The following is a 144179-nucleotide window of genomic DNA, read 5'->3' as shown; positions in this document are numbered from 1 at the left end:
TTATAATACTTATCTGTCGGCTAAAACTCATGCGCTGATAAGCTTAAAACTGACTCTCAGCGTGAGTCAGATGAGAACTATTTGATGCAGGAAGATTATGTGATAGAAAACAGTGTCATGAGCTACGCACTCTCATTCAATCAGCCTCGACCAATCTTCCCAGACACCAACCAAGAGTGGTGAACCAGTGAGAACATATTCAATCTCAAAAGCAGTAAAGAAAGTTGGGAGCCAGATGCTTTAAAATTATACTCTTTTTAAAAAATGTTAGACTAAAACATCTTTCAAAATTAACTTCACCTGGAGTACTGTGTGCAGTTTGGTCTCCAAATTTGAGGAAGGATATTCTTGCTATTGAGGGCGTAGGTTTACTGGGTTAATTTCCGGAATGGCGGGACTATCATATGATGAAAGACTGGAGCGACTAGGCTTGTATACACTGGAATTTAGAAGGATGAGAGGAGATCTTATCGAAACGTATAAGATTATTAAGGGGTTGGACACGTTAGAGGCAGGAAACATGTTCCCAATGTTGGGGGAGTCCAGAACAAGGGGCCACAGTTTAAGAATAAGGGGTAGGCCGTTTAGAACTGAGATGAGGAAAAACCTTTTTCAGTCAGAGAGTTGTGAATCTGTGGAATTCTCTGCCTCAGAAGGCAGTGGGGGCCAATTCTCTGAATGCATTCAAGAGAGAGCTAGATAGAGCTCTTAAGGATAGCGGAGTCAGGGGGTATGGGGAGAAGGCAGGAACGGGGTACTGATTGAGAATGATCAGCCATGATCACATTGAATGGTGGTGCTGGCTCGAAGGGCCGAATGGCCTCCTCCTGCATCTATTGTCTATTGTCTAAAATTAACTTAAATGCTTGACAAATTAATCAATTAGGGGTTTGCATGACATCCAGCCCATTAACGCATTTGATCAAGAATGTAACATTCTTAGTTCACCCCCATTCTAAATGATAGTACCCAGCAGCAAGACTAGCTGTGCATTTACATTTTCTGGCTAATAATAAATCTGACATTGTCTCCTTTTAAACTATGAAAGAGTTGGCCAAGTGTCCAGTTCAGCCATTGAATAAGATCATGAATCCAAACTCCACGACTCATCAGTCACATCAGTCTGAAGAAGCGTCTCGACCCGAAAACATCACCCAATCCTTCCCTCCAGAGATGCTGCCTGTCCCGCTGAGTTACTCCAGCATTTTGTGTCTACCCTCCATGTCCCATAGCATCCTATTTATCCCAGGAGAGAGACGGCAAGGTATGGAACAACTCTTGGTACACAGTTTGAGGCAGGGTCTCGATGTGAAACATCACCTGTCCATGTTCTCCAGAGATGCGGCCTGATCTGCTGAGTTACTCCAGCACTTTGTGTTCCTTTCTAAAACAAACTGTGCGTAGCTAACAAGCTGCACTACCTTTATAAGGCAGCTCACTCATTCCTTTCCCATCCACTTCCCAGAACATAAACACATGTTTCCTCAAGGTGGCTCCACTGTTCACTGAGATCGTAGCGATCTTGCATTTAGAACGGAGATGAGGAAGAACTTTTTCAGTCAGAGAGTGGTGAAGGTGTGGAATTCTCTGCCTCAGAAGGCAGTGGAGGCCAGTTCGTTGGATGTTTTCAAGAGAGAGCTGGATAGAGCTCTTAAGGATAGCGGAGTGAGGGGGTATGGGGAGAAGGCAGGAACGGGGTACTGATTGAGAGTGATCAGCCATGATCGCATTGAATGGCGGTGCTGGCTCGAAGGGCTGAATGGCCTACTCCTGCACCTATTGTCTATTGTCTATTGTCTAAAGACCAGTTTCCCACTAGATCCCAAATTCTCCACACCCCTACGTCCGTGCCCGGGTGGTGTTGGAGAGGGGCTACGCGCTGTCCACGGGCACCATGAGGGATCTCCGGGACCATGGAATACCACGGGGGGTTGAATGCATCCTGGACAAGGATTGTAACATAGTTGTACAGTAGTTCATGTAGTATATTTGTTTGTCGTGTATTATGGTGGTGGGTTGTGTTTTGGTTTATTGTATTGTAAACATGATTTTTAATAATTGAATACATTTTTTGATATATATATTTTTTAAATGTGTGCAATGATCTAGATTGGAGAATTATATCCTAGCTCTCCACCAGGGGCGACCTTATCATGTGCAAAATCGTGAGAGGAACAGAGCGGGTAAACCCAGAGTTTCTTGCCCAGAATAGAGGAAATAGAGAAACAGAGAAAATAGGTTTAAGGCGAGGGGGTAAAAGATTTAATAGGGACCGGAGGGGCAACTTTTTCTTCACATAAAGGGTGGTGGATATATGGAACTAGCTGCCGGAGGAGGTAGTTGAGGCAGGTACTATCGCAACGTTTAAGAAACATGAACAGGACAGGTTTAGTGGGATATGGGCCAAATACAGGTAGGTGGGCTCAGAAGACTATCGGAACACAGCTACCAGCCTTGGAGGGCATCTACAACACACGATGCCTCAGAAAAGCCACCAGCATCGCGGAGAGCGGCGCGGTCGGCAGGGTCCATGGGGTGGGGTCCGGCAGGGTCCAGAGGCGGCTGACTGGCAGGGTCCAGGGGCAGTTGACCGGGTAGTGCGTGTTGAGGAACGATCGGGTCCATCGCGACTTGCGAGGAAATGTCGAGGGTCACCAGTGTAGTGGGTCTGGACGCAGTAGGAATCAGGCAAGACGCCAGGTAGGTATTAACAGTAATTTAATGCAGCAACAGAACATCCACTCTCTTCAGTCTAACGCACGAGTTCTCTCTCAAGCCCCTTCAGGCAAACCCCGTAGCACTAGTCCCTTCCCCAGCCCTGTCCAACCCGTGCCGAGGGGGATGATACAGGGAGTGGCCTAATCCCCGGGTACCGCCAGAAGCTCCTGCAACCTCTGACCGGCACATGTTCAGTCGAGATACTGAACTTGCTTATAAAGACCATGATTAGCGCTGGCCGCCTATCTTGATCTTGGTCTTTCCTTGCCTCCAGCTCTTCACTCCCTCCCCCCCCCCCCCCCCACTTCCACCCCTTACTTTCAGTCTGAAGAAGGGTCCCGACCCGAAGCGTCACCCGTCCTTTTTCGCCAGAGATGCTGCCTGACCCGCTGAGTTACTCCAGCCTTTTGTGCCTATCTTTGGTGTAAACCAGCGTCCATTCTGCGGGTCGTTCAGAGTTACAGCGTGGAAATAGGCCCTAGCTTCGGCCCACCGAGTCCGCGCCGACCAGCGATCCTCGCACGCTGCCTCTACGTCTTTGGAGTGTGGGAGGAAACCGAAGATCTCGGAGAAACCCACTAGGTCACGGGGAGAACGTACAAACTCCGTACAGACAGCACCCGTGGTCGGGATCGAACCTGGGTCTCTGACGCTGTGAGGCAGCAACTCTACCGCGGTGCTGCTCTACAATAATTCTCAACAATCTCTTCTCCCACTCCCTGCAACATGATATCATTTTGAATCAGTGATGAAACAGTTAATTGATGACAGTTTCTGCTCCAATCACACACACACTCACTCACACCTATTCACATGTATTTTCACACTCATTGTAGGCAGACACTTGGGATCAGAGTGGACTTACTTTCACTCCAGATCTGTGATGACTGATGAGCCCAATGAAGTACTACAGGCACTTGCACTGCCTGGCAGAGGGGTGTCTAGTCTCTCCATTAAAGATGGGGGTGGCAGTGGCAGAGAGACAATGGCGTCAGTAAGCGGTTTGGTGTCTTACCTCTGGACCAAAGATACTAGAGGAACAAGATAGACCACTGCGTTGAAATCGCAAAGGAGCGGAACGGCCGCCATTTTAGTCGGCAAAACCCGCCATTCGCTCTGCCTCTTGCAGTGTAATCAGTGTTTTGGGGGAACAGTATGTGTGATGATACCATTAAAATGCAGAATATATCTCATCTATCAATTCACAGATTTTTGTTATTTTTCTTTTAAAATGTTTCTGCAAGTTTCTGCTTACTAAAATGGCGTCATGACATAGTACGGTTTTTAGGGTCGAGTGGTCTATCTAGCTCCTCTAGTATCTTTGCTCTGGATGCTACCCAGATCGGCTGAGGGAGGCATCAGCCCCCAGGACACGAAGAATTAAGGGGACGAAGGTCAGGGCGTCGGTGGAGTGGGCCCCTGGAGGCCCTGCAGCAGCCTGGGGCTCGACTGGATCGGGCACCGCGCCAAGAGGCCGAGCACGTGGACCGGACGCGGCCTGTGGTGGCGAACACCAACAACTTTGTTTGGCCAGGCCGACTCCGCAATGCCGCCTTCATGGCCAAGATAGGAACTTTACATTTACAACAATTTGGACGTGAATCAGGGAAAATGGCGCCCAAACATGGCGACTCTTGTGTACTGTCTCAGTGTAGTCTTAACTAAGATCGTGCTTTTGTAAAGTATTACTTTTATTGAATTGTATGCCAGTATACATGTGACAAAAGAGTAGCATTGAACCATAAAAGGAAAGAGAAGATACAAAAGAGAAAACCCTCCCCTGCCTTTGTTCACCTGTTACCTGCCATGCATTGTCCTGCCTCTCCACTCTCCCAACTATCCTCCCCCATCCCTCTCATCCCCACCCCACACAATCTGTCTGAAGAAGGCTCTTGACCCGAAACGCCACCTGATTGAAGGAGGAGAGGGGGGGGGGGGGGGGGGGGGAAGAGGGGAAAGAAAGCTGGACACGTTCTGCCAGGCGGAGGAGAGTGTTAGTGGTGTGAAATTTATTGGGTCTCTGTCCAAGGAAGAAGTGGAGGGCCTTGATACCTTCCTGGTGGGGGATGGAAGTGTAGAGGGACTGGACGTCCATGGTAAAGGTTAACTTGAAATAGAAAGTTATTAATGAGTTTACCTGGGAATGTGAGGTGTCTCGGATGCAGGTGGGAAGGGACTGGACAAGGGGGATAGGTTGGCATCAAGGCATGTGGAGATGAGTTCAGTGGGGCAGGAACAGGCAGAGTCGATAGGTTTGACAGGGAAGTCCTGTCTATGGATTTTGGGGTGGAGGCAAAAGCAGGCAGTGCAGGGCTGGGTAGCAAGGTGGCACAGCGGTAGAGTTGCTGCCTTACAGCGCTTGCAGCACCGGAGACCCGTGTTCGACCCCGACCATGGGCACTGTCTGTACGGATTGTTGTACGTTCTCCCCGTGACCACATGGGTTCTAGTCAAACTAGTTATAGAACTAGGAAGGGGGAAGGATGGAGAGGGAAAGCAAGGGTTACTTAAATTTAGAGAAGTCAATATTTATACCGCTGGGGTGTGAGCTGCCCAAGCGAAATATGAGGTGCTGTTCCTCCAATTTGGGTTGGGCCTCACTCTGACAGTGGAGGAGGCCCAGGACAGAAAGGACAGTGTGGACATGGGAGGGGAGGGGAGGAGGGGATGGGGGGGATGGGGAGGAGGGGGGGGAGGGGGTAGAAGAGCAGTAGAGGGAATCCAAGAGGTGGGAGAATGTTGGAGATGGGCAAAGTTGAGGTGATTGAAGAAGACCTCTACGTCATGGTGGGCCCGGAATTCCGAGGTGGGGGGAGCAGGGGAACAAAGGTAAGGCCTCTGCTGAGGCTCAACCATTCAATAGCATAGATGTGACGGGTATTATAAAAATGCAAACAAATTAGCAAACAGAATGGCAGTAAGTGACTTTAAAATGGAAAGATCAATGTGTGAATGTTTAAAGCTGATCAGTAAGTTCATTTAAAGAAGTATTTTATACAATACAATACAAACTTTATTGTCATTGTGCAGTGTACAAGTACAGAGACAACGAAATGCAGTTAGCATCTTAACCAGAGTGCATGCGATGGAATAGTAAAACATATAATATATACATATATGCACAGTAGCGGTAGTGGAAATTCCGGTGAGCGAGATCAGTCACTGATGGGAGGAGTGCCCGAGGGGGGGGTGGGGGGGATGGCAGCAATCACCGAAGCGCAGAGTTAAATAAAGTAACGACCGCAGGAAAGAAGCTGTTCCTGAACCTACAGGTCCGGGAACGGAGAGACCTGTAGCTCCTCCCAGATGGGAGGAGGGTAAACAATCTGTGGTTGGGGTGAGAGCTGTCCTTGACGATGCAGCGCGCCCTTCGCAGACATCGCCTACTCTGGATAGACTCAATGGAGGGGAGTGAGGAACCGGTGATGCGTTGGGCAGTTTTCACCACCCTCTGCAGTGCTTTCCGGTCGGAGACAGAGCAGTTGCCATACCATACGGTGATACAGTTAGTAAGGATGCTCTCGATAGTGTAGCGGTAGAAGTTCACCAGAATCTGAGGAGACAGATGGACGCTGGTGAGCCTTCTTGATCAGTGTTGAGGTATTGTGGGTCCAAGAGAGGTCATCAGAAATGTTGACACCCAAGAACCTGAAATTGGAAACACGCTCCACCTCCGTCCCGTTAATATGGATGGGGGGGTGCGTACCACCCCTAGTCCTTCTGTAGTCCACAATGAGCTCCTTGGTCTTCTTGGTGTTAAGGACCAGGTTGTTGTCAGCGCACCACGTTGCAAGTAGCTGAACCTCCTCCCTATAGGCCGACAGAGGAACTGGAGGAAATCCACATTAGGCAGGAAAAAGTTTTGGGTAGACTAATGGGACTCAGGGCTGATAAATCCCCAGGGCCTGATGGTCTGCATCCCAGGGTGCTTAAGGAGGTGGCTCTAGAAATTGTGGACGCATTAGTGATTATTTTCCAATGTTCTATAGATTCCGGGTCAGTTCCTGTGGATTGGAGGGTAGCTAATGTTATCCCACTTTTCAAGAAAGGAGGGAGAGAGGAAACAGGAAATTATAGACCAGTTAGTCTGACATCAGTGGTGGGGAAGATGCTGGAGTCAATTATAAAAGACGAAATTGCGGAGCATTTGGATCGCAGTAACAGAATCGTTCCGAGTCAGCATGGATTTACGAAGGGGAAATCGTGCTTGACTAATCTACTGGAATTTTTTGAGGATGTAACTAGGAAAATTGACAGGGGAGAGCCGGTGGATGTGGTGTACCTCGACTTTCAGAAAGCCTTCGACAAGGTCCCACATAGGAGATTGGTTGGCAAAATTAGAGCACATGGTATTGGAGGTAGGGTACTGACATGGATAGAAAGTTGGTTGACAGACAGAAAGCAAAGAGTGGGGATAAATGGGTCCCTTTCAGAATGGCAGGCAGTGACTAGTGGGGTACCGCAAGGCTCGGTGTTGGGGCCGCAGTTATTTACAATATACATCAATGACTTGGATGAAGGGATTAAAAGTACCATTAGCAAATTTGCCGATGATACAAAGCTAGGTGGCAGTGTGAACTGTGAGGAAGATGCTATGAGGTTGCAGGGTGACTTTGACAGGTTGTGTGAGTGGGCGGATGCATGGCAGATGCAGTTTAATGTGGATAAGTGTGAGGTTATCCACTTTGGTGGTAAGAATAGGAAGGCAGATTATTATCTGAATGGTGCCAAGTTAGGAAAAGGGGACATACAACGTGATCTGGGTGTCTTAGTGCATCAGTCACTGAAAGGAAGCATGCAGGTACAGCAGGCAGTGAAGAAAGCCAATGGAATGTTGGCCTTCATAACAACATTATGTTTTGTTGCCTCCATCACAGTGAGGGGGTGTTTGGAGTCACTGTGATGGACGTTTGTGTTGGGGTCATGTGTCTTGTGTTCTTTTTTGTGTGTGACTGCTATGTAGTTTCGTTCGGTACCTTGGTACCGAATGACAAATAAAGCTCTGTTGAACTGTTGAACTGTTGAAGAGGAGTTGAGTATAGGAGCAAAGAGGTCCTTCTGCAGTTGTACAGGGCCCTAGTGAGACCGCACCTGGAGTACTGTGTGCAGTTTTGGTCTCCAAATTTGAGGAAGGATATTCTTGCTATTGAGGGCGTGCAGCATAGGTTTACTAGGTTAATTCCCGGAATGGCGGGACTGTCATATGTTGAAAGACTGGAGCGACTAGGTTTGTATACACTGGAATTTAGAAGGATGAGAGGGAATCTTATTGAAACGTATAAGATTATTAAGGGGTTGGACATGATAGAGGCAGGAAACATGTTCCCAATGTTGGGGGAGTCCAGAACCAGGGCCACAGTTTAAGAATAAGGGGTAGGCCATTTAGAACAGAGATGAGGAAAAACTTTTTTAGTCAGAGAGTTGTGAATCTCTGGAATTCTCTGCCTCAGAGGGCAGTGGAGGCCAATTCTCTGAATACATTCAAGAGAGAGCTAGATAGAGCTCTTAAGGATAGCGGAGTCAGGGGGTATGGGGAGAAAGCAGGAACGGGGTACTGATTGAGAATGATCAGCCATGATCACATTGAATGGCGGTGCTGGCTCGAAGGGCCGAATGGCCTACTCCTGCACCTATTGTCTATTGACTCATCGTTGTCGCTGATGAGGCCAATCACCGTTGTATCATCTGCAAACTTAATAATGGTGTTAGAACCATGTACAGGTGTGCAGTTGCAGGTGGAAAGGGAGTAGAGTTCATTTAAAGGGACACATTTGTTTCCAAACAAGGACAGTTCCAGATAAACTGTAACGATAAACATTGCTTCAAGTTGGAGATGACAGATTACATTTTGAAGCCAGGAATATTTCCACTAGCTTCAGTTCTTTTCTCTTTCAAAACGGCTGCACCTTATCAATAGCTGAAAAGAAAAAAGTTCATTTGATGAAGTCAATGCACTTGTTTTGCTGTCCACTATCACAATTGAACTTGGGCTGGAGCTGCGTGCCTCAGCCTAGCATGGCTGTATTACACTACTCCAATCCAAGACATCCTATCAACCACAGTTCCAGTTTAGGGGATAGTCTGAAGAAGGGTCTCAACCCAAAATGTCACCTAATCTTTTCCACCAGAGATGCTGCCTGGCCCGCTGAGTTACTCCAGCTTATTGTGTTTAGGTAGGGGATTTAAAATCCCAGGGTCGACATATCTGAGAACTCCTGGGCTGTCTGAGTCCCTGGGGCGGGCTGTCTCTCAGTCTTCATCTCGCTGGGCAGGGGGAAAGCCCTCGGATGGTGTTACAACAAAGTGCCAGTTGCCACTCACTGAGGACTCTACATAATTGGGGAGATGTAGAAGTTGTAGAGTATGGAAACAGGCTCTTTGGCCCAAGTTGTCCATATCAACCAAGATGCCCATCAACACCAGTCCCATTCACCCACTTTAGGCCCACATCCCTCTAAACCTTTCCTAGAGTCACAGAGTCATAGTTTAGTTTGGTTTAGAGATATAGCACGGAAACAAACCCTTCGGCCCACCGGGTCCGCACCGACCAGCGATCCCCGCATATTAACGCTATCCTACATACTCTAGGGACAATTTTACATTTTTTATCCAGCCAATTCACCTACAAACCTGTACGTCATAAGAGTGTGGGAAGAAACCGAAGATTTCGGCGGAATCCCACGTAGGTCACGGGGAGAATGTACAAACTCCGTACGGATAGCGCCCGTAGTTGGGATCGAACCTGGGTCTCTAGCGCTGCAAGGCAGCAACTCTACCGCTGCGCCACTGTCAGCGTTGCAGTGCTAATTGTTTAGGTGCCGGAGCGACGCTCGGGTCAGGTCCTGCAGCCCTGCACCCCTGGCCACCGTGCCACCCTGCAGTCTTACAGCATGGAAACATGTCCTTTTTGAGGGGCGATGGGAGAAAGGGAAACCGACACAATGTCAAGACTTTCACCAAAACAAGCACCGCCATTGAGGGGAGGAGAGGTTTGCCCGTACCCTGGTCAACGACCTTCTCCACCTGTCCTTTCGGGGGTTGCACCGCTCATTTCCGCTGGTTTCACTGGAAGGAGAAACCGATACTCAGCAATTTAGGCAGTCACCGCCCCCCCAGCCAGACCCTCCACCCTCGTCACTTACATTCATAACTCTTCGCTACGAGCAACCCCTTATAATCCACACCCTTCTCCAACCCACCCTTCATTCAAAAGCAGACCGGTGGATTTGATTAAACATATTTGCAAAAATTAGCAGTGGCATAGTACCATATTATCATAAAAACACTTATGATTAAGTTTAAACTTAAAAAGATGCATTAATCAGTAAGCTTTTAATTCTTCCCAAGTTTTCTGTATCAACCCATTGTTAAAATAAATGTAAAAGAGTCATAGAGTGACACAGTGTGGAAACAGGCCCTTCGGCCCAACTCGCCCACACTGGCCAACAATGTCCCAGCTACACTAGTCCCACTTGCCTGCGCTTGGTCCATATCCCTCCAAACCTGTCCTATCCATGTACCTGTCTAACTGTTTCTTAAGTGATGGGATAGTCCTAGCCTCAACTACCTCCTCTGGCAGCTTGTTCCATACTCCCACCACCCTCTGTGTGAAAAAGTTACCCCTTAGATTCCTATTAAATTTGTTCCCCTTCACCTTGAACCTATGTCCTCTGGTCCTCGATTCCCCTACTCTGGGCAAAAAATTCTGTGCATCTACCCGATCTATTCCTCTCATGATCTTATATACCTCTCTCAGATCACCCCTTATCCTCCTGCGCTCCATGGAATAGAAACCCAGCCTCCTCAACCTCCCCCTATAGCTCACACCCTCTAGTCCTGGCAACATCCTCATAAATCTTTTATGAACCCTTTCAAGCTTGACAATATCTTTGCCCAGAACTGAACACAATAATCTAATGTGGTCTCACCAACGTTTTATACAACTGCAACATGACCTCCTAACTTCTATATTCAATACTCTATGACTGATGAAGGCCAATGTGCCAAAAGCCTTTTTGAACACCTTATCTACCTGCGACTCGACCTTCAAGGAACCATGCACCTGTACTCCTAGATCCCTCTGCTCTACAACACTACCCAGAGGCCTACCATTTACTGTGCCCTTATTTGACATCCCAAAATTCCAACCTCACATTTCTCTGTACTAAATTCCATCAACCATTCCTCTACCCACCTGGTCAATTGATCCAGATCCTGCTGCAATCTTTCACAACCATCTTCACTATCTGCAAAACCACTTACTTTTGTATCATCAGCAAACTTGCTAATCTTGCCCTGTGTGTTTTCATCCAAATCATTGATGTAGATGACAGACAGTAACGGGCCCAGCACCGAACCCTGAGGCACACCACAGACAGGCATCCAGTCTGAGAAGCAACTTCCACCATCACCCTCTGCTTCCTTCCAAGGAGCCAATTTGCTATCCATTCAACTATCTGTCCTTGGAATACTCATTGAGGACCTTGCCCATCCCCTGTGGCTCCACACAGAGGTGACCCCTTTCATTCCTGAGAGGTCCCACACTCTCTCTAGTTACCCTTTCCCCCTTATGTATTTATAAAATCTTTTGGGATTGTCCTTAATGCTACCCGCCAAAGCCATCTCTTGGCCCCTTTTTGCCCCTCTGATCACTTTTTTTAGTTTACTCCTTAAGCTCCCGAAACTCCTCCAGGGATGCACTTGATCCCAGCTGCCTTTACCTGTCCCATGCATCCTTCTTGTTTTTGACTAACGTCTCAATTTCCCTCGTCAGCCAAACTTCCTTACATTTGCCTGCTTTGCCCGTCACTCTAACGGGGACGTACACATCCTGAGCTCTCTTCAGTACACTTTTAAAAACATCCCACTTGGCCGATGTTCCTTTCCCCTCTAATAACCTGTTCCAGTCAACTTGAGCGAGACCTTTTCTCATACCCTCAAGTGGACCCTCTCCGTCCCTATCCATAACTACAAGTGCTCCAGAACGTATGACGGGGTTACTTTCCGATAAACCCATCGTAAACCGAAAATATCATAAGTCGAAAATGCATTTACCTACAAAATATTCTCTCTCTCCTGATGAGGCTCGAGAATAGTAGGAGAAGGCACAGGGGTATCGAGATTTATTGATTGGTTAGCAGGCATCGTGTTCTTCAGGAAGATATCAATTTTTGACGGTACGGTTTGTTTTTTCTTTCCATTATATATTTCCCTATAGCAGGCAAGAGCATCCTGTATCTGCCTGTCAGCTTTTGTGAACCTCTCGTAATTGACGTCCATTTCTTCCAACATCCGCACGCCGCTGCTGATGGTAGTAAACGCCTCCTTCAGTTTCATTGTTGTGAACGTTTTCGGTGCCTCGGGTATAACTTCTTCTTCCTCTGCCTCAGCTTCGTTCCTTCTTTCTTCCTCCAGTTCGATCAGCTCCTCATCGGAAAGTTCTTCAGCCTCAATGCCAACAAGCTCATGAATATCTTCTTCATCAATGTCCAATTCTAGCTGTTTCGCAAGCACTAATATCTTGTTACTTACTATGTCATCAATAGCAGAATCTTTGTTAAAGTCTTTGAATGTGTTCACATATGTCTTCATAATTTTCTTCCAAACGCCATTCATGCATTGCTGTGTGACTTCATCCCATGCTGCAGCAACATTCCGGATTGCATTTAGAATGTTAAAACCTTTCCAAAACTCTCGGAATGTTTGGCCAGATTCAGTCGCTTCAACAGCCTGTGCAAACGTTTGGTGCAAATAGTAGGCTTTGAACGCAGCTGTTGCTCCTAGGTCCATTGGTTGAATAAGTGTGGATGTGTTCAACGGCAAATACACAACCTTTACATCGGGATGCATGTCGCCAATGTGCTGTGGATGGCCTGGAGCATTATCCAAGATCAGAAGAATTTTGAATGGGATGTTGTTTTGCGTACAATGTTCTCTTGCCTGTGGAATAAAACAGTGTAGAAACCAGTCTTCAAACAAGGCTAATGTCATCCAGGCTTTCTTGTCATGGCGATAGTAAACAGGAAGCATGTGCTTACTCACATTCTTGAATGCTCTAGGGTTCTCTGCGTGGTAAATTAGTAAAGGCTTTAATTTGAACCCTGCAACATTTCCACCCAACAGCAGCGTTACATAGTCGTTGCATGCTTTGAATCCTGGCATATGCTTCCAGAGCAAGCCCGTTGCATCCACATTGAATATTTGTTCTGGCAAATATTTCTCATCCACAATTATCCTATGCAGCTCTTCCTTAAAAGCTTCGGCAACTTCAGCATTGGCACTTGCTGCCTCACTGTCTACCTTCACATTATGAAAATTATGACGCCTTTTGAAGCGTTGGAACCATCCATGATTTGCTGTAAACACTTGTGTATACGTAGGATCATCAGCACGCTCTTTTAGCATATTGAAAAGAATTCTTGCCTTAGCCTGGATCGGCAGAAGGCGAAGCGGTATGCACTTCTGTATCTGGTCTTCAATCCACGGGACAAGTAATTTCTCCATATCGTCAATCAGCCCAGCTCTTTTCTGCGTGATGACTGCAGATTTCTCCAATGCTGACGGTTTCGCCGCATCCCAGATTCGCTTCTTCTCCTTTATGATGGTCGAGATCGTCGAAGACGGAAGTCCGAACTCACGCGAGATGGCGCTAACTTGCTTGCCGTTTTCATGTAGGGCAATTATCTTGAGTTTCATATCATGACTAATTGCATTCCTCTTCTTCTTCATCAAACCAGAAGCCAAAGGAGACACAGATGGGCGTTTTGTAGACATGGTGGCTTGCTGCAATTGCCCAGCATCACGCGGGAGTAACGCACTGCATATGACAATGCCAGTCTGAGCAGTGGACAGGCCAGCGAGTCCTGGAAAAGCCAAGGAAAAGATCAAAATTCAAAGTACGGTTTCTACTGAATGTGTATCGCTATTGCACCATCGTGAAGTCGAAATATTGTAAGTCAAAATATCGTAAGTCGGGGAGTATCTGTATCTTAAACCTAATTGAACTGTGGTCACTGGTCCCAAAAGGCTCCTCCACACACACTTGCCCTTCCCAATTTCCCAATACTAGATCCAGCGTCGCCCTCTCATGTGTGGGGGCCTCCACATACTGCTTAAGAAAACTCTCCTGAACACTGTTGTAATATATAAGACAAGGGGGTTGTTGTGATATCACTAGGACTACTTTGTTGGTCACAAGGACTACTTTGTATGCCTGTGTATATAAGTGATTGGTGTGATTAGGCGGCCACTCTGGCTCCAGGTGGCCAGCGGCAGCGCGTTCGAATTTGAGCGGCAGCGGCCGGGAGCACCTGTGGGCGGGGCCAGCGCGCACCGCAGCCAAGGCCCGATTGCACCGCAGTTACAGCAGCGCGAGCCCAGCAGTGGGAGCCCAGCAGTGGGAGCCCAGCAGTGCCAGCCCAGCAGTGGGAGCCCAGCAGTGCCAGCCTAGCAGTGGGAGCCCAGCAGTGGCAGCCCAGCGTTGGCAGCCCAGCGTTTTGCGAGCTCAGTGTTGTGAGCCAAATCATGGTGGTGGAGCATCTAGAGCCTACACTACGTTTGATCTCCACAGCAAGTCTTCTTGAGGGGAAGATATGGAACAAAATGAATATTTTGTGTTAATGATCTGTGTAATGATCTGTGTACTGAAAGCTTAATGTATTATATTTGATGCTCTGGTATATATATGTATATATCTGCGGAGTGACCCGGAGATGAGTGACCACCCGGAGATGAGTGACCACCCGGAGATGGGTGACCACCCGAAGATGGTTGACCACCCGGAGATGGGTGACCACCCGGAGATGGTTGACCACCCGGAGATGGGTGACCACCCGGAGATGAGTGACCACCCGGAGATGGGTGACCTCCCGGAGATGGGTGACCACCCGGAGATGGGTGACCACCCGGAGATGGTTGACCACCCGGAGATGGGTGACCACCCGGAGATGAGTGACCACCCGGAGATGGGTGACCACCCGGAGATGGGTGACCACCCGGAGATGGGTGACCACCCGGAGATGGGTGACAACCCGGAGATGGGTGAACTCCCGCAGAGGAGTGACCACCATGATGGCGAAAAAAGCAATTGTGTTTAGTTGTGTTATTGGTTTTGTTTGCAAAAAGCAATGGTGTTTTGGTTTTGTTTGTTAAATATATTTTAGCCCTAGAATGGTAAAGAAAACAATACATAAAACAAAATGTAGACAAAACAAAGATTTTATATAAGACAAGGGGGATGTTGTAATATATAAGACAAGGGGGATGTTGTGATATTGCTAGGACTACTTTGTTGGTCACAAGGACTACTTTGTATGCCTGTGTATATAAGTGATTGGTGTGATTAGGCGGCCACTCTGGTTCCAGGTGGCCACGGAATAAACAGCCTGGAGTTGAGCTCCAGCATTGTAACCTTTTACACACGTGTACTTGTGGTCCGTCCAGAGTCTCAACAAAGGTACAACAGGTACCGGACCACGAAGTACAACAAACACTTTTGAGGAATTGCACCCCATCTAAACCCTTCAGGCTATGATTGTCCCAGTCTATATATTGGAAAAGTTAAAATACCCTACAACAACCTGCAGCTGTCTGCAATTTTTTTTTTTTAGATTTAGAGATAAAGCGCAGAAACAGGCATTTCGGCCCATCGGGTCCGCCCCGCCCATTAACACTATCCTACACCCACTAGGGACAATTTTTACATTTGCCCAGCCAATTAACCTACAAACCTGTACGTCTTTGGAGTGTGGGAGGAAACCGGAGATCTCGGAGAAAACCCACGCAGGTCACGGGGAGAACGTACAAACTCCGTACAGACGGCGCCCGTAGTCAGGATCGAACCTGAGTCTCCGGCGCTGCATTCGCTGTAAGGCAGCAACTCTACCGCTGTGCCACCGTGCCACCCCGACACAATCTCCCGGCACATTTGTTCTTCTAATTCCCGTTGACTATTCGGGGATCTGTAGTACACCCCCAACAACGTGACCATCCCTTTCTTGTTCCTCAGCTCCACCCATATAGCCTCACTGGACGAACCATCCATAATATCACCTCAGAACACGACCGTGACATCCTACTTAACCTCCTCTTTTTCCCTCACTGCTGTACATCCTGTTCTTACTTTACATGCATTAAAGATCGGGCATAAGGGTTCGCAGGTGAGTAAATTCAAAGAACAGAACAGCCAAACTTTAGTGTCTCTGCAGATTATTTACCCTTTGTCAGTGTTGTCCCGGCGGCACCGGATAGCATTTTGTTGACCAGGTCCATTTCTGCAACACCAGGATGTCGTTGAGGAAAGCAAACAGAAGCGATGGTCACAGCCACAGAAGGAACCGAGTTAGCTGCACTGGGATTGTGTGCTGCACTTTAAAGCAACTGCATGCTCCACCCATGGGCGTCTGTGATGTGTTTGGATTTGTGCGTGTTGGCTGGGAGCAAAATGGTTGGTAACGAGAGTTGTTTGCACACAACAGAATTAAACAAATTGTTCCCTCGGGCTACCGACCGAGGCAGCAAAACAAAGGACGCACATTCTGGAGACACGAGGAACTGCAGGTGTTGGAATCTTCAGCAAAACACAAAGTGCTGGAGGAACACAGTACCCGACACAACTACCTCCTCTGGCAGCTCATTCCATATACCCAGCTACCTGTGTCTGGAAATATTGCCCCTCGGGTTCCTATTAAATCTCTCCCTTCTCGCCTTAAATATAAAGGTGTGTCCTCTGGTTTTTTATTCCCCTATTCTGGTTAAAAGAGATAGATCAGCCATGATTGAATGGTGGAGTAGACTTGATGGGCCGAATGGCCCAACTCTACTATCACTTATGAACTTATGAATTTTTCCCAGTCAGGAGATTGCAGTGTGTGGTCATCTGTGTAGTTGGCCATTTAGATCTCCTGACACCAGCAATGTCCACTTTATTGAGAGAAAAACAAATGATATCACAGTGCTCCAAATTCAAATGAGACACACATGTATTGTGGAAATTCCAGTTTCAATTTATGGCCATGGGTGTTGTCTGGCAGCATGCAAATAATACCATGATGGCCTGATGCTAACAACACTGAGATTATCTCATTTACCATCTATGCAAAAACTTCAGGATTGGTGTTGTCTGACTCTATGACTCTCCCCTCCAAAGACTTCTTGTGTTTGACTGTCTGAAGTTGATGTATTTTTGACTTGTGCAAGGGACAGATTAATCATGGCAACCTGCAGGTATAAATTGCCTTGCCTCAACGTTCATAAGTGATAGGAGCATAATTAGGCCACTCGGCCCATCAGGTCCACTCTGATAATCTATCTATTTCTGCTTTAGAAAATATCCATTGATGGCCTTAACAGCCAGTGGCAATGAACTCCACAGATTCGCCACCATCTGACTAAAGAAATTCCTCCACATCTCCTTCCTAAATGAACGTCCTTTAATTCTGAGGCTGTGACCTCTGGCCCGAGACTCTCCCACCAGTGGAAACATCCTCCCCACATCCACTCTGTCCAGGCCTTTCACTATTTGGTTATGTTTCAACGACGTCCCCCTCATCCTTCTAAACGTCTCCATAAACTTGGTGAAAATGTACCCTCCCTGCCCCAAACTTGGTGACTACTGGGCAGTGGTTTTTAAAACCATCAGTGAAGTTCTTGGGGTGACAGTGAGGCTTTGCCCGCTTGTAGCTGTATTTGGTGTAACAGATGGAACTTTGGGTTTAAATGCAAACCAATCTGACATCATTGCATTCACATCACCTTTGGCCCGTGGGAGAATTTTGCTGGTCTGGAACTCTCCAACTCCTCAATCTGCTGCCGCTTGGCTAGAGGACGTAATGTTTTTTCAAAAACTAGAAAAGATCAAATTTACACTGAGGGGGTCTGTGAAAAAGTTTAATTCAAAATGGGAACCTTTCCTGTCATACTTTGAGAGTCTAAAAGAACTACCCACTGACTGAGGGCACCTGATTGTAGTTGGGGATGTGCCTTTAATTATGTTTTACTTTTATTTATTTACTTATTTTTGTTTACATAAGTGCCGATTACCTCACAGGATGGCTGATGCATAGTGAATGAGTGTATCCTGAACCATCTGACATGTTGTGGATGTGTGTGGGCCTAAGCCTTGGAGGAATGTGGAGGTTTTGCTGTCGGGTTGTGCATTTGAGTTTGTGGTGTGGTGTATTGTGAACACATCAGCTGCAAGGGGGGTGTCCTGGGAGGGTGGGTGAGGGTTATTATTATTATTTTTGTTGTATGTATAAAAAACAAAATGGAGGGGAATTAAAAAAATTATTAAAAAAAAAAGAAAATGTACGCTTCCGGCAATCTTCCCCATTATCCCACCACAATCGCAACCTTCATTCTTTCATTCCTGTCGTCTTTTTATTCCTGACATCCAACACTAGAACTCGAAGATTGTGTTCCAAGCCAAGGGGAACCGCAGAAATGCAACTCCACCGCGATTGTCCCCACATTGCATGGTACTAACCAACAAGCTGCAAATTGGAGCACCGTTTTGCTTCTTTATATTTGAGGCTCCTGAGGATTTATGAAGACTTCCCAAAATAACCACCAGTTGGCCGAGTTTCGTTTGGTAGAACACAGATTCCATGAAATCAGTTTCATAAATTCTGGACAGCAAAGCTGCTTCACCTGTTCCGATTTATGGGCGCACCCTCTTATATAATTGCAGTACTCAACAACCTCAGGCTTAATGCTGGCCACAAAACAAGTTTTTCGTTGCTTTCTCAAACTGGAAATTACCCTGTGAAGTGGAACGCCATTTAATTGAAGCTTCAGAGAAAAGGGGTCTGTTTCTACGCTGTAGGACTAAGACTCAGGCTTGCCTCTGAGATGCTCAATAAAACCATATTGGACGAGGTTTTTAATCATAGTGCCGTCCATGAAATTGAAGATGCCTCCCACTCCTCTCAATATCAGTATCTTGCCCAGGAGATGAAGGACCAAGAGTTTTGGACCCCACCAGAATACAACTGCACTGTCTAATCCAGCAAGACAGAGTCAGAGCAAACGGCAGCTGAAAATATAGGATGTATCAGCAAGTCAGGCAGTATCACAAGTTACAGGAGTAGAATTAGGCCATCATTCTCAAGATCCTGATATTGAGAGGAGTGGGACGCATCTCCAATTTCATGGACGGCACCATGATTAAAAACCTCGTCCAATATGGTTTTATTGAGCATCTCAGAGGCAAGCCTGGGTCTTAGTTCTACAGCGTAGAAACAGACCCTTTTCGAAAATGCAGAATACTTAAGAACCACCTACAGTAGATGAGCATTGGAATTGCTTAGACATAGTGCTAGAAAATGAAATTAGTATAGATACGTACTTGGTGAGAGTAGACATGATGGGCTGAAGGGCCTGTTTCCGTGCTGTATGACTCTACTTTAAAAGGTGTGGATGGTTTTCCCCAAAGGAACTCTGCTGTGTGTATCCTCAACATCCCAAAATGCATGGGGTGGTTTGGCACAAACTTGGATGTTCAAGTCCAAACAGGCTCCTGGGAAAATATAGTTACTAAGATACCATTTGGCACTCACATATACATAACCATTGTGCCTCCGGTCAACAGCACAATGTTACACTTTGTAATACTTATCTGTCGGCCCTTCGAGCCAGCACCACCATTCAATGTGATCATGGCTGATCATTCTCAATCAGTACCCCGTTCCTGCCTTCTCCCCATACCCCCTGACTCCGCTATCCTTAAGAGCTCTATCTAGCTCTCTCTTGAATGCATTCAGAGAATTGGCCTCCACTGCCTTCTGAGGCAGAGAATTCCACAGATTCACAACTCTCTGACTGAAAAGGTTTTTCCTCATCTCAGTTCTAAATGGCCTTCCCCTTATTCTTAAACTGTGGCCCCTTGTTCTGGACTCCCCCAACATTGGGAACATGTTTCCTGCCTCTAACGTGTCCAACCCCTTAATAATCTGAGTTACTCCAGCACTTTGTGTCTACCTTTGGTTTAAACCAGCATCTGCAGTTCCTTCCTGCACATACTCTGCAATCTTTCCAGCTTAACGACATTCACCTCAATGGGTTCTTCCCAGTGACTTCCCCATTGACAGTGAGGATCTGTCCAGGGGAAGGCCAGTAGGTGTTGTCTTCACTGCGCGACAATTCCAAGAGAATAGCGAGGAGTAGTGCTAGCTATTCCTCGTGACCTTTCTTTGTCCTCAGTGCATTAATCGCCTTCTCTAACTGGGCTCCATTAAACTTTTGCCTCTCATCTACAACCTTGGACAATGGTTTGCAACCTCCATGTTTCAAACCAATGGGTCCACAACCACAAATCCCAGTGCACAACAGTCTCTGGCAAAGTACTGTCATCACTCGGTGGCGCAGCGGTAGAGTTGCTGCCTTACAGCGAATGCAGCGCCGGAGACCCGGGTTCCATCCCGACTGCGGGCGCCGCCTCTACGGAGTTTGTACGTTCTCCCCGTGACCTGCGTGGGTTTTCTCCGAGATCTTCGGTTTCCTCCCACACTCCACAGACGTACAGGTTTGTAGGTTAATTGGCTGGGAATGAATGTAAATTGCCCCTAGTGGGTGTAGGGTGGTGTTAGTGTGCGGGGATCGCTGGTCGGCACGGACTCGGTGGGCCGAAGGGCCTGGTTCCGCGCTGTATCTCTAAACTAACCTAAACTAAACTAAACACTCCAACTCTTTCTCACCACAATGTAAGAAAAAGGAACCGCAGATGCTGGTTTACACCAAAGATAGAGACAAAATGCTGGAGTAACTCAGCGGGTCAGTCCCACCTGTCCATGTTTGGACAAGAGACTAGATAAGATGGGAGGCAAGGGTATTTAATTGGCATATGTGCCAAAACAGAACAATGAAATTCTTACTTTCTGCAGCACATCGGGTTTGTAACTAAGTGTTCCATAGATACCATAATAAACAAGTTCAATAAATTTTTTTAAACACTATTGTGAAAAACAAAATGGAAGGATCTCGACCCATTCCTTCTCTCCAGGGATGCTGCCTGTCCCACTGAGTCACTCCAGCATTTTGTATCTTTCTTCTAAATAAAACAAAGTCTGGTGTCCCTTGTGCAACTAAGATAGTGTATACACCAATGAGCCAAAACATTATGACCTGATGAGCCAAAACATTATGCCTACCTGCCTAATGTGCTGTTGGTCCTCCGTGTGCAGCCCCATACGCAGCAGGGTGCGATGCACTGTGTATTGTGACACATTCCCCCCGTGACCACCGTTAACATTTTCTGTGACTTGTGCCACAGTCGACCTTCTGTCGGTTCGGACCAGACGGGATAGCCTTCGTTGCCCTCGCGCATTGATGAGCCTTGGGCGCCCTGTCTGTTGCCGGTTTGTGGTTTGTCCCTCCTCGGACCACTGTCGGTCGGTACTCACCACTGCTGACCGGGAGCACCCCGCAAGCCTTGCCGTTTCAGAGATGCTCTGACCCAGTCGTCTGGCCTCCATGTCCCATAGCATCCTATTTATCCCAGGAGAGAGACGGCAAGGTATGGAACAACTCTTGGTACACAGTTTGAGGCAGGGTCTCGATGTGAAACATCACCTGTCCATGTTCTCCAGAGATGCGGCCTGATCTGCTGTGTTACTCCAGCACTTTGTGTTCCTTTCTAAAACAAACTGTGGGTAGCTAACAAGCTGCACTACCTTTATAAGCCAGCTCACTCATTCCTTTCCCATCCACTTCCCAGAACATAAACACATGTTTCCTCAAGGTGGCTCCACTGTTCACTGAGATCGTAGCGATCTTGCATTTAAAGACCAGTTTCCCACTAGATCCCAAATTCTCCACACCCCTACGTCCGTGCCCGGGTGGTGTTGGAGAGGGGCTACGCGCTGTCCACGGGCACCATGAGGGATCTCCGGCACCATGGAATACCACGGGGGGTTGAATGCATCCTGGACAAGGATTGTAACATAGTTGTACAGTAGTTCATGTAGTATATTTGTTTGTCGTGTATTATGGTGGTGGGTTGTGTGTTGGTTTATTGTATTGTAAACATTATTTTTAATAATTGAATACATTTTTTGATATATATATATTTTTAATGTGTGCAATGATGTAGATTGGAGAATTATATCCTAGCTCTCCACCAGGGGCGACCTTATCATGTGCAAAATCGTGAGAGGAACAGAGCGGGTAAACCCAGAGTTTCTTGCCCAGAATAGAGGAAATAGAGAAAGAGAGAACATAGGTTTAAGGCGAGGGGGCAAAAGATTTAATAGGGACCGGAGGGGCAACTTTTTCTTCACACAAAGGGTGGTGGATATATGGAACTAGCTGCCGGAGGAGGTAGTTGAGGCAGGTACTATCGCAACGTTTAAGAAACATGAACAGGACAGGTTTAGAGGGATAGGGGCCAAATACAGGCAGGTGGGCTCAGAAGACTATCGGAACACAGCTACCAGCCTTGGAGGGTATCTACAACACACGATGCCTCAGAAAAGTCACCAGCATACACAAAGACTCCTCACACCCCTGCAATAGTCGGTTTGAAATTCTACCATCGGGCAGACGCTACAAGGCCTTCTACGCCCACACCTCCAGACTCAGGAACAGCTTCATTCCCAGGGCCATAGCTGCTATGAACCGGCCCTGCTGAGCCGGATGGTCACATCGCACAGTGAACCGGCACAGATCTACTTGCACTTTATACTGTTTTAAAACTGTTTCTAATTTAGTTTCACTTGGTTGCATAAATTAATACTGATTAGCTAATTAATTTATTGCATCGTATGGAAGGTGCATTCCCAATCTCGTTGTACCCCTGTACAATGACAATAAAGATATATTGTATTGTATTGTATTGTATAGATGGGACATGTTGTTCTGTGTGGGCAAGTTGGGCTGAGAGCCTGGTTCTATGCTGCGTGACTCTGTGGGATCAGGCAGCAGGGCATTTCAACAGCATTGGAGCATGTTTATAACACCCATGGACCTGCATCCATAGCTTACATAGTCCCAGCCGCAGATTAAGGCCCATGGGTCCGGACTTTCCATGGCAGGAGTAGTGGAGGAGTTGGCTGCGCCTAACGGCTGCGGCTCTCTGGCAGTCTGTTGTCTTTTTTTATTTTTTTTTGTTTGTGTCGGTGTTGGGATGGTTTTTGTTTCTGTTTTTGGCTGTGTATGTGGGGTGGGGGGAAACCTTTCTTTTATTTGGTCTCTTCCCCGGGGCGCAGCTCGCCCGCGGGGCCTTCCATCGCCCGGCGCGGCTCGGCTGCGGGACCTAACATCGCCGGCGCGGCTCGGCCGCAGGACGTTTCAGTGCCCGGTGCGGCTCGGCTGCGGGACTTAACATCGCCGGCGCGGCTCGGCCGCGGGACGTTTCTGTGCCCGGCGCGGCTTGGCCACTGGACTTAACATCGCCAGGGCGGCTCGGCCGCGGGACATTTCAGTGCCCGGTGCGGCTCGGCCGCGGGACGTTTCAGTGCCCGGCGCGGCTTGGCCGCTGGACTTAACATCGCCAGCGCGGCGCGGCCGTGGGACGTTTCAGTGCCCGGTGCGGCTCGGCCGCTGGACTTAACATCGCCCGGTGCGGCCGCGGGACGTTTCGGTGCCCGGGGCGGCTCGGCCGCGGGGCCTTCCATCCTCTTGCGGGGGCTGTGCGTGTCGGTTGCCTCGGTAGGGGTCGAGCTGCCTGTCCGTGGGTGCGGGGGGAAGAGAGGGGAAGTTTTGTTGCCTCCATCACAGTGAGGGGGTGTTTGGAGTCACTGTGATGGATGTTTGTGTTGGGGTCGGGTGTCCTGTGTTCTTTTCTTTTTTGCTGTGTCTTGTGACTGCTGAAATTTTGTTCGGTATTTATACCGAATGACAATAAAGTGTTGTTATACTGTTATACTGTTATACATGCTGTGTGCTTCAACCAAATTAATCGGCCTGCTGACTTCACACAACTGAGCAAAATGTTTTCAGCAGGCTTCACAGTATAAAGAAAATGAAATCGCTTATATTTTAATGTACCAAATTTACAGTATAGTGTGAAAAACACTCAATTCTTTGTGGCAACAAGATGTGAATAGAAAAGAATTGAACTTTGGGAAGACAAAACCTAATTGAGTTTCCCCAGCAGGACACCAGACAACCCTTCAGACATCTGCAGGTACTAATTTAATTATTTTCTTAAAGCAATTACTGACATGGCTCCCACTCAATCCACTGCAGTCTGTCAGCCCACTCCGAGGACTGGTACGCTTTGCAGGCTGTGATTCTTATCTCATTTGACATCTTCATTGTCTGATCATAGAGCCTTCTTGGAGTGCAGTCCTCACAATAGACAATAGGTGCAGGAGGAGGCCATTCGGCCCTTCGAGCCAGCACCGCCATTCAATGTGATCATGGCTGATCATTCTCAATCTCATTAGGCCATCATTCTCAATCAGTACCCCGTTCCTGCCTTCTCCCCATACCCCCTGACTCTGCTATCCTTAAGAGCTCTATCCAGCTCTCTCTTGAATGCATTCAGATAATTGGCCTCCACTGCCTTCTGAGGCAGAGAATTCCACAGATTCACAACTGACTGAAAAAGTTTTCCCTCATCTCAGTTTAAAGCAATTACTGACATGGCGCCCACTCAATCCACTGCAGCCTCCTCAGTCTGTCAGCCCACTCTGAGGACTGGTACGCTTTGCAGACTGTACGTGATACAATTTAAGCCATTAAATCCTTTCAAAACCTCCCACGGTTTTCAGTGAATACTTCCAGACAATAGTTCTGTACTGATAATTTTCCTCTGATTTTATTCAACCCAGTTGTCAGTTTGTTGAAATGAAGGGTCTCGAACCAAACCCCCCCCCGAGTTACTCCAGCATTTTGTGTCCGTCGTCAAATAAACTGGAATCTGCAGTCCTTTCCTACTGACTCAAGAAAAGCTTCTTTCCATCTACCATCAGGCTCTTGGACACTGCACAACTACCCTCAACTATGAATATCGAAGGACTGTCTTTAGTTGCATTAAAAACTTCAGGGTTTTATTTGCACTGGTATTGTGGTCATTCATTTGGATTTTAGTTTATTATATATTATGTGTAAAATTTATGCTGCTGCAAGAAGGGATTTCATTGTTCCATTGTAAGTACATGATAATTAAGCACTTGACTCGACTTGACCCTACCAGGGTTCGTTTTAAGCTGTTTGGCCCATTTTTCTCCAATGGCTTCTCCCTCTCTGATTTAGAAATAGAAAATAGGTGGAGAAGGCCATTCAGCCAGCCATTCAATAGGATCATAGCTGATCATCCAAAATCAACACCCCATTCCTGCTTTCTCCCCATATCCCTTGATTACGTTAGCCCTAGGAGCTATAATCTGTCTCCTGAAAACATCCAGTGAATTGGTCTCCACTGCCTTTTGTGGCAGAAAATTCCAGATTCACGACTCTCTGGGTGAAAAAGATGTTCCCTCATCTCAGTCCCAAATGGCCTACCCCTTATTTTTAAACAAGGGCCCCTGGTTCTGGACTCCCCCAACATCGGGAACATTTTTCCTGCATCTAACCTGTCCAATCCCTGAAGAATTTTATGTTTTTAAGATACCCTCTCATCCTTCTAAATTCCAGTGAATATAAGCCCAGTTGATCCATTCCTTAATTTCTTATACATTTTATTGATTTTGCATTCTACTTTACGCATCCATCTGAGATTTGTTTCTTTAATGATCACTTAATGCTTGGTATAAGAAAATAACTGCAGATGCTGGTACAAATCGATTTATTCACAAAATGCTGGAGTAACTCAGCAGGTCAGGCAGCATCTCGGGAGAGAAGGAATGGGTGACGTTTCGGGTCGAGACCCTTCTTCAGACTTAATCACTTAATGCTTGGGTTGTCTTTAGAAAGATTTCCACTTGTCTTCAGTCAAGTTAGTTTTAGTATTTTGCCCCTAATTGTTTACCCAACATCTTGAACTTAACAGCTGGTTCAAAACAAAGTTTGATGAAGATGGACACAAAATGCTGGAGTAACTCAGACTGAAGAAGGTCTCGACCCTGAACATCACAGGGTTCTCCAGAGATGCTACCTGACCCACTGAATCACTTCAGCATTTTGTGTTTATCTTCAGTGTAAACCAGCATCTGCAGGTCCTTCCTATAAAGTTTGATGATGGATGTTCCCAAAATGTTTGACACGTTCGAATGTCAAAAATTGGAGAAAACAGTTTGTTACGTATTACTGACAAGCTTCAGTAAAGGCTGAATCCATGAAAAAGCAGAAGTGATAACTCAGGGACACTTGAAAGGTCAAAAGTTTAATAATCTGAGAGTTCACCTTCATGCAATTACAAAGAATGTAGAAAAGAACACAAGACTGCGGTTTTAAAAAAGGTTTGTCCCAGGTGCATAAATGACATCAAGTACTTCATTGCACCCACTAGACCCAAATGCTTTAAAAAAAAAAGACAAATCTGACATGCTTAATCCTACAGAAATATGAAAGACATTCTCAGGATCCCTCTGCCATAGTTCCATCCTGGACATTCACCCAGGCGCCAGGGATGGGCGAAGCACACCTCAAAAACTCAGAAAATGGCAGCACCACCACCAAAGTCCTGCAGTTTTCAAGCAACCCATCTTGCCAAATGGATACGAGCAGCTCAGGGCAACCTGGTTTACTGTTGTGATAAAAGTGCATTGTCTCAAATGTAACAGGCAAAGTTGCAAGATCACTCTGCCTGTGTAATCTTCAAGAGAACATCACCAATATACAGGGCACAACAATGGACACTCACTCCTATGTAAAGTCAGCCTGAAGGCGTAACGGCTATGTGACTTTGCTTTCCTGGAACGAAGCTGAAGACAAAGTTTAGTCCACAGGGTTTACGGGACAAATATCTGGTTACAGTTAAAGTTTTGTTTTAAAAAAAAAAACTTTCACATCCGTTTAAACAACTCAAGATTGAAGAGATTTAAAAACAAAGACGAATGTTAATTAGCTTCCAAGCAGGCTTACAGAATTGAAGGCCCTCGCTGTTTTAATGGCTGCACAAGGTGAGGGAGTCATGACGAGCCTCCAAATTAAATGAGAAAGTGCAAAACAGGGAGTACGGCCAAGTCCTGCTTAAATTGTAAAAAAAAAAACTCATGTCCTCAGCTTTGAATGGAAATTCTAAAAGAACAACCACTGACAGATTGACTGGTGAACAAACTGCTTCTATAATTGCCTGGATTGGAGGTTAGGGTGTTCCCCCACTACACAATAGAGGGTGGATTTCAGCTTGTGAATTTTAAAAAACAGCAAGCGGTTTGAATGTCACAACGGCCACCTTGCATTTGTGCTTTCTGCACCCTGCCCGCCTCTCTCGACCAGGCACACACACGTGCTCAGGCTGCAGTCTCACTGACAGCCCACACCCAGAGGGCTCAAACATCAGCTTAACACAAGTAGCAGAAAAGTGGCTGCACTGTGACACTGGTGGAAAATAAACTAAGATGGCATATTTTCTAAGCAGAGGGATTTGTGGAGGGAAAGTAAGAAAATCAAGGCAGATAAGGAAGTTTTATCCTGGGAATTAGCTTCCTATACATATTTGTACAACTTCCCATCTCTACTCATTGGTCCTCTTTGGCTGGATTCACTTTCACAAGGCAACTTTGTAATGGGCTTGCTATTATTCACCCAATATAAGTCAGCTGCATTTTAAGTAATCTGTTCCTTAATCTTACGATATTATTTGGTACAATCTCCACCTGTCAGCCAACTTGCCCGAAATTTCCAATTTGTGGAAACCCAAGCTGTTAGAATTGCTGCTCTTTAAATGCAAACCTCCAATTGTTAGCAAGCTAATCCAAGCATCACAATGGGGTGTAACCCTAACCAGCTAAAGTCAAGGGGCAACATTTGCAACAGGACCAACGAATAATTGGGAAGAGGAATCCAGCCTATTTTAGTTCTTAAAAAACCCAGGAACACCAGCCAATTGTTGCGACACTACCGCCTAGCTAGTTATAAAAAATAATTCTGGCTAAATATCAATTATTAGTATACAATTTTTAAAAACCGATCTGTGCAAATACTGCTGCACACAAACAATATTGTTCAGCCCCTCCGTACGCATTGGGTTCTGGTACTATTGTGCAAGGTGTGCTATGAATTGAAGATCTTTGCAATAGTCAAATGCAGATGGTGGGATGCCAAACGTGTGGTGAAATCCACTCCAGGAGGGGATTTATCTGCAGAAAAATAGCCTTTCCAGAACACAATGGGTTTCCACCCTCATCGGTAAGAATTTTAGTTGCTGTAAATGAACCCGCAGAGAGATTCTGTTGGCTAGTTGGATGCCACACAAAGGAAAACAAAAATCCTTGTTCAGTAAATGTAACATGGCTCCCACTTGCCAGCAGTGTAAGATTGTGAAAATTTTCTGTAAGCCTTAATTATGATACTTGGGTTACATTAATTGATTATTCAAGCTATCGACTAATTCTGGCAGCTTCTATTGGAGAATTAGTGTCCCAATGGTTTAAAAGGCAAAAAGGAAAAGGAAAAAGCAACAGGACATATGCAAACATTTGATATGTCAGGCTGGGAGAGCGGAAGCAGGGTTCGATGAGGACGGGTGAAACCCGCCCTATGTGAAGGTCAGTCCAGCTTCGTTATACACTTTGAAGACTTTCTCAATGGCATTGACATAAGCAGCTGTTCTCAAATCCAGGCCCAGGTCATATTTCATTGCTGTGCGCATTATTTGCTGCAAGGAAACATAAAACACGTTAGCAATGAATGTACATGCTCTTCTTCAATCCCCCCCCCACTCCCGCCATTGGCATGCTTTTCTGGAACTCGGCACGGATCACCGCCCAGCAGCCAGGTATTCCTCCTGCTCCCCTATCAAGAGACGCAGGCCATCCCCATATCATTCAAACACGACAGCCAAACTGAATTCAATCCAAAGGAGGACATAAAGTACGAGTGTCATTTAGCAGGTCAGGGAGCATCCCTGATGTGGGACGTTTCGGGTCAGGACTCTTCTGACTGATTGCAGGGGTTGGGAAAGAAGCTGGAAGAGGGGAGGGGCAGGACAAATATAGGCATACAGCGTGGAAACAGGCACACCGAGTAGATACTGACCAGCGATTGCCCCATACACTAGCACTACCCTACACACTTGGGGCAATTTGCAATTTTACCAAAACCAATTAACCTACAAACCTGCTTGCCTTGAGCATGGGGGGGGGGGGAAACCGGAGCACCCGCAGAGAACCCACACGGCCAGAGGGAGAACGTACAAACTCCATACCAACTGCACCCGTAGTCATGATCAAACCTGGGTCTCTGGCACTCTACGCAGTAACTCTGCTGCCCAAATTCTAGTCAGATAGATCCCATACATGGATTAAAGAGCAAGTCCCGAGGCGAGTTACATCAGTTGACAATTGCATTAAGCATTTCCAGCAAATTTAGGTAGGTTAAAATCAAATAGAACTTCTCCACTGGCTGCTGTTATAGCCAACAGAAGAAGACAGATGTGACTGCTTGAATTTTAGATTTAGAGATACAGCGCGGAAACAGGCCCTTCGGCCCACCGGGTCCGCGCCGCCCAGCGATCCCCGCACATTAACACTATCCTAAACACACTAGGGACAATTTTTACATTTGCCCAGCCAATTAACCTACAAACGTGTACGTCTTTGGAGTGTGGGAGGAAACCGAAGATCTCGGAGAAAACTCACGCAGATCACGGGGAGAATGTACAAACTCCTTACAGTCGGCACCCGTAGTCAGGATCGAACCTGAATCGCCGGCGCTGCAACTCTACCGCTACGCCACCGTGCCAGTCAGTAATCTTGGCCCCAGATAACAATGCAAGTGGTCTTCAGCGCAGTGTTCCCGGCACAACCACAATCAGTGCATCACTGACTTTCAGTCAATCACAAGATCAGAATTGGCAATGATTACTGACGATTGCATTCGCACCGTCGCAAAAATAATAATATCTATTTGCCAGGGCAGCATTCAGGCTTGGACAACATCCAGCTTGTACGGAGAAAGCAACTGAGGTAGACACAAAATGTTGCAGTAACCCAGCGGGACAGGCAGCATCTCTGGAAGGAATGGGTGACCCTTCTCTGGACCTCTGGAGAAAACAACATCTATATCACCAACACTTTGCCCAATAACCTCCACCTAGAGACTCTGCCCAACTCCCCTCAATACCCAATGACGTTACCAACACCAAATCCTCCACTGCCAATATTGTTCAGTGACACTACTGCCCCAACTACATCAATGCCATGGCTAAAAATATAGGACGGAATCTGGGTACTCTGACAATTGAATGGTTCTCTAGCACCTTCGCTCCATTTCAAGGGAGCTAGATGGCAAACTAGAAGGGTGCAGCTCTAACCCCATGCAGCTCAATATCATGCGAACAAAAACTCTCGCTTTATTGGCACTCCGTCAATTATGATAACACTTTTCATGCACCACAAAATACACTGCAACAGCATGTCAGCACTAAAAATTGAATTTGCAACCACTACTGCACAGGGCAGGTGCGCAGGGACATCTGCATTCTCCCTTCATGTCATACACACATTCTATCTTGACAGTATATTGATCACATTTTATTGTCATTTCATCAAAGTCCTAGTGCTCCCTCCCTGAAATGCATCTTTATAAAGACAGATGCAAAGGGGGAATGTCCATGTTAATAAAAGCAAGAATTTCAGGTTGCGTGCCAGATCGTTGGATCATATACTTCACGCTTCTGTTAAACAAAAGAAGACTAGTTGTTTTGCATGTCAATAAAGCCAGGCATTACAAATTCCATCACACAGCACCTCATATTTCACTTGGGTAGTTTACACTCCAGCGGTATGAACATTAACTTCTCTAACTTCAGATAGTCCCTGCTTTCCTTCTCTATCCCCTCCCCCTTCCCAGTTCCCCCACTAGTCTTCCTGTGCTGCATTCAATATTTGTCAATAGTCAATAGTCGTTTATTTGTCACATACACATAAATGTGTAGTGAAATGAAACATTACCCGCAGTTGAACAATAAGACCAATAAGAATAATCAATAAAAATGCAATAACACATACAATCACAACTAACACCAAACAAAAAGAAACATCCATCACAGTGAGTCTCCTCCAGTCACCTCCTCACTGTGATGGAAGGCCAAAAATGTATTTTTCTTTTCCCTGCCGTCTTCTCCCGCGGTCAGACTGTTGGAGTTGCCACATCGGGGCGGTCGGGGCTCCCAACATTGAAGCCCCCCGCTGGACGGTGAAAGGTCCACGGCCTATTCCAGGCCGCGCCAGACGGTGAAAGGTCCGCGGCGGGCCGACCCAAGCCCCGCGATTCGGGGCGGGCGAACACGCTGCCTCTGCCGCTGCCGGAGCTCCCGATGTCGGCCCCCACCCAGGGGCCTGCGGGCTTCCGACGTCCACTCGGCCCACGCCGGAGCCTCCGGAGACGAGTCGCAGCCGCTCCCGCAGCATCCGCAGGCAGCCAGCGCCGCAGGTGGTGAGTCCGGGCCGTGGGCTCTGCGAACCAGAGCCCCAGGTGGTCCCAGGTGCATGGCCGGTGGTAGGCCGCAGCGGGAACGGAGACAGGCACAGAAACAAAGGTCCCGTCTCCGTTCGGGAGAGATAATTTTACAGTTCCCGTTCCCTCCCACCCCCTCCCCCCCACATAACATACAAACACTACACCATATTAAAACTACAATTCAGACAAAAACAACAAAAAACACAAAAGACAGACGGACTGCAGGCAAGCCGCAGCTGCGACGGCAGAGCGTCCCACCCCCTCCCCTGACATCAGTCTGAAGAAGGGTCTCGACCCGAAACGTCACCCATTCCTTCTCTTCCGAGATGCTGCCTGACACGCTGAGTTACTCCAGCATTTTGTGCCTACCTTCTATTACAAATTCCCCATTGCATTCCTGTACATGGTTTCTGCTTGCCTCAGTGACAAAAGGAAGAGCTGTGATAAAACTAGCACTTGCGACTTTGAGTCAGGGACTGTTTGGGTTAAGGCTCAGTTCAGCGTGTGCTGTACGACTTCTAACCTTAATCCTATCACTTAACAACTGTTGAATAACCAGTGCACTGTAAGGTAGAAAGTAGAAAGGTAGGGGCAAAGTTGATGGTCAGAAGATTGCAAATTTTTTTTTAAATTAATTATCGACATTAATATATTTCCTGTAAGGAAATAACTGCAAATGCTGGTACAAATCGAAGGTATTGATTCACAAAATGCTGGAGTAACTCAGCAGGTCAGGCAGCATCTCAGAAGAGAAGGAATGGGTGACGTTTCGGGTCAGTCTGAAGAAGGGTCTCGAAACGTCACCCAAATTAATATATTTCCTGAATGGCATAAATGTTTGGCTGTGAATTTCAACTTCTGCGAGGTATAGCATCGTGCCACAATGCTAACACTTGCATCCAAGTCTAAACATTAAATATTTAAAACAAGTAAAAAAACAGCATTACTCAATAAGTGAGAAAATGCAAGACAGCAAAAATACAAACCACTATGAATAGAAATGTGAATTAGTAAGAACAAAACTATTCACATTTTTGAAGACCAGAATCAAGAATCAGAATAAAACCTTTACTGACCCATATTAAATGGCACTTTAAACAGGACTGATCATTGCGTTATTAAGAGTGGCAAAAAAAATTAATTCCAGCTATTGTAAATTAATTCCAGTTATTGTAAATAAATTCAAGCTATTGTAAATAAATTCAAGCTATTGTACCGGAGATACGTTTATATCTTTCAAGAGAGGATGAAAAGGTTGTTTCCTTTGAGAGCAAAGGATGAACCTCAAAGATTTACAAGGATGTTGCCAGAACTAGAGGGTCTGAGCTACAGCGAGAGGTTGAATAGGTTGGGACTCTATTCCGTGGAGCACTGGAGGATGAGGGGTGATCTTAAAGAAGTGTATAAAATCATGAGGAATAGATCGAGTAGATGCCCAGAGTCTCTTTACCCGAGTAAGTGAATCGAGGACCAGAGGGTACAGGTTTAAGGTGAAGAGGAAAAGATTTAATAGGAATCAGAGAGGCAACTTTTTAATACAAAGGGCGGTGGATGTAAAGGACAAGCTGCCAGAGGAGGTAGTTGAGGCAGGGACTATCCCAACGTTAAAGAAACAGTTCGACAGGTACATGGATAGGACAGGTTTGAAGGAATATGGGCCAAACACGGGCGGGTGGGACTAGTGTAGCTGGGACATGTTAGTCAGTGTACGACTCTATAAGAGGCATGGTCAGCATGTTTTAACGTGGTGGCATTGCGGCCATCAATATCGGAAAGCAGTGAAGAAATCAAGTAGGGGATTTAGAAGCTAAACCTTTCCTGGTCTGCAGATGGTGCTTGCTCCTACCATGTTATCTCAAGGCAATCTATTGATGGAAAACTAGGTGAGCACAAGAGGAAGGGATTAGAGGGATTAAGGGATTATGGCAATAGTGCTAAATGAGAGGTTGGACTGAATGGTGTAATTCTGCACTGTATATTTTGAACCATTCTTTGTAATGGAGATGCCACTCTCCAATTCAATTGACTGCAAAAGATTGCATGGTTCATTTTAAGAGGGGAGTAATACGAGTCACTTGAGTAATATCCACCCTTCAACTTCACTCATCCATCCCTTTGTAGTTATTTGAAATCCTGTGTGCAAAATAGTGGCCATATTGCCCAATTTAACAATGTTTTCGAGAAGTCCACTAGTAGCCATGGAGCATTTTAGCATCCACAAAGTCACGTACAAAAACAAAGCTTTTTTTCCCCTAAATTAAATGCCAAAAATCAAGGTAATTTGAATAATTCCAGGCTTCATAGAGTACAGAACAATAATGGTAGAAGAAGCCACTGTTGTCACACAAAACTCAAACCAGAAAGCATACTGTAAGAGTTAACATTAGGCAAGCAGCTATGTGAGTACTATTGTAGGAGTAATCTGTAAGACCTCTTGTGTTTTTCTAATGTGCAGCACAAGTCATGGCTGGCCGCATCTGTCTGATATCAGCAACTAGCTCTCAAGGTTCAGATCTGTTAAGAAAAACCTCCTGCCCCATGTGACTAAAGTTTTGTTTCAGAGATGTGACGGTTTCGTTTCAGAGATGTGACGGTTTCGTTTCAGAGATATGACTAGGTTTCGTTTCAGAGAATAGAAAAATCACATTGGACATTGTAAAATTACCATATAAGGCCGTAACGGAAAGCCTCCGGTGCACTGTTAAGGGTATAAATGTGTGTGTATGTAAACGATCAGAGAGAGAGAGACTGCACTAGTTGCCCAAGCGTCAATGGACGTTTTTGCAACTAGACTCTCTCCCACCTTGGTGAGTATAATAAACGAACTCGGTTGTCTGCCTGTTTTCTGTTAATAGGTCATAGACTACAACAATACCCACAGTCCATTAATCTAAACAACACCTTTCCCATATACATACCTTTGCTGAGCGTTCCATGGTATAAGCAAGACCAGAGTGGACAATATCCTTCTCAGAGGCACCCTATTTTAAAAAATAATAGACAGAACCGGTGTAAGGAAATATGAACAGTTTATGAAGTAGTCAGTCTGTCAGAACAAATTAAGATATTATTTCTAGCTTTTTCCAAACCCGATGAAAAGGTTGTTGATGTTTCGCTTCAATGTTTCTCACTCCCAAGCTGCATATCTTCTGATATTTTATTTTTGTTCAGGAGACAAGATGTTCTCGTTAAAATGGGCATCGCCACGTTCTCAGACTAGGAGGCTCGAGCGTTCACCTGCGTGCTTCAAAATTGGGAGGTAGAAAAGGCCACCAGAAGTCAATTTAGTTTCAAATTATGATTTGGGCCTTGAGTCAGGCTTGGACTTAAATCATGCGATTTGTATTTAAGCATTGCTTTTTTTCCCCCAAGACTTTAAACGTTTTCAATTGGCATTCATTTATCGATTTTCTACCTCCCAATCAGGCTATTGAACGCTACAACTTCCATTAAGCTCTGAACTACATAGACTTATTGTTATTATTGTAGTTTGTTGTTTTGTATGTGCTTATGCGTATATATGTGTGCACGTGTGTGCGTGTACATGTGTGCCTGCGTGTGTATGTGTATATATACACACAGAACATTTTTTCTCGTTTATCATATTGTTTACAGTGTACTATGTTTACATATTCTGTTGTGCTGCTGCAAGTAAGAATGTCATTGTTTTATCTGGGACATATGACAATAAAACACTCAAAGAGACGTAGGAAGGAACTGCAGATGCTGGTTTACACCGAAGATGGACACGAAATGCTGGAGTAACTCAGCAGGTCAGGCAGCATCTCTGGAGAAAAGGAATAGGTGACGCTTCGGGTCAGAGTCTGAAGAAGGGTCTCAACTAGAAACGTCACCTATTCCTTTTCTCCAGAGATGCTGCCTGACCTGCTGAGTTACTCCAGCATTTCGTGTTGGACAGTGCGTAGACAGTAAAGCTTTAGTCCGTGTTGAATTATATTCAGGATTATATTCCCAACTCTCAGTATGTATTGTGGTTAAACCAGGACATTAGAGGTCTGAATTATACAGCACAGAAACAGGCTCTTCAGTTTAACTCGTTTATGTTGGCCAAGGAGTCTTCCACACTTGGTCCGATTTGACCCCCGGTCATTTTTCCTATCAAAGTACCTGTCCAAACGCTTTTTATATATTACAATTGTATCTGTCTCGGCCGTTTCCTCTGGCAGCTTGTTCCATTTACCCACCGCCCACAGTGTAAAAAGGACTTGGTTTTGCTGCCCATTGGATTCGGGAACAGAGCTGGAGGTTTGGATGAAAAGAGAACAAGTCCCCAAGACTCACCGCTATTCTGGCTTGGAATTCCGCTGTGGGAACGACTGGTATTGTGCCGCCGAGCTTGCCAAACTTCCTCTCTAAGCTTTCCTGGACGGACACTGAGGGTAAAGAAAACATCAGAGTCAAAATTCAGTTGTAAATATCTGGCATCTACTGCATAGACAGCAATTTCCATTCATCCAAAGCAGGATGAAAACAAGTGTGTAGGAAGGAACTGCAGATGCTAGTTTTTACCGTAGATACAACATGCTGGAGTAACATAGCAGGTCAGGCAGCATCTCTAGAGTAAATAGATGATATTTGGGTTGGAACCCACCCTCAGATGAATACCCACTGAGAATTGAGTCCGAAGAAGGGTTCTGACCCAAATCTTCACTATTCTTTTTCCCCACATATGCTGCCTGACCCACTGAGTTATTCCACCATGTTGTGTCCATCTTCTAGATGAAATCAACTTCTTTTAGATTAAAATCTGGGTAACATTAGAAAAGTAAAGTATAGAATTTGAGCAAAATGCAAAGTGCTGGATTAACTCAGCTGGTCAAGCAGCGTCTGTGGAGGGAATGGATATTCGACGTTTCGGGTTGGGAACCTTCTTTCGACTTGGAATGATTTTGAAGTCTATTATAAAGACCAAGCAGTCGAAACTTAAAACCAAAAAGGGCTAATCTGTCATAAGGCTAAAAAGTTTGAAATTTGCACTACACTTCCAGAAAGGCTGCCTGTCCTGAGGAGCTATTCCAGCATTTTCTGTTGTTATGTGACACCATTGCTCTGCTATTCAATGGATTCTGTTTTCATTTTCCTTTCAACAATATTGACTTATGTCGTGAGCCTTCATCCCAGATCATCAATTTAAAAGTAATCAGTGCTGATGTAGACCAGCGAAGGATATGGGTTCTTTCGGCAGAGGTTAGCCCAAACTGGACATAATGAGGGCACTCTTTTAGAAAGGAGGTGAGGAGGAACTTAGCCAGAGAGTAGTTAATCTGTGAAACTCATTGCTTCAGAGGGCTGTAGAGGCCAAGTCAGTGGATATTTATGGCAGAGATGGACAAATTCTCGATTAGAACAGGTGTCAAGGGTTATGGGGGGAGGGCAGGAAAATGGGATTAGGAGGCAGAGATCAGCCATGAATGAATGATGTAGACTCAATGGACCGAATGGCCCGATTCTACTCCTATAACTTGTGAATGTCTAACACTAAACCAAGTCAAACCTTGTCAATTCTTTACTAAATCATTTGTGCCTCAGCCAGAGACAAGGCTGTGATTCGATCAAGTTATCTACTCTGCGCTAGGTAACACAACCTGAGACTCTGCAAGTACCACTGTCCATTTTACCGCATACATTTTGGAGATGGTAAACATTTAATAGCCAATTAACTATTTTCAGAGTTACAAATTTTGTTCTATTAGCCCAAGTGGGTTCTGTAGAAAATATGGTCTATGGCAGTTAGATTGGAACAATGTGCTCCTCCACATAGTGCTAAATTATATATCTGGACATGAGAATTGCAACCGACCGTGTTAATGTCCACCATTTGAACAAACTGCAGGATGGACTAAAGCTTTACTGTCGACATTTATCAGTTTGTTGCCAGACACAGGTGATGGGGAACAAGAGTCAGCAAAACACTCATGTATTTAATCTTAGGGTAAAAATCTGGGAAAAAAGGTAAGCTTTACCAAGACACCAAGCCTGAAACTGTACTTTCATAATGACCTGACTAGAACCCGTGACAAATTTATTTATTTTCTCTGCTGGATTATAACCAAGATAATTGGAGAAAGGTTTCAAGACAGTGACTCCTCAAATATGACTCCTTCACAGCAAACATTACTACAATCGTTCAGAAAGAATTCAAACTCGATGCCTAAAATTGAAGTCTCTATCCAATTCTAATACTAATGAAAATAGAAATCTAAATAGGGTCTAGGCTGTGAGCATCTTACCCAAATGATATATCTGCTTAGTTACTCCAGCACTCTGTCTTTTTTTATGCAAACCAACATCGGCTGTTCCTTGTACATCCCCACTCCCACACGCCCCACCTCCACCCCACCCCCCGCCATGCCCTCTCTCCCCCCCCCCCCCCCCGCCACGCCACACCCCTTATAGTTCTTCCTCTGCTCAATTTAAGGTTTGCAAAACCATTTTAGCAGCAGAGCAATTCATTCTAAAAATCACAAGACCACTTTCGCTGCTCAGCGCGGTAGTGACCTTCAGTGCTGTGCTCGTAAATGCACACAAGCATTACTTACTTAGCAGGTGGTAGTTGGAGTCGCGCTCATATTTGAAGGTCAGCCGGCCATAGCTGACATGATTCAAATTTTTCAACCACTCAAAGTAGGAAACAGTGACACCACCAGCATTCAAGTATAGATCCTGCAAAGGGAAGACAAATGGTTGCAGAGGTGTGAATCGCAGCGCCCAGATGGCACTGTGCCAAAGCACCAACCTCTAGTATCTCAGGTACATTTGTCACTCAAGATTTTATTCCCAAATTCTGCATAGGGAAAGGCAGGGGATTAGTTGCTATCAACTAGACCCTTCTGCTCACGCTGGTTTCTGCTCGCACTCAGGAGATTAGACCAAAAACACAAATTAAATTAAATTATTTCAGTAGATACCTTTGAGGAAAAGTGGCATTAACATGCAAAAGAGCCCAGTAGGAAAAAGGCAGGTAGGTCCTTGTTGGCTTCACTCATGTTGGCTTCATTCCTGCTGGCTTCATTCATTTATGAGAATGCCACATGGAGTAGACCTGATGGGCCTATTTCGGTTCCTGTGTCTTATGGAGAATAAGGCAAATTTTTAAACAGGTCACTAATCTGCTACTGGAGCCCGTTTCACACTACTAACAAAAACTGGTTTTCCTCACTTAGTTTGTGAATTCCTCCTAAAATTAATATCATTGTTGGTAAAAGACAAGAGTGGAATTTTAATTTCAATGGGAAGTCAACTCAAAATATCTCCATATTAAAGCCACAGAAAATCCACCCAATTGTACTGACGAACAGGAAAGTCACAGGAAGCTAAAACAAGCAAAACAAGAAAATAACTAAACGGTCACTTCTGAATAGACTACTACAAATCAGCAGCCATGAACAAACAACGTCAGTAGCCATGAGCATGAAACAGAAAGCCAAGCCACAACTCACTGGAATAACCATGATGTTCCGTTCCATGAAGATCTTGTCAGCTGCTGGAGTCATTGGCCCATTGGCACCCTCGGCAATAATCTGGAAAGTAAATGATTGGAATTGTTACAATGAAAACCTAAATATTTCCTTCCTTTCCGCTGTGACCGCCGGTCCTTTCTTCAAAAGTGCTGTAGCCTCCTCCAGTCCTTCGAGCTCAGATCTTCAAGCTTCTTCAAATTCTGTTCTTATGTGCACTCCTTGGCCCACAACAATAGCAACACTGGTCACATTATCAGGACACTGACACATGTTAAGATAAATCTAATGGCTTCCATTCTCTCAATGGTCGTTACATGTGCACATGCTGGGAAAGGAGTAAAGCAAGATCACAGTCAGGTAAGATAACTTCCAGTTGGCCTGATCTTGCACACAAGGAATTTTATGACAGAAGGAAAGGATAAAAGTTGGACAGAAAGTGCACGTTTTTAATATAAACTGTAAATTCCTAAAACTAAGCAAGGATGTATTAATGTTTTGGTCAACATTTGGTGAAGAAGCAAATGTTTCTCTAAACTCGGCGAAGATGCAATGGGCTAATGGTGAATGGGCATGATGGCCTTCAGAGCACAAATCATAAATATATTACTTTAATTGGGACGAGAATAAAAGACATTCTCTCTTCACTGAATGATTTCTCCTCACCTTTGCTTTAACTTTCCATGCATTGTTCTTGGTCATCTGCTTCTCACCGGCAGCTGGGATGAGAATGTCGCATTCTGACTCCAGGATATTTCCTTCATACGGCTGAGCTTTGGGGAATCCAACAATAGTTCCATTTGCCTGTGTACACAAGACAAGGTAACAAGGGCTCAAATCTTCCACACACGGCAATTTGGTAACAAGAATCTTGTTCACAATTTTGGTGGCAAGAAAGTTAATGCATTATAATTTAGTTTAGAGATACAGCGTGGAAGCAGATTCTTCGGCCCCACTCAGTCCCTGCCGAGCAGCGATCACATGTACACTAGTTCTATCCTACACATTGGGGACAATTTACAGAGGCCAACAAATCTACAAACCTGCATGTCTTTGGGACATGGGAGGAAACCCACATGATCACAGGGAGAACGTACAAACTTCATACAGACAGCACCCGGGATCAAACTCGGGTGTCTGCCGCTGTAAGGCAGCAACTCTATTGCGGCACCACTTTGCCACCCTTAATGAAGAAATTCCAGGGGCTCAGATATCTAAAACTATACAACTATACAAGGAAAAACTTGAGCTGCTCTTAACTCTCATCCCATTATCATATCATATCATATATATACAGCCGGAAACAGGCTTTTTCGGCCCACCAAGTCCGTGCCGCCCAGCGATCCCCGTACATTAACACTATCCTACACCCACTAGGGACAATTTTTACATTTACCCAGCCAATTAACCTACATACCTGTACGTCTGTGGAGTGTGGGAGGAAACCGAAGATCTCGGAGAAAACCCACGCAGGTCACGGGGAGAACGTACAAACTCCTTACAATGCAGCACCCGTAGTCAGGATCGAACCCGAGTCTCCGGCGCTCCATTCACTGTAAAGCAGCAACTCTACCGCTGCGCCACCGTGCCGCCCATTGCTGGGATAGAAATCACTTCTCGTATTTGCAATATATATTTCAAAAGAATCAAGATTGGCACAACATGCTGGAGTAATTCAGCAGGACTGGCAGCATCTCTGGAGAGAATGGGTAATGTTTCAACAGTGATAGCTCCACATCCAGCATAGTGACTAGAAAACGAAGTTCTCCAGAAGTTGTTCCTAGAGCCTATATTCAAACATTTTTGTTCAATGGAGGTTCTTACAAAAATATTCTCTACTATTTCAAGGCATTAAGCTTTAACGTTAAAAGAAATGCTAGTTGGCTTTTAAAAATAGATGCTGATAATGAGAGGGCTAGATCGGGTGAACACAGAGTCTTTTGCCCAGAGTGGGGTAAATTGAGAATCAGAGGACATTGGTTGAAGGTGAGGGGGGATGATTTAATGGAAACCAGAGGGGTAAGTATTATTTTTTTTACACAAAGGGTAGTGGGTGTATGGAACAAGCTGGTACTATTGCAAAGTTTAAAAAACATTTAGACAGGTAATGGATAGGATAGGTTGAGAGGGATATGGGCTAAATGCAGGCAGCTGGGGCACAGGTAGATGCGGCACATTGATGTGGGCAGGTTGGTCCAAAGGGCCTGTTTCCACACTGTATGACTCTAATCAAGTGGCTGTCAATGAGTAAAAGTGCGAGTCTTTTGAAAATGACCAGTTCTTATGCTTCATGCAGTACAAATTTCTATGCTGCACACATTTAGTATTTACAAGAAAAGCACAAAATACTGGAAATCTGAACTTGAAATCATGAGAGGAATAGATCGGGTAGATGCACAGAGTCTCTTGCCCAGAGAAGGGGAATCGAGGACCAGAGGACATAGGTTCAAGGTGAAGGGGGAAAAATGTAATAGGAATCTGAAGGGTAACTTTTTCACACAAAGGGTGGTGGGTGTATGGAACAAGCTGCCAGAGGAGGTGAGGCTGGAACTATTCCATTGTTTAAGAGACAGTTAGACAGGTACATGGATAGGACAGGTTTAGAGGGATGTGGGCCAAGTGGGACTAGTGTAGCTGGGACATTGTTGGCCGGTGTGGGCAAGTTGGGCTGAAGGGCCTGTTTCCTCACTGTATCACAAATCTATGACTCTCTATCTGCTGCCTGACCTGCAAAGTATTTAGAGTGGAGTTTAATTTAATATTTACTTACCAGTTTGTAATCCTCTAGTTCCTTGGGATCAATTCCGTCATTACTCCAAATGGCACCGTCCACCTCACCAACACCCACGCACTTGGCTCCATAGCGGTGAAGGTATCTCATGGAGTGCATGCCTACATTACCAAATCCCTGTGTGATACGATGGAAAACAACACTCGCTATCGTTAACATTGGCAATATATGCGAACCTCTTCAAGAGCATTGAATTTCAGTGCTTCCCCAAGGATGATGTATTGGGCTCTGAAAGCCCAAAAAATTCACAAATTCACAATTTTTTTTTCAAATTCGCAAATTTTCGATTCATTGTCCAAGTGATCTCTCTAGAGAATGGTTCTATAAATTAGTACCTCAAATGGTGTAGTCAACGCCTGTTCTTCTGTTAACCGCAAAACTCAAGAGCCAGGATGGTTTATTAGTTAGTAGGAAGAAAACCAATGGTTTCTTTTTCATTACTCCAGGACACCAATTGGATAATCCAGCAAAACTCAAGAGCTAGGATGGTTTATTAGTTAGTAGGAAAAAAAAGGTTTATTTTTCATTACTCCAGGACACCAATTGGATAATCCAGCAAGGGTAGGTTATAGACAATAGGTGCAGGAGTAGGCCATTCGGCCCTTCAAGCCAGCACCGCCATATACATATGTGGCGGTCCATGGGTATTAGGCCACTCCTAGGGTCAGTCCCCTCGGCACTTGACGGACAGGGTCGAGGGACTGCCCACAGGCTACGGGGTTTCTACTCAGGGCTTTTTGGGGGAGTGTTTCATCCCTTCGGTGGAACTCGTTGTGAGTGGATGCTCACAACCTGCATTAAGGAACTTTCAAAACCTGCCTGGCGTCCAGCCTATTTCTGGCCATGTCCAGGCCACTACACACACACATATATATATATATAAAAAGGCATAACATGGGACACAGCAGGCATTCCCAACTGAATTTAAGATTGCAGCAATTATAAAAATATACCCGGGCTAATACGGAAAGAGCTTTTTCCCCCTCCAGTGGTAACAGCAAGCTCGGGGTCAAATATAGCTTCAGACTGCTAAAGTGACTTCAATTTTCCACACAAAGTCAATAGTCAATAGTCAATAGTATTTATTCACAAAATGCTGGGGTAACTCAGGTCAGGCAGCATCTCAGGAGAGAAGGAATGGGTGACTTTTCGGGTCGAGACCCTTCAGTCTGAAGAAGGGTCTCGACCCGAAACTTTACCCATTCCTTCTCTCCTGAGATGCTGCCTGACCTGCTGAGTTACTCCAGCATTTTGTGAATAAATACCTTCGATTTGTACCAGCATCTGCAGTTATTTTCTTACACTCAATGTTCCACAAGTAGATTTGATTTTTACTTTGTTAATTTTTTGCAAATTTGCACATTGAATTAAGGGAATGAATAATCTATTACCTCACATAAATAGGCATTTTCCAGATAAGCTGGCTTTGCAGAATCTTCAACTAATTTATTGAAAGCTTTGTGTTTGCCATTGCTACTTTATTTGAATACATATTTACATAGATACATAGAAAATAGGTGCAGGAGTAGGCCATTCGGTCCTTCGAGCCGGCCCCACCATTCAATGTGACCATGGCTGATCATCCACAATCAGTAGCCTGTTCCTGCCTTCTCCCCATATCCCTTGATTCCGCTAGCCCTAAGAGCTCTATCTAACTCTCTTTTGAATGCACCCAGTGAGTCGGCCTCCGCTGCCTTCTGAGGCAGAGAATTCCACAAATTCACAACTCTGGGTGAAAAAGATTTTTCCTCATCTCAGTTCTAAATACCCCTTATTCTTAAACTGTGGTCTATGGTTCTGGACTCCCCCAACATTGGGAACACTTTTCCTGCATCTAGCGTGTCCAATCTCTTAATCATTTGTACTGAGGCTATAAGTGTACAAAGGCAAATGCTGTGTGCAATACTGCTGAGTTTGTGCAGTTAATCTAGGAATTGGGGTGCTTTCAGATCACAAATTTAGTTACCAAATAGATTTATGACACATACCCATGTAGGATATTGAATGCAAATGCCAAAACAATGAAAGCAATCACAAACATTTTCCCCACATGGTTTTCCCCAAAGGTCAGTGATATTGGAAGCAGCAGAACTGAAAGAGGTAAAGCTAATTCATTGTTCATTATCCACTACAAACCTGAATGACGAACGTCTTGTCTCCAAAGCCTGGGGTCATTCCAAGGACACTCATGTAGGATGCTTCGTTAATGAAGTTCTCAATCCCATGGAACACACCACGTCCTGTAGCAGAGATTCGCCCATGGATGCCGCCTTGGCTGATAGGTTTCCCAGTCACACAGGCATGAGCATTTATATCCTGCCACAGAAAATTGTTCACGCACACTTAAAAGAAATGCAGACAATATAGTTGATGTACACACAAAAGCCCCTCTCCATTGCAGTGGTCCTGAAATTGGCCTCTCCCCTGATGCCCTTTGACAATAGGAGTCAAATTTACATCTAAAATCCAGGACATCTTCCTTGTGCCCATGCCCCATCTCAGTCAGACCTTCGCAGGCAGACACTCTCCTGAGATGTTGTCTGACCCGCTGAGTTACTTCAGCATTTTGTGACCACCTGGTCTTCATTCCTTCGTAATAATGTTCTTCACGAGTAATACACCACAACTTTTGCCTGTGAACGTAACTGTGCCTCAGGTCAGTGCCCGAGCACAGGTGCGGGTTTGTAGGCTAATTGGTTTCTGTCCTTAAATTGTGGGTGATCAATGGTCGGCGTGGACGGTCGGACGAAGGGCCTGTTTCCAATCTGTATCTCTTAACTGAACGGAACTTGACCTGTTCCAATGCAACTCAATGTGGCTCTCCACAGCTGTTGCCTGACTTGCATGCTCATTCATTTCATATTTCCAGCAACTGCTGTGATCCATGTATCAGTTACAGCAGCTTTTTTTTTTTTAATCCTTTCTCCTGTGCTAGTTACACCTCCAGACTGATTAGCTGCCATTATTAAATCTCTTTACCTCCTCTTGACACCAATCTGTGTTGTCCATTTTCTCTTGCTCTTCCCCCCCACAAACATTCCTTGGTTCACACTGGAAGTAACCAAGGTAAATAACTGCAGTACATTTTCCTGATGGAGCACGTGCAGTCAAAGGGCACAAGTGAATGCTTAGGATACTAGATGGAATGCTAATCAAGGAAAGAAACAAAGTGCCAGAGTTATTCAGCAGGTTAGGCAGCATTTCTGGAGAAATATAGAACTGCAGATGCTGGTTAATACACAAAAGGACACAAAGTGCTGGAGTAATTCAGCGGATCAGGCAGCGTTCCTGGAGAACATGGACAGGCAATGTTTCCGGTCGAGACTCTTGTATGGATAGGTGATGTTTCAAGTCAGGCCCCTTGAGTAACTCCAGCACTGTTTTTTATTGTAAACTAGCATCTGCAGGTCCTCGTTTCTATATTCTAATCAAGGAAGCTGCTATCTCTTGGATGGTGTAGGTTGCCTGAGCTGTTTGAGCTGCTCTCATCCAACTGATTGGAGATTATCAGTGTGTGGGATGACGAGCAACTGCCATGTGACAGCTTTAACACTATACCAATGGAACCAATTCAACACTGTCTGGTTAGTTTGAAGCTTAAATATCGCTTCATTTATTGAGACACACATTTCCCAACCCTCAAACAAGTTGCAAGATAACCTTTCACCTCACTAATTTCCAGCTTCGACTTCAAGCAATTCACAGATTAAATATTTCTTAGCTGATGGATAAGGGAAGAAGTGGAATGATTGGAAAACACCCCGTTCCAATCGTTCAGGGCAGTGATTAGAGCGGGAAACATGGGTTAGATATATACGGATGGCAGCAGGCATACCGATTTGGCGTGGCTACGCTGAAACTCATGCAACCCTGACGACAAGCACTCTACCACAGATATTCCCTCTACTCTAACCCTCCCATTCCCTGCAGCTTGAAATTTATTTTCTCACTTTTCCAATTCTGATGCAGAGCTATTGACCAGAAACCAGCTAGTTTTTTCTCTCTACACATGCTGCCCAGAGTATTGAGCATTTATTATTGGAAAAACATACAGCTCCTCACGAGTTTAACAAGTTTCCATTCTGAATCACTTCCCAAATTTGAAGTAATGATCATTCAAGTAGAACTGTTGGCTTAAATAAGTGTTAGGGAAAATATTAGTTTGACAATTTTAAAAAATTCGACATAGAATACAAATAATTAAACGATTAACCAAAAGAAAAGATGCATCTAAAGCATATTCAAACATAAATTTACCAGATTTGAGTTTTATATTAGCCTGAAGTATTAAGGGATGTAGGAAAATTTAATTGCCATAAATCAGCAATTTTCTTATGGACCGGCTGAACATCCAAGAGGCAAAATTGTTGACTTCTGTTCCTACATTTTCCTAACAGGCTTTCTCCCCAACTTTGGAATGGCCTAGGTCTGAATTTGACCCCTTGTTTCAATTTCTAGTGTTTAAATATCTGTTTACTCATGAATCTGTTCAGTACCCAAAGATTCTCAATCAAATCACAATCTTCCAAACAGCAGAAAATGCCATGCAATCTTGCCTCATTCTACCCTTTGCAGCCATGTAATATTTCAACAATTTTCTTATTCATTCCTTCCAAGAAAATGCATCATTTCTCAGGTTTAGTGTTCAAATATATGCAGTACTCGTAACTGGGCTTTGCATTGTGACACAGTGGTAGAGTTGCAGTCCTACAGCACCAGAGACCCGGGTTCGAACATGGCTACGGGTGCTTGTCTGTACATTCTCCCCATGACCTATGTGGGTTTTCTCCGAGAACTTTGGTTTCCTCCCACCCTCCAAAGGTTAATTGGCTTGGTTTCAATGCTTGTCCCTAGTGCAGGATAGTGTTAATATGCTGGTCGGTGCAGACTTGATGGACCTGTTTACATGCTGTATCTCTAAACTAAACTACAGCAATTAATTAGCTTTAAGTGTCGGCCCGCTGCAGTGCATCTGTTGGCATGCAGAAGCCCCCAAATTGTTTTGAACCCGAGAGGTTAATAAAAGGGGATATTTTGCACTGAACTACATTACCATTCAATAAGATCTGCGTCAGCAGTTCCTAGTTTCTACATGTCTAATCCTACACCTCAACTTCTTCATTCAATGTCCTAATTGTCTCCTGAAATTGTCAACATTATCTTCAAAATGATTAAACAGAGAATTTGAGTGATTCACCAATTTTGCTGCCTTAAATGTTTGATCGCTAATTTTAGTTTTCCTTGCTGGGAAAAGCATTTCTACAGCATCTGCCTTGTAAAGGGCCTTAAGGTATTTTAGCAAAAATCACTTCTCAGTTTAACGCACTCTCAGGCATGTACGCATCGTCTACTCTCACTTCCTTCAGTACTATCATCTCACCACAGAAATCTGGCTAGTCAATCTTGGTCGCACCTCATCCAAGGCAAATGTGGTCATTAGATAGAGATATCAGAACAGTTCTTTGGGTAGAATTTTACCAACTCTATAGATACAAAACTATTTATAACAGTTACACATTGCATTTGCATATTTAATTGCTTGCTGTAACTACATTAACTTTCTGCAATAAACAATGAATGGTAGATTTTTGCAATCTCTTACTGTTTAAAGAATTACCGTTCTTCTTTAAGTATATTTTTCAAAAACACTTGATAGGAATCTGCCACTTTTGCCCACCCAACATTATGGAGGTTTATAATCTCATTGTAATTGTATGCACTTGTAACTTTGTTCTTAGCAAACCTGGATAAGCAGCTCTTCATTGAGATATAGCTCCCTAATAAATGCAGTGAACAGGAACAATAACTTTTATGTCCTCGTTTAATTAGGATCGAAGCATCATATGGCTGTGCCAGATTTTATTGTGCATTGTTAATTGCTGTTAGGGTGTTGATATGAATCAGGTAGAAATATTCCCATAGTGCTGTTCAGGAGGGAGTTTCAGGAATTAGGCTCTGTTTTATAGTGGGGAATTGGCAATGAATATCAAGGGAAGGTGGCTGGAAGCATTTGTTTACGATAGGCATTGCCTGGATCAAGGGGTGCAAATATTAGACCCCACCTATCAGCCCATGGCTGAAAGTTATGCTTGCCTTCCAGCAGGCAAACTGTTTCAATTGCTGAGATGAGAATGGAATTTACCACAGTGTGATCATTCGCAGCCAACCCTACTTCAGGAAAATTCACTGCAACAGCTTGGAGATTTGCATTGTACACTATCATGAGGAACTTTTGCAGTGATGTTCTGAGCCTGAGCTGATTAACTTCCAACAACTACAACCATCTTCCTTTGTGCGATGTGTGCCTTCAAATATTGCAGTGTTTAACTTTAGTTTCAATACTGTCTGAGCCAGATGTTTTTTTACCAAGGGACTCAAGTCCAATCTCCTTTGCAGATGAAATTTTGAGACTGGAACTTTTCCCCCCCTACATTTCAAGGGAATGTTCTTTCAGGTAGCTGGATCAGAAAGGAAAAGTATATGGCATATGCATTTATTTATCTTGAGTATAGAAGTTGGGAGATCATGTTACACTTATATAGGATGTTGGTGAGGCAACATTTAGAGTAGTGTGTTCAGTTTTGATCACCGTGTTATAAGAAAGATGTTGTTGAGCTTGAAAGGGTACAGAGAAGATATATCAGGATGTTGCCGGGACTCGAGGGACTGAGGGAGGGGGGGGGGGGGGGATGATAAGCCTATGGCTCTATTCCTTGGAGCACAGGATGAGGGGTGATCTTACAGAGGTGCATAAAATCGGGTAAACTCAGAGTCTTTTGCCCAGAGTAGGGTTAGAGAGAACCAGAGGACATAGGTTTAAGGTGAGGGAGGAAAGATTTAATGGGAACTTGAGTGGTAACTTCATTTTTTACACAAAGTGTGGTGGGTGCATAGAACAAACTGCCAGAGAAGGTTGTTGAGGCTGGTACTCCCATAAATGAAACAAGATAATTTGTGGAAAGTAGCCAAAGGATTTGCAAATCTGATAAGAGTACATCCTTTGCCACAAGGAATAGGGCTGGAGTTACAAAATGGAATCCACCAAATCAAAATTCATGGAATAAAAACGAGCGGATTATTTAACAGATGTCCAATTAGTGTCTCAGACCACCGTGCTCTGAAGTATGGTAGTCTTCTCACCCTGAACTATACACCAATCAATACTGGGTTCACTTTCAACAGTAGGATTTTTAATCTTTTGATCCAAGGAAATCACAATAAATGAGTGAGGAAATGAAGGTAGAGAATTGAATTATTTGTTATAATCGAGGCACTTTTAATCAAAGGCCTGATACTGACGACAGTAATCTATTGACACCCTTTTCCACTTCTATGCTCTTTTGCTCACCTTATGCCCTGCAATTTCTTGGCTGATGAGAGATTCAAATCCAGAATCTGGACGTCAGAATTAGCCCATTGTAAAATCCATATCCACTTTCAATAAATAACCTTGTCTTGAATAATTAAAGACTTTCTAACATTTCATCTACTGAATTGATGCAGAAGCAAAACAGATCACATCCACTCACTTCCCCTCGGCCACTCACCTGATGTCCCATTGTTGTGGCATAGGTGTCAGCGATCCAAGACATCTCACGCTCACCTGTGCTCATGTCAGGGGCTGGCACATCAATACCAGGTCCTAAGAGGGCAAACACACAAGTTTTAATCTTCAAATATTTTTTTACATCTCACTTTATAGAACAGGGTCTCATAATAAAAAATAAAACTGGCTCCATACAACAATGGAGCCCAGTTATACATCTTCTGCTGACTTCCTCCTCAAGCCATTTTCCCCTTTCCATGTGAACAGCCACTGTTCTCAGGCTGTGTAGCTAATGGCCAAACTTAACCTCCATTATATGCTGAAACATGTGGGCACTTTGCCAGGACAGCAAGACGAGTTCAACGTTCTCATGGTGACATAATAAATCACACAACACGTGTTGTGTCAAAACTGGCTATTAGTCGTTATACAGTTGGGAAAAAAGCTGATCCAGTCCGGTTTGGAGTCAGCTCATATGCAAGTGACAAACACATTCTAACTTTTCATATTATCCAAGCATTTAATAAACTTGTTGATTTTGTTATGTTCCACAGATAGGATGAATACTTTCAAACAACTCTGATGTGAAAGCTTCTCCCAATAGCGCTGAATATCCTCACTAGATGATTGCAGTGATTCAAGGTGGCTCACCACCAGCTAAGTGCATATTTAGGATACGGGCATCACCAAAAACTCTTTATTGCACAACCAACTACCACCAAGCCGGGGGCGGGCCAGCTTCTTGAACCACTGCAGTCCTCCGGTGAAGATAGCCTGTACGACCAGAATTGGCATTAACGGATTAAGAAGCATTGATAGTGCAACTCGCTCAGAGGAGAACTGCCAAGGGATGGCATGCTCATACACTTACTGTCCTCAGTGCTTCTTGATGGCAGAACGTCTAGACTTGGGGAGGTGCCATCAGTGCTGTCTTAGCAGGTTACCATTTTGTAGAGAACACACACAGCAGCAAGTATGTTAGTGGTGCAGGGAATTAATGTCCACTGTGCGAGAGAGGGTGCCATTACAGTGCTGGATTCCATGGACTTCAAGTATTGCTGCATCTGCACTTATCCAGGCAAGAGCAAACGATACCATCAAATATTTGACTTGAATTATGTAGGTGGTAAAATGGTTTTGGGGCTGTTGAAAGTGAATCACTCATGTTCATAAGTTTTCGAAGCAGAATTATGTCATTCGGCCCATCAAGTCTACTCCGCCATGGCTGGTCTATCTTTCCCTCTCAACCCCATTCTCCTGCCTTCTTCCCATCACCCCTGAAACTCATATTAATCACTAATCTGACAATCTAACAATCTCTGCCTTAAAAATATCCATTGATTTAGCCTCCACAGCCTTCTGCGGCAATGAATTCCACAGATTCACCACCCTCTGACAATAAATTCCTCATCCCCTTCCAAAAGGTGCATCCTTTTATTCTGAGGCTATGGCCTCTGGTCCTAGACTCTCCCACTAATGGAAACATCCTCTCCACATCCACTCTATCCAGGCCTTTGACTATTCATTCGCCAAAATACACCTACACTCAGTCACTTTAAACATCGGACTAGTCCAATTGAATTTGAGATCCTCACCATAATGATAGTTGGGGACTTAATGACGATAATGCCTCAAAGTATCAGGGATGGGTGATTTGACTCTTTCGGGAGATGTCATGGGTTTTTTTCCCCCCCGGTCTTTTGTGGCGCGATTGTTACATGCCACTATCAGGCCATGTTCAAACATTGTCTAGTTCTTGTTGCATGCAGGCACAGGTGGCTTCATTTGCTGAGGAGCTTCATATTATACTGAAATTGTACAATGAATGAACGTTCCCATTTCTGGCCTGATAATGGAATGAAGCAGCTAAAAATGGTTATACCTAAGGAATCTCAGCAGAGAGATCACAGAGATCCAGCAACCACAGCTCTTAAAACAAGGGGCCCACTACAGTAAGATTCTGCACAAATACTACAGTGCCTTAAAGCTTTTAGCTTCTGTTTTAATCAATAGGTTTTAGCTGCAATAGAGAACCAAATCAGGCCATTGCTAAATCGATATTTCAAGCACAAGTTTTAACAAGACATATTTTGATGTCAGTCAGGGTTTATTTCAAATTGGTACATGATATGTACTTTTGGAAAGTAACCAAGGGAATGTCAGGCAGCGTAGGAATCAGGCACTATTTACTCTCTGGCCACGTAACTATGGATACTGAAAACTCCAGCAGGATTCACGTCTATGGCATGCAAAACATAAACAAATTTATTTCAGCATATTCAAGTGAATGAAACAAAATAGGAGCACAAAAAAAGATAATAGATTGTAAAAACAAGGAACTACAGATACACAAAAAGACAAAGTGCTGGAGTAGCTCAGCAGGGCAGGCAGCAACTCTGGAGAACATGCATAGGTGATGTTTCAGATCGAGACCCTTCAAACCGATTGATGTGGAAGAGGGAGAGGAGAAAGCTAGGGTTGAAGAGTTGTGAATTGCGAAGCTCGAGGGAGGAAAGCAGTTAGGGAGGAGGGGGAGAAACAGGTGGTCGTCTAGGTGGGGCACAGGGACGGAGAGAAAAGGGGAATGTGGGAGAGAAAAGGAGGGGGAATTGGTAGGTTAGATAAAATTGGAGAATTCAACATTCACAATGTTGGGTTGTAAGCTGCCCAAGCAGAATACGAGGTGCTGTTCCCCCACTTTGTGTGGGGCCTCACTCTGGCAATGGAGGAGCCCAGGACAGAATGGCCAGAATGGGAAGGGGAGTTTAAATGGTTTAGCAACCAGGAGATCCAGTAGGCCTAAGCAGACCCAGCTCAAGTGCTCAGTAAAATTGCCGCCGAGTCCATGCTTGGTCTCGCAGATGTACAATGGCCACATCGGGAACACCGGGTGCGTGAGATGAGATCAGAGGCAGGGTACGTAAACCTGTCTCACCTGGAAGGACTGCTGGAGTTCCTGGATGGAGGCAAGCGAGGAGGTATTGGGACAGATGTTACATCTCCTGCCATTGCAGGGGAAAACACCTGGGGAGGTGGTGGTTTGGGTGGGAAGGGATGTGAACCAAGGAGTTGTGGAGAGTGCAGACTCTGCAGAAGGAAAAAGGGGTGGGGATGGGCAGATATGACCGGTGGTGGGGTCGCGTTGGAGGGGACGGAAATGTCGAAGCTCTGTGTTGAATGCGAAGGCTTGTGGGATGAAAGAAGAGGAACAAGGGAACTCTATCCTTGAACCTTATGGGGGAGGGGGAGCAACCGAAGAACTACGGGATAGAGGAGAAGGGATCAATCTATAACAGAAGGAGGAAAACCATGTTTACTGAAGAAAGAGGACATCCCGATGCCCTAGAATGGAAATTCTAATATTGGGAGCAGAGAAATTGGGAGAAGAGAATAGCGTCTTTGCCGAGGCAAGGTGGGAGGAAGTGCTGTCCAGATAACTGTGGGAGTCAGTAGGTTTATAGTGGATGTAAATAGATGGTGAGAAGAATCTTTTTTCCATTGAAGAGGAAAATAAAGACTCCATTCTGATCAATAGATTCCCAAATAACGTCTGACAACCTTAATTGTCGAAGTTTTACATTGCAAAAGGTCCAGCGGGTGAAGTAGTTGTGAAATGAATCACAAGGGGTTCCTTGGTAAAAAGTTTACACTAAACGGCTGACAAGATTGTTTTAGGGCAACATTCCAGATTCCACTGCAATCCAGTGTTATTAATTTCAGTTACAGCAAGAACAAAACTATTGGAATTCGTCACAGACTGCAGAGTTACAGGGAGACAAAGAATTTGAGCTGCAAGTGAACACCAGGTTCGGGTTCGGCTGGCTCTGACAGTGTGCTAAGTGCCACTGGAAAGAATTACATTAAGCAAATCCAGCAGGTACTGACATGTGGGCTGTGACAAAGCAAAAGGGAATAAAAATTAATGTAACTTGGTTAGTTCTATTTTCATTCCAGGCCTTCCCAACATTCTGCACATCACAATTTGATTGCAGGCTTCTAACATGTCTGTAATCTGCACTTACTTCAGCAAGGAGGAAGATTACAATTACAAAAAGAGAAAATACAGCAGCAAGTAGCTGCATGATAACGCAAGTATTTCAAAATGAGGGGGAGACTCTTAAGTACTTAGGACAAACCAGTCATCTTGCTGTGACAACTGTTTTATTTCTAGATTTAACTGCTGTCTTGGTTTACCAACAGGACGGCCACACTTCACACTTCTTCACAATATATTAACATATTAACATATAACATTGGCTAATCCAATGGTCTCTTTATTGAATGCCCACGCTCCATTGAATCTCTATTTATCCAATGTGCAATAAGACCCATCTTACGTTACTGAACCAAAATGTCCATTCCTATATTCATGGAGACGTTTGACCCCTAAACACACTTTCAAAGAGTCATGGTTCCTGCAGTGAAATACACCAACCACCTCTTCAGGTGATTTAGCATCACTCCAGAAATTCTGTGGCATGTGGCAATGTCATGCAATGTTCATTTTCCAACAATGTTGGAGAACTTGGGTAAATTCGGCTCAAGTTAGGAATGCAGCGCCGGAGACTCAGGTTCGATCCTGACTACGGGTGCTGCACTGTAAGGAGTTTGTACGTTCTCCCCGTGACCTGCGTGGGTTTTCTCCGAGATCTTCGGTTTCCTCCCACACTCCAAAGACGTACAGGTATGTAGGTTAATTGGCTGGGTAAATGTAAAAATTGTCCCTAGTGGGTGTAGGATAGTGTTAATGTACGGGGATCGCTGGGCGGCACGGACTTGGAGGGCCGAAAAGGCCTGTTTCCGGCTGTATATATATGATATGATATGATAATACACGGTTAAGCTATACAGCATTTGATTTGGGACCTTTACTTAACCTTTCGAGCATTTGGGTTCCTGTCTCGGTCTTGCTCTCCACTGGCCCATTCTCAATTGGAGGCAGGCTCCAAAGTCCTCAACGTGCATCACCCCACCCCCCCCCCCCCCCACCAACCTCCCAAAACAGAGGCACGGTTCCTTTCTGCCGATCCACCATTTCAGAGGTCAATCCTTTCAGCTGCTCCTTGACCGCTAAAGTCATTTCTCCCCCCCGCCCCCCAATCAAATCACATTCCTGGATTCTTCTACATACCAGCTTCCTCTGCCCAACACCACTTTCCTCCCCTCCCTCAACAAGCCCTCCATTAACTACAGATCCCCATTCTCCCACGGAATTCTTCTTCACCCAACCCAAAGTGCTGATCATCATAATCTAGCCTTCCTTTAACCGCCGAAGTTGGCATTTGGCCCAGGTGGTATATTTTTCCTCTCAAATTTATGCAATGCTCTTCATCTCTTATTCCATGGTCGAGATCCATCACAAACCCAACGGGCAGAAAATTAAAGTGGCAAGCACGTCTCAAGTGAAATGCATACCAAACCACCTCTCGTTTGCTCTAGTGCTGCTGAATGCAACCCAGAGGGAATAGGGTAGTTTATAGTGCTGGTTGCCTTATGAGCACATTGGAACAACAGATACAATTCACAGTTTGCATTGGGGCAAATTCAGAAGAATTATTCACAAACTTACCAATAAATCCTTTCTTTGCCAGCTCAATAGTAAACCTCCTTGTGATTTTTTCTAATTCGGCATCCTGCAACAGTGCAGAAAGTTGGTCAGTATTGGACAGTGCAAATGACGGACAAACTGGAATGAGACTTGTTTATAAGATCAATTTTATGATTCAATCATATGTGAACCACTTTTGACAAGATATATTGGACAAAGCGTTACTTTTTACCCAATTAACTAATTCAAAACTTAATTTTAGAAATAGCAAATTAGTGCAACTGAGGCATCCTAAAGTATTTTTTACTGTTTTAAAATAATAAGCTAAAGTCTATCTATTTTTTTTAAAATGCTATGGGAACAGGCTACTTTCTAATCACCTACTTAAAATAATATTTCCGACCCATCTTCATATTTTCAGATGTACTTCACTGTTGACAGATTTACTATATAAAAATGTAAGTAATTTTTTTAATGAAAGAGATTTACATAGGATCATACAATGTGGAAACACGCACTTTGGCCAACTTCCCAATGCCGACCAAAATTCCCCATCTACACTAGCCTCTCAACTGCCTGCATTTGGCCATATCCTTCTAAACCTATCCTAGCCATTTACCTGACCAAATGTTTTTTAATCATTGAGATAGTACCTGCCTCAACTATCTCCTCCGGCAGCTCGTTCCATACACCCACCACCCTTTGTGTAAAAAAGGTCGCCCCCTTAGGTTCCTATTAAATGTTTCCCCCCATCACCTTAAACCCATGCTGTCTGGTTCTTGCATGTCAAAGTATTTTACCCCACCCACTGGAGACATTTAAATAGTCATTTTAAAAACAAATCTCATTCTGCCTCAGTAGACAATCTCCGTTTTGACAATTTCATAGGACATAGAACAATACAGTGCAGGAGCAGGCCTTTCAGCCCACAATGTCCAAGCTGAACATGATACCAAGTTAAACCAATCTCATCTGTTTGCATGTGATCCATATCCCTCCATTCCTTGCATAACCATGTGCCTATCTAAAAGCACATCAACACTCACTGGAACCTAACTGAATGATGCAAAATAGGGGGCAGATAGAAGGATGATTTTTATTTTGGACTGTTTTACAAATAAGGAATTACCTGATTTTCAACCGACATGAGACTGGTTATAGAAGTTCAAATTGAATTCATGCAAGAAAACTGACCAGCAAATACTTACCGAGTACACCTTTGGGTTAATCTTTACTCCAGCTTTAGCACCACCAAAGGGAACATCTAGAGCACAGGTAAATCAAGAGGAAAAAAAAGAGATATCAGATGTTAAGAGAGGTTTGAACAGAAGCACATGGGTATAGAATCAAACTAAAAGTATAATTCTCCTAATCTCTTCTCCCCTTCACCAACCACCCTGCTTCAGACTACTTCTCAAAAAGCTGAAATATAAAAACTTCAAAACTAGACAGAGGTTGTGGCCATTCAGTGATTAAACTAGTCAATCTTCCACAATTCACTCCAGAATCAGAAAACATAGCAGATAATTAACAGTTTTCATTAACGTTTCTACATTGGTGCTGTATATCATAAGCCTTCCACTGCATAAACTTAGCATCGAGTGCTTACAATAAAGGAGAAGAGATAGGCCACTTTGATAATATACAGAGAAGAATCTTTGCAATCTGAACCAATTCATCATGCAATTAGTTGGTGGGGTTGATCAAAGGGGAGAAATGTACAACTTCCAATCTGCATCTTCCAAGTTGATTAATTGGAAAATTAATTTCAAGTATCTGCAAAACATTTTTCAGAGCTTATTTAAAAGATAATTCCAGAGGTAATTTTTTTCCAAAGAGATTAAAAAAAATTGGGTGGCACTATGACTGGGGTTAAACATTCAATATCGGAAGTAATTTTGAGAGAGTCAGTAAACAGGTCACAGCACTTACCGACCACTGCACATTTGTACGTCATCAGAGAGGCTAGAGCTTTGACTTCATCCACACTGACATCCAAGCTGTAGCGGATCCCTGGAATCAGACACAAACTTAAGTTTTCCACAGTTAAAGGACAACTGAGTTTTTCCAGCATTTTCCATTTTTATTTTGGATTACTAGCATCTGCAGTTTTGGTTTCAATTTTCATTCACTAAAGGTGCTTCAGCCTAGCAAGCAAGATCATGGGGGACCCCTACCACCCCAGCAACGGACTGTTCCAGCTGCTACGGTCAGGCAAACGCCTCCGCTGTCATGCTGTGAAAACGGAGAGGATGAGACGGAGTTTCTTCCCACAGGCCTTCAGGACTGTTAACTATTATAACTCCAGGGACTACATTTTTTTTTCTGTATTAATTTTAATTTTTACTAGACAAAGTAAAAATTGGGCTGTTGGGCCCAAACCTCTCCTGCATTGGTGCAGCACCCTGTCCTCCCCTCTCTCCTCAACCCCCCCCCTCCCCTCTCCCCCACTCCCCCCTCCTTTTACACTTTAAAATGTAAATAACGTAAAAAATATAACACTGATTTCAACAAGACTATTTGCATTATCACTAAAGTGACAATGGTGAGTAAGGGGGGCATAAAATTGTCACGCTACCGTGTACCGTTTTGGCTGAAGTTCAGTCACAAACAAGATAACAAACGAGAGTTTTAGTATATAGATGCTGTAATTGTAATTTTTGTTGTTGTTGCACAATCCGCAGGCATTGCCACTTTCATTTCACTGCACATCTTGTATGTGTATGTGACACATAAACTTGACTTGACTTGATGAATTGGGACTTTCTTGGGACGGAGAAGACGAGCATCCCGTGATCACAAACATCTTTTGTTATGCAGGGGACAAGTTCAACAGGAAAGCAATTCCCCCTTGAAACCCTCCGTCTTCAGTTTATCAGAATGGATCGACACTACACTCTGTCAAATGTTGCATTGATGTTAAAAACAATTATGACATTGCTCTCATAAAATTCACCCCTTTGGTCCAAATTTGGGCCACGACCAGAGTGAAATCTGGAGCCGAGACATCCAGAGAAAATGCAAAGCAAGTACCAGTAAGCAGGATGCTATTGAGTGCAAAGCAGAGTTAAATTCTTGCAATTTGTTAATGATTGCAAATAGACAGAATAGGTGATGATTAGCCAGACTGGATTTGTCGTGCTCTGTGGATAGGATATACCAAGCATTTTTCCCACATTATCAAGTAGATGGCAGTGTTGTATAGAGGAACAGCTTGATATGTGGTGGAGCAAGTTTTCAGTCTTTCAGGTGGGACGGCGTGCAATCCCATAGCTATTGCTACATCCTTGGTCATTACTTTAGATCGCTTGGAGTGCATCAAATTGGCAAAAGACCCATTTTTGTAATGAAGGGAAACTATTTTCTCAAAAGAATACCGAGGAAGATCACCCATTCAGCATTTCCGAAAATGGCCCCACACACAGTGTTGGAGCAGCCCAGAAATAGCTGAAACACTAACTAGAGCAATTTGGGTAAACAATGTCAAGTTCATGACCACAGGGCTGCACTTGTTGAACCCTGACATTGTTGAAGATGGTGAATACTCGGAACCATCTCCTCCATTAGCTATAATTGCCTATTACTATGCACGATGCCACATGGCAGGAATGCAGAGATGTGATCCGATCCAGTAGCCCTGCAAATCCTACTGCTGTTCCTTACGGTTAGCCATACACCACCTTTGAAATTTGGAAGTTAGTACTTGCATATTGCCTTACATTTTCCTGCAGTCAAAAATTTGTCACTGTTTATCCAAATTGCTTCAAGTTAATGTGTGACTGACACTGTGGCACAGCTTATAGAGCTGCTGCCTCTCAGCACCAGAGATCCATGCTCCATCTTGCCCTTGGGTGCTGTCTGCGTGGAGTTTGTACATTCTCCCTGTGACCGTGTAGGCTTCCTTCCCTATGCCAGAAACGTGCGAGTTTGTAGGTTAATTGGCCTCTGTAAATTGTCTCTAATGTCAAGTCAAGTCAAGTCAAGTCAATTTTATTTGTATAGCACATTTAAAAACAACCCACGTTGACCAATGTGTCGTGAGTGGCTGCAAAAGTGGGATAATAGAGAACTAGTTTGAGCAGGTGATCGATGGTCAGTGCCAACTCAATGGGCTGCAGGGTCTGTGTCCATTTTTAACATTTCAAAATATACTTTATTCGAGAAATAAATATATACAGTACATGATCCTCACAAATCTCCACCTAACATTCTCGGAGGCTATACCCACATTCAATACTGATTACACAAATTACACAATTTTACCCCTATCCTTGCCACTCATGTGGCCCACTGGCGTGGAATTCCTTCCCTTATTTTGTGGGGCGTCTCCACCACACCCTGCCCCCCCATGTCCAGCAGCGGAAGGATCCTAGATTGTGGTCCTCCCCCACAGAGCCTTGGCGTTGGCTGCACCGAGCTTCAGTGCGTCCCTCAGCACGTACTCCTGCAGTCTGCAGCGGGCCAGTCGGCAACATTCCCCGACAGACAGTTCGCTCCGCTGGGAGGTCAACAAAGCTCGGGCAGACCAACGAGCGCCTTTCACCAAGTTGCAGCAGCACTCGATGTCAGTCTCTGAATGCGTCCCTGGGAACAGTCCGTAAATCACACAGTCCTCTGTGATGGAGCTGTTCGGAATAAATCATGACAGGGACCCTTGCAAACCTCTCCAAATCCACACTCTGCAAAGTGGGCAACCGTCTCCTCTCCATAGCAGCCGTCCCGAGGGCAGCATGCGCTGGTAGTGAGGTTCCGGCGGTGCAGGAAGGATCTGACTGGGAGGGCTCCCCTCACCACCACCCAAGCCAGGTCTTGGTGCTTGTTGGTGAGTTCTGGCGATGAGGCATTTTGCTAGACAAGCTGGGCAGTCTGCTCTGGGAACCACGCCACAGGATCCATGGAGTCATTCCCCTGCAGTGCCTGCAGGATGTTCCGTGCTGACCACTGCCCGATGGACTTGTGGTCAAAGGTGTTGGTCCGGTGAACCTTTCCACGAGCGACAGATGGTGCGGCAATGTCCAGCTGACTTGCACATTGCGTGGCATCTGCGCCAGGCCCATCCTTCGCAACACCGGGGACAGGTGGAACCTCAGCAGGTAGTGGCACTTGGTACCCTGAAGAAGGGTCTCGACCCGAAACGTCACCCATTCCTTCTCTCCTGAGATGCTGCCTGACTCACTGAGTTACTCCAGCTATTGGTGATACCTTCGATTTGTACCAGCATCTGCAGCCATTTTCCTGCTAAATAAGTACCGGTCCTTCAGTACTTTCTGGGCTGCCTCAACCCACTTCACCACCCACCCCTTGTCCATACTGAATTTCAGATCCAAGTCAGTGGCATACAGCAGATACTGGCGAGTCCAACAGTGGGGATTTGCACAATCCACACCTTTTATTCCGATGGCCAGAGTTTAATGAATAATCTTTCCCTATGGAAATGAATGCCTTTGCAGTCAAATCCCCACTGTTCATTTGAATGATCACTTTTCCAAAGAGTGATCTTTTTGAACCTTCACTAAAGCTATGTTGGCAACTGTTAAACAAAAGATAAGCCTCAGGCTTTGTCCTCAGTTCCAACTGTGTGCACACAAGTGTTTGTTTTTGTAGCTGCAAGAGCTGTTTGCTTGTGTACACAATAAGCCTTATACCTCAAAATGAAATGGAGAGCTTGTTTTAAAAAGCAGTCTTTGACTTAGTAACTATAACCACCCCCTAGCCTATTGCAGCTATTTATAGTACAATTAAGCACATCCTGATGTACTCCAGTTTCAAAGGACCAGGCCCCTACTTTCTACAGACTGCTAGGCTGCTCATGGCAAACACAAGTATGCTGTGGTCTCAGCAGCCGGAGTGAGTAAAGGGTGATTTTTTAGGTGACTGCTGGCGACTGTCATAGTCGTAGCAGGTCGCCGAAAAACCGGGGACTGGACCCCCCCTACGACAATGTCTATGACAAGCTACAACCACCTACCACCTAGTCGACGTCAAGCTACGGCAAGCTACCAACAACCGGCAACCCAATCGTCGCGAGTAGGAGGTCCACCTACGACAACCGAAGTCAGCCTACGTCCACCCGCGACAAGCTACGACCCTGTCGGTGACAACTGAAGACAATTCACGTCATTTTGGCCTCCGGTTTTGATGCCAGTACCTGTCGCCGGTTGACGTAGGTCGTCGCCAATGGAATTCACCGAAGTTAGCACCGGCGACAACCTACGTCACCTGGCGACAACCTACGACAGCGCCCACGTCAGGAGACGTCAAGCTAATTGGCTTCAGACCCACTGTCGGCGAAGATTTTTCAACATTCTGAAAATCCAGCGGTGACCAGAAAGACGCTACGACTCTTTGGAGACGATTCACGACCGTACAGGCGACACCCCGGTGACCGTGTGGTGACAGCCTAGCCGCCTGTAGTCCCCTAAAAAAATTGCCTAAGTGGGACAGGGGTTTAACAACACTCCCAGTGTTGTCAAGGTGGTAGAAATGGGCAACTGCATAACAACACTGCAAACTCTGTTACGAAACTTGTCTTGGAAGCAGCCAGTGCCATTTCAACAATATGCTGGGAAATGTCAGACCATTAAACTATTTCTTTCTTTTCACGATAGGAAAAGACAAACAAGTTAATGAATGAATGAATGAATGAATGAGTTTATTGGCCAAGTATGTGCATATACAAGGAATGTGCCTTGGTGCTCCACTCACAAATGACAACACAAACATACAGTTAACAATTAAGAATAAAGCATAACCACATCAAAACAATAAGGATACAACATTACGGTCTAAACATGTGGGTGAAAATAAACCAGAGCAAAAAAGAGACTACAGACTTTGGTTATTGAGTAGAACTATCATTCGTGGGAAAAAAGCTGTTTTTATGTCTGGCTGTGGCTGTTTTGACAGTCTGGAGTCGCCTTCCAGAGGGAAGTACTTCGAAGAGATTGTGGCCAGGGTGAGAGGGGTCAGAGATGATCTTGCCCGCTCGCTTCCTGGCCCTTGCAGTGTACAGTTTGTCAATGGGGGGAGGTTGCAGCCAACAAGGAAGAGCACTCTCTCACAGTTAGTACAATTGCCACAAGACCTCCTGGTTTTATACTTCCTTGCCACAAAGGCCACAAACATTCCACTAGCTTGCCCTACCTGCACGATAACAGTGTTTCATGTCTGAGATTACCCCAAGTCCCTCCGTGTCACAACATCTGCAATCTTTCTCCAATTAAACACTTTTTCTGTTCATCCAACTAAAATGTTGACCTCCTATTTCCTAACTTTGTACTCCATCTACCCCCCTTTCTGCCCAACTGTTTAACTTTATCCATGCTTTCTTTTATGGAATCTGGCTGACCTTCTCACTGCTTGTTTTAAATCATCTTTGCCTCATCAACAAAATCTGGTTGCAACACACTTGATATCTTCAGTTCTGAACACAGATTTTAAATTAGTTGTGGGCCAAGCACCAATTCCTATGGCCTCCCAATAGCTAAGGCTTGCCAACCTGAAAATCCATTTATCCAAACACTGAATTTACCAAACCTTTGTCAATGCTAATCCCCAAAATGCCAACAGTTTTTAATTAGTGCCATAACTTGCAGCACTTTAACAAGTGGCCGAAATGCCAGATGTACTACACCTACAGGCCATTTTACAGATGGGTCAACTACATGGGGAATCTTAAGCACTTGGACCTCAGTGATTTATAATCTATACTGATGATCAAGCGCAATGTATTCAAGTTTAAAATATATATAAAGCAAGGCGGGAAAGTAAAGTGCAAAGAAGATGGAAAAGCAAAATTGCAACTTTGAAACCATGCCAAAGCGACAGTATTTTATAAGAAAACAGAAATGCTGTAATTAAAGACTAAAATAAAGTGACCATCTTCCACAGTGGCACTGGTAAACAGCACATGTTTAAATACTTTGCCAGCAAACTGTAGATTCCTTTTTGTAGTTTGCATTGTTTATCGTGTGATAGTGCAGCAAATAAACGTTAAATTTCCTGCATGCTTAGAATGTAACATTTTCGCATTGAAATTTTGCTTTCTGAAAATGCTGACCAGAATTTCTGAAAAATAGCATTTACTTTTACCAAACTGTTGTTAGTTATCTGTCAATCCTATCACACATTTTTGCATTATACTTCTACCTTTCTTTTTATAGGAAAATCAATATTACTCACCATGTTGTATTCAAGATTCATATTTAAGATTTTCCAATTTTTATGTAGAGCTACTTCACGCACACAAGCTTTCACAACAAATGTGCAACCAAGTCCCTTCACCTGTATCCACTCATCACGACAGGATTTTCCCGTCTTACAACAGCATTTTCCCCCTCTGCTCCATCAGACTGAAGGGTCCAACTGTCCATTCCCTCCACAGATGCTGTCTGACCCACTGAGTTCCACTAGCATTATGTTTTTTAACTTGCGATTTCAGCGTCTTTAGTTTCTTGTCACCATAAACAAGAAACTGGTGATAACTAATCTATTCCGATAACATTAAGTGATAAACTGTGGTCAAAGGAACTTTAACGGCACGGTGGCGCAGCGGTAGAGTTGCTGCCTTACAGCGAATGCAGCGCCGGAGACTCAGGTTCGGTCCTGACTACGGGCGCCGTCTGCACGGAGTTTGTACGCTCTCCCCGTGACCTGCATGGGTTTTCTCTGAGATCTTCCGTTTCCTCCCACACTCCAAAGACATACAGGTATGTAGATTAATTGACTGGGTAAATGTAAAAATTGTCTATAGTGTGTGCAGGATAGTGTTAATGTGCGGGGATCGCTGGGCGGCGCGGTCTCGGTGGGCCGAAGGGCCTGTTTCCGCGCTGTATCTCTAAATGAAAATAAATAAATAGACCTGTGCTTTAAATAAGTGTTCATGTATCTTCAAAGCACGGCTGTGGGATCTTGTGTTCTTAAAGTAAGAAGAACACATTTAATATCCCACCCGATGGACTGTGCCACATTCCCTCAGTACAGTTTTCAAACTGCAGCCTAGATTTGGATTTGCATTTCTGAAACTCTTGCACAAGGGGGGGGGGGGGCTTCAGTTTTAAAATGCTGATACAGAAATGTAATTGAATTATAAAGAGTCGGAAAAAAATTTGACAGAAGGAATCGGTGAATAGCTCATGTTTTCCACGTGGATGCAGGCTAAATGTTAGCCCCCTGTTACACAAGTCTACAATTACATTACAGGCTGCAAAAGGATGTGACATTGCATGTTTAGTCATTTGTGTAAGGCAATGGATAAAGTCAGGATTATCCATCTATTAGGGAGGAAAAGTAGGCTTGAAGAAGGCAAGACATTAATACGTGGAAAGGATTTGGTAGTTTTTGCATACAAATTAAAGAATTTATTAAAGCAATCAATAAGTAAATTGTATTTAAACCTTTTTGTTTCACAAGGAATTACAATAAGTGTCTGGCAACAACTATAAGCGGCGGCACGGTAGCGCAGCGGTAGAGTTGCTGCTTTACAGCGAATGCAGCGCCGGAGACTCAGGTTCGATCCTGACTACGGGTGCTGCACTGTAAGGAGTTTGTACGTTCTCCCCGTGACCTGCGTGGGTTTACTCCGAGATCTTCGGTTTCCTCCCACACTCCAAAGACGTACAGGTATGTAAGTTAATTGGCTGGGTAAATGTAAAAATTGTCCCTAGTGGGTGTACAATAGTGTTAATGTACGGGGATCACTGGGCGGCACGGACTTGGAGGGCCGAAAAGGCCTGTTTCCGGCTGTATGTATATGATATGATATGATATGATAAGTCTAGGATTAAGTGCAACTGAGCAGCAGTGTTCAGTTTAAGGAGGGGAGACTTGCTTTAAGAGGAGTATACTCAAGTTCTTCAAATTGATTACTGGAATGAGAGGAGTGTCTGAAGGCAGTGAGTGATCTTGTTGGAATGTATTATTTTCAGACATTAGAAGTTTAAAGCAGCTACTTGCTCAGGCTGCAAGATCTAGAACTAACTTGTACAAGATGTTGGTGAGGCCACATTTTGGAGTACTGTGTTCAGTTTTGGCCATCCTGCTATTAAAAAAAAATGTTACACTGGAAAGAGCCCAGCGAAGATTTACAAGGATATTGATAGGACTGGAGGGCCTCAGATATAGGGAGAGGTTGGGCAGGCTGGGACTTTATTTCTTGAAGTGCAGGAGGACGAGGGGTGATCTTACAGGCGTATAAGATCATGAGGGGAAATGGAAAAGGATGATGCACATAATCTTTTTACCAAGAGTAGAAGAATCAAGAACCGAGAACATACATTTAAGGCCAGAGGAAAAAGATTTAAAAGGAACCAGAGGGGAAACTTTTTCCACACAGAGGGTGGTGGGTAATTTGGAACAAGCTGCGGGTATTCGAACAACATTTAAAAAGACATTTGGACATGTACAAGGATAGGAAAAGTTCAGTGGGAAATGGGCCAAATGCAGGCAGATGGGACTAGTGTAGATGGGCATCTTGGTTGGCATGGACAAATGGGCAGAAGTGCCTGCTTCTGTGCTGTATGACTTACTAGGAGCAATCATGGATGAAGGGGTCTGACATGTGAGCCAGAGTTGAAGAAATATCTTTGCACTTTTAATTTGGAGGTTCCCTCCACCTCAAAGAGTTGTAGATGCCCAGTCCACGAGTAGTCGAGACATAGATGGATTGATCTTTAGTTGTGATAGACAAGTTCAAGGGAGGGGATTGGAGGTACAAGAACAATTATATTGTCGATTAGCCAATAAATAATTCTCACCAACATCAAAAAGGAAAAATAAAACCCTGGGCTAACATTTTAAGTATGAAGATGACATACCTAACACAACTAACTGGAGATGGCGGAATTCACCATGTTGAAATATTTGGGGAGAGACTTTATGGACATAAAATTACCTTCAGTAATGAGAGCTTGCAGTAATTAAGGCAACCCATTAATAACTCTGGAAGAAAAATGCAACACACCCTGAAAACATTGTAAAACCAGTTCATAAAACCAGTTGTAAAACATAGTGCTCAATATATGAATATATCGAGAAGAAATGTGTCCTCCAACCTCTTGTCCCACATCAAAAGGTTGCTGCGACTCACAATGCAGATGTTATGAGTCCCTTGTAGGATTGGGCCCCAGGGTGTACGATTGTATTAAAAAAAGTCAAATCATTGAAATAGGCTTTTGTTTTCCAGATTTAAGGACTTAAAACTGTGCAAGGTTTGGAACGCCAATAGTCTTGAACAGCAAATCCTAGATCATCATTTTGAAAAAGTGAACCTAGTAAACAATTATTTGAGACGTTAGTCATCTCCTTGGCGACTTTCCCACTTCCATATTCCATCTCTGCTTAATTGGAAGATCACCAGGAGCCACTGGCTCTACAATTCAGAGTCGAGACGCATGACATTCCAATTGTACCCACATTTAGCAATATCCAGAGTTTATTTGTTGGTTGGCATCGTCAGAATCATTTAATACAGCATCTGAGCACAGCTGATTTCTGTTGCAAGTCCACTAAGAAGCAAATAGGCAGCAACCAGTCTTGCTCTCATGGTTTCAGGCTGGAAGTATCATCAATAATGCCTGCCACCCTGGCCATTTCCTTTACTCCCTTCAACCTTCTGGGAGAAGATTAAAGAAGCTCCCAGAAATTACACTCGCAATTGCTAGATTTCTACCAATAATTGAACAGCAGCTTTTACAAGGATAAAGATTTATTTTTATTATCTTCAACACCTGTGCTGATTGCATTTTGCACAATCCATATCCTGTATAAAGAAATGCCTGAAGGGTCTCAATTTGAAACGTCACCTATCCATGTTCTTCAGTGATGCTGCCCGACCTGCTGAGTTACTCCAGCACTGTCCTTTTGCGTATTAGCTAGCATCCACAGTTACTCGTTTCTACATTAAAAAATGCATGTAGCTCAAATTCCACCAGATTAATGAAAGCATCCAAAACATCATTCTGATGATGTTTCTTCAAAAGGCATTTTGGCAAATGCAGCACAAAAGTTTATAGAATGGCAAACAAAAACAGATCATGCCACCATAGATGTGTATGGAAGACAATTTCTCTGGATGACCAAACAAGTTAGAGTGGATGGTTTTGTGGGAGCAAGGGCACTCGAGGATTGTAAAGGAGATAGTTTACTCCAAAGTTAAAGGTGCAATAAAGCTAACAATTCTGAAAACAGAATACTGTTAAAAAAATCCACTCTTTCCAGTGAAAAATCAAAGTTTATGTTGCCTGCCACTTCAATTCTCCATCCTGCTCTGACCTATCGGCCTCCTATGCAGTTACGAATCCCGACACAAGCTTGGGGAATAGCACACCTCATCTACTGCCTGGGCACGTTGCAGCTTTCCTGACACATTGAATTTTACAGCTTTAGTTAATCAATTTCTGTCGGCATCAGCCGTCCTGTGACTTTGGCTCTGCTTGCTTGTCATTTATCCCGAGTCTGGGAGCAGAGGACATTCCCAGCGTGACCTGCCGGGCATGTCTTCCCGCTCTGCAGTTCCCAACTCTTACATCCTTTTGTCTATGTTCTCACTTTCTAACTGCTTCCTTTCACTGTGACCCGATAACCTTGTTTAGTTTATCTGCATGGTCAGTCAGAGACATCATTTTCCCCACCCTCCCTGCAATTCACAAACAACGTTTGTCACCTTCACGGTTCTGATGAATGGTCATCAACCTGAAACTTGAACTGTTTCTCTTCACTGACCAGCCAAGTATTTCCATCACTTTGCTTTGAGCTCCTTTATACAACTCAACTGCCTGATCTGCAGCTTTGTAGTATTTTCTGCTTTCACTTCAGATCTCTAGTACCCAGTGGATAGCAAGCAAAGCAAAGCTATAAACTAAAGCAAACCTATAAAGCAAACTTAGTTTATTGTCAAGTGTACCGAGGTAACAAGTTTTGTTACAAGGTAACAAGAAAGACAATACATGATTACCTTGGTATGTGTGACAATAACAAACCAAAACCGATCTGCAGTACTTGTTAATTTTAAATTTAAGGTAGAACTGCCATGTTATTTAATATTACAATGGCTGGATTTGCTACACAAATTTTCTTCTATTCCTCTATTTTGCTGAGATAATGTACCTTTCAGCCTGCACCTTTTCGAAATGGAAATTTGCCGTATCAAAACTTCAAGTTTGAGAACTGACAGGATGAATCAGCCTCCTGTTCACAAATATTTGATATTGCTAATCCAAGTAGACATGTGCCTCTGTTCACCATCCAATTACTATCATCACGAGTACACATGCGGCTAAATTGATAATGCAACATGGTCAATTAAAGTAAGAGGACATTCCACACCACGATCAGAATGAAAGTTACAATGGTCTGTGGACAATATTAACTTATATACGGCAAGTACACTATTTTCTAGCAAGAGATCTCAACTGAAATAGGCATGGACGTTTTCCCCTTGTAATGGCCACATGCAGTCCTGTTGCAAGATTTTTTTGAGATTTAGAGATACAGCGCGGAAACAGGCCCTTCGGCCCACCGATTCCGCGCTGCCCAGCGATCCCCGCACATTAACACTATCCTACACACACTAGGGACAATTGTTACATTTACCCAGTTACTTAACCGACATACCTGCACGTCTTTGGAGTGTGGGAGGAAACCGAAGATCTCGGAGAAAACCCACGCAGGTCAAGGGGAGAAGGTACAAACTCCGTACAGATGGCGCCCGTAGTCAGGATCGAACCCGAGTCTCCGGCGCTGCATTCGCTGTAAGGCAGCAACTCCACCTCTGCGCCACCATGCCGCCCAATTCGAAAGTCATCATTATCAATACCTTTATCTTGCAAATACATTGTACACACTTGAACAACAAGCCATCTAATCAGTAATAAAGATGCAATCTCAATTTTGCTGGAGTAGATGCCAAATTTTAACAACACAAGGATTTCACAAGAGAACCCATTGCAAAACTTTCCATAATGGCACTTGGTGGTACCGCACATGTTTTAATCAAAATTATGGAAGAAAGAGTTGGGTGGTGTAAAAATGAGTTCTTTTTTTTAAATTGGGAGGAATTAAGAACTTTCTGCATATATTCTCCTAACTAAGAGATGCAGATTCCCATGATATGCTCTGAGCGTTTAAATATCTTTTGAAACTACATAAGATGGCACAACAAGCAATTGAATCCTATCTAATTATAGGCAATAACCTAGGATCAGATATTGACATTTACACTGCAGCAATTTTCTTATTCAAAATTCTGAAGGTTTGGCACAACAATCAAACTACCAGGGACCAATCTTCTGGCATTTGTCTATGTATCTGCAAAATTCATAGCATAACCATAAGGATAATTATAATTTACGTTTTTAATTCTACAGAACAGGAGCAATTCAACCAATGTTCTTTAGACTGGCTCTAGGGATGACAGGTTTTCTGCATAACATAACTCTTGACAATAAACTAGGGAGATCTACTTACTTTGACAAGTTGGATGCAGGGAGGATGCTTCCCCTAACAAAGGGCTCTAAAACTTGAGATCACAGTCAGATGAACTTCTTGGACTTAAATTCTCTACCACCGGAGGGTTGTGGAGACTATCATTGATCATTCAAAACAGCTCAAGGTATTAAGGGAATCGAGGAATATGGAGAATGAACAGGCAAAATAAAGTTTCTCGACCGGACAAATGATGGAGCAGGGTTGAGAAGCCATTTAGCCTAATCCCTTTTTTAAAATATCTAAAAATCCATGATTTGTGTGACCAACACATCGTTCAGTAACGAAGCAGTGATATGTGCACCTGACCCAAATACTTTTTGTCTGCCTGAACCACAAAGAGAAACTTAAAATTTATGCACCAGGTCTGTGCAGGAGACCAGCTTTAAACTAGTTGGACGAATATATATAAGAAAAAGAACTAAGTTTATTGAGATACCTAGAACATATTTGGCACACTACTCGAGAGGCTGTTTACGCCATTTTCTTTAGACGCTTCTGGTGGAACGAGAAAAACTTTCCTTAATTTACTTCTAGCTAAAGTTCGAGACAAAACTTGGCTGCCTTGGTTGTTGCATCTTCAACATTTGAAGGGCAAAAACTGCGCAATCGGCTTTTCAACTCACTTCAAATATGACAAAAGGGGAAGACACCATCATTGCATGTTGACCAAGGAACTGCGAGGAAAAAAGTTCAGAATGATAGTAAACATTGTCTAGGCTGAATGTAGAATGGCTCACAAAGCACTCACTGAAGCATTAGGTAGAACATTGCAAGATCTTAGATACAATAATAAATTAATGGGAGGCGTTATTTTACTCATGGAGATTTTTCAAATACCATCAGTAATACCACAAGGTACTAAAGCAGACAATTTGTACTCCTGCATTACAGCATCACATTTAGAAAACATTGAACAATTATACTTGAAAACCAATATGACAGACAAACCATCTGCATGAAGTTGCTTTGAATTTGGAAACAGAAGTGAAACAAGACGATTCAACAGGACTGATTTCAATGAGAAACGTGGGCTGCATTGTATTCATGATCTGTTGCAAATGGTTTTTCCCAAAGCGGCTCTCTGAACACTATTTGAATTGCCAATGGTCGCACTTGCCACCAAAGAAATTATAGCACAGGTCATAAATAAAAGACCTTCTTTTGAAGCTTTCTGGACAACCCATACCATATAAATAAATCTATGGACCGTGTGATAGGTCTTGATGAGGTATACTTTCCTGTTCAATTATTAATTTCTGTGCTATCACATCGATTGAACTAAAAGCAGCTCCAAACAAGCCAGTCACAACATTTTATCACCAAGACTAGGCAACAAAACGGCACGGTAGCACAGTGATAGAGTTGCTGCCTTACAGCGCCAGAGACCCAGGTTCGATCCTCACTACGGGTGCTATCTGTACGGTGTTTGTACGTTCTACCCTTGACCACGTGGGTTTTCCCCGGGTGCTCCGATTTCCTCCCACACTCCAGACGTACAGGTTTATATGTTAATTGGCTGTGGTAAAGATTGTAAATTGTCCCTAGTGTGTAGGATCGTGTTAGTGTACAGGGACCGCTGGTCGGCGTGGACTAGGTGGGCCGAACGGCCTGCTTCCATGCTGTACCTCTAAACTAAACACAAGATTATCAGTTCAAAAATTATCACGTGTAATAGAGGCCACAATAATGACTAGTAATGCTGTTAGTGAGCATGCCTGGTAATTAGTGAGTTACCAATTATTCAAACTGATCTACCTTTGGTTGATCTGGTTTGGGAACAGCTCTGCCCAGGACAGGAAGGCTCTGCGGAGAGTAGTGTGTTCGGCTGAACGCACCATGGGAACTACACTCGCCCCCCTGCAGGACCTATACATCAGGAGGTGCAGATCCGGAGCCAGCAACATTATGGGGGACCCCCACCACCCCAGCAACGGGCTGTTCCAGCTGCTACGGTCAGGCAAACGCCTCTGCTGTCACGCTGTGAAAACAGAGAGGATGAGACGGAGTTTCTTCCCACAGGCCATCAGGACTGTTAACTCTCATATCACCAGGGACTAATTTAAATTACTGTATTAATTTATTTTTTGTGTTAAAATTTATTTTTCTGTTCTGTTTTGTAGTTTAGCACAATCCGCAGGCGTTGCCACTTTCATTTCACTGCACATCTTGTATATGTAAGTGACAAATAAACTTGACTTGACTTTTCCAGTTCAAGCAACTTCAATAGCCTTGAACATAGAACAGTACAGCAGTTATACTTCAGCCCACAATGAAGCCGAACATGATGCCAAGATCTCTCCATTCCATGTATATTCATGCACCTATTCACAAGCCTCCTAAACGCCGCTATCGTATCTGCCTACACAACCACCCCTAGCAGCACATCCCAGGTACTGCCACCCTCCGTGTAAACAAATCAATTGCCTCACTCATATTTAAACTTTGCCCCACTTACCTTTAAGGGCCTGTCCCAGTTACACGATTTTTTAAGGCGACTGTCAAAGTCGTAGCATTTCGCCAAACTTTTCTTTTACCCTACGACAATGACCACGGCAATGCCGAGTCAGGTCGATACAAGTTACTTTTTTTGTGAAACTAGCACTAAGAGATTGCACCGTCTTCGGGAAACATCGCCAAATTCCCACGCTTACCTGACCATCAAACTGTCACCTCCAATCTACCTGTCAAATGTCCTGACGGTAAATAAATTGGTTAAACAAAACTATCTTCTGGCATCTTCAAATGCTTTTACTTAATTTAATATCACGTGCTTCTAAATGCATCTGCGACAACCTAGCAAACCTGGGGACAGCATGCGACAGCGCCCGCAATAAGCTACGATACCTGGCGACAAGCCAGCTGTCGCCGAGAAATTTCTAGCAGGTAAATTTTTCCACGACGCGCCGAGATCCGCTACGATTCATTGAAGACTCCTCACGATCATGCCCGCGACACCCCGGCGAACGTTCGGCGACAGCCTAGTCGCCTTAAAATCGCCTAAGTGGGACAGGCCCTTAAAGCTGTGCTTCAAGTATTCAATATTTCCATCTTGGGAAAAGGTTCATGCCTCATGATTTTACATAGTTCTATCCGCTCCCCCTTCAACCTCTGGCGTTATCTGTCCATCTTAGCTTAGTAATGAGTATTAACTAGCACGAGGATAGTCACTCAAAGTTGTTGGCATTAATCTCAAAACTCAATGCCATTCGCATGGTTAGCTAAACATTGGTTGCTCCAGAGCTGGCATTTTTTGTTTACCCTATTCAAGAAAAAGAGTATTACGTAAATCAAGTAAATTTATACTTCATCCAAAGGTACATTACCAGTTCCTAGGACCCCTCGGTCATGGCTGACCATGGGTGATGCATCCTAGTTGGCTGTTTGCTCCACACCTCGGCTAGAGCAGCATCATCTAACTTACCAGTTAGAACTATATTAAATGTATTTCTCTGTGTACATTTATTGTTTGTATACATTTTTTATTAGTAACTTTAAACTACCTAATTTATTCCTTTAAATATAATTCCATGAATAATATAATTAAGTTAGCTTTTATTTTATTTCCAATGATGCTATAAAACGACTGCAAGGAAATAATTGCAAACATGATTGCCAACATAATAACCCGATCAATGCAGAGTGTAACAGCTAATGAAGAATAATATGCTCATCTGAATGTACCAAGAACCCATTAAGCTAATATAAATCTAAAAGCAAAATGTTCAGCTTTGTGGACAGAGAAACAAAGTTAAGGTTTCAGAATTGATGAAAGATCAATGACCTGTAATATAAATGATTTCATCATTCCACTGACCCGACCAAGTATTTCTAACATTCTGCTTTTATATTTTATACCATAAGTACTGATATACTAATGAAATTGGAAGGGATGAATCTAAATAAATGCAACTTGAACAGTGGCACCTTGGCCCAGCGGTAGAGTTGCTGCTTCTCAGCGCCAAAGAACCTGGTTCGATCCTGACTATGGGTACTATCAGTACAGAGCTTGTTCATTCAACCTGTGACCGCGTGGGTTTTCTCCAGATACACCGGTTTCCTCCCACATTCCAAAGACATGCAGGTTTGAAGATTAAATGGCTTTGTAATTTGCCCCTAGTGTGTAGGATAGAATTGGTGTACTAGTTATCATTGGTCTTTGCTGACTCGGCGGGCCGATGAGCCTACTTCCACACTATCTCTAAATAAACTTGAACACTTTGACATGAACAATTAATTAGACAACATAATCAAACAAAACTTCAGTTGATTAACATTTCATTCCCAAAAACCTTTCAAGCTTGTTGTGCTGTTGTTGACAACATCTGCAAAATTACCCTTTCCTGGTTAAGAAATATTCTGCCTCTTGGTAAGCACAACTAAAACGTGCAAACACGTCCATATGAGGTGGGGAGGAATCATTGTTCACGGATTCATTATCCAGGAGCCACGATATTAGCCAGGAGAGTGCAGAAGTAGACGATTTGTAGATTATATAATTTATATAATTTTGTTTCATGCACGATGAGATACAAAATACCTCAAAACCACAGAAGTGCTCTTGAAATGTTATCACCACAGTAATTTGGCCGGTTATACAAACTTGCCAAAACGATATTGAAATCAATGGAGGATAAGCAGTGATAATTGGCTGGATGAAAATAACGTGGCACTGTTCCGATACCATATTTTGCTTTCAGGATTGTAGACTAGACTTATAATTACATCATGCTAGCTTCTATGCCAACTCAAACCCGTGTTGCCAAATTGAGGCTATCTTCAAGCCCCGATGTGACATTTCAACAAACATTTCACACAAGAATCAAACAAATTTATAACCCATTGAAAGAATTTTGCAACTCTAGTAACAAGAGTTCAACATGAATGGACCTGGATTGCATCAAACCTAAGAATTTATTAACAATGGAAAGCAAGTGTCCTCTCAAACAGTGGCGTGATCCCGAGCATACTGGTAAGCATGGGCCCAAATGCATCAAGCCATACATCCAAGCACTCAATAATGTAACCTTACGATATAGGCAGTCACTGATACTGCAGGATGACACAAAATGCTAGAGTAACACAGCGGATCAGACAGCATTCTGGAGAAAATGGTAGGTGACATTTCGGGTCGATACCCTTCTTCAGACTTGTCATAATACTGCCTTACATGGCGATCGAGAACAATGTCAATAAATTTTAGTTAGATTTGGGACACTTGATGACCAGAGCTTACTACAGAGTTTGATGATGTCAAGCATTAAGCCTTCATTGGTGAGCCAGAGTGTGGCTGCCAAGACCAGCCCCAGTGGCACACACTCACAAATGGTGGGGGCACAGGAAAGACACGGGCAGGTGCGGATACTTCCTGCCGTCTCTGGCTCTGGTAACTCGGCCCTGTTGGCTGACTTCAAAGTTGATGCAGACCAATTTGGACAATACATCCCAGCCTGTTACGTCCAGGAAACAAGACCCCAACTCCTGCAAGAATGCCCTCATCTTCGAGGGCAGCTTTAATACATTCCTTGCATCACATTCTTGGACGTACATGGATCTGGTGGCTCTGTGCAAGATCTCTATTAAGGAGTTGGCGACGCATATGGGGGACTTTCATATGGATTGTGTGGTCTGTCCAGCTTTACTGAATCCACAGGATCATGGCATCCATACTAACTGGGCTGGATCTGTCCTGAACCTCCAACTGGCCTATCATCTGATGTCCGTAAGTGAGCCCAGGGGTCGCGCGTGGAAACACTCAAGCTGTTTGATGCGTGTCCTATGGAGCATCCCTCAAGTTTCACAGAAGGGTTGTGAAGATGGATCTTGGTCGACAGCTTGATATTTCTGTGGTTCATCACTCGAGGGGTCAGGTGACCAAGCAAACTACTGGCCTTGTGATTCTAGCAACTATTTCCAGGTCAAGACAGCCTTCAGTCGAGATGGTGCTTTCCAGGCACTTGAAATGACTGACTATCCTCTATTCAGGGGTTGCACAGTAGCACAGCTGTAGAGTTGCTGCCTCACAGCACCAGAGACCCGGGTTCAACCCTGACTACGGGTACTGTCTATACGGAGCTTGTACATTCTCCCCATGGCCTGCGTTGGGTTTCACCAGGACCTCCGGTTTCCTCCCATACCCCAAAGACATACAGGTTTGTAGGTTAATTGGCTTGGTATAATTGTAAATTGTCCCTTGTGTGTGCAAGATACTGTTGGTGTACAGGGACCGCTGGCCGCCGCGGACTCAGTGGGCCGAAGGGCCTGTTTCCACGCAATATCTCTAAACTAAATGAATTCAGTCCTACCAGTGCTTAGGCTAAAAGGATATGCTCCAGAACCTGAAGCAAAATGGTGCAGGATCCCTGTCTTGTTGAAATATATTGAAGAATTATGATGCTTCGGATACCTTGTAAGTTAAACTTTGAATATGCCATAAAGGCACAGAGCTGACCAATTATCTATTTAATGTTACGCAGCAAGCCATTCACTATTCACTCGGTCAATACCAGCTCCAAACAGAACAATTACATTTCTCCTCATCTCCCTGCATCTATGGAAATCACTTTCTCTCCCACGTGCCAATTAATTCCCTTCTGAATCTTCTATGCTACTTACAAATTGTAGAGAAAACGCCTATGTTAACAGGGAGATCAAAATTACTCAGTTGGCGCACATGCTTTCAATGTCATCTAAAAGATGGCAACAGCAGCTTTTAATCAGCATTGGTCTGTTGCAGCAGAATAAATAAAACAAGGACGATGAGGAAAACACACTGGGACTGTGAGATACGGAACACAACATTTGCTGGAAATCTCAAACAAGAGAACGCTGGAAATAGCAGATCAGCGGACATTTGTGAAGAGAGAGAAAAGAGTTCATGTTTCAGGTGCATAACTCTACATCACTGCGGCACAGTGGCACAGCCGGTAGAGTTGCTGCCTTACAGCGAATGCAGCACCGGAGACTCAGGTTCGATCCTGACTACAGGTGCCGTCTGTACCGAGTTTGTACGTTCTTCCCGTGACCTGCATGGGTTTTCTCCGAGATCTTCGGTTTCCTCCCACACTCCAAAGACGTACAGGTATGTAGGTTAATTGGCTGGGCAAATTTATTTTTTTTAATTGTCCCTGGTGGGTGTAGGATAGAGTTAGTGTGCGGGGATTGCTGGGCGGCGCGGACCCGGTGGGCCGAAGAGCCTGTTTCTGCGCTGTATCTCTAAATCTTTAAAAAATCACAACTGACCAGTTCTGACAAACAGAACTGGAAACAAATAGGAGGGGCAGATTATCTGAAATTGTTGCATTCACCAGAGACCCGAGGGTTGTCGCGTGCCAGAATGTGAGAGGTTTTGAAACAGTGTGGAATACGGAAGCTAGAGGTTAGAATGGGATGAAGAACTAAAGTGACAGGCAAAAGGGAAACTCAGGGTTTCTAACTGCAGTGTTCTGCAGTGCAGTTACGCAATTTAAGTTTGATGTCTTCACTGTGGAAGAGACACATTGTGAGCATGCCCTGCTATAGGAAGGATGTTGTTAAACTGGAAAGCTTGCAGAGATTTATGAGGATGTTGCCAGGACTGGAGGGAGACAATGGGCAGGCTAGGAGCCAACAAGCCCTAGGGGAATAGATAGGGTAAATGCAGTCTTCTACCCTGAGTAGCAGAATTAAAACCCTGGGGACATAAGTTTAAGGTGAGAGGGAAAGTTTATGTGCTCCCGCCACCAACCCTGATAATGTGTCCCAAGCACCCAACACAAGTGCAGGGAAACTTGCCCCACACATCTCCTTTAACCTTTCTCCATCTCATTCTATAACTATGTCATAGAAACATACAAAATAGGTGCAGGAGGAGGCCATTTGGCCCTTCAAGCCACCATTCATTGTGATCATGGCTGATCATCCACAATCAGTAACCCGTGCCTGCCTTCTCCCCATATCCCTTGATTCCGCTAGCCCCTAAGAGCTCTATCTAACTCTCTTATTGTCCACTGGTATTTGACATTTGCACTATGGGTGAGGGGTTCTGGCCATCAACACCATATCTGCCTCTCATAATTTAATAAATTGTCAGGTCTCCCCTTCAGCCTCATTTTATAAACTGTCAGGTCTCCCCTTCAGCCTCCAACGCCTCAGGGAAAACAATGAGTTTGACAACCTCTCGTTACTGCAAATATTCCCTATCTAGGCAGCATCATGCTAAACTTCTTCTGCACCCTTTCCAAAGTCTCCACAGTCTTCCTGTAATGAGCCAACTAGTATGCACACCATAAGGCCAAATAGGGCCTAATCAAAGTTATAAAGTTGCAACATGACTTCCTGACTCTTATACTCAATTCCCTGACAGATGAAGGCAACACATCATCTGCCTTCTTTACTGCTATCTACTTGTCATACAGCACAGAAACAGACCCTTCGACTTAGCTCGTCCATGCCAACCAAAATGCCCATCTACCCGTAAAAATCCCTCTAAACCTTTCCTATCTACGTACCTGTGTCCCCATACCATTTCCTGTGGGTAAGGAACTGCAGTCGCTGCTTTAAACCAAAAATAGACACAAAAAGCTGGAGTAACTCAGCAGGACAGACAGCATTTCTGAAGAGAAGGAATGGGTGACATTTTGGGTCGAGACTCTTCTTCAGACTGAATACTGTGTTACCACTTTCAGGTAATCATGCATTTGATGACTCGGTACATCAATACTGTCAATGTTCTTGCTATGAATTGTTTACATTTTGACCTCCCATTAACACACTTGCCTAGATTAAACCATCTGCCATTCCACTACCCATATCAGAAACTGAATGGATCCTTTCATATGACCCTCTTCACTGTCAACAACTCCATCAATTTTGTGCCATCTGCAAACTTATTTATCAACCCATGTACATTTTCATTTCAACCATCTATATTTATATTACAGTATCAGAGGTCCCAGCACAGATCCCTGAGCAACACTGGTCACAGACTCCAGCCAGAATGACATCTTTCCTTCACTACTCTCTTCTATGGATAAGCCACTTCTGAATCCAAACTATCAAGTCGGTGTGTATCACATGCATCTTAATCTTCCAGATCACGCTACAATATGTCAATACCATGCTATCATGCGGACAATATCCACTGTCTACGTAGAAAACATTCTACCTTCAATCACTTTTATCACCTCCTTAAAGAACTCCTGTTTGTCAGAAGAAGGGTATGAGTCTGAAGAAGGGTCTCGAACCGAAATGTCACCCATTACTTCTCTCCCGAGATGCTGCCTGTCCCGCTGAGTTACTCCACCATTTTGTGTCTACCTCAGGTTTGTCAGACCCGCCCCAGACAAATCCTTGCTCACTGTACACAATTATTCAATTTTATTCCAAATGTTTTATTTCTTCCGAAAGCCTGGCTGTCATCTTTAAACTAATTCAAGACTCTCCAAAAGGTATAGTTTACAGTTGTACTATTTCCATTATAGCTTATAAGCTGTGATCACCTTCAAATTACAAAGAATACATTCCCAGTCTCTCAATATCGAACTCCTGGAGCCCAAGCTTCTAGTGTAAACTCAGGCAGTCTCTCCTAAAATACAGCACCAAAAACTACTTGTAAACCTTCAAGAGTAGTTCACCCTGTCCACACTGACTATCGATCAGCCATTCACACTAGTTCTACGTCCCCATCCACTCCCCACACATCAGTGGCAATTAACCTACAAACCCACACGTTTTTGGGATGTGGAAGGAAACCAGAGCACCCGGTGGAAACCCACACGGTCACAGGTAAAAACTGTGAACTCCACACAGACAGCACCTACGGCCCAGATCGAATTGGGGTCTGTGGCGCCGTGAGACAGCAGCTCTACCAGCTACACCACCCTTGTGCCACAGTGCTTTAGGCTAACCAAGATGTTCATAACTGTACCCTATTATTCTCAAGTCCTCCAGATATACACTTACTCTTGGGGATGAGATGAAAGACCGTTGACCAATATTCAAGGAACACTTGAATGAATCATTACAATTGCTCCACGTCTGACAAGCAAAATTAAGATAGTATAAGATCCAAGCAAGAGATGCACAAATTGGCATAAAAAAGTAATGCACTCGAGGCTTGGCAACAATTTAGAACTCAAAGGATTAGTTGAGAGAGGGGAAAAAGATACGTTTTCAGGGAATATTAAAATTAGACTGTGTATGTTCTTGAAGATGTTTTTATTGTTTTTAATATTTATACTCTGTGGTCTTCTTTGTGCTGTTCCAAGGTGAAGTTGATGAGAGCAATATGCCGGGGGTGGGGGGGAGGTGAGAGATAACAAATATTTGCCATGGACAAGATGAGATAATTCAAAGGAAGATCACATTCATTTTGCAGTGATCACTAGTTAAAAAGCCAGAGATAGAACACAAGAAGAGAGGGGTGGGGTGAAGAGAAAGCAGTTTGAATAAAACTCCATTCTCTGGAAAAAAAATGAAAGCTTCCAGTATGCAGAGAGAATGACTTATAAAATGGAAAATATTCTGAAAGACTCAAAGTTTTCTTAATTGTCGATGTCTTTAAAAACAACCCTCTGCCAACTTTGATGAACCAAAGTTCTGTTCATTCATTATGAAAACAATCTTTTTTTATATACAAATGAAATTCCTAAATAATTTGGGTCAGAATATTTACTGAATAGATTATTCAAGAATAGATTATTTTTTGGTCGACGCTAAACTTATCTCACTCACTTATAATTCAAAATACCATAATATTACAATCTCAGATCATGCACCTTTAACATTTATGATTAAAATAAATGGTAAAATGGAAAAACGGGGACAATGGAGATTTAACCCACAAATATTAAAAAATAAAACAACTCAGGAATATATTACAGAACAGATTAAGATTTTTTTCGAAATAAATGATAAACCGGAAATATCTTCTGCCCTACTATGGGAAACTTTTAAAGCATATGTCCGTGGAATTATGATATCTTCTCAAGCATTCTATAATAAAAAGAATTGGAGGGAACAACAGGAATTAGAAAAGGAGATTAAACAATTAGATACAGAGAACGCTGCTAATCCATCTATAATAATACATAATAAAATCGCTGCACTGAAATATAAATTAAATAAAATATACTCAGATCAAGTCGTAAAACACTACCAATACACCAAACAATCACAATTTGAATTTGGAGATAAACCTCATAAGTTACTGGCTCGTCAACTTAGAAAGATGGAAGGAGAAAAAATAATCCACAGGATTAAATCACATACTGGCGAACCTTTAGTACAACCTAAAGATATTAATGAGAGATTTCTGCAATATTATAAAAATCTATATTCAGCTAAAACGACAGAAAATAGGATAGGAATAGAAGCATTTTTAAAAAAATGTAATCTGAAGGGGTTGGATTTACAAAATAGAGAATCACTAAATGCGGAAATTTCAGTAAAAGAAGTTGAAGAGTCTATCAGATCATTAAAAAATGGTAAAACACCGGGACCAGATGGTATCGGTTCGGAATTTTATAAAACATTTTATGATCTGATCACACCACGTCTGAAGATACTTTATGAAAATATCTATATTTGTCAGAAACTACCAGAAACGTTAAATGAATCTATTATAACACTTATACCTAAAATAGACAAAGATCTGGAGGACCCAGGATCATATAGAGCTATAGCTCTTTTAAATACTGATCAAAAGATACTAACGAAAATATTAGCACAAAGATTAAGCACAGTTATTAATAAACTAATTCACCCCGATCAAACAGGATTTATACCAAAACGATATTCCTCATATAACCTCAGACGATTATATAATATTATATATTCGAAAAGAGGTATTAATAAAGACTTAGTAATTATTTCGTTAGATGCGGAGAAAGCCTTTGACCAAGTGGAATGGTCTTATTTGTTTTCGGTTATGGAATTTTTTAATTTGGGAGAGAAGTTTATCACTTGGGTTAAATTATTATATACCAATCCAACAGCTAGAATAATAACAAATCAAATACTATCAAATAAATTTAATCTATTTCGAGGCTGCAGACAGGGTTGTCCTTTATCCCCACTATTGTTTGCACTTGCATTAGAACCTTTAGCTCAACGGGTGAGAATACATCCTGAAATATATGGATATGACACCACAAATACTGAAAATAAAATTTCTTTATATGCGGATGATGTATTACTTTATATCACAAACCCGGAAATTAGTATTCCAAATTTACTAAAATTAATAACTGAATTTGGATCATATTCAGGATATAGTATTAATTGGAACAAAAGTGAACTTATGCCGATAAGGGTAAATAATCTACATATATTACAACAATTTCCTTTTAAGATAGCAAACGAAAAAATAAAATATCTTGGAATTTATGTAACAAAAAGATTTGATTCTTTATTTAAATCTAATTTTCCGCTCTTATTGAATAAATTAAATAAAAATATTTTATATTGGAAAACATTACCAATCTCAATGATAGGTAGAATTAATGCAATAAAAATGATTTTTCTTCCACAATTATTATATCTTTTCCAAATGATTCCGATATATCTTCCTAAAAATTTTTTTTAAAAAATTGATTCCATAGTCACTAACTTTATCTGGGATTATAAGAGCCATAGAATAAAAAAAGAACACTTATGTAAACCAAAAATAAATGGAGGTCTAGCTCTACCAAACTTTACGTTTTATTATTGGGCAGTCAATATTAAAAATATTAACTTTTGGTTAGTAGAGACAGATAAACAACCAACCTGGTTAATAATGGAAAAAGAAGATTGTTCGCCCTTTGAAATTAGTTCGATTTTATTCGCCAATAATAAAATAAGTAAGAAAACCTATAGTGAAAACCTTATAATAGATAGTGGAATACGTATTTGGAAACAAATAAAGAAAACATTAAAATTGGAATGTATACCACTAGCTCTTACTATTGTAAATAACATCACATTTAAACCTTCAATGATAGATAAAGGTTTTTTACAATGGAAAAACTGTGGAATTAATAAGATGGGAGATCTCTATAGGGAAAATTTTTTCCTTTCATTTCAAGAATTACAACAAATTTATGGATTACATTCAAAAGATTACTTTAGATATTTACAAATTAGAGATTATGTAAAAGCAAATACACATGAAATTAGAAATAGAAAGACAGAGATTTTAGATGAATGTTTGAATAAACACCCAAATACAGAAAAATTGATATCATATATTTATAATATTCTACTGGAAAACGACGCTCCAAGTACAGAAATATATAGACAATCATGGGAAAATGAATTAGGTCAAATTATTAGACCTGATATATGGGATGAAAGTTTACAACACATACATCACTGTTCGCTAAATGCTAGACACTCTCTTATACAATTTAAAATATTACATAGACTACATTATTCAAAAGCTAAATTACATAGTATTTTTCCAAATATATCTGCCATTTGTGACAAATGTCAGCAATTGGAAGCTAATTTAACGCACATATTCACAAACTGTGAAAAAATCACTAAATTCTGGACAGAAATATTTAAAATAATTTCGAATGTTGTTAATAGGAAGCTGATCCCTGACTCAAACTTAATAATACTGGGAATATTAGAAACAGATCAATTATTAACAACGAATCAAAGAATTTTTATTGATTATAGTTTAATAATTGGGAAAAAATTAATACTGAAATTCTGGAAAGGTCCTACATCCCCCACAATTAAAATGTGGATTACAGGAATGTCGGAGACACTTCATCTGGAAAGATTGAGACTTGTACTAGTGGACAGGTTGAATCTTTTCAGAGGAATATGGTCTCCATTTATTGTATATTTAAAGGGTCAAAATGGCTTGGTTCGAGGACATGACCGTGGCCTGAATAATGGAATGGAGGAAGAATTATGAACAATAAATCATGGATATATCTCCAATGATAGATAACTTTTTTAATACTCCATTCATTTCTCCAATTTGGATCTCTTATTTTTATTTTATTTTTCTCTATCTTTTCCTCTCTTAAAAAAAAAGTATAGAATTATGTAGGACATAATTGTTAATATTAATAATATCACGAATGTATGTAATAAGTAAATTTTATTAATATGTATTTATGTTTAATAAAAATATTTATCAAAAAAGAATATTTACTGACGCCAAAAGACATGGAGTTCAGTGAACAAATGTTTCTATCACTTGTATCTTTGAGTGCATTTTAATTACGTTTCACTGATTCACACTAGGTCCACGTTTTTATCTTAGAATGGCAAGAAGTCTTTTTAAAACCAAGATTCATTCAAAGACCTCAATTGAAGCATATTCTTTTGAATATATCTGAAGAAGGATTGACCAGAAACATCACCTATTCCTTTTCTCCAGACTTGCTGAGTTACTTCAGCTTTTTGTGTCTTTGTCCATATTACTTTGATGAATTATAAAAAAACACGTGCTGCTTATTTCCATTATTACTATACATAGATATTTTTGCCAAGGATGAGGAAAAGGATAATATTTCAGAGGACAAACAAAATGCATCTTGCCTATTTATTCCCAAGCAAGCAAGGTCCCTGTACGCCAAGCCACAACAAAAATGTTTCCAGTGTTCTAATTAAATGGTTTATGGGTAGACTCTTCACAGCTGGATTACCTCCCAGTATGTCATGCGATATTCAAAATTCCACCAGTTAAACGTTTCAATACTTTGTACAGGTCATTGAGGCCACATTTGGAGCATTGTGTTCAGTTTTGGTCACCTGGACCACACCTTTCGGAAAGACGCTGTTAGGCTGGAAAGAGTGCAGAGACGATTTACAAGGATATTGACGGGACTCAAGGGCCTGAGCTATAGGGAGAGATTAGGCAGGCTAGATGTTTAATTCCTTGCTGCAGGAGGATGAGGGGTGCCCTTACAAAGATGTACAAGATCAGAGGGGAATAGATCGGTAGATACACAGAGTATTTTACCCAGAGTAAGGGAATCAAGAACCAGAGGACACAGATTTATGGTGAGAGGGCAAGATTTAACAGGAATTTGAAAGGCAGCTATTTCACACCGGGTGTTGGGTAGATGGAACGAACTGCCAGAGGAGGTAGTTGAGGCAGATAATATAACATTTAAAAGATATTTGGACAACTACATGGATAGGAAAAGTTTAGAGGGATATGGGCCAAACACTGGCAGGTGGGAGTAGTGTAGATGGGGCATCTTGGTTGACATGGGCAGGTTTGCCAAAAGGCAAACTTAAGAGGGCAAGTTAATCAGAGTTTACTGGATTTTATCTTGTACTAAACATGATTCCCATTATCATGGGACTGTACACAGTGCATGGCTCAATTGTAATCATATATAGTCTTTCCACTGACTGGTTAGCACGCAATCAAAGCTTTTTACTGGGCCTTGGTACACCAAACCATAAACTAAAGTTGGGCCATTGGGCCTGTTTCCATGCTGTATGACTCTAGGTCTCCCATTGCTCTTGTTATTTAATTGGGGGGGGGAAAAAACAGCATTGGAACAGATGCATTCCAAACAGAACAGACTGGCTGCCAACATACAGGAGGATGTGGCCTTTTAAGGATCAAATAGGAGATTTTTGTAACGATCCAGATTTATGCTGAAGGTACTAAATATGAACACAGAGCATTAAGGAAAAGGAAATTGCCAAAATTGGGCAAAGCAAAGTTGATTATAAGATGGTGCGAGGAGGGCTGGTTGTACTTAAAATACATGTCAGGGTTTTATTTAGAAAAACAAGAAACTTTTACATAGGACATTTATAAATATACACTGATTCAACAGCAACATGGGTTTGCATCTCTGGGGATCTGCTGATGGATAGATGCAGATGATGTAGAAAGGAAAGATTTACTAACATTGTCCCAGGGATGAGGGACTAGTTACATGGGGCAAGTCGAGAAGCTGGGGAAGTTCTCATTGGAGAAGTTGAGGAGCAAGGTGATGGAAGTATTCAGAAACCAGCAAGCATATAGAAAAGCAAAAAGGAAAATAGTTTCCATTGACAGAAAGAGAAAGGGCAAAAGAACCCAAGTGCACACTGGAAAAATCTTCATGCAGTAATTAGTTAAGATCAGGAATTCACTGCCAAAAAGGGGAATGGAAGCAGATTTGATTATTATTGTGTTAAGAGAATTGGGCAAGTACCGCAAAGGAAACAAAGGAACCTCCCAACCCTATTTCATTTCTCTCCTGATAAAACCTCTTTCATTCGCTTTGATTGCACATTCAAAAACTCAATGCTGCAGGCACCAACCTGCTTAATCACGTCCTCACATTTTAATGCTCCCATTCAAATCATTTTTCCCCCCACCCTTGGTATTCCTCCAGTACAGGCTTCATCTTTTTCCCCATCTTTATTGAAGGATTCTTCTTGAAATGTCTCCTCCACCTCAAAAGCAAATATCAGGGCTTTATGGATCTGTTTCTGAGATGGAATACACTTGAGTCACCCACACATTTTTGTTTCTTTGCCCTAGTCTACTGGATCAAACTCTTCCCAATATTCCCTCCCAGCTTAGTCCCAAGTCCACTCTTTATTCTAAATTATTTCCTTAGTTCACTTGTTTCAATCTCATTTTTCCCACAAGACTTAATTGCTGTAATCACTCAAACGTTTGACACCAAACTTCCCTTCCTTGCACCCATATTAATGGATAGTTAATAATTCCCAATTCAAGTTACTGTATCCCTCTCCAAACCAGCATTTAGTTTAGATATAGCATGGAAACAGCCCACTGCGATCACCCCGTGCACTAGCACTAACGTATATGCTGGACACAATTAACCTACAAACCTGCACGTCTTTGGAGTGTGGGAGGAATCCAGAGTATGATTCATCACCATCTCAGGGTAAGAACCCTACTTTGACCTGTCCTCGCACCACCTACACTCTGCCATCCCTTGTCCAACATCTCTTTCTGTATCAGTGTCACAGGAGATACCAGGCTCCAATACCACCTTTTCAAAAAGGCAGCCAGCATCATCAGAGACCCACATTCTCATTTCATTCCTGCCAGTAAGATTTTCATTGTTCTGATTCGGGATATATGACAATAAAACACTCTGAACTCCCTTTCCTGAAACAAAGTTGTCCATCCTTGTCATGGCACTGCTACGAAAAGTCTCAAACAGTATGATTGTAACCTTGGATTGCTATCCCCCTTATTATTTAAAAGCTGACAGGATTTCGATTATCCATTATCACTCCACCATGTCCTGGGTGGATCATCTAGTCCCACACCATCCCAGCAGATCATGGTTCCTATTCATGTACCTCTGGCTATCTCTGCTGTCTCAACATCCTGCCTGAGGTCAATCGGGCTGGCCCCGAATGGTCCTGGTCTTTTCCCACCTCCAGTTCTTCACCCTCCACCACCTACTATCAGTCTGAAGAAGAGTTCTGACTCAATATATCACCCATTCCTCTTCTCCAGAGATGCTGCCTGACCTGCTGAGTTGCTCCAGCACGTTGTGTTTACCTTTAGTATAAACCAGCATCTGTAGTTCTTTGTTTATACATTGCTAGTGATAAGTTTGACTGTTCCTGTACACGCCTGACTCACTTCCCTTGTTCCACCCAACCTGCCAAAACTTTGATTTAATTCAGGACCCATTCAGTCAAATTACTTCTCTCCCCTCCGCGAAATGTGTCCAAGTTCAGCAATTTCAGTCTATCTTTTCAAATCCCCATATGGCCTCGTCTTTCGTTTATCCCTCATTTATGCCTTACAACTTACAAAATATCTTTACTTGTTGGGGCAGCACAAGGGCGCCTCGCAGGACCCGAGACCCGGGTTCGATCCTGACCTCGGGAGCTGCCTGTGTGGAGTTTGCACGTTCTTCCTGTGACTGCGTGGGTCTCCCTCCGTATGCTTCGGTTTCAAACATATGTGGTTTGTTTGTAGGTTAATTGACCTCTGCAAATCGCCCCATGTGTAGGGGCGTGGAGCGGATGTGAAAGTGGAATAACAGAACTAGTACGAATGGGTGATCGATAGCTGGCGTGCACTCAGTGAACCGAACAGCCTGTTTCCATGCTGCATCTCTAAACTAAAAACCTCTAAAATAAACATTCAACACTGGCCTCTTACACACATTCAAACGGATTTTTTTTAAACTTCCCCTAACGATTGTGTCTTCAGTTTCCAAGATCCTATGGTTAAGAAACCCCTCTGCATATTCCTTAAAACCACACTGTAACTGAGCCTCTGATCACCTGCCTTAGTAAGATCATCTTGTCATCAAAATTAAACCACATACGATCACTGTTCAAAGGCCCGTTGTCATATCTGGCCCATAACTGTAAAGCAGTCTTTCCAACAACAACATAATTGGTGGGAAGGGGCCAGGATCACATTCCTTCAATACTGCGTTTTAAGGATAAACTGGAAAGTTATTATTATGCCGCCCTATTGGAGGCCGGGAGGGCTGCTATTTACATGACTCACGTTAACGGGAATCTGTTGGGCATACTTGCACTCGTATCCGTGTCAATGGAAACGGCAAAGGAAAAGTGCCCCTCCCTGCAGCTGCCTTGCTGAGGGGGCAAGAGTCCTTGCAACTCGCCGTGCATTCATTCCTCTGCCTCACCTCCTTTGCAGGGCATCCGATGCTGGCTGTGCTGGGCTCGGTAGCCCTCGATCACCTCCCACTCCCCGTTGTCCTTCTTGATGGGGAAGGAGATGGACAGGACGTGGTTGCAGGGTTTGATGATCTTCAGGATGCCCCGCACCCGCTTGTGCTTCTGCTCGTCCGACTCTCGGCTCCGCATGTCCTCCACCAACTTGTCCTCCACGATCTTCGCCCCCCGGTCGAAGAAGCCTTCCACCATGGTGAAGAAGTTGGGGTCGTCCTTCTGGTCGTCCTGCTGGTTGCAAGTGGCCGCCGACGGTGGCTCGCTGGAGTAACGCCGGCATTGGTGCAGGGTAGCCGGCCCGGCTGTACAGCCCAGGCGCTGTACACCGCCCTCAGCAGCGGGCGTCAGGGAAGCAGCGGCCCCTCGAGCCAGCAGCTCGCCTAGGTACCGGTACATGGCGACAGAGCCTGGACAAGGCGGGCAGGAGTCACCGTGCTCGGAAAGGGGGGCTGGCAGTGCTGCCGGGAGCACAGAGAAGCTCAGTCAGTCCCTCCTCCCCTGCCCGGCCCCGCAGACCGCCCACCCCGCCGTTTCACTGGAGCCGCCTCAACGACAAACAGCCCACAGCCCGCATGCGCCCCGGGCCAGGATGGGAGCCAGGGAGGGCGGGGCCTCATCTTCCCACGTGGGAAGGCCGCGACGCGTTCGGTCATTGCGCCCGTGGCAGGAGAGGCGAGGCTGCGAAGTGGGCGTGGCCGGCGGATCCATCAACTCACACGGCAGCCCGGCATCGCGCATGCGCCCGTGGCGAGGGAGGGCGGCGCAATGAGGAAGGCGGGGCTTCAACTTCCCACGTGAGAGGCGAGAAAGCGGTCGTGGCCCTCTGGTCTGTCAATCAACTCAGCCCGTACTGGAGGTCCGGAGCCACTTCGGGCATCTCCGGCAATTTCCGTCGTTCAGAGACGTTAGGTTCGCGCTTCCCGCGCCGCTCGGGGATGTCCGTTCATTTTCGTCAGCTTGCTGTTGTTGCAGGTAGGGAGGCCGCGGAGTCCCGCCATTGTTTGCTCGCTGTATATTTCTGGCGAATATTTAGTCAGCAATTCCAAAAATAATGTTTGGCATGTGTGAATTTGTCAATGACCCGGATGTGATATATTGCATACCCGCCCTTGACTAAAATATGAATTAATGTCCAGAGTGAGTCAGAGTACTTGAGTAACCCAACTGGTCATCTCTGGAGATGACCTAACCAAGCATCTCTGGAGAACATGGACAGGTTCTCCTTCTCCTTTGTGGAATTCTCTGCCACAGAACGTAGTTGAGGCCAGTTCATTGGCTATATTTAAGAGGGAGTTAGATGTGGCCCTTGTGGCTAAAGGGATCAGAGGGTATGGAGAGAAGGCAGGTACAGGATACTGAATTGGATGATCAGTCATGATCATATTGAATGGCGGTGCAGGCTCGAAGGGCCGAATGGCCTACTCCTGCACCAACTCTCTATGTTTCTTCTTAAGAACTTCAAACTGTTATTTGATTCTACTTAATGTCCACGGTGCCACACTGTGTGGTCAATCAAGAGACTGAAATACATTCTGCTGTCAATTCTCCATCTATATCAGTTCTTCAAACTAAAATGGTTAATTCTTACATTTTAGTAACTGTCTAATTCTGACCCTCTGCCAGATTTGGATATTTCTGAATGGATGGAGAAGTCTCTCACTCTGATTCCATAAAATAACCAGCGTTTCCATTTATTTCAGTATCAGGTTACAACTGGCATTTATATATGGGTCTTAATATAGAAAAAGGAGACAGGAGTTTATAAATTTCCATTTATCCTGAAAAGTTACTTTCTATTGAAGTGTCTCAACCCGAAACGTCATCCATTCCTTCTCTCCAGAGGTGCTGCTTGTCCCGCTAGGTTATTCCAGTATTTCGTGTCTATCAGCAAGTGAAACTAACTATTTGAGGTTTCAAATGGTACGTGACATCGATTAACCCAGCCTCGTCCCTGTTAAGGGAACATTTTTCTCTGAAGCAGAGGAGTGTCATGCTCCCACAATTGCGCCAAAAGACAATTTTCATGGCTTGCCTCTGGGAACAGAGCCGGTTGGTGCAGGCCCCATTGGGATATTAGTACTGGGTGCTAGTCCCAGTACTTGTTAAAGGTTGCCACCCACACTTCTGTATTTTCAGCACCTGTACGTTTCTCCGTCTATTTGGCTATTGAATTATGTCAGTGCTCCCAGATTTGGGGCCATTTAATAACTTCATGCCAACTGCATACATCAAAAATGAATCACTGATCATTACAAATACTTCTGCTGAACACTGCCAAATATTATTACCTTGCAGTCAATGCCGAGTAGACTAATGGATTTACTTCCATTATTTTCTCTGTTCAACCTTTTCTTGCAAATACAATTACAGGAGATTTTAATAGAAATGTGACTGCAGACTTTTGCATGCCCGATTCTAAATAGAATATATGCCAGACTCCAATAGGAGAAGTTTCTAAAAACCTGTTGATAGTTTATTAAACTTGTATGTTTGTGATCATATTGATGGGTTCATAACAAATTCTTTTTGCTATTTTCAGATTTAGTAGAGAGTGTTGAAGAGAATTTTGGAGAATGTTATAGGGCGGAGGGATCAAGGAGTGAAGGTACAGAGTTCCTGGAGAATGGTGTCACAGGTAGATAGGGTGGTCAATAAGGCTTTTGATACATTGGCCTTCATCAGTCAGGGTATTAAGTATAGAAGTTGGGAGGTTATATTACAGAGGTACAAGACATTGGTGAGGTCACACTTCGAATATTGTATTCAATTTTTGTCAGCCTGCTATAGGAAAAATGTTGTTAAGTTGGAAAGAGTGAAGAGAAGATTTATGAGGATGGTGCCAGGATTTGAGGACCTGAGCTATCAGGAAAGATTGGGGAGGCTAGAACTTTCTTCTCGTTCTGGAGTGCACGAGGCTGTGGGGCGATCTTAAAGAGGGGTATAAGATCATGAGGGGAATAGGTAGGGTGGATGCACAGATTCCTTTACCGAGAGTAGGGATATCAAGAACCAGTGGACATAGTTTTAAGGTGAGATGGGATAGATTTAATAGGAACGTGAGGGGCAATTATTTCACACAGAGGGTGGCTGGCATATGGAACGAACTTCCAGAGAAGGTAGTTGAGACAGGTTCTATAACAATATTTAAAGGGCATTTGAACAGGTACATGAATAGGAAAGCTTTACAGGAATATGGGCCAAACGCAGGCAGGTGGAACTCGCGTATATGGAATATCTTGGTTGACATGGTTTGTCGGCAATGGCAAGTTCGGCTGAAGGGCCTGTCTCCGTTCAGTTTCAGGCTGTTTTTGCTGCTTTGATTGCATTAGGAAATGCGGTACTGATTAAGTCTGTGCAACATCAGCCTTCAATCCTTTTTCATGCTTTTGTGCATGCCTTGACTGCTTGTGTTTATTCATTGCTTGAAGTAGCATAACCAAGGTCAGGATGATAAAATTAAAAGCCAACTTGCATGTTGGCCGCTGTCCAGTAGCGAAGTATAAGACCAGAGGTGGTGCACATTAAAGGGGCAAAGAGCTAACCCTGTGCTAAGAAGTGTGAGCATTGGATTGGCAGAAAATGGGGCTGATCCACGTCCAGCTTCTCGATTGGCCTTCTAACTTAATGCCTGAATGAGATCTTTAAATCTGAGGTGGCATTAGTTTGAGAAACCATCTGTCCAAAAGTCCCAATGTGGAACTGACACATTTAATTTTCACTGATATGACTGATGAGATTGCATGAGAAATCTATTGTAAATACGTCAATAAATAATGAATGAAAATATTGAACATATAGTATTAATTCTTTCCTTACACTGGTCTGAACAGCTGATTTTTCCATTTTATCTGATTTTATTGTTCAATAGGTGTACTTGCTCAGCAGATAGTACTTGATGAGTCATCATTATTCCATGTGGACAGAAAAGAATAGAAAGATGTGCACTTTTTCAATTGTTTCCACTTTGCCTCATCACGTTTCTGTCGGTACTTTATAACTTTGAGAATACTGTGCTGTCTGGAGTTTGTACATTCTCCCTGTGACTGTGTGGGTTTTCTCCGGGTACTCCGGTTTTGTCCCACACTCCAAAGACGTCTCTATTTCCCTAGACTTGGGAAGTTTGGCATGCAGCTTTGTAGGTTAATTGGCTTCTGTAAATTGACTCTATTGTGTCGGATAGAACTAATGTAAAGGTGTATACTGGTCAACATGCATTCGGTGGGCCGAAAAACCTGTTTTCACGCTGTATCTGTAAACAAATATTAAATACTCTTCCATTTGAGTTGGGATTGGGCTAAGGGTTCCCTTGGGTCTACCTTTCCTCAGAAGACTTTGAGCATGGTTTTCAGTCTTCCAGCAGTTTGTGTTTTACCTAAGATTCCAGCATCTGCAGTCTCCTGTGGCTCCCAGTTTTTTGTTCAGTGCAGCATCAGAGTGGCCACACAGGCTCTCTAATCCTGAAGAGATGACTTCATTTTTTTTATTACAGTAAGGAACAGGTGACATCTTGGCAATGGGATTTTTCCCAATGCTGGCGACAATGAATGCAGGCAGCTATTGACTGCACTCCAATCCATAAACACGTCCATTAATAAACTTGGCTTTCATCAATTGAAATCATTTCTCGCCCCTCAATGCACAGTGGCTGACATTCATGAACATTTTTTTATTGGCGATCAATGCAATAATTCCTGGTAGCATTGATGACTCCTGTGTTCTGAGGGAGCACACACTGCTGGACATTTACATCAGGCAGCCCTGCCAGAGGGAGATGGGTCCTGAGGCCAGAAGTTACTTCACATAGGAAAAATGACACAAAATGCTGGAGTAACTCAGCAGATTAGGCAGCATCTCTGGAGAACATGGATAGATGACGTTTCAGGTCGGGACCCTTCTTCAGATAAATTATATCAGATAGTGATAGATGGATACAGGTGGAGGGCTGAGCAAATGCTAGACATGAAAAAGGGACAGATGTAAGTAAGCTAAAGGGAGAAGTGGAGTGAAGTGTCATGCCAGAGAGAGGGATATAAATGGAAGGGGATGGGGCGGTGCAGAGGAAAGGAGAGCATGATGATGGGACAAATGGGTATGCAGCATAGTGGGAAACAAGACAGGGGGTGGGGTGTTGTTTAAAATTAGAGAATTCAATGTTCATACTGAAGATAGACACAAAATGCTGGTAACTCAGTGGGACAGGCAGCATCTCTGGATTGAAGGAATGGGTGATGTTTCGGGTCGAGGCCCTTCTTTATGCTATTGGATTGCAAGCTATCCAAGCAGAATATGAGATGCTGTTCTTCCAGTTTGCGCGTGGCCTTACTCTGGCAGGGGAGGAAGCCCAGGCCAGAGGTCAGATTGGAGATGGCACGGAGAGTTAACATATCGGGTCAATGGTCTTTAGTCAGAATGATTTTTAGCATCTGCATTTTTTGACAAAACTACCATGACCTCTGCACAAAATATACTTAAAGCAGCTTCGTAAGGCAAGTTTAAAGTTCATAAGTCGGAGGAGCAAAAGTAGGCCATTCGGCCCATCGAGTCTACTCTGCCATCAAAGTTTAAACATTGATTCAGACTTTGAACCTTAGTACAGTTGCTCAACATCAATTGTGGGTCATTGGCATTGTCATCAAAGTATGTGACAGGCGAGCATATCAGAATCAGAATAACCTTTATTGTCATCCAAAAAAACAAGTCCACAGTCCAACAATAAGAGCAATAAAAATAAGCAATAACACACAATCACAAACCAACACAAAACAAAAAAAAAAGAAACATCCATCACAGTGAGTCCCCTCCAGTCACCTCCTCACTGTGATGGAAGGCCAGAATGTCTTTTCTCTTCCCCTGCCGTCTTCTCCCGCGGTCAGGCTGTTGAAGTTGCCACGTCGAGGGGGGTCGGGGCTCCCGACATTGAAGCCCCCGCCGGGCAGAAAAAAAATCCCGCAGCCTGTTCCAGGCCGCGCCGGACGGTGAAAGGTCCGCGGCGGGCCGACCCAAGCCCCGCGATTCGGGCGGTCAAGACGCTGCTGTTGCTGGTGCTCCCGATGTCGGCCCCATCTGTTATACTTCGTGGTCCGGTACCTGTTGTACCTTTAGTGACTCTGGACGGACCACAAGTACACGTGTATAAAAGGTTACATTGCTGGAGCTCAACTCCAGGCTGTTTATTCCAAGGCCGCCTGGATCCAGAGTGACCGCCGAATCACACCAATCACTTATATACACAGGCATATAAAGTAGTCCTTGGATACACAAAGTAGTCCCAGCAATATCACAACATCCCCCTTGTCTTATATATTACAACATCCCCCTTGTCTTATATAAAATGGTTTTCTTTACCATTCGAGTGCTAAAATATATTTAACAAACAAAACCAAACACCATTGCTTTTTGCAAACAATACCAATAACACAACTAAACACAATTGCTTTTTTCGCCATCATGGTGGTCACTCCTCTGCGGAATTTCACTCATCGCCGGGTGGTCACACATCTCCGTGTGGTCACTCACTCCGTGTGGTCACTCACTCCGTGTGGTCACTCCACAGATATATACATATATACAAAAGCATCAAATATAATACATTAAGCTTTCAGTACACAGATCACTACACAGGTCATTAAACACAAAATATTCATTTTGTTCCATATCTTCCCCTCAAGAAGACGTGCTGTGTAGATCACACGTAGTGTAGGCTCTAGATGCTCCACCACCAATGATTTGCCTGCCACTGCTGGCCTCCCACTGCTGGGCTGGCACTGCTGGGCTCCCACTGCTGGGTTGGCACTGCTGGGCTCCCACTGCTGGGTTGGCACTGCTGGGCTCCCACTGCTGGGCTGGCACTGCTGGGCTCCCACTGCTGGGCTGTCACTGCTGGGCTCCCACTGCTGGGCTGGCACTGCTGGGCTCCCACTGCTGGGCTGGCACTGCTGGGCTCCCACTGCTGGGCTGGCACTGCTGGGCACCCACTGCTGGGTTGCCACTGCTGGGCTCCCACTGCTGGGCTGGCACTGCTGGGCTCCCACTGCTGGGCTGGCACTGCTGGCCTCCCACTGCTGTAATCGCGGTGCGATCGCGCCTCCGCAGCAGTGCGCGCTGGCCCCGCCCACAGGTACTCCCCGGCCCCGCCCACAGGTGCTCCCCGGCCCCACCCACAGGTGCTCCCGGCAGCTGCCGCGCAATTCGAAGCGCTGCCGCTGCCTCGGGCCCAGGACCGTCCCGACTCTACGGTCGCGCGCCTGGGTAAGTAAGTAGTGCCTCGGCCTTACCGGCCGCCGCACCTCAGCGGGTGGTCGGTCCCTCAGGTCGCCGACCCCCTCCGGTCGCCGCACACCTCCGTGGGTGTCGGTCTCCTCCAGGGCTCTCCCGGTCGCCGCACACCTCCGTGGGTGTCGGTCTCCTCCGGGTCTCTCCCGGTCGCCGCACACCTCCGTGGGTGTCGGTCTCCTCCAGGGCTCTCCCGGTCGCCGCACACCTCCGTGGGTGTCGGTCTCCTCCAGGGCTCTCCCGGTCGCCGCACACCTTCGTGGGTGTCGAGTCTCCCGGTCGCCGCACACCTCCGTGGGTGTCGGTCTTCCCCGGTCACCGCACACCTCCATGGGTGTCGGGTCTCCCGGTCTTTCCGGTCACCGCACACCTCCGTGGGTGTCGGGTCTCCCGGTCTTTCCGGTCACCGCACACCTCCGTGGGTGTCGAGTCTCCCGGTCGCCGCACACCTCCGTGGGTGTCGGTCTTCCCCGGTCACCGCACACCTCCGTATAAATTAGGGCGGCATGGTGGCACAGCGGTAGAGTTGCTGCCTTACACCACTTGCAACGCCGGAGACCCGGGTTTGATCTCAACTACAGGTGCTGTCCTTACGGAGTTTGTACGTTTTACCTGTGACCGCGTGTGTTTTCTCCGAGATCTTCAGTTTCCTCCCACACCAAAGATGTACAGGTTTGTAGGTTAATTGGCTTGGTATAAGTGTAAATTGTCCCCAGTGTGTGTAGGCCAGTGTTAATGTGCGGGGATCTCTGATCGGTGCAGACTCTGGGCTGAAGGGCCTGTTTCCGCGCTGTACCTCTAAACTGAAATATAGAATTAAGACCTGTGGGATTGAGATTCCTAACTTAAAGTTTTTAAAAGGTTTTTGTTATTGATTTTCCAGCTCTCACTATCACTGCAAGACCAACATCCATTTCCCGTACATAATTGCCCTTGGGCTGTTGAAGAAGCTTCCACAGAGCTGTAGGGGGAGGGTATGACTCAAAGAGACCACCCCTCATCCTTCTAAACTTCTAAGCCTTCAAACGCTCCTCATACATTTACCCAATCATTCCTGATGACTGACCTGCTGAGTTTTTTCCATAATTTTCCATTTTCTGTTTTTATTTCAGGCTTAGTTCTTGCCTTACTTGTATCATTCTTGTCCACTAACTGGTCCATAACCTTACCATTAATAACACATTGCATCCACAAGAAGCCTAATGTTGCTATTGAGGGCGTGCAGCGTAGGTTTACTTGGTTAATTCCCGGAATGGCGGGACTATCATATGTTGAAAGACTGGAGCGACTAGGCTTGTATACACTGGAATTTAGAAGGATGAGAGGAGATCTTATCGAAACAATCACTAGTATTGACACATGCAACGATGGTCTGTTAAACAACGGAACATATAGCCTTTAGTATTTTGAACTTGCATTAACAAAAATATACATTACTATTGAAAAGACCATTATTTTTTTTAATCCTGTGGGGAAAAAAAATATTTTTAATTACATCTGAATCTCTCTAGCCCCTAATCTCCTATTCCCCATTGGCACGATTGTCTGTAAAAGGTGATTTTCTGTAGCATGAGTTTTCTTAGGAACGCAACTATCATGTTCCAGCAGAAGTACCTGCACTCTCATTTAAATTCATTATTCTCATTAAATTATTGGGTCCTGGCAGTTTCTAGAATCTGTCAAATTGGACTTGGTCTGTAATGAGGACGAGAACTCTAAGCTAGGTTAGGAGGACACGATACAACCTGGTTGCTGATTACTTTCAAGATTAGTGCTGTGGGTGTTGTTCCACTTGGTCCTATCACTGCCTGGGGGTGTGTCATGAACAGCCTGTAACAGGCAGGGGTCTGACCCTTTGAAACCTGACCCCAATGAATGACTTGTAGGTTGCAATAACTTATAAATAAATGGAATGCTGTAGGGGGTGGAGGGATTGATGGTTAAAGAGTCGAAGGTTATGTCAAAACAAGCAGGGTTGATTTCAAGATTTAATTTGCACAGTGTACTCTCCAACTGTCATGTGGTCACATGAAAGAAATGCCTATATCGATAAAATTAATAAACTAACACAAGGACTGTCTATACAATAACTGCCTTTAAAATTTATATTCTGATTTTAGACAGAAAATTCAGTCAATTGCTGTCAAAAAATTTTTTTTGAACAGTGCAAATGGGCACGGGGGCGCAGTGGCAGAGTTGCTGCCTTACAGCGCTCACAGCGCCGGAGCCCCGGGTTCGATCCTGACTGTGGGCGCTGTCTGTACAGAGTTTGTACATTCTCCCCCCGACCACATGGGTTTTCTCTAGTGGAATCACGGGATATGGGGAAAAAAGGCAGGCACAGGTTACTGATTGTAGATGATCACCCATGATCACAATGAATGGCGGTGCTGGCTCGAAGGGCCAAATGGCCTACTCCTGTTCTATGTTTCTACTCCAAAGACGTGCAGGGTTGTAGGTTAATTGGCTTGATGTAAATGTAACTTGTCTATCGGGTAGTGTTAATGTGTGGGCATCACTAGTCGGTGCGGACTTGATGGGCCAAAGGGCCTGTTTCCGCACTGTATCACTAAACTAAACTAAATCAGCTGGTTATATATTGGAGATGCTGTCTTAGATGTTGTTTTAGTTTTTAGTTTAGTTTTTAGTTTTAGAGATACAGCGCGGAAGCAGGCCCTTTAGCCCATCGCGCCGACCAGCAATACCCGTGCCCGAGCATTATACCACACACTGGGGACAATTTACAATTTTACTGAAGCCTATCAACGTACAAACCTGTACATGTTTGGAGTGTGGTGAGGAAACTGGAGCACCCGGAGTACACCCACATGGTCGTAGGGAGAACGTACAAACTCCGTACAAACAACACCTGTAGTCAGGATTGAACCCGCGTCTCTGGCGCTGTCAGGCAGCAATTCTATCGTTGCGCCCCAGTGCCGCCCCATTTAATTGTGGCTCACTGTTATAGTCTTTGTTAAAGTCACATAAAAAGTGAAATCTTCATTAGTGTAGTTCACGGAACAGTGGTGTTAGGTTTCCCTGCGTAATGCTGTGCTGAAACTACTATCATTAGTTTAAATGCAAGTTCTATGGGCCGTGTCAGCTTATAGTGCTGCAAGTATACAGCCAGTTCTTAAAGAGGACCGGCACAGTGGTAGAATTTCTCCCTGGGTGCTCTGGTTTCCACCCAATTCCAAGGGTTTGTAGGTTAATTGGCCTCTGTAAATTGTCCCTAGTGTTGGATAGAACTAGTGTAAGGGGTGATTGTTGGTCATCACGGACTCAGTGGGCTGACGGGCCTAGTTCTATCTCTAACGTAAACTAAGTACATAGAACATCTGCAAGGCAGTATTTTTATTGACAATAGACAATGAACAATAGGTGCAGGAGGAGGCCATTCGGCCCTTCGAGCCAGCACCGCCATTCAATGTGATCATGGCTGATCATTCTCAATCAGTACCCCGTTCCTGCCTTCTCCCCATACCCCCTGACTCTGCTATCCTTTAGAGCTCTATCTAGCTCTCTCTTGAATGCATTCAGAGAATTGGCCTCCACTGCCTTCATTGAATGAATAGATTTAGTACACAGAGGGAAGGGTTCACCCAGGGAGTCAGAAGAACATTCTAGTGAAGAGCATGGTTTACAGGGGATGCATTCTTTATACACGGTCCACTGAGACCCTCCAGAGCTACAGCTGGATACCTGCGACTGGAACTCACCTGGAAGTCACTATGAGGCCTCCAGCTTATGCAAGCCAGTCACGGAGGCAAAGGCTGCTCTACCCATGTGACTGGGCTGAAGGAAAATAAAATGAAGGCTCATCTTCCCTGAGTATGGAATTTGGGTGAGCACCCAAACGTAGAAGAGAGCTGCACTGTCTAAGGAGCGGCAGCGGCCTGGCAAGATCCTGAAGCTAGGAAGCCAAAAGTGGCCACATAGGGAATGCACCTGGAGCACACGCACGCCAGCTTCTGTTTCAATGGGAGGAATTGGGTTTCAGAGAGAACAAACTATGCAGCTGGAGTGTTGACCATTGGAATGGTTTTAGGAGAAATAATATAAGTAAATCTTGTAGTTCTAGGGATAATATACACTGGAATTTAGAAGGATGAGAGGGGATCTTATCGAAACGTATAAGATTATTAAGGGGTTAGAGGCAGGAAACTTGTTCCCAATGTTGGGGGAGTCCAGAACAAGGGGCCACAGTTTAAGAATAAGGGGTAGGCCATTTAGAACTGAGATGAGGAAAAACCTTTTTCAGTCAGAGAGTTGTGAATCTGTGGAGTTCTCTGCCTCAGAAGGCAGTGGAGGCCAATTCTCTGAATGCATTCAAGAGAGAACTAGATAGAGCTCTTAAGGATAGCGGAGTCAGGGGGTATGGGGAGAAGGTAGGAACGGGGTACTGATTGAGAATGATCAGCCATGATCACATTGAATGGCGGTGCTGGCTCGAAGGGCCGAATGGCCTCCTCCTGCACCTATTGTCTATTGTCTATAATATAAAAAGGTCAACCTGTGAGGTTGAAAATTTCACCCAAGAGGAATAGTGCTAATTGCCTTAGAATTTATATTACGTGATGATTGTTTATGCTGGATGAAGCTTAAGAGAAGAATGAAAATCCCGCCAGAAACTAAGGGTGAATCCATTGGAGCCAGAAATGTGGAGAAATTTGTTGAAATCTGGTTCATACTTATTTTTTCCAGAGTTGAATGAATAGATTTCTAATTCTCTGAGTACAAAAAGCCTTTCAAGGTCTACTTAATTTGAACAGGGAATAACTAAGGAATGGATATGAAGTCAAATTAAGATATGAATATAACGTTGGAGATAAACAATGTGATGAGTGTCATAGAATGACGACTTTGGCTAAACATTGGTGCCTTGGATTTTGAAACTGGTAACAATTTAGGTAGGTTCACCAGGAAAGCCCAACACGCATGTTTGACGGGATAGTGGAGTTAGTGGAATGGAAGGAAGGAACCAAAACCCACAGGTGAATGACACAAAATTATGGCTGAACGAACAAACATAAATGGAGTTGATTGCAGTCCAGTGTAAAATAATGCATAGGATGAAATTGGTGTGTATCCTAATAAAATAAATATTGGAAAAACAGTGCAATCAGTTCCTTGGTCTTGCTGACTTTAGACTTTAAAGATACAGCGAGTCCACGCCGACCAGCGATCACCCCGTGCACTGGCACTATTCCACACACTAGGGACAATTTTCAATTTACAGAACCCAACTAACCTACAAACTTGTATGTCTTTGGAGTGTGGGAGGAAACCAGAGCACACAGAGAAAAACCTAAGCAGTCACAGGGAGAACGTTCAAACTCTGAATAGACAGGATTGAACCGCGGTCTCTTGCGCTGTAAGGCAGCAGCTCCACTGCTTTTGCCACTGTGCCGCCCCCATTGAGATCAAGATTGTTTTGCGGTACCATTCAATCAGATTTTCAATCTCCCTCCTACATTCTGAACTGTTACTTGTCCAAAAAACGGTGGTATCGTTGGTGAATTTAAAGATCATGTTGGAATTGTGTCCGGCTACAGAGTCACGGGTATGGAGAGAATAGACCACGGGACTGAGCAGACATTCCTGACCTCTTCCTGTGCTGATGGTTATCAAGGTAATGTACTCTTCAGTCCCAAAACAGTGAAACCATGGTTTGCAGTCAAGAACTAGTCAAAATAGTCTTCACCCCAAGAATTTGGAGAAGACTTGAAATTCTAAGTATAATTTTAAATTAAGGTGAATAACGTCATGAGGGATATAGATAGGGTGGATGCACAGAGTCCTTTACCCAGAGTAGGGAAATCAAGAACCGGGGACATAGGTTTAAAGTAAGAGAGGATAGATTTAAAAGGAACCTGCGGGCCAACTTTTTCAGATAGAGGGTAGTGGGTATATAGAGTTGCTGCTTTGCAGCGCTAGAGATTAGGGTTCAATTCTGACCACAGGTGCTGTCTGTATGGAGTTTGTACGTTCTCCCCGTGACCTGCGTAGGTTTTCTCCGGGTGCTCCGGTTTCCTCTCACACTCCAAAGACATGCAGGTTTGTCGGTTAATTAGCTTTGGTAAATTGTAAATTGGCCATAGCGTGTGTAGGTTAGTTGTTGGTGTGGGCCAAAGGGTCTTTTTCCGCATTGTATCGCTAAACTAAACTAATAATCAGTAGTGTGTAGGAAAGAACTGCAGATGCTGGTTTAAATCGAAGGTGGACACAAAATGCTGGAGCAACTCAGCAGACAGGCAGCATCTCTGGAGAGAAGGAATGGGTGATGTTTCGGGTCGAGACCCTTCTTCAGACTGACGTTTTGGGTCGAGACCCTTCTTCAGATAATAATCAGTGGTATCCCATCATATGAAAAAAACAACTCGAAGAACAGAGAATAAATGGTCACCAATTTGTAATAACTCCACACTAATTATCCTCCTGTTTCCCAATGATATGAAGTCAGTGAGGCACCTGTAAACTTGCAATGATATATCGCAGTTTCTAGCAAATGTTTAACTTGGTCAAGGTTAATTTCAATCCATAACCTTAGGATGCCACAACCTGTTTTACAGTCCATGATAGACTTTAGTGTTGCAATGTAGAAAATTGAAATTGAAAGTGCAAAGTCAGCAGTTTCATCCAGCTGGTTGCTCATTAAAATGCAATACATGCATTTTATTGAGCACTTGACTCCTGCAGTATCTGATGATGTACCTTCACCGAGTTAAACATCATCTAGGATTTATACAGGTTAAAAACAACTTACATTAATGCAGCACATTGCCCAGAAAGTTGAGAGAGGACGAACAGATTGCAAAAGGGTCAAGGGAGGTAAAAAAGATTTGTGTTTGAGGAGATTTTTGGAATTGAGAAGCTGGCAAAGGGAAAGAGTGACACAAATAAATGTGAGCAAACTTCTTTGTTCCCCTCCCCACTGGTCTTAGTGATAAGTCCTTTGCTGTGTGTGTGTGAGAGCCTACATTCCAGGGACAATTTACAGAAGACAATTAACCTATATACCTGCACGTCTTTGGAAAACCCACGCAGTCACAGGGAGAACATGCAAACTCCATACAGACAGCACAAGTAGTCAGGATCGAACCCGGGTGTCTGGTGCTGTAAGGCAACAACTTTACGATTGCCCCACTGTGCCACCTTTGATGAAAAGGACTTGGATCTTGGCACAACAGTTGATGTTAATTAGTGGCAGGATTAGAGGCCAGTCAAAGAAACAAATTCATCAAGTTGCTGAAGTTAGAAAGCATCAGCACATTTAAAAGGGACCTGGATGAACACTAAACCTGTCGGATAGAACAGCTCTCAATGACCAAGAGCTGGAGAGTAAGGAGATTGTGGATGGCACAATGAGGCATCTCCCTCAGTTCTCCAACAACCGGGGTTCAATATTGACCTCTGGTGCTGCCAGTATGGAGTCTGCACATTTTTCCTATAACTCTGTGCTTTTCCTCCGGGTGCTTCGGTTTTCTCCCACGTCCAAAAACCATGGCATGACAGGTTAATTGACCTTGTGTGTAGAGAAGTCAACGATGCTTTATTCTCACATATGCAAGCGGCCAGAGAAATTATTTTTTTGCATGCAGTTCAGTAAAGTTCTGTATTCTCCTACCTAAGCACAATCCCTGATTAGCTAAGTGTACAGAGAAATAGTCCACTGTGACCACATGTAAGAGGTGTGGTGGAATCTGGAGCTGAGGGGCAAGCTGACAAGAATGTGGGGAGAATAATTGATTTCCTTTTATGGTTTAAGTTTTTATGCTTCTCATGGATGTTATGGTTGAACAACAATTAAGTTACCGTACGAGAAAGCCAGAGATCAAGACGAACGATCCAGATAGAGTTCGAATCCCACAATGGCAGCTCCAGAATTGAAATTTGATTTATAATCTGGAAATTAAAAATTAAAATCGTTAGGCATGATAACCACAAAATTCCTCGATTGTCATAACCAATTGTCATAGCCAATTGTCACAGCCAATGTTTTTTTTCTTGAGGGGCACGTAGGACTTGCCTTCCTTGCTTGGTCTACTTGCGATTTCAGACCCTCAAAAGTGGTTGCTTGCTGAAATGTCATAACAAGCAACCCAATTCAGAGATCATTATTGACGGGCAACAAATGCAGAACATGCCAGCAATGCCCTGATCTGGAAAAGTGAATAAATAAAGACAATTTCTGAACAAGGTGGTGGAGGGCAGAAATTATGTCTCCAAGTGGAAGCTTTATCGGCCACCTTAGCTACCTCTGAACGGTGCAGAAGAGGTTTACCAGATTGCTGCCTTACTTAGAGGGTATTGGCTAGAAGGCGAGGTTAGCCAAACTTGGGTTGTTAGCTCTGGAAAGTCAAAGTTTGAGTGGGGACGGTTGAAATGATGAGAGGTACAGATAGGGAAGACAGTTAAAACCGTGTGGAAATGTCAAAAAGTAGAGGGCATAGCTTTAAGGTGAGAGGGGCAAAGTTGAAAGGAGATCTGCAAATCAACTGTTTTTACACAGAGAATGTCGACACAAAATGCTGGAGTAACTCAGCGGGTCAGGCAGCATCTCAGGAGAGAAGGAATGGGTGACGTTTCGGGTCGAGACCTTTCTTCAGACTGAAGAGGGTCTCGACCCGAAACGTCACCCATTCCTTCTCTCCTGAGATGCTGCCTGACCCGCTGAGTTGCTCCAGCATTTTGTGTCTTTACACAGAGAATGGTTGGTACATTTGCCTGCCTTTGAAGCATTTCCTTCTATGTCTTTCCTGTCCACCTACCTGTCCAAATGGCCATGTGAAATTGTCGTATGTAACGCTTGTTAAAATGCCTCCAGATATGAAACCTGCTTTCAAATATATATAATAAAAAGGAACTGCAGATGTTGATTTGTACCAAAGATAGGCACAAAATGCTGGAGTAACTCAGCAGGTCAGGCAGCATCTTTGGTGAAAATGGATAGGTGATGTTTCCAGTCTGAAAATTTAGTCTGAAACCAGTCTGTAGAATGGTCCCGACCCGAAACGTCACCTATCCATTTTTTCTATAGATGCTGGCTGACTGCTGAGTTACTCCAGCATTTTGTGTCTTGCAAATATAAATATTTGGTGGTATCTTGGCAGAGGTCAAATACACTCTTTGTCTAACAACTTAAAGCAGTATTTTGTTTTGTTAAATGAGTTCCCTTCTGTTTTAATCAATAAACTATTTTCTTCCTTTAGGCTTGAAACAGTAATCTGTGCATCATTATAGAACTCAGATCATCAACCAGACTGGTTAAAAATGGAAAAGGAAGATTGTTTACCTTTTGATATTGGTTCGATATTATTTGTTACGTCTAAATTAAACAAAAAAATTTATAGGGAAAACCCTATAATATTTAGTGCTATACGAATTTGGAAACAATTAAAAAAGACATTAAAATTAGATAATTTATCACTTTTTCTTCCAATTGTGAATAATCCTTTGTTTAAGCCTTCATGGGTAGACGGGGGTTTTACACAATGGAAGGATTATGGAATTAAAAATATGGGACAACTTTATAAGGAAGGCACTTTTCTGACATTTCAGGAGTTGCAACAGACTTATGGTCTTCGTGGAAATGATTATTTCAGATATCTTCAACTTAGAGATTATGTAAAATCGAACTCCCAAAATTTTCGAATTAGAAATTCAGAAATTCTTGATGAATGTTGGAACAAACATCCTAATACAGAAAAATTAATATCTTATATATATAATATCTTATTAGACAGTGACATTCCCTCCACGGACTTATACAGACAAAAATGGGAAAAAGAATTAAACCAAGTAATTACGAAAGATACTTGGGAAGAAAGTTTGCAACATATACATCAGTGTTCACTAAACGCCAGACATTCTCTAATACAATTTAAAGTAATACATAGGTTACACTATTCAAAAACAAAACTACATAAAATTTTCCAACATATCTCACCTAAATGTGATAAATGTCAACATTTAGAAGCTACATTATTTCATATGTTTGCAAACTGTATAAAAATTAAAAAATTCTGGGTAAATATTTTTAGCATAATATCTAAAGTAACCAGCACACAATTGGACCCAGATCCAAAATTAATTATACTCGGAATATTAGAATTAAATCAAACATTTAGAACAACACAAAGAAACTTTATGGATTATAGTTTAATAACAGGAAAAAAATTAATTCTAAAATTTTGGAAAGGCCCTACGGCCCCCACAATCAAAATGTGGATTATAGAAATGACGGAGACCTTAAACGTGGAAAGAATCAGATTTTCCCTGTTGGATAAACAGGAATTATTTATTGGAATATGGTCTCCTTTTATTGATTACTTAAAGGGTCAGAATGGTTCAGCACAGGAACCTGACTAGCACTCGGACTAAAGAATGGATGAAATGCTATACTTTGAAATGTACGAATATATCTCGAATGAAGTTTTTGTTATTTTAATAAATTTCTCCACTCTTCTTTAACTAACTTTTTCCTTATCTTTATAATCTGTTTTTGTTTTTGTTTTTATTTTTCTTCTCTCTTTTTTCTTTCTTTACTTCATCTATTTCTTTAGTTCTATCTAGTTTAAAAAAAAAAAAAGGGGCAAAAGGTATTGGAGACAATATAATAATAATTGACAATATTATCAATTTAAAAATGTATGACTGTAAAGAGGTAAACAGGTGATGTACCTATCTCCAATAAAAAATTTATTCAAAAAAAAAAAAAAAAAAAAAAAAAAAAGAACTCAGATCATGTACTGCCTTGACATGATTTAGCAATGCTGCTATTGGACCTGGAAACAATTCGTGCTGCCCAGCCACTGTTCATAGTGCTGAATACAGCGCCAGGGCAAATTACTTTTGTGATGTTTTTCATCACAAATGTGGAGTCAAACTGGGGATTAGATTATACACTAAGCAGATTTAAGCAGAAGCAATTTGTTCTGTGCAATCAAAAGTAACTGCATTTAACAAAGGGTCGATTTTGAGAATCTGGGGCTCAGCGATAAATGCATGACTCATGCAGGCCATGATTTCTTATTAGTGGTGAGTTAAGTGATGTCAGCAGGGACTGCAAAATGAGAAAATATAGTTAATTTTAATGTTTACAAGATGGGAAGAGCATACATCAACCAGCATTGTTGCTTTGTGTTCAATGAATGTGTGGATGTGGATGAAGGCCAACAACAGGCAGTAATGACCTTTCGCGAAGAAAAGCTTGTTGACACACTAGGTCCTGGCTTGCTCTTGAAGGTTAGGATCTTGGGTGAGTCTTCAATGTTTTGCAGGAGAGGGAGGGGGAGGGAGGGGGGAGGGAGAGGGAGAGAGGGAGAGAGAGAGAGAGAGAGAGAGAGGAGAGAGAGAGAGAGAGAAGAGAGAGAGAGAGAGAGAGAGAGAGAGAGAGAGAGAGAGAGGAGAGAGAGAGAGAGAGAGAGAGAGAGAGAGAGAGAGAGAGAGAGAGAGAGAGAGAGAGAGAGAGAGAGAGAGAGAGAGAGAGAGAGAGAGAGAGAGAGAGAGAGAGCGCGCGCTTATTGGGAGAAAACAATTGGAAATATAAAGGGCAAATTACTTTGCTGGGCGGCAGCATAGATGAGATAGACAATAGGTGCAGGAGGAGGCCATTCAGCCCTTCGAGCCAGCACCGCCATTCAATGCGATCATGGCTGATCACTCTCAATCAGTACCCCCGTTCCTGCCTTCTCCCCATACCCCCTCACTCCGCTATCCTTAAGAGCTATATCCAGCTCTCTCTTGAAAGCATCCAACGAACTGGCCTCCACTGCCTTCTGAGGCAGAGAATTCCACACCTTCACCACTCTCTGACTGAAAAAGTTCTTCCTCATCTCCGTTCTAAATGGCCTACCCCTTATTCTTAAACTGTGGCCCCTTGTTCTGGACTCCCCCAACATTGGGAACATGTTTCCTGCCTCTAATGTGTCCAATCCCCTAATTATCTTATATGTTTCAATAAGATCCCCCCTCATCCTTCTAAATTCCAGTGTATACAAGCCCAATCGCTCCAGCCTTTCAACATACGACAGTCCCGCCATTCCGGGAATTAACCTAGTGAACCTATGCTGCACGCCCTCCATAGCAAGAATATCCTTCCTCAAATTTGGAGACCAAAACTGCATACAGTACTCCAGGTGCGGTCTCACCAGGGCCCGGTACAACTGTAGAAGGACCTCTTTGCTCCTATACTCAACTCCTCTTGTTACGAAGGCCAACATTCCATTGGCTTTCTTCACTGCCTGCTGTACCTGCATGCTTCCTTTCATTGACTGATGCACTAGGACACCCAGATCTCGTTGAACTCCCCCTCCTCCTAACTTGACACCATTCAGATAATAATCTGCCTTTCTATTCTTACTTCCAAAGTGAATAACCTCACACTTATCTACATTAAACTGCATCTGCCATGTATCCGCCCACTCACACAACCTGTCCAAGTCACCCTGCAGCCTTATTGCATCTTCCTCACAATTCACACTACCCCCAGCTTAGTATCATCTGCAAATTTGCTAATGATACTTTATGGGGTTATGGGGAGAATGGGGTTAGGAGAGAGAGATAGATCAGCCATGATTGTATGGCAGAGTAGACTTAATTGGTCTAATTCTGCTCCAATTGCTTCTGAACGTATGAGCTTATGAAGATAGTCTGCAACAAAGATATTTGTGTTTATTGTTACTGTTCCATGCACTCAATCTTGTTTTTTTCCCCTTACTCGCACGTTTGTGTTGGAATCATTTTGAGTCTCAATGATGTTATTCCTTGTACAACATCCAGGGTTCAATCCTGACCTTGGGTGTTCTTTGTGTGCGCATCTTCCCCCTGACTGCTTGGGTTTCTTCCCCATCACAAAAAGCTTCTGGCAGATTAATTGCTCCTCTAAATTACTCTTTAGAGTTGGGAACATATATATTTTTTGAAAATGACTTGATGGACATATTGAGAGAAAATAAATTACTTGGAGATAAAAAGGACAAATTGCTTTGCTAAGTGCAGGCATAGATTTAAGGGGCTCAATGTACTCCTACTGTGTCACAATGAGTGAACATAATGTTGGTTGTATCATCACAGCTTGGCAAAGTAAGCACACTGACATTCTTTGTTAATTGACGAGTGAAGCAAAAATATAAAATCAATTTAATTGAATTTTAAAATAAAGTTAATCTTGCATGATCTGGTAGCGCCTCTATTGACTTGGAAGAAAATGGTAAAAAGACTCTAAATTAAATTTATTTCCTGATTCCAACTTGGAAAGCAAATTATCCTGTGAACTGCTGCTCATTGTGAGTTCTTTAATACTTATTTTGGATTTGGATTTTGTCACAAGGCCAGCATTTATTTCCCATCCTCAATAGGGTCAGGAAAATCCAAAATGGCGGTTTTACCATTCTATGTGGCTTCCCAGCTGTATCGATGAAGATGTTCACTGACAGATGCCAATTAAGGCTGTAGTTGGGCTTGGCAGAGATTCTCCTTTAGTTTTTAATTAATTTGCTGGCCTAGTCCTCCTAGTAACTCATATTACAAGGTGAAGGTTTGAAGGGCATCGGAGGAGTAGACTTTCATTCTAAAATCTCCCGGTTGCTAAACACTTTAATTCTCCCTCCCATTCCCACGTTAACTACTGCGAAACCAGTGAAGAAGTCGTGCTGTAAAAGTGCGGAGCTTCGGTGAGCCCTGCACTACTGAGTGTAGTTTTGACCTCCTTATCTAAAGAAGGTTATGTTTGTTCCAGAGGGGATTGACAAGATTGCTTCCTGGGCTGATGGGACTGAGCCTGGGCTGAGTAGCATTAGCCTATATTTTCTGAAGCACTGCAGAATGAGGGGTGATCTCATTTTTTAACCTGTATAATTCCTCATAGTTTTGAGAGGGCGAATGCTCAGAGACATTTTCCACTGGCAAGCATATGGAAAGTGCAGATGCTGGTTTACCAAAAAAAAACGCAAAGTGCTGGAATAACTCAGCAGGTCAGGCAGCATCTCTGACGAACAGGTGCGGCACAGTGGTGCAGCTGTAGAGTTGCTGCCTTACAGCGTCACAGACCCGGGTTTGACCCTGACTACGGGTGCTGTCTGTACGGAATTTGTATGTTCTCCTTGTGACCACGTCGGTAATCTCCTGTTTCCTTGCACAGACATTAAGGCTTGTAGATTTTTATTCACAAAATGCTGGAGTAACTCAGCAGGTCAGGCAGCATCTCAGGAGAGATGGAGAATGGGAATTATCCATTCCTTCTCTCCTGAGATGCTGCCTGACCTGCTGAGTTACTCCAGCATTTTGTGAATAAATACCTTCGATTTGTACCAGCATCGGCTTGTACTCGCTGGAATTTAGAAGATTGAGGGGGGATCTTATAGAAACTTACAAAATTCTTAAGGGGTTGGACAGGCTAGATGCAGGAAGATTGTTCCCGATGTTGGGGAAGTCCAGAACAAGGGGTCACAGTTTAAGGATAAGGGGGAAGTCTTTTAGGACCGAAATGAGAACGTTTTTTTTCACACAGAGTGGTGAATCTGTGGAATTCTCTGCCACAGAAGGTAGTTGAGGCCAGTTCATTGGCTATATTTAAGAGGGAGATAGATGTGGCCCTTGTGGCTAAAGGGATCAGGGGGTATGGAGAGAAGGCAGGTATGGGATACTGAGTTGGATGATCAGCCATGATCATATTGAATGGCGGTGCAGGCTCGAAGCGCCGAATGGCCTACTCCTGCACCTATTTTCTATGTTTCTATGTTATTTTCTTACACCAAGGCTTGTAGGTTAATCGGCTTCTGTAAATTGTCCCGGGAGTGCTAGTGTACAGGGTGATTGCTGGCTGGCATGGACTCAGTGGGCCAAAGGGCAGTGGTAGAGCTGCTGCCTCACAGCATCAGAGACCCGGGGTTGGTTCTAACTGCGGATACTGTCTGTGCAGAGTTTGTACTTTCTCCCCATGACTGCATGGGATTTCTCTGGGTGCTCCCGTTTCCTCCTACATTCCAAAGACGTACAGGTTTGTAGGGTTTCAGTAAATTGGCTTTTGTAAATTGTCCCTAGTGTGCAGAATGCGAAAGTGGGATAGCATAGAACTAGTGTACAGGTGATCTGTGGTCAACGTGGACTCGTCGGGCCGAATGGCTTGTTTCCACACTGTATCTATAAACTATTCCAAACTATTCTTCGCTCTATCTCGTGGAATGGGGTGTGGTAAGGAGAGAGGTGTTGTCTTAAGGCTGGATGGGAAACTTGGCTGATTAAATTGAGGGTAAAATAATGATGTGGCTAATACGTAAACCATCCATGCACTGGTGTATCTTCGGTTTTTTAATTCCCTGTTGTGGAACTGGGATGAGCTGTAAATACCTCTGTTGAAATGGCTTTGCACCACCGGTGACCTACATAGATTATATCTGCCTTGTTATTTAGAAAGATTGCAAGTCCTGGGCAAAGGCCATCTGATGAATGACTATGGTCTTCAACAGAGTCCACTTGATTTCATGGGCTGTGGTGGTCAGGAATGCCCCCTCTATTGAAGATCCCATGAACTTTTATCTCTACCTAGACAAACACCTCCTGGCAATTCAGTCAGTATTTGTCATCATGACACTCACACCGTTTGTTCACACCCACTAGTGGGTGGCACAGCGGTGGAGTTACTACCTTACAGCACCAGAGACTCAAGTTCGATCCTGACTACTGTCTGTACAAAGTTTGTATGTTCTCCCTGTGACTTCATGGGTTTTCACTGGGTGCTTCGGTTTCCTCCCACACTCCAAAGACGTACAGGTTTATAGATTAATTGGCTTCGGTAAAAATTGTAAATTGTTCCTTGTATGTAGGGTAGTGCTAGTGTACGGAGTGATCGCTGATTGGCGTGGAATCGGTGGGGCAAAGGGCCTGTTTCCACGTTGTATCTTTAAAGTCACCTCTATCCCATTTTTCCTTCATGCTGCTGGTCTTGTAAACAATTGCTCATATCCCAAGGTCTCTGTCAACATAACGACCACACCAGGACATTTGGTCTTGCTCTTTTTTTGTTTGCAATCTTTCTAAAAGTTAGCAAATTGCTGGAAACACTCAAGCAGGTCAGATAGCATCTGTGAAGGGAGAAACAGAGTTAACAGTTCAGGTCGCCAGTACTTTCACCAGCACTAGGAAGTTAGAAATAGAACGCAAATCAGAGGAAAGGGAGGGGTGTATAGTACAAAGGGAAAGTTTGTGATAGGATCGAGACTAAGGGAGAATGTAATGGAAATCGGCACTGGCTAAAAATAGCAGGTGAAGGCTTTTGAATTAGTATAACATGTTCCCATGCAAATGCATGAGATAGGCCAGACATCCATCACCTTTCCTACCATTGAGACACCCAAATGCTCTAGGTGAAACGGCGATTTACTTGTACTGCTTCTAATTTAGTTTACAGCAATCCATGTTCACTGTGTGTGATCTCTTTTACATCAGACAAATCAAACGTAGATTGTGTGCCTGTTTTGTGGAATGTCTACATTTGGTCTGCAAGAGTGACCCTAAGCTTCTAGCTGCTGTCAGTTTAATTCCCCACCCCATTTCCAGATTGGCATCTCTTTCACTGGCCTCTTTCACCATTTCACCAAATACCAATGACAAGTTACAGTCATTACGACTCGGTATTTATCAGTTTTGGTCACTCAATCCTAGTTTGGCAGATTCATTTGGAAAGTTTCATTTTCTTCATAACCTTTCCTTGGGCCTCGAGGGACGGGGCAGCATGAATAAAGGAGATAGACACATAAAGCTGGAGTAACTCAGCGGGACAGGCAGCATCTTTGGAGAGAAGGAATAGGTGACGTTTCGGGTCGAGACCCTTCTTCAGACTGAAAGTCACGGGAATGGGAAACGAAAGATGTAGACGATGATGTAGAGAGATTTCGAACAATGAATGAAAGATATGTAAAAGAGTAACAATGATAAAGAAAAGAGGCCTAAAAGGTTAGCTATTGGGTGAAAATGAGATCTGGGCAATAAAGGAGATCTGAGCATATTGGTATGTCTTTCAATGAAAAGATGGGATAAATAGAATAGACCGATCAGAGAGTTATCTCAACAGATTTTGAATAAATTGTTCTATAGCACGAAAATAAACTTGTACATCTTAACCTGCAAATAACAGAATAAATGGCAAAAGATTTGTTTAAGGATTACCATAAGCAGATCATTGTGTATAAAGTTGTGCGCAACAGGATCTTGAGGTCCCTGAAGGTAGCAACACAAGTAGATAGAGGGGTAAAGAAGACATCTCGCATGCTTGCCTTCATTGTTCAGGGTATTGAACATAAGAGTCAATAAGTCATGATGAGCTCCATAAGCCTTTCGTCAGGTTGCATTTGGAGTATTGCGTACAGTTCTGGCAATCGCATTATAGTACGAACATACGGCTTTGGAGAGGATGCAGGAGGTTTACCAGAAGGCTGCCTGGGTTAGAGGGCATTAGCTATAAGGGGAGGTTGGACAAAATTGGATTGTTTTCTCTGGATTGCTGGAGATTGAGGGGAGACCTGATAGATTATATAAAATTGTGAGAGGCATAGATAGAGCTGATGGCGCGGTCCAGTCCAGTCGCCGTCGTGGTAGCTCTGCGGGAACTGTGCGTTTTAAACTGGTGTTTACTTTAAAATTATCTCTAAGTGCTCTAGCGTGTGCTAGCACTTAGCATTAACCAATGTACAACCGGGAAACGCTCGTAAAATTAAACTCGAGCGCCACAGGAGCACTATTAAACAGAAATCTACTCACCGATATACCGATAGAGATCATCAAAGGAGCGCACCGCGGCAGCAGCAGTGGGAGCGCAGGTCAGTGGGAAAGTCGGAAAAAACACCGAGGGAAGCGAGGGGGGATTCGGAACAGGCTGAGAACCCAAGCCTTACGTCCACCTCTGCCCAGCATACTTCTGGCCAACGTCCAGTCTCTGGAGAACAAGCTGGATGACCTGAGGGCAAGGATCAGATTCCAGAGGGACATAAAGAACTGTAACATCCTTTGTCTGACCGAAACATGGCTGACCCCGCTGGTGCCTGACCAGGTGATCTGCCCATCCGAGTCCTTCACCGTTTTCCGGGCGGACAGAACGGAAGAATCCGGGAAATCCAAGGGCGGAGGAGTCTGCTTCTTGACCAATAATAACTGGTGTAATCCTGGGAATATTAAGACGCTTTCTCGTTCCTGCTCGCCGGACCTGGAACATCTAACTATCTTATGCCGACCATTCTACCTACCCCGGTGATCATCACAGCCGTCTATATCCCACCGCATGCGGACACCGACGTGGCACTGTCCACCCTACACGATGTGTTGTGTCAACACCAAAACAAGAACCCTGATGCGGCTGTGCTGGTGGCTGGAGACTTCAATAGGGGAAATCTCAAAAAGGTCATGCCCAACTTCTACCAACACATCACGTGTGTCACCAGGGGGGAAAGAACTTTGGACCACTGCTACACGCCGTTCAGGAAAGGCTACAAGGCCGTTTCTCTCCCTCCTTTTGGAAAATCTGACCACGCTGCCATTTTCCTGCTGCCGGAGTACAAACAACGGATAGTACGGGAAGCGACAGTGACGAGGGACGTAAAGCGGTGGGCTGACCATTCAGAGGCCATGCTGCAGGGTGCACTGAGCGAAGTCGACTGGAACATGTTCCAAGCAAGTTCCAGAGACGTAAATGAGTTTGCCGAAGCGGTTACGGACTTCATTGCCACAATAGCCGATACCATCATCCCCACGGTAAGGGTCAGTATCTTCCCTAACCAAAAACCCTGGGTGGACAGGTCTATTCGCGTGGCCTTGAATGCTCGCACCGCTGCTTACAACTCCGGCCTGGCATCCGGCAACATGGACGACTACAAGGGAGAGTCCTACCGACTGCGAAGGGCAGTGAAGGATGCAAAAAAGAGGTACCGGGACAAGATGGAGTCACAGATGGAGCAGCAGGACACCAGGCGCCTTTGGCAGGGGCTACGGACTATAACTAGCTACAGGTCCAGCACCCCCTCAACCGGAAGTGCCGGCTCCTCCTTAGCTGATGACCTGAACTCTTTTTACGCACGGTTTGAGACGGGTAACACCACCAGCTCGCCGTCTAAAAACAGCACCGAGGGGGCGCTGGCTAGCGAGGCTGGAGGGGGATCCACCGCCGGGGATGTGCACACATTCTCGGTGTCCGAGCATGAGGTGAGGTGGGCTCTGACGCGTGTGAACACGAGGAAAGCTGGAGGCCCAGATGGTATATCTGGGCGAGTACTAAAGTCTTGTGCTACTCAGCTTGCTCCAGTGCTCACCACAATATTCAACCTCTCCTTGGCAAAGTCCGTGGTCCCTGCATGCTTCAAAAGATCCATCATTGTACCGGTGCCAAAGAATGCCTCTCCAGCGTGTTTAAATGACTACCGACCGGTGGCCCTCACCTCGGTTGTCATGAAATGCTTTGAGAGGCTAGTCAAGAAGCACATCTGCGCCCTCCTTCCTCGCAACATGGACCCACTACAGTTCGCATACCGTCCGAACAGGTCCACGGATGATGCGGTCTCCCAGGTTCTACACACCGCTCTCTCTCATCTGGACAGCCAGGGGGGCTATGTGAGGATGCTGTTCATTGACTTTAGTTGAGCATTCAACACAATAGTCCCCAGCAGACTGGTTGAGAAGCTGCTGGAACTGGGGCTTAGCACCCCTCTGTGTGCCTGGGTCCTGGACTTTCTCACTGCCAGGCCCCAAGTGGTCAGGATGGGGGAACACACATCTAGCTCCCTCACCCTGAACATAGGATCCCCCCAGGGCTGCGTCCTTAGCCCCCTACTGTACTCCCTGTACACACATGACTGTGGGGCCAGGTTCAGCTCAAACTCCATCATCAAGTTTGCTGATGACACTGTGGTGGTGGGCCGGATCTCCAACAACGATGAGAAGGCCTACCGGGAGGAGGTGGCTGATCTGGCACTCTGGTGTCAGGACAATAGCCTCCTCTTGAATGTCACTAAAACAAAGGAGCTGATTGTGGACTTCAGAAGGGCTAAACATCCAAGGACGTACACGCCACTGGAGATAAATGGGTCTATTGTGGATAGGGTGAGCAGTTTCAAATACTTGGGAGTCCGCATCGCAGAGGATCTGACGTGGGCAATGCACATTGCCGCACTGGTGGGTAAGGCTAAGCAGCGCCTTTACCACCTTAGACAACTGAGGAAATTCAGAGTGTCGCTGAGGATCCTTCATTGCTTCTACTCTGGGGCTGTAGAGAGCATCCTGTCCGGCAACATTACAGTCTGGTTTGGGAACAGCTCTTCCCAGGACAGGATGGCCCTGCAGAGAGTAGTGCGTTCGGCAGAACGCACCATGGGAACTACACTCGTCCCCCTGCAGGACCTATACATCAGGAGGTGCAGATCCAGAGCAAGCAAGATCATGAGGGACCCCTGCCACCCCAGTAACGGACTGTTCCAGATGCTACGATCAGGCAAACGCCTCCGCTGTCACGCTGTGAAAACGGAGAGGATGAGACGGAGCTTCTTCCCACAGGCCATCAGGACTGTCAACTTTTATAACCCCAGAGACTAAATTTTTGTCGACACTTTTTGTGCTATGTTTAGTAACTTATTAACTTTACTTATATGCTGTAACTGTAATTCTTTTTGTGCACAACCCGCAGGCATTGCCACTTTCATTTCACTGCACATCGAGTATGTGTATGTGACAAATAAATTTGACTTGACTTGACTTGACTTGACAGTCGGAACCTTTTTCCTTAGAAGGAAATAGACAATAGGTGCAGGAGTAGGCCATTCGGCCCTTCGAGCCAGCACCACCATTCAATGTGATCATGGCTGATCATTCTCAATCAGTACCCCGTTCCTGCCCTCTCCCCATACCCCCTGACTCCGCTATCCTTAAGAGCTCTATCTAGCTCCCTCTTGAATGCATTCAGAGAATTGGCCTCCACTGCCTTCTGAGGCAGTGAATTCCACAGATTTACAACTCTCTGACTGAAAAAGTTTTTCCTCATCTCCGTTCTAAATGGCCTACCCCTTATTCTTAAACTGTGGCCCCTTGTTCTGGATGCCCCCAACATGTCAAAGACATGTCAAAGACATAGATTTAAGGTGAGATGGGCAAAATGTAAAGGCTATGTGTGGTGCAGGTTATTGTACACAGAGGGTGGTGGGTGCCTGGAACCTGCTGCCTGGGATGGTGGTGGAAGCAAATACACAGTGGCGTTGAAGAGGCTTTTAGATAGGCACATGGATGTGCAAGGAATGGAGGGATATGCATCATATGCAGGCTGATGAGATTGGGTTATCTTGACATAATTGTGGGCCGAAGGACCCGTTCCTGTTCTGTTCTGTGTTATAAAGTTTGTTGCGAGATGGTCACTTCTGCTTTGTGAAGGGATTGAGCACCCTCTAGAGGGATCGTGGTACCCTGCTTTTGATTCAATGCTGTACATTGATTTTTCTCTGGTACTTATCCGACCCATTTCCCTGACATTGGTTCTCTAGAGGAAACCATTTTGTCTCCTTACACTTTAACAGCTCAATGTCATAAAATGTGTGCGGAATTGTGTTTTATTTGCTTAAAAAATACATTTGAATTCTACAGGCACTGTAGAGACTGTGTATGAAGGAAACCATTACATATTGCAACTGTGCTAGCCTGATGTTTTACTGCCTGTATAAATCCATTCTGGTACTGATGCACACAAATCGCATTCTGTACCCAATGAATGCTGATTAGATGATCTCAGCCAGAGTGAATTCAATAGCAAACCATGACTCATCTTCACAAGGTTGGGCTTTATGATATTCAAAGACTGATAGCTTGTACTGGTAATATTGCATTCCTTTTTACTTAAAATATTTATTCCCCCACCCAGCCTTGATCCAGTTGGGTTGAACGCCTTTCCATTACTGATTAAAGTCTGTCACTGTGCCTGGCAGAATGGTCGACTTAAAACAGCATCATGTCTCGGGCATATAATCTTGTGACAAAACAAAATTATACTGATGCTTAAATGCGTTCAGTTTTTAACTATCTGCTCACTCGTATGATGTTTGTTCACTCCATGCAGATTAATCTGATGAAAACGATGACATTCTGTTGAAGACAATATCATGTTGGAGATTGGCGTCTCCTGGAAGGATTGAAGGATTTATCATTGCAAATGAATAATAGGAATAAAATCCACATTTTCCTTGGGGCACCCTCCATTTTGGCACAGCAGAAATCATCGGCACATGAAGCAGTGACTGAAGGAAGGTGTAAGAAATGGCTTCAGTGCCAGTTTTTATACGATGCAGGATCCCTGACTGATAAAATCCACATAGCTGAATCCTCTCAGCAAAACCTTGACTGTTTCAGAGAAACAGTACAATTGAGAAACCATGGCAGCCATTTTACTGCTTTGAAATTCGAAGAAGAAGTTGTAACGGCGTCTGGGGAATGTGCAGCTGAGAGTTTTGATGCATCTGTGCCAGAGCAGAGACTGAGCGGTGAGTGTGAGAGGCTGTATGATGAAAACCTCGGTACTGGAGAGAAAGGGAAACACAGAGAGTTGAGCAACAGAACCCTGCTGCACTCTGACGGAGGTCTTAAAACATATAAAGAATGTGCTGGTGAACCCACCAATGAACTCTGCATAGATGAAGGTTTCAAATCACCTGCGTCTGACAGAAGTACGCAAAACAGAGAAAGTGAGACTGAATCTAGGGACCCCAGTAGTACAACAGTGATGTATGGAGATTTGAAAGAGGATGATTATGAATTACCACGTGAGTCACTGATGGAATATCTGCAGAGCAACTTTCCAACCAATGAACAAGGATGTTGCTTCAAAGACACAACGGTGAACCGAAGCTTATCAACAGACTCTGAATTCCTCAGTGTGTTGACAGCCAGTAAAGTTGCCATCCTCTCGAACAAATGTTCAGGAAATCAGGTTAACGTAAAGGCGAAATTGAAAACTAATTCTGAGATGCCCTCTCAGTTAATTTCATCCACCTTTGGTTCTATTAGACCTTCTGGACATTGTGAGAGTGAGATGGTGTGCAGGCAAGATGATAGTTCAGGAAGTGCACCAGAACTATCCAACTTGTTGAGCAACCAGCAACTGACCACCAATGAAGCTTTGGGTGGGAGGGCACCAGAAGGATCAGAGCTGCTCTTCAGTCCCAACATTGACTGGTCCAATGGTGAGGTTGAGATTAATATTGAACCATACAGTGAAGGAATCCTTTGCTCTCAGGCTGTGAACTCTCCCAAGTGGTCTTTAAAAAATCCATTGGAGTTCGCCAAAGAGCCAGAGGAGTTAAATGAGGAAATCCAAAAACCAAGTTCTCCAGATTGTTTACATCAAGACCCACCATCGCCCAAGAGAATGAAGACGACAGACTACGAGAGAACCTCTCATCTTGGTCACTATCTACAATCAGCAAGGTCGCGATGGCCAACTCCCTGGCTTGGCTTCATTGAGACGGAGCAGCTTAGTGCTTGCACTGACAAGAACAGGAAGTACCACATTTTAGTCGCGGTTCTGTCCCACTGCCTCCTGAAGGAGATCGACATCAAGTCGGGATCGCTGACCGGGTGCAGAGTCCCCATAGCAACCATCGTGGTGACAGACCAATCAGGAGTAACCATGAAGGTGGTGCTATGGCGGGCTGCTGCATTCTGGGCACTGGTTACCTTCCCTGGTGATGTCGTATTGTTGACAGGTAAGAGATCATTTAATTCCCAGATACTTATCCTCTCAGAAATTTAACATTGGTGGGGACTGAAAAGTAGATTGTGCTGTAGGTTGTTTCCTGGTTTAATAGTTTCGTTTAGTTTATTGTCAAGTGTATCGAGGTACAGTGAGTGAAAAGCTTTTGTTGCGTGCTAACCAGCCAGCGGAAAGGCAATACAGGATTACAATCGAGCCATTCACAGTGTACTGATACATGAATAAGTTTATTGGCCAAGTATGTGCATATACAAGGAATGTGCCTTGGTGCTCCACTCACAAATGACAACACAAACATACAGTTAACAATTAAGAATAAAGCATAACCACATCAAAACAATAAAGATACAACATTACGGTCTAAACATATGGGTGAAAATAAACCAGAGCAAAAAAGAGACTACAAAAGAGAGAAAAAAGAGGGCATGCAGCTTAGGTTTACTAGGTTAATTCCCGGAATGGCGAGACTGTCATAAGTTGAAAGACTGGAGCAACTAGGCTTGTATACACTGGAATTTAGAAGGATGAGAGGGGATCTTATCGAAACGGATAAGATTATTAAGGGGTTGGACACGTAAGAGGCAGGAAACATGTTCCCAATGTTTGGGGAGTCCAGAACCAGGGGCCACAGTTTAAGAATAAGCGGTAGGCCATTTAGAACAGAGATGAGGAAGAACTTTTTCAGTCAGAGAGTTGTGAATCTGTGGAATTCTCTGCCTCAGAAGGCAGTGGAGGCCAATTCTCTGAATGCATTCAAGAGAGAGCTAGATAGAGCTCTTAAGGATAGCGGAGTCAGGGGGTATGGAGAGAAGGCAGGAACGGGGTACTGATTGAGAATGATCAGCCATGATCACATTGAATGGCGGTGCTGGTTCGAAGGGCCGAATGGCCTCCTCCTGCACCTATTGTCTATTGATTTTGGTTATTGAGTAGAACTATCACTCGTGGAAAAAGGCTGTTTTTATGTCTGGCTGTGGCTGCTTTGACAGTCTGGAGTCGCCTTCCAGAGGGAAATGCTTCAAAGAGTTTGTGGCCAGGGTGAGAGGGGTCAGAGATGATCTTGCCCGCTCGCTTCCTGGCCCTTGCAGTGTACAGTTCGTCAATGGGGGATAAGGTTGCAGCCAACAACCTTCTCAGCTGTGCGAACGATCTGTTACAGCCTCCGGATGTCTTGCTTGGTGGCTGAGCCAAACCAGACCATGATGGAGAAGGTGAGGACAGACTCAATGATAGCAGTATAGAATTGGACCATCATTGCCTGTGGCAGATTGTGTTTACATGGTAAGGGAATAACATTTAGTGCAAGGTAAAGGTATCAAAGATAGTCCAAGGGAGCTGATGAGGCACATAAAAGTTAACATAAACATCCATCACAGTGGACTCCACATTCCTCACTGTGAGGGAAGGCTATAAAGTTCAATCTGCTTCCCCTTTGTTCTCCCGTGGTTGGGGCAGTCAAACTATCCGCAGTCGGGGCGATCAAAGCCCCGGCAGCCGTCGGTCGAAGCCCCCGTCAGGGTGATCTAAACTCCTGCGTCGGTGCTGTTGAAACTCTCTCCGCGGTATGGAGCTCCCGAGTCGGCTTCTTACCAGAGAGGTAAGACGAGGCCTCCATCCCCGGCAAAGGGATCGCAAGCTCCACGATGTTAAAGTCCCGCGGCTTGGAGCGCCCGTCGGTCTCCAGGAAAGGCCGCAAACTCCACGATGTTAGTCAAGTCAAGTCAATTTTATTTGTATAGCACATTAAAAAACAACCCACTTTGACCCACTAAGTGCTGTACATCAGTTCAGGTACTAAGAAACGAACATACAATGGCACACAAACATAACAGCACATACATAAACAGTTCACAGCGCCCCCTCAGAGGGCCTCAAACGCTAGGGAGTAGAAATAGGTTTTGAGCCTTGACTTAAAGGAGTCGATGGAGGGGGCAGTTCTGATGGGGAGAGGGTTGCTGTTCCACAGTCTCGGAGCTGCAACCTCAAAAGCGCGGTCACCCCTGAGCTTAAGCCTAGACCACGGGATAGTGAGAAGCCTCAAATCGGCCGACCTGAGGAACCTGGAGATAGAGTGGTGGGTTAGAGGATTTTTGATATGGGGGGGCAAGCCCGTTTAGGGCTTTGTATGTGAATAGGAGGAGCTTGAAGTTGATTCTGTACCGTACTGGGAGCCAGTGGAGAGAGGCCAGAATCGGGGTGATGTGGTCCCTTTTACGGGTACCCGTCAGGAGTCTCGCTGTGGCGTTTTGGACTAATTGCAGGCGGGACAGGGATGATTGGCTGATCCCAGTGTATAGGGAGGTGCAGTAGTCTAGGCGCAGAGGGGACGGAGATAAGATACAGAAAAAAAATCGCATCTCTGTCGAGGTAAGAGATTGAAAAAAAGTTTCCCCCAAACCCCCCCCCACCTAAAATAAACCAAGGAACACTAAAATATACTTTTTAACACATACTAAAAATAACCAAAAAAAGAAAGGATGGACAGACTGTTGGTGAGGCGGCGGCCATTGCTGGTGGCGAGGCAGCCATTGCTGTTGGCGAGGCGGCAGCCACTGCTGTTGGCGAGGCGGCCATTGCTGTTGGCGAGGCGGCCATTGCTGTTGGCGAGGCGGCCATTGCTGGTGGCGAGGCGGCCATTGCTGGTGGCGCCGCCCAACTCGTCCATCCCATCACGATGTCCCATCTAAACTAGTCCCATTTGCCAATGTTTGGCCCATATCCCACTATCCCTTTCTTATCCATGTATCTGTTGAAGTGCCTTTTCAATGCTTTAATCGTATCTGCCTCAACTACCTCCTCTAGCAAGATGTGTGGGAAAGAAAACGGCAGGTGCTGGTTTAAATCGAAGGTAGACACAAAATGCTGGAGTAACTCAGCGGGTCAGGCAGCATCTCTGGAGAGAAGGAATGGGTGACGTTCCAGGTTGAGACCCTTCTTCAAAGAGTCTCGACCCGAAACGTCACCCAATCCACTCTCCAGAGATGCTGTCTGACCTGCCGAGTTACTCCAGCATTTTGTGTCTACCTCCTCTGGCAGCCTGTTTCATATACCCACCACCCTTGAAATGGAAGGCACATGAACATTTGGATTCATATCCTGTGCAAAGTGAGGTAGCTGTGTTTGGTGCAAACCAGTCATCCCAGTTGCAAGACTTGGAGTCATTGAGTCGTGCAGCGTGGAAATGGGCGTTCAGTCCACCATGTCCATGCTCACAATGCCATCTGCACTCATCTTGTTTGCCTGCAATTAGTCCATAGCCTTTTGTGCCTTGCCTGTTTAAATACCTGTCTAAATAACTATCCCTCAAACATTGTGATTGTATCTGACTCCACCATCTCCTCTGGCAATGAATTCCAAATATCAACCGCCCTCTGTGTAGAAAAAACGTTCCTCTAAAATCCTCTTAAAACTTTACCCTCTTGTTTTTGATACCCCTGCCATGGGAAAAAGATTCAGACTATTTATATCCCTTAGAATATTATTTACCTCTATCAGGTCATCCCTCAAGCTCCTTGGTCCAGAGAAATCAAACACATAAATGTTCTTTCCTGCACCACTAATACAACACGTCATGAGCACTTTGCTCAGGTGTTCTGATACTGCCTCCTAAACCTTGCGACCTTTACCTACCAAGGGCAGCAATATCATGGGAACACAGCTACTAGGGAGTTCATTTAAAATCACCTACCATCTTGAGTTGAAAATGTACCACTGTTCCTTCATTGGCTTTTTTAGTTTAGTTTAGAGATACAGTGCGGAAACAGGCCCTTCAGGCCACCGGATCCGCACCGACCGGTATATTATCACTGGGCACAATTTCACACTTATACCAAGCCAATTAACCTACAAACTTGTACGTCTTTGGAGTGTGGGAGGAAACCGAAGATCTCGGAGAAAATCCACACGGTCACAGGGAGAAGGTACAAACTCCGTACAGACAGCGCCCATGGTCGGGATCAAACCTGGGTCTCTGGCGCTGTAAGGCAGCAACTCTACCGCTGCGCCACCGTGCTGCCCACCCGTGGGCGTGGGCTCTAAGTCCTGGAACTGTCCCGTCCCGACAGCACTCTGAGCGAGTTTTCACCAGAAGCAATCCAGCAATTCAAGGAGATGATTCACCATCTCCTTCTGGATGACAGCTTCGGGTGGGCTGGAACAAATCAGTGGGTGAGGCAGCAACTGTGGTGACAAAGTGACTCCCAATGCATTAACTTATTGGAGTGGAACTAAATGGAGAGCTCTTTAATGAAAAGCTTCCTCCTGTATCATTCAAGGTCACTGTCTGGCCTTGCTAGTGACATCCAGATGCAGGAAACAAATATTAAAAACAATTTGAGAAAACTGTTTCCTGAAGGAAATAGGTGAGATACATGGTGTTATTTTCAGAGCACAAAAGCAAAAAGAAAGTATGCAAAATCCTTTATTGTTATGTAGCTGCAGCACTTTGTTCTGAGCACCACACCTCAGGAAAGCTTTGAAAAGAGCACTGATGCTGTTTATTGGAATGGTAGTAGGAGTTAAAGGGTTCAGTGGTGTGGGATGACTGCTTGCTTTCCATCTGGATCACGAACGGGTTTAGTGAAGTTTTGTTGTGATGGAGTAAATAAATGAGGGTATTTATTCACAAAATGCTGGAGTAACTCAGCAGGTCAAGCAGCATCTCAGGAGAGGAATGGACGACGTTTCGGGTCGAGACCCTTCTTCAGACTGAAGAAGACTGAAATAAATGAAATCAACCTCTAATGTATATGCAGAATCTGAAGCGATGATCTGAAATAGTGTCAGTAACAGATTCAATGGCAGGGCTATGAAGAAAGTGCAGACAGATATACCAATTAAGCCACTTGGTCCTTCAAACACACTCCATCATGGCTGATCTAATTGTAACCTCGACTCCACCTTCCTCTCAGCCCACGCTAGCCTTTCTTCTCACTTAAAAAAACCCCCACAAACTGCTGGAGTAACTCAGCGGATCAGGGAGCATCTCTGGAGGACATGGATAGGTGATGTTTCAGGTTGGGACTCTTCTTCAGTCTGATCTATGTCCTTCAGAGAAGCTGTCTGATCCTCTGAGTTACACCAGTGCTCTTTGTGGGGGTTTTTTTGTAATCCATCATCTGCACTTCCTTGTTTCTCCAGGTTATTACCTTTGCCTTGAATATCGTAATTCTCTCCACTTCAACTGCCCTCGTTCTCCTTTATGCTTATTTTATTAACAGTGACCTCTGGTCCCAATTCTCCACATCCAACCGGTTCAACGATGTGCAGGGCACAAGGTGATGTGCACGACATGCTTCAATCACATCACCTTTCACTTTTCTAAACTCCCCGTGGATACGAACCAACTATTTTTCATAACCTGTCCATCCAGGTAAACTAGTAAACCTTCTCTGAACTGCGCCCAATGTATTAACATACTGGAGTGGAACTAAATGAAGAGCTCTTCAATGAAAAGCTTCCTCCTGCATCGTTCAATGCTCCATTATAAGGATTGTCATGCAGCTCAACGGCCAAACGTAAAATACATGGCTGGTAAAAATCGGATGAAGACACACAAGGTGGCAGAGGCTGAACTATGCAGCATCAAACTAGCTGCTGGAAGAACTCATTGGTGAGGCAGAAACTTTGGACTCTACCTTACTTTGGCCCCCGTATCTGAGGCAGGATGTGCTGGTGTTGGAGAGGTTTACGAGAATAATCCCAGGGATGATTGGGCTAACATATGATGAGCGTTTAATGACACTGGGCCTGTAATCCTTTTGTTTATAAGGATGAGGGGGGGCCTCATTGAAATTTACCAAATAGTGGAAGGCCTGGATCGAGTGGATGTGGAGAGGATGTTTCCACTTGTGGGAGAGTCGAGAATAAAAGGACGTACCTTTAGAAATGAGATGAGGAGGAAACTCTTTAGTGAGAGGGTGATGAAACTGTGGAATTCATTGCCTCAGAAGGCTGTGGAGGCCAATGGATGTTTTTTAAGGCAGAGATTGAAAAAGTCGTGATTAGTGCGGGTGTCAGGGGTTATGGGGTGAAGGCAGAAGAATGGTAGGTCAGCCATGATTTATTGGTGGAGTAGTCATGATAGGTCAAATGGCCTAACTCTTCTCCAAAACTTATGAACTTTAGAGATACAGCGCATTAAACGGTCCTTCGCGTACCGAGTCCATGTCGACCAGCGATGACCCCACACATCAACACTATCCTACACACTAGGGACAATTTACAATTTTTTACCAAAGCCAATTAACTTACAAACTTGTAGGTCTTTGGAGTGCGGGAGTAAAATGGAGCACCCAGAGAAAACCCACAAAGAGAACGTACAAACTCCGTACAGTCAGCACCCGTAGTCAAGGATCAAACCCAGGTCTCTGGCGCTGTAAGGCAGCAATTCTACCGCTGCACCATTGTGGCACCCAAAAGACAATCTCCAACAGTGAAGACAATATACCAGACAATAGATGAATTAGATGAATTGCTACCAGTAAAAACATCAACTTGGAGTCTGAAGAAAGGTTCCAACCTGAAACGTCACCTATCCATGTTTTCCAGAGATGCTGCCTGACCGGCTGAGTTACTCCAGCACTTTGTGTCTTTTTTAGCTGGGAGTCAAGGTTGTCATACGGTCTCCCTTCAGCCACCAGGGCGTGCTGCTGAGCTGCGCAGGTAATGAAGAAATAGCTGGTAGCAAATGGACAGAACATAACTGCTTATACAGTGGGTTTTACTTTAAACATATTGCATTTGGATAGGACATGGGATATAGATAGGAAAGGTTTAGAGGGATACGGGCCAAAAGCAGGCAGGTGGGACTTACCTAAATGGGCATCTTATCATCATATCATATCATATATCTACAGCCGGAAACAGGCCTTTTCGGCCCTCCAAGTCCGTGCCGCCCAGCGATCCCCGCACATTAACACTATCCTACACCCACTAGGGACAATTTTTTTTTTTTTACATTTACCCAGCCAATTAACCTACATACCTGTACGTCTTTGGAGTGTGGGAGGAAACCGAAGATCTCGGAGAAAACCCACGCAGGTCACGGGGAGAACGTACAAACTCCTTACAGTGCAGCACCCGTAGTCAGGATCGAACCTGTGTCTCCGGCGCTGCATTCGCTGTAAAGCAGCAACTCTACCGCTGCGCTACCGTGCTGCCCAATGTCTTGGACCGATGTCGGGCTGAAGGGCCTGTTGGGCCGAAGGGCCTGACAAGTTAGGTCCATGACTATGTGCCATTTCTGTGCTCTAAGACTATGTCTCTATTTCTTATTCAGGAGAGAAATCTATACCCACCTGATAAACAACTACAAAGATGTCTTGATTATAGAGATTCATCGTAATAGTGCCATCTTCCCAGCCGTGTATAATTCTCCACTGAGTTTAAATTACACCTTCAAGGATAAATCCATAAATACTTGTTGGTTACTTGAATCAGTAGGGAAGTTGATCCAGTGTTTCTCGTGATGGATGGGTGGAGACTGTGTGTTCTTGTACTTGCAGATGTGACCGTGTACTGGGACCAGTGGCGAGGGGAGCAGATGGTGCAGTCCACTAAGAGGAGCAAGCTAGCCAAGCTGGGCCCCTGTTTACAGATTCAAGCTGCACAATGTGGGTATCAGCATCCTGTCACTGCACCCACGTGCTTGCATCTGGAGAGAAATACACATTATCATTCAGTACCTCACCAACCTCATCTGCATCGGTTGTTATCCATGAGCTTGCTACCGGGGCAGAACAGTTTGAAGATAGACACAAATAGCTGAAGTAACTCAGCGTGTCAGGCAGCATCTCTGGAGAAAAGGAATAGGTGACATTTCGGGTCAAGACCCTTCTTCAGACTATTTGATTATTACCACCTTTTGATCCCAAAGTGAATCTTGAGCATTAGTTTAGAGATACAGCACGGAAACAGGCCCTTCGGCCCACCGGGTCTGCGCCGACCAGTGATCCCCGCATATTAACACTATCCTACACACACTGGGGACAATCTTTACATTTACCAAGCCAAATAACCTACATACCTGCGCGTCTTTGGAGTGTGGGAGGAAACCGAAGATCTCGGAGAAAACCCACGCAGGTCACGGGGAGAACGTACAAACTCCGTACAGTACAGCACCCGTAATCGGGATCGAAACCGGGTCTCCGGCGCTGCATTCGCTGTAAGGCAGCAACTCTACCGCTGCGCCAACGTGCTGCCCAATTGTGAGTGCAAGTTAGGCATACCCATCACCCCTGATTCCATGCATAACTGACAAAGCTTGGCGCTGACTGTGAAACCTCACAAGGTTACTCCAGTTGCCCTAATGTCAATCCCACAAACTTTTAACACACTCTATTGAAATGTGCGCGGTAGATTCTTAGTCATGGGATTGGTGGTTAAGGGAAGAGGTCAAATTTCGAGCCTGATAATACGATTATTAAAAGCCGATGTTTAGCATGATTGTCACAAAGTACCAGTCAAGTCTAGGGTTCAGATGTAGTGAGAACCAGGGTACAGAATGAGTTTGGAATTCAGGTGCCCAGGTATAATCATTGTTTGAGATTAATTATTTAATTAACGGAGTCAAACTACATTAGTAGTCAAAGTGTGTAGGAAGGAAGTAGAGATGCTGGTTTACACCAGGGAGAGACATAAAATGATGGAGTAACTCAGCAGGACGGGCAGCATCTCTGGAGAAAGGGTATAGGTGACGTTTCGGGTCGCGGCCCTTCTTCAGACTGAGAGTCAGGGGAGGGGGAAACTAGAGGTATGGAAAGGTACAGAACAAAGCAGAGCTTATTTTATGTTATATTTATTAATATTATACATATTTATATTAGTAGTCAACTACGTTCAATCTTTACATTGAATCTTGGCACATTAATGTGATTAGACTGAGTGGCATGATCCAGAGTAATACCAATGATGTGATCCAGAAGTTATTTCAAAACTCTTGTTTATTATTTGGCGTTATTTAGACTGGTGAATAGGAGCCAAGCTTATCTGTCGATCACACCTTAATCCTTGTGATGTGATGTGATCCAGAGAGGCATCCATACAGAATTAAAGTCTGTTTGGTCATGTGATTTTGTTTTGTTTTGATAATTTTGCCTGTTTTGATATTTTATTGTGTAACACTAATTCTTCCTGTGTGATTTCTTTCGAAAGGGTCCCAGACAGTGAATCCAATAGCACTGAAAGAGCTTGTTGCACATATATCCCATCAGCACCCCCATCTTCTGACTCTGGGGCCTACAAACCAGCAGCGTACAGACTCTGTGCAATACGTCAACCTCCCCGACCTGAACCTTGGCCTGGTGGTACATGCACGACTGAAGGTCATCCTCGTCACTCTGTTCACAGGTCTGTACTTGTCCACTTCCCTTAGTTTACTTCCCATCGTGGTTTTATAAGTCGAAGGAACAGAAGTAGGCCATTCGGCCCATCGAGTCTACTGCGCCATTCAATCCCGGCTGATCTATCCTCCCCTCTCAACCCCATTCTCCTGCCTTCCCCCCATAACCTTTGGGTTCCTCTTACCCGCTGAGGATGGAGAGGTTCAACAGATACATAGAAACATATAAAATAGGTGCAGGAGGAGGCCATTTGGCCCTTCGAGCCAGCACCGCCATTCATTGTGATCGTGGCTGATCATCCACAATCAGTAACCCCTTGATTCCACTAGCCCCTAGAGCTCTATCTAACTCTCTTTTAAATTCATCCAGTGAATTGGCCTCCACTGCCTTCTGTGGCAGAGAATACCACAAATTCACAACTCTCTGGGTGAACCTACACCCCTTTCCCCATCATCTCATCCAAGGAATCTATTATTTGTAAGTTAGCATCAATTAGACAAAGTGGCAAAATTCTCTCTTGCCGGCAAGTAAATGTAACCTTGAAAAACTGAATCGGTCTGAAGAAGGGTCTCGACCTGAAACGTCACCGATCCATGTTCTCCAGAGAAAATTATCTGCTGTTACTCCAGCATTCTGCATCTTTATGTGTATTAACCAGCATCTGCAGATCTTTGTTTCTACCTGAAGGTCGTCTATTCCCCACAGATGCAGCCTGGCTGATTGAGTATTTCCAACAATGTCCATTTTTATCGAATTGTCCTCCCAGCTGTTATCCTGGACACCAGTTGAGACTTACAATTCCTGGCTAATGTATTTCATTCCTTCTTGATGAATTCTAATTTGAGGTTGGAGACTGTAATTTTGAGTGAAACAGAAAAATGGCGGAGTAACTCAGCGGGTCAGGCAGCATCTGTGGAAGGAATGGAGAAGGTAACGTTTCAGGTTGGGACCCTTCTTCAGACTTGGGCAAGGTTAATTTGAGGTTAATGAACTCACTGGAGATTTCCATGTTACACTGTGTGCTCACCCATTTCCTTCCACCTGATGTTCAGTGCTAAAAATGGTCTATATCTTTGGTGAAGGCTGGAATATGTCTCATTCATCAACAGTCAGAACCCGCATTAGCGTAGCTGCTTTGAAGCAGCAAACCATTACAAGGCTCTTCATTTGAAACCAAACCACTCAAGAGCATGATGACCAAAAGCATGATTTGGGTTTTAAGTGTTAGAGATGGCCCTAAGAAAGAGATGGAGAGGTCCAGCGAGGGTTAACCATGGTGAGCATGTGATATGAAGCATTTTCAGCACTGGGTATCAAAGGACAGCCAACTCAAAGGATGGGAATGCCAGAACAAAGGGCTAAGGGAGCTCCAGACAAGGCTGGATGCAAGCAACTGCAGATGCTGGTTTACAAAAAAAGCCAAAGTGCTGGAGTAACTCAGTGGGTCAGGCAGTATCCCTGGAGAACATGAATAGGTGATTGTTCGGGTCAAGACCCTTCTTCAGATCCATTGTAGAGGTAGGAAAGAAAGCTGGAAGAGAGGAAGGGCAGGGCAAAGCCTGGCGGGTAACAGGTGGATATAGGTGAGGGAGGGTTAGATAGACTGATGGCAGGCAAAGGCCAGAGATGAAAAGACACAAGTTGGGGGACAAAAGGACTGAAGAGTTTAGTTTAGATTAGAGATACAGCGTGGAAACAGGCTCTTCAGCCCACAGAGTCCACGCCGACCAACAATCACCCATACACTATCCTACACACTAGGGACAATTTACGGAAGCCAATTAACCTACAAACCTGCATGTTTTTGGAGTGTGGTAGGAAACCAGAACACCCCAGTAAATCCCACGAGGTCACAGGATGAACGTACAAACTCCATACAGGCGGTACCGCACTTCCGATTGAACCCTGGTCTCTGGCGCTGTTGGGCAGCAACTCTACCGCTGTGCCTCTGTGTTGCCCATTGTTGCGTATTGTGAAGCTAGAGGATGGAATGCGAGGAGGAGGGGGAGGGGAGGAATAGGTGTGACTACAGTTGGGGAAATGTAAGGGGGGGGGAGATTAGGGGGAAGGAGGAAGAGGGGAAGGATTTGTCGTAACCTATAATTGGAGAAGCAATGGAAGGTGAGGCTGGAGTTTCAATGATGCGAAGAGACAAGGGCATGGAGGCAGGTGAGCAGGTTGCTGGGGCATGAGTCACTTTAGGTCAGTGCAGGCAATGACCGGACAGTGCGGCAGACTTGGAATGAGTTGACATTGACAGGGACTGCACAGTGGGAAGCAGCGGGAAAACATTGCAATGATTATCAGGAGAAACCAACGATGGTTTTTTCAGCAGCTTTGGGCAAGACCAAGGGCAATGATGGTCTGTGTTATGGATTAAATGCGCCATTAACATCGAATCGGGCGGCACAGTGGCGCAGCGGTACAGCGAATGCAGCGCCGGAGACTCAGGTTCGATCCTGACTACGGGCGCCGTCTGTACGGAGTTTGTACGTTCTCCCCGTGACCTGCGTGGGTTTTCTCCGAGATCTTCGGTTTCCTCCCACACTCCAAAGACGTTGGGGTTTGTAGGTTAATTGACTGGGCAAATGTAAAAATTGTCCCTAGTGTGTGTAGGATAGTGTTAATGTGCGGGGATCGCTAGGCGGCGCGGACTCGGGCCGAAGGGCCTGTTTCCGCGCTGTATCTCTAAATCTAAATTTTTTTTAAATCAAACACGTGCAGGTTAGTGCAGGTGGCAGTACACTATAACCTGTGGACACTTCATGTTCAGAGAACACGTACACCTACGGTGGGAAGAAGCAACAGAAGATCGTGCTGACAGTGGAACAAGTCAAAGACAAGCCGGGCACACTGACTCTCTGGGGAAGTAGCGTATCCTGGCACTCTCGGATTCAAAGGAAATTGGGTGAGCGAGACACCATCTTTGCAGTAAGTAGAATGTTAAATGTGTGCTTCAGCCGCCAGCTTGCCCGATGTATCTAAGGATCATTGAACAATGGGCAGCCAGTTTTCTTTTAAGGTTTTCTCCCCAGTTTTCTTTCCTGAAGACACTGCCATGTACTGAAGCAGTGAGAGCTGAACAGGTCATGTCACGGTGGTTACTGGTGAATTCCCAGCCCTGCTGGCTCCTATCCTCACTCAGCACAAACGCACGAATCATCGGCCATTAATCAGGAGCTCGGCTCCATCGATGTGGAGAGGATGTTTCCACTAGTGGGAGAGTCTAGGACCCGAGGCCACAGCCTCAGAATAAAAGGAAGTACCTTTAGAAAGGAGATGAGGAGGAATTTCTTTAGTCAGAGGGTGGTGAATCTGTGGAATTCATTGCCACAGACGGCTATGGAGGCCAAGTCATTGGGTATTTTTAAGATTGACAGATTCTTGATTAGTGCGGGTGTCACGGGGTTATGGGGAGAAGGCAGGAACAGTGTTGTGTAGTATTCAATAGACAATAGACAATAGGTGCAGGAGGAGGCCATTCGGCCCTTCGAACCAGCACCGCCATTCAATGTGATCATGGCTGATCATTCTCTATCAGTACCCTGTTCCTGCCTTCTCCCCATACCCTCTGACTCCGCTATCCTTAAGAGCTCTATCCAGCTCTCTCTTGAATGCATTCATAGAATTGGCCTCCACTGCCTTCTGAGGCAGAGAATTCCACAGATTCACAACTCTCTGACTGAAAACGTTTTTCCTCATCTCAGTTCTAAATGGCCTACCCCTTATTCTTAAACTGTGGCCCCTTGTTCTGGACTCCCCCAACATTGGGAACATGTTTCCTGCCTCTAACGTGTCCAACCCCTTAATAATCTTGTACGTTTCGATAAGATCCCCTCTCATCCTTCTAAAAGAGTCTGATGGTGGTTGGGAAGAAGCTATTCTTAAACCTAGTGGTCACGGTTTTCATATTCCTGATACCAAGAGTTAAGTGAGAGATTGGCCGGGGTAGTGTGGGTCTTTGATGATACTAGCTGCCTTTTTGATCGTCGTTGATAATTCTGCTTTTCCCTGGTCATTGGTGTTGATAACTGCAACCCTTTATCGTTCCATCCATGTGTCTCTCAGACCATGTCTGGGACTTCAGAACGCTGCTGGTCGGTCAAAATGCCATCACCGGGGACTTGGAACTGCACAGCACACCTTGGTCATCCTGCGAGTGCCTGTTTGATGACGATGAAAGAGCCATTGGGTTCAGATCTAAATACCAGCCCGGCGAGACGGCCTGTGTTAAAGTGATGGACCTGTCAACACTATTACGCACCAGGTATTCAGGTGTGTGCATTCCCATCTGGCAGTAATAGCAGCATTGTAAACAAGGCTCTCTGAAGCCCATATGTTTTGTTTGAAAGTGAATTTGCGCCCCAGAGTAGACAATAGACAATAGGTGCAGGAGGAGGCCATTCGGCCCTTTGAGCCAGCAACGCGATTCAATGTGATCATGGCTGATCATTCTCAATCAGTACCCCGTTCCTGCCTTCTCCCCATACCCCCTGACTCCGCTATCCTTAAGAGCTCTATCTAGCTCTCTCTTGAATGCATTCAGAGAATTGGCCTCCACTGCCTTCTGAGGCAGTGAATTCCACAGATTCACAACTCTCTGACTGAAAAAGTTTTTCCTCATCTCAGTTCTAAATGGCCTACCCCTTATTCTTAAACTGTGTGGCCCCTGGTTCTGGACTCCCCCAACATTGGGAACATGTTTCCTGCCTCTAACGTGTCCCACCCCTTAATAATCTTTGGTCAGATAGTGAGAATTGGAACTCTTGAGTGAGGAAATTATCCCTTCAATTTTCTCTGCTTGTTTAGTTTAGGTATAATTGTAAATTGTCCCTAGTGTGCGTAGGATAGTATTAATGTGTGGGGATCGCTGGTCGGTATGGACCGATATCGGACCAGTTTCCGCGCTGTATCTCTAAACTACACTAAACTAAATATCTCTGTTGCAGGGAAATCTTTCTCATTACCCACGTTATCATAATTCTTGTTTGGGAATAGTCATGCAGGGGGGAAGGCTCTGACTGGAAACCACACCTGGACATCTTTTGCATTTCATGCACCATCACATGCAGCTATCACCTTACTAAACCAGCAGCATGTGGCAGTCTTGCATTGATTATATCTAATTACCTTCATTGCTGCCTATGCTTCTGTTTACAGTGACTGCTGAATTAAAGATACACCTCATTGCAATTCAATGGAATACGCACTTTTCACTTAATCCTTTATTCACGATGGATGGCGTCACATCAGTGGAGACTGTCTTGGCTTCTCTTTCCCATTTTACATACCCTGGCTGTGGATACTGTGGCTGTGAACTAGGACTTGATAAATACGGCATCTACAAGCAGTGCATTCCATGCTTACCGAACAGTGTCCTGCGGATTTATTACAGGTAAGAGTTTTACACATCTTTTCTCCAAACGTCCAATTTATCAAGATTCAAGATTCAATTCATTGACACATGTACCAACTAAGGTACAGTGAAATCTGAGTTGCCATACTAAGTAAAACGCAACAAGGCACACAGCCACATCAAATAAAATTTAACATAAACATGCACCACATTCCTCACTGTGATGGAAGGTAATAAAGTTCATTCATCTTCCTCTTTGTTCACCCGCAGTCGGGGCTGTTGAACCGTCCGCGGTCGCCGCTGCCGACTACCCGAGGCCCTCGCGTCCTAACCCTAACCCTAACCCTAACCCTAATTTGTTCCCCGTATTCCCGAGTCAAAATCATTAACATAGTGAAACGAAATGAGCAATGGTGGCGCAAGCTCCAGGGTACTCCACTGTACGTTGCCCTCCAGTTCAAAGAATAACTGTTCTCTACCGCTCTAGTTCCTGCTAATGATCGAATTTGCTGCCTATGTAGAAACAAGGAACTGCAGATGCTGGTTTACCAAGGAAAGACACAAAGTGCTGGAGTAACTCATAGGATCAGGCAGCATCTCTGAGGAACACGGATAGGTGACACTTAGGTTCAGAGCCCTTCTTCAGACTTCTTAGTCCAACCCTTCTGAAGAATGGTCCAGACCCGATACATCACCTCTCCATGTTCCCCAGGGATGACTCACTAAGTTACTCCAGCACTTTGTGTCTTTCCTAATTTTCTACCTATGCCATTTGACCTTTTTTATTACGGTGTTTTGTGTGGACGTTACTGCAGAGGAACAAGCCATTTGGCCAAACGACATTGACTTGTTTTATACTGCACATCAACATCCTGCAATGTGGAAGCACTGTGCACTCAGCTGTGTCGTGGGATTGCAGTGAACAGAGGGGACTGGACAAGGAACATCCACATGGGTGGGTATGTGGGGGGGGGGGGGGGGGTGTGGGTGGGGGAAATCTTTCTTTTTTTTTTAGGTCTCTTCCGCGGGGCCTTCCATCGCCCGGCGCGGCTCGGCCGCGGGACTGAACAACGCCCGGTGCGGCTCGGCCGCGGGGCCTTCCATCGCCCGGCGCGGCCGCGGGACACCATTCTGCTTTAGTTAAACATTTTGTTCAAGATGGCCGCGCTGTTGTGTTTGGCTGCCTGCCACTGTATGTTTCTTTTTTTTTTCCTAATCAGATGTGCAGCACTTTGGTCAACGTGGGTTGTTTTTAAATGTGCTATACAAATAAAATTGACTTGACTTGACTTGACTTGACTTGACATGGCTTTCAATCTTAACATCAACCCTATTATGTGGAAATTCATCAAATGCTTTATGACATTGCATCAACCGCATCTAGAATATTTCAACAAATGATAAATCAGATAACTGAACCATTCTATCAATAACCAGAGAATGGTCCCGATCTACTACCTACTTCATTGGAGACCCTCGGACTACCTTTAATCGTTCTTTACTGGACTTTATCGTGCACTAAACGTTATTCCCTTCATCATGTATCTGTACATTGTAGATGGCTTGATTGTAATCATGTATTGTCTTTCCACTGACTGGTTCGCACACAACAAAAGCTTTTCACTGTACCTCGGTACACATGACAATAAACTAGCTGAATATTTAGACTGCACTTGAACTTGAACAAATGCCCTGTGTCGGCTCAATCTCTGATCGGCGATATTTCTTCTAATTGGCTTTCAATTTTCCCCTCTTCTGAAATTGATTTAAAAAAATTATCAGGGAGTGTTGTTGTTCTTCTTCTTGCGTTTGAGGCAGCAGAGGTTATGTAATGCCCTCCAGGCGCTGTAGCCAGTGCTGTTGTCGAGGGCCGTGAGGTCTACCCCTCCACCAGGGGGAAGGAGGACTGTGCAGTAGACAATGCCGTGCTGCGCTGTTTGCTGGTCTGCTCCACACACGCAGGCTGCTGATAGACGCAACCCCCAACAAACGGAGACAGCAGAAGCAGAAGGGAATGGTGTTTTAAAGTTATGGGACCTGTGAAGCTAAAATGCATCAGACATAATGAGTTAAATGGTGGAACAAATTTGAGGGATTGAACTTCTGAGCAGTGTTCAGGCACGGTTGAATTGATTTCAGCAGCTCTTTGCAAAAAGGTCATTTTTCGAGTCCGTCGAGGTGCTGAAGGTGATCTAGTTTCTAAAATCAGAGCCAGGTTTCACTGTTGCCTCAGGGGCTGTCCAGGGAATACGTTATCTCAGGAATCGCTGAGCCAGGCCTTGTGCTTGGATTCTTCCCCCAACCTCGTTCCTTCGCGCAGTGACGCTACAACAATCGTGCGGCATCCATTCACTGAGGAAGGGTCTCGACCTGAAACATCACCCATTCCTTCTCTCCAGAGATGCTGCCTGACCCGCTAAGTTACTCCAGCTTTTTGTGTCTTATCTTCAATGATTGTCTTGGCTGACTTCACTCAGTTTGATTTCTTAAACTGGACACGTTAGAGGCAGGAAACATGTTCCCAATGTTGGGGGAGTCCAGAACAAGGGGCCACAGTTTAAGAATAAGGGGTAGGCCATTTAGAACTGAGATGAGGAAAAACTTTTTCAGTCAGAGAGTTGTGAATCTGTGGAATTCACTGCCTCAGAAGGCAGTGGAGGCCAATTCTCTGAATGCATTCAAGAGAGAAATAGATAGAGCTCTTAAGGATAGCGGAGTCAGGGGGTATGGGGAGAAGGCAGGAACGGGGTACTGATTGAGAATGATCAGCCATGATCACATTGAATGGTGGTGCTGGCTCGAAGGGCCAAATGGCCTCCTCCTGCACCCATTGTCTATTGTCTATTATCACAACATAAACGCCCCATATTACGGTTTACACTAGTTGTTATTATTTAGGTAATATTCGACATAGAACCAATTAATATGTTTAGTTTAATTTATTATTGTCATGTGTACTGAGGAACTGTGAAAAGCTTCCAGTGCTATGCAGTCTGAGAAAAAAACTATGCATGATTACAATCAAGCAGTTGACAATGTACAGATTTGAGATAAAGGGAATAACGTTTAGTGCAAGATAAAGTCCAGTAAAGTCCAATAAAAGATAGTCCGAGGGTCTCCAATGAAGTAGATAGGAGGTCAGGGCTGCTCTCTGGTTGGTGATAGTATAGTTCAGTTGCCTGATAATAGCTGAACCATCCTATCATCAACTGTCCATGGGGACCTGTCCAATCCAATGCATGTCAACAGTACCTTTTGACAGAAGAGGTTCTTATTAACTCTCAATCAGAAACAACTTATGAAATGATTTGGAAAAAAAAGAGTGCTGAGGTAACTAGGAATTCGGCTAGAATTGAGATGCTGCTTGACCCGTTAATTAATCTAGCACCTTGTCCGTCTTTTTTGTAAACCAGCATCTGCAGTTCCTTGCATCCCGATGAACAGATTTGTCACATTCCTTCTCTCCAGAGATGCTGCCTGACCTGCTGAGTTACTCCAGCATTTTGTGATACCTTCGACTTGTACCAGCATCTGCAGTTATTTTCCTACACGATTTGGCTTGACCACTCCACAGTACCTGATCAATATCTTCTTTGTGTTTTGCAGGCCTGCGGTGCTTACATTAGCAGATGGGAATTCCAGTGTAGATGTTTCTGTCTCGTCCAGACTTATGGAGAAGATATTCCTCAATATTCCTCCCTCCTCGCTACACAGACCCATAGGTAACTGACCTTCGTTTAAACGTGACTCCAGCATATTAGTAGAGCACCCAGCGAGTGTGTGTGCTGATAGCCAAATGCTCGTCAGTCAAGCTGTGCAGCTGAATCGCTACAGTTCACCAAAGCCAAATAACCTACAAAGCTGCTCATCTTTGGGATGTGGGAGGAAACCACAGCACCCGCAGGCGGTCACAGGGAGAATGTACAAAGCTCCACACAGACAGCACCCAAGGTCAGGATCGAACCTGGGTTTCTGGCGCTGTGAGGCAGTGGCTCTGCCAGTTGCCCCTGTTTGCTCCATTTCTTGGTGGCAGTTTGGGAGACACCATCAGAGTAGGCGGCCGAGTGGAGTGCGTGGGAGGTTCACGTTGGACGATTTGTTTCTTCTCAGTGCAGTGTTCCCCTGGAGTTGTGTCTGCAGTGCCAACTGTACTGGGCCTTGGCTGCCATCAATAACAGTATTAAATGTGCCGTTTTGAATCTAATTGAGGGGCGGGACACTAATACGCAGTGTTTGTGTGTGTTGCAGGTCTGTTTGGCAAGGTGACGTATGGCATGGTGATAGCGGATCTGTGCCGCTCCTTGCTTGCTTGTCCCGGTGACCGTTATGTACTGACAGTGCAAAGCCAGCTGCAGCTGGATGAAAACAGCATCGCCATGAAGCAGGATTTCCAACTGTTGGATTTCCACGCAGACCTGCGAGCCATGGCCTGATCAGGAACTTCAATGGTGAATTCATCCTTTCTACCCTCCAGAGGCCACGTGGTGTTGGGTTGGTGGGGGAGGAATGGTGGCGGTGAGTTGTTGAGGATAAGGGTCAAATTAGCTGCCATATCTTCTACAAGCCATGTTGCATCCATGTTAGGGCAGCAAGTGATGCCACGTTAGAGTGGCACAGCGGTGCAGCGGTAGAGTTGCTGCCTCAGTGCACCAGGGACCCGGGTTTGATCCTGACTACGGGCGCTGACTGTCTGGCGTTTGTACGTTCTCCCTGAGACCGCGTGGGTTTTTTCCGGGTGCTCCAGTTTCCTCCCACATTCCAAAGACGTACAAGTTTGTAGGTTAATTTGCCTCTGTAAAATTGTCCCTTGTGTGTAGAAGAAAGCCTGAGAACATTGTGTTCCATCTTGTGCCACAGTATTGTAGCAATGTCTGGGAGAAAATGCTTCTAGGCTACAAGAAGATTCCATGTGTTATTCAGCCTTTGGTGGCTACTCTCAGATTAGTCTTGCACATCGAAGAAGGGTACTGAACCGAAACATCGCCTGACCAGCGAGTTACTCCAGCACTTTGCGTTCTACGCAACATTCCAGCATCTGCAGTTCCTTGTGTCTCAGACTCAGCTTTGTGCCTCCATGCTTGCTGAAAGTTGTGCCAGTCCTTCAGCTTTGTCACCAGTCCTTCAGCTTTGTCCCGGAATCAAATGTGAATACACTGGACACTGTTGCAAATGTCCAAGTAGAGGTTTTACAACGGCATTGAAAGAAATTGCACCCTTGTTTCATTTTATTTGTCCCTATTTTATTATTTGTAAAACGTTTGGATTTGGTGACGCACGGATTGTTTGAATGACTAGAACAATGCAGTTAGCTAACTGGCCACTTCTGTGAACATGGAAAAGCACGTGCCTTCCTGATGAACTTGTCAGTCACCCTGTGCTGAACTATTACGTTTGGGCAAATGAAGGCAGTCGGACAGGAGAACTATGTGCAAGGTTTTCGGGAGAACAGACCTTCGATGGTCAACATTATTTTCAGCAGTTTCCAGGATTAATCTGTGTGGGAAGAATATTTACAGAGATTATCTTGTTCATGAGACCAGTGTGTGATCTACCTGTTTCTGTGGTTACACAGCTACTTGGCTTGAACCTAATTGACATCCTGCCAGGGCGGCAGGGTGGCGCAGAGGAGTAGAGCTGCTGCCTTACAGCGCCAGAGACCCAGGTTCGATCCTGACTACGGGTGCTTGTCTGTATGGAGTGTGTACATTCTCCCCCGGGACCTGCGTGGGTTTTCTCCGAGATCTTCGGCTTCCTCCCACACTCCAAAGAGGTACTCGTAGCTGGCTTGGTATAAATCTAAATTGGCCCTGTGTGTGGGATAGTGTTAGTGTGCGAGGATCGCTGGTCTGTGCGGACTCGGTGGGCCGAAAGGCCTGTTTCCGCACTATATCTCTAAAAAAAAACTATATAAGGAGACTGGTATTCTCCTTGTAAAGCAATGGATGTAATGAATCGGGCAGCAGTACTGAATTCTCTCACGGTGAGGACTGACAGCTTAAGTGTTTCCGATCAATCACCTCAAAGCTTGCAGATATTAGTAAGCTGTACCTCAGAATACAACCTTCATATGTCAGATACATTATTCATTGCATTAACTCTTGTTCAGTAATGAACATGTATTCTTTTAAACAAGGCCCCATCAAGACTATCGGGCAATAGGGTCTGAATTTACTGTAAATCACACACATATTGTGGAAGATATTGTATAGGTTTTCAAACTTGCTCATCAGATGAGAGTTTTTGGATCAACGCCTGTGAAATAATCTGTTGGATTTATAGGTTTAATGGTGAATTGTTTATACTGCCAAAACAAGCATGCGAATCTGTAAAACTAATTTCAAAAGGACAGATGGCATATGAGCGCTAACTTGTGTGAATGTGGCCGTGAAGAGGGCAGGCAGTCCGTAAAGATTTTTCTGGATGAAAATAAGGAATATCCAAGTTTGTACTTTACTGCTTTTAAAAAGCAACAGTCAACCCTTGTGAGATTGAAGATGATGTGAAAGTTACTGAGGAAGGTAAGGAAAATGAAACAAGAATAAGATCATGGTCTATGCTCCGCAAACAGGAGAACCAGTTGCTTTAACTTACAAGATGGAAAGATTGAAGGTCAATTGCAGTGCATTGATTGAAATATACAGCATAGAAACAGGTCCTTCGGCCACTGAGTCCACGTTGGCCATTGATCATCTATTCACACTAGTTCTATGTTATTCTCATCCACTCCCTACATATTGGTGGCAATTTACAGAGGCCGATTAACATTCAAACCTGAAACCCGATTAAAACCTGCACGTCTTTGGGATGTGGAAGAAAACCGGTGCACCTGGAGGAAACCCACCAGGTCACAGTGAGAACGTGCAAACTCCACGCAGACAGCACCCGAGGACAGGATCGGACTCGGGTCTCAGGTGATGTGAGAGGGCGGCTCCACCAGCCGCGGCTCTACGCAGCCCTCTTTGCCCCAATTGGTCACAAAGGGGAGGGGAAAACTAAATGGTGGCACTGAGGATAAAGACCACAATAGTCAGCATTGAAGGGAAGGTGAATGTAGCCACAGCCAAGTGTTGTCAACGAAAACACAAGAAAAACTCCACGGAAAAACCTCAAGGATCGGTAAGTCCTGTCGACATAGGCTGCTGTTAACACTGCTTTCTCCTAACCTGATGCAGGGTCTCGACTCAAAGTTTTCCTCCGCAGATGCTGTTTGACCTGCTGTGTTCTTCCAGCATTCTGCGTTTGTTCCAGATTCCACCATCTGCACTCTCTTTTGCCTTTTCACCTAAACTCCTTTGTACACAATGTACTGGAGGGCATAGGACACGTGCTTGAAAACAGTGCAATTATGTTTGATTATTAAAATATAAAGCATTGCCTGTTGTTGCAAGAATCCAAAGTACAAATTTTCAATGAAATTTTCTATGAAATAAAATGTTATTTTGTTTTTACGTTGATGGGGTTATTGGAATTGCTGATAGGTAATATGCAATACACACTAAGGTTCTCAGAATCCGAGGGAATTGTAGGATAAAGAAAGTATAGTTCAGATTAATAAATTCACAATGGCCACTCAAAATAAAGCAAGTCAGTAAGATTTTATTACTATAAATAAAATGGAAGAGAACAACAATGCTGGAGCTGAACAAAACATTGGCCAGACAACACAGAGAATTTTATTCAGTTCTGGTCGCCACACTAAAGGAAGGATGCGGTCACATTGGAGAGGGTGCAGAAAAGATTCACCAGGATGAATGGATAGGTGTCTTTTCTCTGGAACGTTGGAGGTTGAGGGAAGACATGATAGAAGTATATAAAATTATGAGAGGCATAGATAGGGCAGACAGTCAGAACCTTTTTTTTTCCAGTGTGGAAACGTCCAACAACAGAAGCTATAAGATGAGAAGGGAAAAGTTTAATGGAGATGTGTGCGACAAGTGGAATAAAAATAGAATGAATGAAGGATTAGTACAGACACAGTGGGCCAAATGGCCTATTTCCATGACCTCACGATTCTATGTTTAGTCGATTCCCTTACAAATTCACACGCTTATAGACTCCGTCGGGCATGAGGATGACCAGCTTCCACTCCTGTTCTCTGAGCACTGAGGTGGCTGATAAGGACAGTGTGGACCATGTGGACTCTACCACATGATCGAAGGTTCTAGTCAGGATGGGCAGATGTGCTTTTGTACATCTAGGTGTACTCATTTCAAAAGGACAGATGGCATATGAGCGCTGACTTGTGTGGATGTGACCGTGAAGAGGAGTCAGGGAGTCGGTAAAGATTTTGCTGTATGAAAATAAGGAATATCCAAGTTTGTACGTTACTGCTTTTAAAAGGCAACAGTCAACCCTTGTGAGATTGAAGATGATGTGAAAGTTACTGAGGAAGGTAAAGAAAACAAAACAAGAATAAGATCATAGTCTATGCTCAGTAAACAGGAGAACCAGTTGCTATGGAGGGCGTGCAGCGTAGGTTCACTAGGTTAATTCCCAGAATGGCGGGACTGTCGTATGTTGAAAGGCTGGAGCGATTGGGCTTGTATACACTGGAATTTAGAAGGATGAGGGGGGATCTTATTGAAACATATAAGATAATTAGGGGATTGGACACATTAGAGGCAGATAACATGTTCCCAATGTTGGGGGAGTCCAGAACAAGGGGCCACAGTTTAAGAATAAGGGGTAGGCCATTTAGAACTGAGATGAGGAAAAACCTTTTTCAGTCAGAGAGTTGTGAATCTGTGGAGTTCTCTGCCTCAGAAGGCAGTGGAGGCCAATTCTCTGAATGCATTCAAGAGAGAACTAGATAGAGCTCTTAAGGATAGCGGAGTCAGGGGGTATGGGGAGAAGGTAGGAACGGGGTACTGATTGAGAATGATCAGCCATGATCGCATTGAATGGCGGTGCTGGCTCGAAGGGCTGAATGGCCTACTCCTGCACCTATTGTCTATTGTCTATTTAACTTACAAGATGGAAAGATTGAAGGTCAATTGCAGTATATTGATTGAAATATACAGCACATCCATACAAATATACAGCACACCACTAGATTCATATCCATTTTCTACATGTAGGTTTGGCAGCTGATGTACTTCTGCCATGTAACCAGGCTTCTCTTGTCTCTGTACAAATTCCATTCTGTGTAGTCACAGGACAGAGATTCCCACAAGTTGCAGTGTTTCTGAGGAACCTTTGACAACATCCTTGTTCATTTCCTGCATCACCTGATAATCTTTTTCCATGGTAGTGTGTGCGTGCTTCAGATGTCAGGCACTTGATTGAACTGATGCTGATTCTCTCCATACCACAGAAGCCTTTGGTCTATAAGTGACCTCTCAATTACTGTACTTAATATAGCTGTGTGGATCCTATGGGGGTTTTTTATGGTGTATAGTCATTGCTTTATTAAGAATTCTGATTCTACAACTTACTAACTTGCAACTGTCTCTGAAAGTCCCCTTCAAAACAGAATCATCAGATCATAGAAATAGACCCTTCGGCCCACCAAGTCTACTCTAACCAAACTTCCTTCCATTGGAACAAACCAACCTCCCTTCCATTGGCTCCATCTACACTTCACGCTACATCGGCAAGGCCAGCGGCATAATCAAAGGTGTGTCTCACCCCGGACACTCCCCCTTCTCCCCTCTCCCCTCAGGCAAGAGGTAAAGAAGTGAGAAAACGCACACCACTAGATTCAGAGACAGTTTTTTGGAAGAAATCAGCTGTTTTCAGAAAACTGAACCATCCTATCACCAACTGAAGGGTCCTGAGATACTATCTACCTCACTGGAGAACCTCAGACTATTTTAATCGGACTTTATCTTGCACTAAATGTTATTTACGTTATTCCCTTCATCGTGTATCTGTACACTGTGGATAGCCTGATTGTAATCGTGTATAGTCTTTCAACTGACTGGTTAGCACACAACAAAAGCACTTCACTGTACCCCAGCACACCTGACAATAAACTAAACTAAACTAATCCCATATTAATTTGCCCCTCTCACATTAAAGCTATGCTTTAAAATATTGTCTTTTCTTACTCAGCCATGCATTATAGCCAGTTGGTTACATCAAAGTTTCACAGAAACGTTTTTTGGAAAGTGAAACTCTGCAAGTTTATCAACATCTTGAAAAGGCCTTCCTGTAATGCAATTCCACAGTCAAACTGTGGAGAAAACAGATCTCCTAATTTATGTCCTTGAGTAAATCGAGTTATGAATGGAAAGAACTTTACAACATAACTTATTCAATACAGTGTTTTATTAACTTGCTTAAAATAAAGATCCCTAGTCTCTCAGAGCATGGAGGCAGAATTTGGCAAAGGAGATTTAAATGTGCATGTGGCGTAGCTGGTAGCCTCACAGCACCAGAGACCTGATTTCGATCCTGATCTTGAGTGCTATCTGTGTGGGGTTTGCACGTTCTGTGACCACGTGGGTTTCCTCTGGGTGCACTGGTTTCCTCCCACATCCCAAGGACGTGCGGGTTTGGAGGTCAATTAGCAATTTTGGGCGCCGTATCTGAGGAAGGATGTGCTGGCCCTGGAGAGTGTCGAGGGGAGGTTTACAAGAATGATCCCAGAAATGAGTGGGTTAACTTATGATGAGCATGTGACGACACTGGGCCTGTACTCACTGGAGTTTAGAAGAATGGGGGGGACCTCATTGAAACAAACCGAACAGTGAAAGGCTTGGATAGAGTGGATGAGGAGAGGATGTTTCCACTAGTTGGAGAGTCTAGGACTCGAGGTCAAAGCCTCAGATTAA

The 144179-nt window shown here is 44.3% G+C and overlaps 2 protein-coding genes across 2 annotated transcripts; one reads left to right on the top strand and one right to left on the bottom strand.

Moving 5' to 3' along the window:
* Window positions 1–25965: 25965 nt before the first annotated feature.
* LOC144610033 (glutamate dehydrogenase, mitochondrial) lies at window positions 25966–88266 on the bottom strand. The gene is made up of 13 exons (XM_078428503.1): window positions 87656–88266; window positions 56520–56600; window positions 55796–55851; window positions 54609–54672; window positions 49041–49135; window positions 43630–43809; window positions 41473–41610; window positions 39369–39506; window positions 38685–38765; window positions 37785–37908; window positions 35527–35618; window positions 34143–34205; window positions 25966–28420 (listed from the first exon to the last, which is right to left on the bottom strand). Exons 1-13 carry the CDS (start codon window positions 88095–88097, stop codon window positions 28301–28303), a joined length of 1674 nt encoding a protein of 557 aa, XP_078284629.1. The 5' UTR covers window positions 88098–88266; the 3' UTR covers window positions 25966–28300.
* A 298-nt stretch (window positions 88267–88564) lies between these two features.
* On the top strand, window positions 88565–140795 carry shld2 (shieldin complex subunit 2). Its single transcript, XM_078428502.1, has 9 exons — window positions 88565–88673; window positions 117058–118699; window positions 126213–126320; window positions 127861–128055; window positions 130822–130956; window positions 132117–132323; window positions 133209–133443; window positions 137011–137126; window positions 137653–140795. Exons 2-9 carry the CDS (start codon window positions 117151–117153, stop codon window positions 137835–137837), a joined length of 2730 nt encoding a protein of 909 aa, XP_078284628.1. The 5' UTR covers window positions 88565–88673; window positions 117058–117150; the 3' UTR covers window positions 137838–140795.
* Window positions 140796–144179: the final 3384 nt, after the last annotated feature.

The sequence above is a fragment of the Rhinoraja longicauda genome, chromosome 35, assembly GCF_053455715.1.
Source record: "Rhinoraja longicauda isolate Sanriku21f chromosome 35, sRhiLon1.1, whole genome shotgun sequence".
Lineage (NCBI taxonomy): Eukaryota > Metazoa > Chordata > Chondrichthyes > Rajiformes > Arhynchobatidae > Rhinoraja > Rhinoraja longicauda.
This window is presented reverse-complemented; position numbering and strand designations above follow the sequence as displayed.

Bases quoted from the DNA above. Each gene is read 5' to 3' on its own strand.
- LOC144610033 (XM_078428503.1), bottom strand. From the start codon at position 88,097: ATGTACCGGTACCTAGGCGAGCTGCTGGCTCGAGGGGCCGCTGCTTCC. The intron at 55,852-56,519 runs GTAAGTGCTGTG...CCTGTGCTCTAG, and splicing joins GTACAAATGTGCAGTGGTCG to ATGTTCCCTTTGGTGGTGCT. The intron at 43,810-49,040 runs GTGAGTGGCCGA...TTTCTGTGGCAG, and splicing joins CCACAACAATGGGACATCAG to GATATAAATGCTCATGCCTG.
- shld2 (XM_078428502.1), top strand. From the start codon at position 117,151: ATGAATAATAGGAATAAAATCCACATTTTCCTTGGGGCACCCTCCATT. The intron at 130,957-132,116 runs GTGAGCGAGACA...TGTGTCTCTCAG, and splicing joins TCGGATTCAAAGGAAATTGG to ACCATGTCTGGGACTTCAGA. The intron at 132,324-133,208 runs GTGTGTGCATTC...TTCTGTTTACAG, and splicing joins ATTACGCACCAGGTATTCAG to TGACTGCTGAATTAAAGATA.